We start from the raw sequence: 144,179 nt of genomic DNA on the forward strand, positions 1-144,179 counted from the left end.
GAGTCCTGGAAAGTGACAGATAAGATTCCATCACTTCTCTTCAGTATGGCCAATGGGCAGAGATGATGAGAGTTGTCTACGAGGCTAAGAACCCCTGTGCAGAGGATGAGTAACATCTGGATGGCCCTAACTACTGTAACTAGGAGCAACTGTGGACAGAATTACAGCAGATAGCAAGTTTGGCATTCTACTAAAGGAAGCAGTTTCTTTCCAGAAACCCAGCTTTCACACTCCATTAACCATTATCACAGCTGTCATAGGCCGACTTGCCCAGCCACCTGACATACAAAACGTTTCCTGAGCCACAGTTGTGAGAGGTAGAGAGTGGCACTTGCTAGTGGAGAAGCAAGCCCTTCTTCAACCCAGTTTGGTGCAGACCAGTCTCCTTTGAGCCAGCCAGTACCTGTATCGGATACAGGGCTGAGTTCTCCCGATCTGAAATGAGATTTCTAATGTTGATAGAGCACCCTTCATTGATCATGCAAGGATATTGTGTAACGGCATTTTGCAATACAGCTCAGCTCTTTGCAAAAAGTGACATGTTTTCAAGAGGCCAAAAGAGGAACATGCTTATTTTGCCTCTGGGAAGCATGAAAAGAGAAATCCCAGCCGCATTAGTTACTAGTCATAGTTGGCTACCAAGGCCAGCCACAACTGGAGGATCCCTGATGACGGCTCAGACCCAAGTTTCACAGGTACAACTTACTGAGAGCCAGTGTGGTGTAGTGGTTAAGAGCGGTAGACTCGTAATCTGGGGAACCGGGTTCGCGTCTCCACTCCTCCACATGCAGCTTGGGCTAGTCACACTTCTCTGAAGTCTCTCAGCCCCACTCACCTCACAGAGTGTTTGTTGTGGGGGAGGAAGGGAAAGGAGAATGTTAGCCACTTTGAGACTCCTTCGGGTAGTGATAAAGAGGGATATGAAATCCAAACTCTTCTTCTTCTTCTTCTACTGGAGAGACCTATCTCAGCATCGAAAGTTTTTAAAGACTTTGGGCTGAAGTCCACATAGCACTAGATAGGCTAGATTAGTGTACATTTAGGAATATGATCTGAATGAGTGCAAATGCTAATACAGGATCCCAAATGTTTGGTGCTTGCAATATATTCCACATTAAGGGAGACAGACCCCTAACTTTCATAAGATACACTTGTCCATGCCTTGACTGATACTTCACCCAGTCAAAGGAAAGTCATAACGCACAGATGGCTTTCAGAGAACACTTCTGTAATTTCGTGTGCGTCCCTCTCAGCTCCAAATAACAGGGATCTGCCCTGCAGTGAACAGAAGAGAACTGCTATTACAATTCAGGAGGCCCAAACAGAGCCCTTTTTTGCAATCCGATAAGATTCAGCCTACACAGTGCAATCTGGGATTTTGAAAAAAAAAATGCAACACTGCTTTATCTGCTATAAATGGCTGGCTTTTCAGCTCAAGTTATTGTGCGCTAGCAATTCTAATCCAGCACATAAAAACATTCCACTTAAACACCAATTTTATAGCATTAAACTTGCACAGATGCAACAGTAATCCTATTTTTACACAATAACCCATGATCTTCAATTCATAAGGTCCTCTGCCTTTCATGAGCTATTTGTTGGCAGGGATGAGAGTCATCTCTCTTGCCCTACATTACCTGCAAACAGTGTTTTTTTCTAATAAATAAATAAATGTTTAGGGGTACTCTCATTTTCCTACTCATATTGAAATACTGCCCCTCAATGAGACCAAACTAAGATTCACAAAATGTTTAGGGGTAGGTGTTTCCCCCCCCCCAAAAAAAAATCAGTGCCTGCAGAAGTAACTTGCACAACATGTTGATTTGTAGGCTCACTGAAGTCATGCATGCAAGCACGCTTAGGTAAATAACCTAGGGTCCTGAGAAGCAGCTGCAGACACAATAGTCTGCCCTCAATGCAACTGCAACACATCCTCAGGGTGTTTGAAGCCCAGCAGTCCCAGCATGCAGCAGCACAAATTCTTAATACAGCTTCATTGCAATAAACTGCAGGCTTACAAGTGTAAAACCAATTACAAAAACATATCCACACACAATGAAATTTCATCAAAACATTTAAAACATCCATAATTAAGAGGTCTAATAAAACAAAGTCTATTAAAACAACATAACTAAGCAGATAAAACAGCAATTAGATCACAAGGTTAAGGTCAGGAGAATGCTTGTTTAAACAGGTGTGTCTTCATGAGCCAGCTGAATGCCAAATGAAAGATTTATAGGGATATACCAGCTGAATGTTTTGTGCCAATATCCCTGCCAATAACTTTACTCATTCAAATGTATGCCAGCACCAGAGAGATTCCATGGACAGGATCTAACCAGCTAGATTGCCTTTCCTCCCCAGCACCTTTTAGCAAATCAGAAGGACACATTTTAGAACTCAGCACAAATGTTCACAAACTGATAGATTTTAACAAAATAATAAAAATTCCTTCCAGTAGCACCTTAGGTAAAGGTAAAGGGAACCCTGACCATTAGGTCCCGTCGCGAACGACTGGGGTTGCGGCGCTCATCTTGCTTTATTGGCCTAGGAAGCCGGCGTACAACTTCCTGGTCATGTGGCCAGCATGACTAAGCCGCTTATGGCGAACCAGAGCAGTGCACAGAAACGCTGTTTACCTTCCCATCGGAGTGGTACCTATTTATCTACTTGCACTTTTGAAGTGCTTTCGAACTGCTAGGTTGGCAGAAGCAGTGACCAAGCAACAGGAGCTCACCCTGTTGCGGGGATTCGAACCGCCGACCTTCTGATCAGCAAGCCCTAGGCTCTGTGGTTCAACCCACAGCGCCATCCGCGTCACAGTAGCACCTTAGAGACCAACTAAGTTTGTTATTGGTATGAGGTTTCGTGTGCATGCACACGAAAGCTGCAAACCAATAACAAACTTAGTTGGTCTCTAAGGTGCTACTGGAAGGAATTTGTTTATTTTGTTTCGACTACGGCAGACCAACACGGCTACCTACCTGTGATAGATTTTACTTCCCTTCATCCCTTGATTCACTTAGTGAACCAGATGTCTCCAAATCTAAAGCGACCAGAAAGCGCAGCAAATGAAGAGTCCTAGAATCTCAAATCATTTTAAACTGCATGCCCTTCAGAGATATACGAAGGGCGTCATTCCACTGCTGCCAACCAGGATACTCACTCTTCTCCCGCTAGGCGAAACTCAGTCGCAAGGCATACAAACTCCACTGTCTTTGGGTCCTAACCTCATACAAACAGAAATCTTAATACAGTCTCTTTCACTGAAACGTAAGTACCCATCTTCAGATAGGGTATCTGCAACCTGAGGGACCCCATTCTAGGTTGGACTAGCCAAGGACTGGTGGGATGATCAGGCTCTGACAAGAGTTTTTCATCTCTTGCATGCGGCAGGTTGCTTGGTTTAGGCCAGAGATAGACAACTAGTGGTACAGATTCACACACAAGGAAAAGAAAATGCTTTTCAAAAACTGAGAAGTAGTGATAACCCAACACCATTTTTGTGTGTTTTATATGGCGCACCCTACCAGTTCCAAGAGGGAATTTTTGTGTGACATCTTTTAAAAATGAAGAAGCAAAAACCAAAGCTTGGCTACTGAGCCCCAGTAGCCTATCATACATGATGAAGCAGTGGTGCAGACCTGCCTTAAGTGCTTCCAAGCCCTATAATTTCAGTAATTTAAATAAGCATTTGAATAAGTTTTAAAACAAATAATATTTTTAAAAATCAGTGAGTTGCTTTGCGTAGCCTCACTACTAGAACACTGGTTTTGCTCCCCACACAATGAAACTTTTCTCCTCAGTCCAACTTGTTCTGTAGTTAACAAGTTTTTCTATGACGAGAAGTTCAGCGTACTTTAACGCCTTGCCACGCCAAGTATTTTTAGCATGCGCTCCAGCACTAATTGTCAGTACCTGTGAGTCTCAGCCACCGACTAAGCAGAAAAGAGGAGTCAAGATAATGCACATTTTGTAGTCACAGGGACAATTCCTTATTTAGAACCTGCAAGCTTGTCAATGCCTGAAGATTAGCTTTCAGAACAGAGAAGCCATGCCTGGAATAATAACAGAACTGTCATCCAGTATAAAGGAAATAGTACTCTTGCTACCAGCAGCTTACACAATCAACCCAATCATTCAGGGATGTGCTCCCAAGCATTTTGCCAAGTACTCAGGTGCTGCACGTCAACCTTCGTAGAAACTGGAGCTTTCTGCCCCCTAAAACCAGCATTTACCTTGTGATCCCTTGTAGTGCATTGGTGGGGTGGCTGGATGCACTCTTTCATCTTATGCTCACACACATACAAGCCTTTTCTCAACTTGGTCCCAGAAAAACGAGCAGACATCTTTCTTACCACTGTGGAGTAATCCATTTATTATCATCATCTGGCATCCCATCTGCCTTTTGTCCGGGCAGATAAAGCTCTGAAGTAGGACTGCGTTTTCTGGACAGTGGTGATGCCTCTGAGAGTCCCCTGCACCTTTAACACAGGCAGCAGTCAAAAAATCTCGCGTGCCGTCATTCTTTGCACGGCGTGTTTCTTTTATCTATTTAAACAATCTACATACCACTTAACAGCAGTAACCCCTGTGTGATTTACAAGGATACAATACAAAAAGCAAATGACAGTTGAAACTATAAACCCACACTTCAATTAAAATGCTTGCTGGAATATTTAAAGAGTCTTCAGCAGGCCACAGGAGTTCTGCACGGAGTAAGCCGCACCTCAACTGGAAGTCAGTTCCATAAAATTGAGCCCACAATACTAAATGTGCAGCTCCTGGTGGGATAAGAGCCATGCATATGAGCCACACGGGACCACTAACAGTCATTCACCTGAAGATTTCAGGGATCAGGCTGGGAATATAAGGGACTGGGCAGTCATTGAGTATCCTGGACCCCAATTGTTAAGGGCCTCACAAATAAATACATACAAGAACCAGTAGCGTTTTGAGCCCCAGCATTATGTGCTAGCACTAGTCTGCCCCCATCAAAAATCTAGCCACAAAATTTTGCACCAGCTGGAGCTTCCAGTCCAGGCACAAGCATACTTCTTATCTATTGGCATAAGAGAAGAAGTGATGCACAGTGGCTCTCTTTGGTGCAGCTGGAGGAACGCTCAAGGTGGTACCTTACTTTTTCCAAGGCACGCGTTAGCTCATTTTGTGGCACAGCAAATGCCTTCCAGCAAACACTTACTGCCGGGAAAGTTAGTTCAGCTATAACTGTCCATAAGGGGATTCCAGGGAGGGTGGAAAATATAACTCAGACATTCTCAAAGCCTTCCCATGCCCAGCTGCGTTTCACTTTGAAATGGAGACATCCTCCTCCTTCCCGTTCACTGTGATGCTTTAGAAACAAATAAAGGTGGCGGTACCTGGAGTACTTTGGCCACCTCATGAGAAGAGAAGACTCCCTAGAAAAGACCCTGGTGTTGGGAAAGATGGAGGGCACAAGGAGAAGGGGACGACAGAGGATGAGATGGTTGGACAGTGTTCTCGAAGCGACTAGCATGAGTTTGGCCAAACTGCGAGAGGCAGTGAAGGATAGGCGTGCCTGGCGTGCTCTGGTCCATGGGGTCACGAAAAGTCGGACACGACTGAACGACTGAACAACAACAACAACCTGGAGTTTAAGCACGCTGAACCTGCAATTCCAACATGCAAGGGGACTAGTCATGGCATTACTCAGCGGGGAGAGAAAGACACTTTGTATATGCTCAGTGGCAGTGGGAAAATGAGTTAAACGATGAGTTCCAAGGCTGAGATCCGGGTCAGATTAAACCCAGCTCGCCCACCAACAAAAACAAAAGGAGCCCTTGTCGATGTTGTCCATTTATTGTCTGTGAAACTGCACCCTTTGCCAGCTGCAAGGGTTATGAGTGAGGCTAACTGATTCTTCACTATTCATAGTTGTGGGTCAACCACATGCACTCTCTCCATCTAACGCACCCTAAGGTTTTATCATGGAATGAATACCAGAACAGATTGCTCCAGTTCAGTCCCCCCCCGAGGTTCCCAAGAAGAATGGCAGGTACACACCAAGTTGTATTCTTCTATGATTCAAGCAAGCAGAGTAATTAGTTGCCTTGTCCAGCATCCAAAAAGAATGCCATCTTGGATGTAATTTCTAGTGTGCAGACGACTTCAGTTTGGCAAAGCTACCCATCTCAAATTAGCTCATCTGACTGTACATCAACCTCACCAAGACTCTCAATCAGCATTTCTCAGACTGTGCAATATGATCCCACAAAAGGAGCTGAAACGTGCGTTGAAAAATCAAATCACTTTACTATATGCCCTCAGAACAGGGAAGTCCCATGAAGCATCTATCTCCCCATCATCCTGAGAGAGTGGGAACATTTGCCTCAAGTTTCCCTGGCACAACCCACGCTACAACTGACAGAGGCAGGGCATTCAGGAACATTACCTCTGCCCAGAAACAACAAACCTGTCTCCCAACTCATGAGTGACTGGGCAAAGAGGAAGATGGGATGCTAGGAGAAAATATTAAACTGGGCAACCTTGCAGTTGCAAAAAGGGTGCCTATCCGTGGCTTTGGATAACTACAGTAATTGAAATAGCTCTAGTATATACAGTTTTTTTCAGCTACATGCTATCCAAATCACAAGCACTTAACTCCTTTATTAACTGTTGCAAATCCAGTTGCCGGGCATGAATCTAACAATTCTTGCAATACAAGTGTGCCTTGAAAAACGGAGTACAACCTACACTTTCACTCAGAGCAGGGTGAGAGGGCTCCTCACAGAGCCGATAAAACTGATTACAGAAGATACATAACAGTTGGTCTAGCTTCTCAGGCACCCAGGTAGGAAAGCAATTGCCCTCAAGGCCCACTGTCAAACCTGAGGGAACACCTCTTAAGCAAGTACCTGGGAACAAATCTAATGTCTTAGGATTCGTTGCTTTTCTTTTGTGGAAACGGTTGGCTTTTAGCTTGGATTCTATATGAAGTCCTAAGCCAAGCTCGCTTGGCAGAAGTGGATAAAAAGCTGTATCCGTCTCAAAGCTCCATTTGCCTCCTCACATGCATCCTAATTTCCTGCTTTTATTGCACCTTCACTCTCCCAATGAGATTTCAGCAGAGGAGAAACACTTGATGTACTTGTTGCTCCATTAACCTCTTGACGATATCCACTCCCAGGGCTTTCATGCTGTGTATGTCCACGTGAGAATTCTGTGTGGCAGCTGCCACCTAACTGTCTGTCTCCTGCTACAATTACAAGAGCATCACCTATGAGCCTCAGGACGTTTGTAATGACCGGATTTATGTTTCTCACCTAACCACACTGGGTGCCCATGCTTTGCATGCAGTTCAATCCAGGCCTTGGCATCTCCAGTTTGGCCTGGGATAGACCCCTGCCTGAGATAGCTGCTGCTAATCGGTGTAGACGAAACTAGGCGAAAGGGATCTGTAGTCTGACTTGGTAGAAGGAAGCTTCCCACGTTCCTAACATCCAGACACAAATAAAAGTCTCTAACCATTACCAGTAGTACCAGTCTTCTCACCAGGCAGCATACTGCTGTAAATTTTGGAGACCTATTAAAGGAGAAATACACTGATCAATTTAGTGTATTATTATTATTATTATTACTATTACTATTATACTGATTATTATTTTTCCTGTTACAGGTGGGGACGTTTTTTGTGCTTTCTGGCTCCAGCAACAAAATATTCTGAGCAGTGTCTGATTAGTCTTGAAAAAGATGTCAACAGGAAGCTAAAGAACACACAATTGAGAAGTATGTGGCTTTTTTCCCTCCTCGGGCCCAGTTATTGTAGTCCAGGAAACAACTAAATATTTAGACTGTTAGACTAGTTACCAAGACCCTCAGAACTAGCCAGCTGCAACTGCCCATCTTTTGACCATTTAAGACCATCTGCAGCCAAATCTGCAACAACATTCATGTGTGTTTATATAATACATCCTTTAACTTATGTATCAAGTATTCTTAAAAGCTTGAGAGAAGGGACAATGCAGTCTCAAATGACTGTTAAAGAGGCCTATCCTAGCACAACACTACACATTCTTTTAAAAAGGCACCATGGAGGGTGAGGGCTGAGGGAAGGTTTAAAAAGGAAAAACAGCAATTCAGAAGTACTGGCAATATTCAAAGTAACAGCCTCTTTGCCCAGCCGAGATACAACTTTAATAGTTCTTTTGGAATTTATCTGACACCATGTACCTAGGGATCACTTTAACCCTGTGAACTAACCAGGTGGCTGCCAGGAAATTGCTACCTTTCAGCCTCCCATCTGTATTATGGGACCACAGACTCATTTGCCTTACAAGGAAGCAAGACCTGCCTTACAGGGTTGTTTTAAGGATCACCAATATAATGTGCGTGAAGCACTTTGTTGACTCAGCTTGCAGGTGACAGAGGAACTCTCAACGAGCATTGCTCTCCACCATCTCCGACTCTCCATTAAGTCAAGTCAGTTGTTGAATCCGCCCAATAGCCTACTTCTGCCCACCCCCAAGGGTAGCACCTTGAAATCTGAACAGTGCCCTAAATGGTACGATGCATGCAACCTTTTCAGAGCCCCACTGTGGCGCAAATATAGTATTTTCCCTCTCCTTGTGAAAATGAAAGAGAGACACACAGTGCACCAGTTTCACCTAACATGCATCTTCTAGTTCAGCAGGAGCCTCCTACAGATGTCCATCTCCTATCAGCCCCAGCCAGCATGGCCAATGGTGAGAGCTGATGGGAGCTGTAGTCCAGCAACATGTAAAGGGCTGGGCACCACAAAAAGTGGCTATGCTTGTCCACTCCTAATTGCAACGGAAGCTACCTCATTTTATACCAAATACGGTAATGTGACTGTTGAAATCAAGCTTTCATCAATATACTCAACCTGCTTTGTGATGGTTCAGTCTTTTAGCATCTGAGAAAAATAATAATGTGATCAACAGCTAGAGACTTCATTGAGCTGAATTCAGACAGTGAACTCAGTGGGGCTTCCTTCTGAGTTGACATGCATGGGATTGTATAACATGGGGTAGGAATGCAGTATTGACCAAGTCAAGATCCCATTGATTTGAATGCCCAGCCTATAGATCTAGCAAGGTCACTGAAAGTAGTCTCCACACTTGGAAGAGAAGCTTATTCCACCTATCACAAGGATCTAAAAAGTGAAGGCAGGGGGGAGAGAGAATATTACATTTACAAAGGGTTTCATTTACAAATGATTTAAGTGGAATATCGATCAGCATCAAATCCACGCGTGCAGATATTGGCTTTGCTTAAATTGAAGTTTATCTCTACTCTTCCCCATCATCCAAGCAATTTTAGGGATACAGTACTTGGAATATATGGAGATACCCATTAATAAGCCTTGCGAACAGTAAAAAAGGGGAGAGGATCACAGCAGTTCCCTCAACCTCAACTTGCTCATCTTTAAAATGGTTGTTGTGCAGATCTGTTAGCTACTGCAACAAACTGTGCAACAGCTATAAAATGCAATGGAACATCATCACTACAAACATCAGTCTCTTTACCTACAGACTGGAAGACAGGCCAAGAGGCCTGCCGTTTCCTGGTTCCATTCTGGAATTATTTTTGACAAATGAAGTGTTATGGTGCCTAACAGCTGGGTAAAATAGCAGAAATAAGTATTAAAGATGGAATTCTGAAATAATGATTGGCGGGAGAGAGAAACGCTTTGTCTTTGGCAAAGCAAAGTCCTGTATCACTAGTCTTTTAGATCTAAGTGTGATAAACAAGTTGACTGGATGGTCTTGTAGACAGTGCATACTTAGGCTTTCAAAAAGTCTGTCACTAAAGGTGCAGTGAAAGTCACTAGATAAGACAGGGGCACTTATGCATCAGCAACTGGTCAAAAAAAAAAGCAGCAAATCATAAAGCATTAAGTGGACAGTAATTTCAGTGGAGGAATGTAAACTGTGGTGCCCCAGCAAGTATCTGTACTGGTACCGATGCTATTTAATCTGAGTCAGGGTGAACAGTAATGTAACCAAGATGACACCAAATTATACAGATGCAAAGAACTCTAAATGAATTACTACGTGCTGACTGAATGGGCAATAGAACAGCAAATGGTGTTTTATATAAGCAACTATAAAGTAATGCACACTCTTGGTCACAAACTTAGGTATGTTATATATTAAGCACACACAAGCATGTACACACGCAGATGGTATCTGTCTGCAATTTTCCAGGGAAGAAATCTTGGGGTCTTGGTGGCAAGCTCAATTAAAGTATTATTTAAACATCTATAGACCACTTTCAATCTAAAATATCAAGGTGTGCTGTGGCAGTAAAAATGGTCAATTCCTTGCTATGCATTATTAATAAAGGGACTGAAAATAAAATGGTCAGTATCATAATGCGCTTATGTAAATATATGGTGCAGCTGCATTTGGAATTTTGTATCATAAAGAAGACCATAAAGAAGACTGATCGCCGAAGAATTGGTGCTTTTGAATTATGGTGCTGGAGGAGACTCTTCAGAGTCCCATGGACTGCAAAAAGATCAATCTTATCCATCCTTAAAGAAATCAGCCCTGAGTGCTCACTAGAAGGACAGATCCTGAAGTTGAGGCTCCAGTACTTTGGCCACCTCATGAGAAGAGAAGACTCCCTGGAAAAGACCCTGATGTTGGGAAAGATGGAGGGCACAAGGAGAAGGGGACGACAGAAGATGAGATGGTTGGACAGTGTTCTTGAAGCGACCAGCATGAGTTTGGCCAAACTGCGAGAGGCAGTGGAGGATAGGGGTGCCTGGCGTGCTCTGGTCCATGGGGTCACAAAGAGTTGGACAGAATGTTTGATGAAACAACAACAACATCCACTTCCAGCACCCTCATTAATAAAAACTAAACACCACATTAAACACTCCACCACCTGACAATTATTTCTCATTTTACCTATTGTTTCATTCATTGTCAACAGGTGCAGGTGTAGGGAACAGGTCTCTTTCTTAAAGAAAGACTACATATATCTCCTTTTCATCAAACATTCTGTTCCTGCACACTGCATGTACCCAACTGTTCAGCTACCTCCACAGGAGAACTGCACCATGGACTGCTACTGCATGTGTGAACACAACCTGGGTGTTTTGTTTGCTTTTCCCAAGAAGGCATCATTCTGACAGACTTCTACAGCATTAGACCCTCCCACCCCCCAAAAAACTAGACACCTAAATCTCTAAGCAGGTGCTTCCCAAACCTTTCCCCTCCTATGGGCCGCTTGAAAATTGCTGGTGGTCTTGGCCGACCACTTGATGATTTTTCTGCCTGTTGCAGCAATTGCTATGCACTGTGCTAGATGCCGTATTATTTTTAATGGTATTTTTATTGCTTGTTTTATACCACGTATCACAACTTGAATCCCACAGAGTTCAAACTGCAATGCAATGTGAGACACATACAAAGCCGTAAAAATACAATTTAAAAACCGTTATGAGTCTGTAATGTGATGTGCTGTGGACCATCTGAATGAAGTTCACAGGTGGTCCACGGACCACAGTTTCGGAATCCTTGCCCTGAACTAAAGTGAAAGGAATTTTAAGAACCTAAAAAGGAAAAGGGGAAAAAATGAACCCTCCAAAAGGCAACCTTCCACATGCCCTTCCCACATTAACTCGGGCCAATTTGTGTCAGCTTCCTTCCACTCTGTTTGATGCAAAAGCAATCAAGTTAATAACTTAGGAACTCGTGTTGCTCCCCACAAGTCAGAAGTTTGCTGCCAAAAAAAAAAAACAGCCAGACCTACAGAAGGCTCGGCTCCCGCTTAAGACGACAGCAGAGATCCGAGTTGGGGGGGGGGGGGAGAGAGAGATTGATCTGCCAGTGTTTCCAAGAAATGAAGGAGAGTTTAAAAAACGGAACTGGAGAGGATGTCGAGCCGCGACATCTTGCCGAGACCTTTGGGAATCACCCGTGTTTTAATCCGTCTCTCTTTTTTTTCCGCCCAAGCACCAACTGCACACACACAATCACACCTCTCGGATCCCCGCTCTAACACCCGCCTCCTTATCAGTTTGCTGCATCAGTAGCCATGAAGTTTTAACAAGCCGGGGGACGCCGCCTTTCAAGAGAGGTCGATGCCTTCCCCACATGATTCAAGCAGCATTTTTTCTTCCTGTCGCTGTCAAGAGTTGCAAACTTGGGTGGGGGTGGGGGCTGCATTTAGGATTCAAGAAAGGAAGGAAAGGGGAGCGCTATTTGATCTGTTGCTTCTTTCCCCGCCGCCGCCAAAGCCACAATCCCTCCTGTATAAACAGGATCAGGGTGATCTGATAATAAGAAAGGCAAGCCAAAAATAATAATAATTTTTTTAAAAAGCAACAACAACCAACCACCCCCCACCGGAGGAGATTTGTAAAGGGCTGCAACGAGAAGCTTGCAAACTAAGGCGAGTCGAGGCTGGGATTTTGAGCCTCCCCCTCCCCTGGAGAGGAAAAGCCAACTTCTGCTGCTTCTGGTCTCTTGTCACTGCCGCCACCCGCTGCCTTTTGTCTTTTACCTGATTGCATAAGGGGCTCGGCTCGCCCTGGAGCTGGAGCGGGTTAGGAGCCGCTTTGTAATCCCATGTTCCCGAAGGAAGCCCTGTTGCCCCTGCCGAGGAGCTCCGTGAGGGATGGAGGCTCGCTAGCCCCCGCTCCGGCTCCCAACCCTCCTCAGCCAAGAGCTGGCTCAGCAGCACATCCACATGGTTACTGCACTTCTCGGGCTCTCTGCGGCTGATTATATAGTCCCCGCCGGCTCCATGGGCAATGTAGTCTCCGCCGGAGAGATCCTGCCGCCCGCTGCTAGCTGTCAGGGCCTCACCGCGGAACTACGATTCCCAGCATGCACCCCGCTCCAAGGGTGGGCTGCTAAGGGAGGCTCGTGGACGGGGCAATGTTACACTCCCTGTGTCAGATCAAAAGGAATGTGTTGCAAATGAGCGCTGGAAGCCAAAAGTATTTCCTAAGCCGCTATTGGCTGAGCTTTTTTCCTTTATCCCCTCCCCGCTTTCAGCCTGTAAACCAGTTGTTCGGCCCAAAACAGCCCACCTTCCCTATCTCCAGTGTAGGGAGGGGATACTCCTGTTTCCAGAATAAAATGTGTTTCCGTTCAGTTTCATAGACATACTTCCAGAGGAATTTTGTTTGGAGCCCCCCCCCCAATACTTTTTGGAGGCGGTCAACTGTCCTTTGAGCTGTCTTGGAATCAGCCAAGAATTTCAACCATCTGTGACATTAAAAAAAAGAGAGAGAGTCTGTTTTGGGACAGGATTGAGCAACATACATATGTAGTATGTATTGGAAATCTCCTTGTAATAACTATTATGAAAGGAAGGGGGGAAAGAGTGATGACAGAAAGACAACTCATTAGTCTAAGGATCAGCCAGATGCAATATGCTGGTATGTGGCAAAGGACATAACACCCCATACTGCTATGAGTTTGTGGCTGGGACCAATAATTAAGGCTTGTGTGTTAAAACTGTGTGTCCAATTCCCACGTGTTAGACTCTCATCAAGACCTGCATGTGTTAGGCTGTGTGTAAGACATCTCTTTCATCCTAGGGAATCAACAAGTGTTAAAAACTGATTAAGTCAGGATATCTGAAGAAGTGTGCATGCACACGAAAGCTCATACCAAGAACAAACTTAGTTGGTCTCTAAGGTGCTACTGGAAGGAATTTTTTTTATTTTTTATTTTGTTTTGACTAAGTCAGGATAATTTCCTTTTGAGGTGATGGCCTGGGGGTGACTCACTAAGACAACAGCAAGGATCAAAGATGACTCTCATCTGCAAATGAGTGGGCTCCCTCCCTCCCCATAGAAGATAGTTTGAAAAAAGACAATGCTAGCATTTTAGGTTAGAGTTTAGGGATTGTGGTTAGGAGTTATGCAACAGAGTTAGTAAACTCTAGTCTGGAGAGAAAAACATCTACTTCTGCTTCATTGATTACGCAAAAGCATTTGACTGTGTCGACCACAGCAAACTATGGCAAGTTCTTAAAGAAATGGGAGTGCCTGGATATGGAATAACTGAATGGTTCAAAGTTGGGAAAGGAGTATGACAAGGCTGTATATTGTCTCCCTGCTTATTTAACTTATATGCAGAATTCATCATGCGAAAGGCTGGACTGGATAAATCCCAAGCCGGAATTAAAATTGCCGGAAGAAATATCAACAACATTAGATATGCTGATGACACAACCTTGATGGCAGAAAGTGAAGAGGAATTAAAGAACCTTTTAATGAGGGTAAAAGAGTACAGCGCGAAATATGGTCTGAAGTCCAACATCAAAAAAACAAAGATCATGGCCACTGGTCCCATCACCTCCTGGCAAATAGAAGGGGAACAAATGGAGGCAGTGAGAGATTTTACTTCCTTGGGTTCCATGATCACTGTAAATGGTGACTGCAGTCACGAAATTAAAAGACACCTGCTTCTTGGGAGAAAAGCGATGACAAACCTAGACAACATCTTAAAAAGCAGAGACATCACCTTGCCGACAAAGGTCTGTATAGTTAAAGCTATGGATTTCCCAGTAGTGATGTATGGAAGTGAGAGCTGGACCATAAAGAAGGCTGATTGCCAAAGAATTGATGCTTTTGAATTATGGTGCTGGAGGAGACTCTTGAGAGTCCCATGGACTGCAAGAAGATCAGACCTATCCATTCTGAAGGAAATCAGCCCTGAGTTCTCACTGGAAGGACAGATCCTGAAGCTGAGGCTCCAGTACTTTGGCCACCTCATGAGAAGAGAAGACTCCCTGGAAAAGACCCTGATGTTGGGAAAGATTGAGGGCACAAGGAGAAGGCGACGACAGAGGACGAGATGGTTGGACAGTGTTCTCAAAGCTACCAACATGAGTCTGACCAAACTGCGGGAGGCAGTGGAAGACAGGAGTGCCTGGCATGCTCTGGTCCATGGGGTCACAAAGAGTTGGACATGACTAAATGACTAAACAACAACAAGAAGTCGAGAGAGAGAGAGAGAGAGAGAGAGAGAGAGCAGTATTTGAGAGCAATGGCTTGCACAACGCCAAAGCTGCTGTGGCTATGGAAGACGCAAGAACCTCTAGGAGTTTAAATGCTGCAAACCCGTCCATCACAAGCTCAGGTTGTATATAGGTGTAAATAAACCATATATCATAAAGACCCCACAGTCTCTGTTGTGCCTCATTTCCAAAAGGAAACACAGACCCTGGGTAGGCATGTCTGGTACACCTGGAATCTGACACTGCTGTGGAGAAGGGTGGTGTTTAACAATGCATTTGAAGCATATCCCCCTCTCCAAATAATAATGGGGCCTGTAGTTTGTTAAGCTTGCTGAGAGGTGCAGCTCTGTGAGTTCTCAGGATTGTCTGGGGGAAACTATGTGGTGGATGGCTTGCATGAAATGTAAGTGTTGTTGAGGCAGTTGGGAGCAGTGACCATAGCGCTATTAACTTAAATATACATGTAAATAGTCAATTTCCCAGAAAATGCAAGGCGGTCACATTTGATTTCAAAAGAGGAAACTTCTCCCAAATGAGATTGATAAAAAGGAAGTTGAAAGGCAATGTCAAGAGGGTCAAATCAATCCAAAACACTGTCCTGAAATAAATGTGGGCTGTGCAATAGTGTAGGATTTCAGTTTAATGGGGTTTGCACTGAAAAACTTCCCAATTGATGGGAGGGAGGATGCCATTTGGATTTCCTCCCTTGACTATTAAGACATCTTGGTGCCAACTCTGTCGTAGTCTCTGCTTATAGTATGTTACTTTACCAGAAGCACGCCAGTCACGTTGGGAGCTCTGCAGTGGATCAGGCTAAGCAGGATTCCACCTTGGAGCAGCAGCCTGTGGTTGATTACCTTAATTTCTGGCAAAGGTTTTATGGTTACAATCCACCAACCACTGGCACTAATAATGCACAGCACTTCCACTAACCCATGCAATCAACAGATCTAATCCCACTTAAATGCAAGCTTGATGGTTTAAGTGGTTTGTCAATAGCATCGTAAACCCCTTTAAATGGTTTTTGACTAACACTGCACAGTGTGAAGCAATGGGGAAAGTTACTGTTATTAGCAGTAGCAATGGGCGCATTGCTGAATTTCTGTGAAGTATGCAGAACTGTTCTGGAGTCCTTGTCCCAAGTAGCAGGACAAGGTCACTGAACTTGGTACCACAGGAAATAGTGTGTTAAGATTCAGCCTTTGTTTATATTCACATTTGCACCAGTGATGCACTGGCTGGCTTCAGTTAGGATGGGCTGAAGCCTTGGAGAACTTCTCCTTGGGAAGATAGACAACATTGAACAATCCTAGATGTGCCTATAGCTTGACCCAGCATAAGACATCTAGGCTTAAACCAGAGCTTTCAAGCTCTGCAAGGGGCAAGCTACAGTTCCCATGATTCTTTTGGAGGAAGCAATGACTGTTAAAGTGTGCTTTAAGTGGAGGGTGTGGATGATCAAAGTTGATGTAAAAATGGATTTCCTGCATCTGTAGCAGATAGAGTTAGATTATCTTGAAGAAACCTTCTAACTCTATTATCCTCTTACCAGGGAGTAAGTTCCATTGAATGCAATGGGGCTTATGTGTGAGTAAGATATAATTAGGGTTGCTAATTAATCATAAGTGAACTATGTAATAATGGTAAAGCACTTCATATGCTGCAAAGGGCTACAAGAATATTAGTGCATTTGTATGAAGTTCATGTCTTATTTTAAAATGTACTTTATTTCATTTTTGCAGCCCTATAAACTTCTTGTGGTTGGCAACCCAAGGAGTCGTTCTTATTTTTAAAAATGGAAATCCTTAAGAAATACTACTCCACCCTTCTATATTGTTCAAATCTCTCTGACCTTACGTAGCTGCAAAGTTGTTTTTTTGTTTGTTTTTTTAAAGGGGGAGTTGTAACTAAACAAGGTTATGTAACAGCCAACATCCATCAGTTGGAACTTACTGTTGTTTAAAACTGTATTTTATTCAAAAAAATCCCACTAATAGGATTAGACACAGTTCCCATTAGCAATCTTATTACTACTTGTTCACAGTACTCAGATCCCAACTTAGTTTCCCACAGGCAAGGGAAGAAGGAACAGGCTCGTTTAAAATTTTCCCACCGGCATTCTTTCTTAAACAAGCATTTAAATATACAGTATAGTACCTTCACACACAGCCTGGCTTATTCTATGTAGTTTCACCAAAGCAGATGCACTGAATGAAATGTGCTCAAGTTCCCTTGTGTCTTCCCAAGGACTCTTCAACCTCGGGGCCCCAGGTGTTGCAATACAATTCCCATTGTCTCTCACCCTTGGCTAAGCTGGTTGGGGCTTATGGTAGTTGCGGTAGCCCAGCAAAATCTGGGGATCCAAGGTTGAAGAACACTGACAACAGGTTATGTATGCAAACTGCTTTGTCTTTGAGGTTCCCACCAGTAGAGTTCCCCCCAATGTGCTCTAACTGTGAACAATCTGAGACCAGAAAAATATTCCCCCATACCACGCAGCTCCTCATCTAATTAGTAGCATCCCTGGATAGGATTTGCATATGAGTGGTGGTATGCTATGATTATGCCCTGGCCTATCCTATAATCTACTGTAGTGACATGTAGAGCAGAGGAACAAAAGAGGAGCCCTACTGGACCAGATCAAAGACCTATCTAGTCCAGCATCCTTTTCTCTCTCTTTTCTTTTGTGTTCCTTATAAATACTTTAAGGGACGCAGGTGGCACTGTGGGTTAAACCACAGAGCCTAGAGCTTGCCGATCAGAAGGTCGGCGGTTCGAATCCCCGTGACAGGGTGAGCTCCCGTTGCTCGGTCCCTGCTCCTGCCAACCTAGCAGTTTGAACGCACGTCAAAGTGCAAGTAGATAAATAAGTACCGCTCCGGCGGGAAGGTAAACGGCGTTTCCGTGCACTGCTCTGGTTCTCCAGAAGTGGCTTTGTCATGCTGGCCACATCACCCGGAAGCTGTATGCCAGCTCCCTTGGCCAGTAAAGCAAGATGAGTGCCACAACCCCATAGTCGTCCACGGCTGGACCTAACGGTCAGGGGTCCCTTTACCTTTTACCTTTATAAATACTTCATTTAAGATTCAACATTTACCAAAAAAAAACCAACCCCCACAGTAACTACTACACCAATACATTACAATTGACCATCTTTAACAATAATTGAAAAATTACAGAACATCACTTTAACTTACTCAAGTTTTCATATTTAACTTTTATCTCTTTATCTCTTACTTAGCAGGTCAAAAAGAAAAGGACCAAAGAAAGAGAGTACAAAGAAAAAAGAAAAAGAGAGAGAGAGAAGAGGGGGGAATGAAAGGGAAAAAAAGGAAAGAAAGATTAAAGAAAGAATTAAAAAATAAAAATAAACTCCAGCATCCTTTTCTCATAGTAGTCAACTGGATGCCTGTGGGAAGTCCACAAGCAAGCAGGACCTGAGTGCAATAGCACTCTTCCCATGTGTAATTGACAGCAACTGGTAATCAGAGGCATACCTACGCTGAAACTGGAAGTATACAGCCATTGTGTCTTGTAGCCGTTGATAGCTTTATTCTCCATGAATTTGTCTAAGCCGCTTCTTAAGCAGTCCAAGTTGGTGGCATTCACTTCATCTTGTGGTACCAAATTCCAGAGAAGAACTGTGTGCTGCTATAGTAATTGTAAAATTATTTTTTTCCCTTCTCCAATAGGACTTCATTTCCCACTAATTCCTTGTGCCAGATGTGAGGTCACTGAAAAGTTGAAAAGCCTCTCCCCATATGAACCAGCCTGGAACCAGCAATCATCATCTGAGGCCCTTATTCAAGGTCTGGAGGGTGGCAACATGAGAATGGGCCTTTTCTGTGGTGGCTCCCCATTTCTGGAATACATGCCCCAGGGAGGCTTGCCTGACACCTTTGTTACATATTTTTAGGTGCCAGGCAAAAAGCATTTATCTTGTCCCAGGCCTTTGGCTAATTAAACAAACTATGGCCTTTTAAACTGAGGAAGTGGGTTTCTATTGTTTTTGTTTGTGACTATGATATGTATTTTTCTATTGTAAACCACCCTGTGAATCCTCAGATGAAAGGCATTGTAATAATAATAATAATAATAATAATAATAATAATAATAGCTGGGTCATCAGTGATGTGTGTGGGTATCTTGCCTCCCATTTGAGATGAGGAACTTGAACTCAATAATAAATAAATAGTAATAATGAGACCGGGCTCAGGGCAGCTAACACTGAATATAAATACAGTAAATACAGTAAAAACATTTTTAAAAAACCATAACAAGAAACAATAACAGTTTAAAATGCAGCTTAAAATGCAGCCTCGTTTTAGTGGAAGCCTATAGATCAAAGCCATAAAGGGAGAAAACGTCAAATATTCACTGGGGCCAACTATCCATACTGGTCCTACATGGGTCAGCCAAAAGAGCCGAGGGAAAATTTATATACAAATCCCATATAAGGGTTTCTGCCAAAACATTTAATGCTGAGGTCAGTGAGATACATAGGTTCGATGCATTTCAGAGGCACAGCAGTTGCTACCCATGCCTTCACAAGCAAAGATGTTGATCCAACGATATCATGTCCTCTGCAACTCTGGGAAAGGGGTGGGCACAACTTAGCACAGCAAGTAGTTCTGGGGGGACTGGTGGGGAGATGGAACAAGGTAGGTATCTTCCCAGCTCACTGGATTCCCCCACCCCAGATCCAGGTCACTCCTCTGGCCTGTCCTTTCCTGGCCAGCACCCCTGCACCCCCAGGGCCCATGACAATCTGGAGGGGTATAGACTATGGCAGAGCTTTCCAAATTTTTGATGTTGGTGACACACTTTTTAGACAAGCATCATTCTGCGACACAGTAATTCAGTTTTACTAGCAAACCGGGGGTTAAGCTAACCCCTTTTCAGTCCTGTGAGGAGTGTGGGGAGTGTTCATGCAAAGCACCTACACACTGCAGCCGACACACTAACATGTCACGATTGGGAAGCTCTGTACTATGGTATAAACGTGTTCTGCCTCTTTTTAGCCATTGCAGCCGCAGACTTTTACTAGTAGCGTTTAGCAGATGCACTAGTGACATGTTAAGCCAGCACATCTGAGAACTTGAGCCAGGGCATCTTTTCTGGTGGTGGCAGCAGCATATCTTACACTGCACTGACATTTTCATGCCCTGTGCCAATTCTTCTTAGAAGAGAGATCCATTTTAAAAATTTGATTCAAACATCTCCAGGGCCATTGGAACAGAAATGCACCAGATGGTAGCACAAAAATGTTCTCAGAAGGAAACGTGGGAAATGCAAGGTAATGCTGCAGAACAGAATCACATCCGACGCCGACATATTTCAGCAAAGTAAACAGGACAGAGGGTTGATTCTTTAACGGTGCAACCAAGTATTCCTGCATGCCTGCACCAAATGTGTGGGGAATTCTTTCTTAGCACTTAGCAGGTTGATAGAGATTAACAAGCCAATATATAATATTTTCTCCCTAGATCATAATACTAGAACTCAGGGTCATCCCCTGATTGGCCGGAGATTATGGGCAAGCAGAAGAAAGCACATCTTCATGCACCGTGCAATTTATTTATGGAATCTGCTGCCATAAGTTGCTATCAGATGGTGCCTTTAAAGGAGGCTTAGACAAATACACAGAAGCTAAAGCCACCAAAGGCTACTAGTCATGGTGGCTTCATACTCCCTCTAATATCAGAGGTGGTGCCTTGGAATATCAATTGCTGGGGAGTGAGGTCTTCTGCTTTTGTCTTGCTTATGGGCTTCCTATAGGCATCTGTCTGGTCACCTGTGGAGCACAGAATGTTGGAGAACAGATGGACCTTTAGTCAGACCCATTAGAGATGTTCTTATGCAAACCTCTCTACCCAGCATGCAAGTTAAACCTAACTGCCGTCAGTTTTAAACTGAGACTAAAATTAGATGAATCTAAAGCAACATCAAAATGTTAAAAGATGTTTAAAGACCTGAGAGAAAAGGAATGTCTTCATCTGCCACCAAAAAAATTTCATTAAACAAAGTTCAGTGGATAAAATAAATAAATATTTAGCTGCATTCAAGGGTGCCTGAATCTGTGGAGGGTGGGTCTATAAATGGCTATTAACCACGACAGCTACTAGAAAGCAATATATTGAAAGCAATATATTGCCTTCAACCATGAAAGCATTATATTGTCGCAAGCCACCCCAGTCTCTGAGCAGTGCGAGATTCCAGGGGTTCCAGGTGCTTACCCAGGGTTCGTGTTTCCTTCTGGGAATGAGCCACAGCGGAGACTGTGGTGTCTTTATGATATATGGCTTATTTACACATATATACAACCTGAGTGCATGATGGAAGTGTTCACAGCATTAACATCCCAAAAAGGTATTGCATCTCCCGTAGCCACAGGCTTTGATTAAAGCAGAAATCAGCCACGGTTTTTTCTTTGCCTCTTCAGCTTTTTTTCCTGTTGCCTTTACACATACTTTTCAACTCTAAACTCTGACTTTCCCCCTACTAACTATCCAAGAGAGGGAAGAGGACCCCCCAGTCACTTTGTTGTCTGGCACAGAGGCCCCTTTCCTTGGCTTTCTTAATGGCCCATCCCCCCATAGCTGTCAACCTTCCCTTTTTTGGCGGGAAATTCCCCTATCAGTACTATAGTCTATAGAATAGCACTGATAGGGGAATTTCCCGCAAAAAATGGGAAGGCTGACAGCTATGCATCCCGCAGGTGATCACTTCATGAGAAAATATATTGATTTTTATTTTCACAGTTGCTGGGATTACAGGGATTAGAAGTCAAACTCATCACAATATTATTAAATGCCAGTTGATCTGCAGCAACACAGGGCGATGGTTAGAGGGTTGTGTTTGGGAACAAGCATACTGGATTGGATGCATATTTGGCCTATGTCCACATTATACCTTTTAAGAACATTTGAAGCACATTCCTTCCTTCAAAGAATTCTGGGCAGTGTAGTTTGCTAAGGGCTGCTGGGGACTGTAGTTCTGTGAGGGGTAAACTACATTGCCCAGAATTCTTTGTGGGGAAAGAATGTATTTTAAATGTGCTTTAGAGGTATACTGTGAACGTATCCTTTGCCATTTATGTAGTTTCTGAATTCTGTTCCCCACTCCCAAAAAAGTGGTGGAAAGGTGGAATGATTGTTCTGCGGACTTCACACCAGGGAAAACAAACAACCCATTATTACAAGATAAAAGGATCTTTAGCACAGTCCTGACCCCAAAAAACAACACAAGAAAACTGGCTTCCTAATTAAATTTGATCTCAGTTTGTTTTTGTTTTACTCTCTTGCTTTGCTAAAGATGTCACAATGCTGGAGGGAACCAAGACAGATAAACGGAAACCATGCTTGTGCAAGCTTTCAGCTCTGTATTCTTAACTCCCTGGAAACTTCCAAGGCTGGGGGAAAGAACTTTGTTAATATGTTCCTATCCAAATCCTAAAGACAACAAATCATTCCTGTGCCTTCGTTATAAGAGGCTGCTTATTTTTATTTCACAGTACAAAATAAATGTTCTGTTCAAATTAAGATGACATTTAATATGCTTTAACTGTAAAAATGAATTAATGAATATTTCTTTTCTTTTGAGGGCTGATCCTGCATTCCCGGTGTCTGGCTGGCTGCCTGCCTGTTGAACTCACCGTTCTCAACATCTCCCATCTCCCCTGTAGCTTTCCATGCTTAGATCTTAAGCACCTTATTTGGAAAAAAAGCTTCACTGAAATGAATATGGCAGATTTGTGCCATACATTAAAAATATATATATCATGGAAACTGTAGTTTCCCTTTCACAGAGACACAATTCCCAAAACATTTAACAAACTACAGTCAGTCAGTAAGTAAGTAAGTAAGTAAGGTGCACAGGACTAGCACCACCTCTTTTCCTGTGGTGGTGGTGATGATGATGATGATGATAATACAGTGGTACCTTGGTTCTCAAACGCCTTGCTACTCAAACAACTTTGAACCCAAACACCGCGAATCTGGAAGTAAGCGTTCCAGTTTGCGAACTTTTTTTGGAAGCCGGACATGCTTCGTTTTGGGTGTTACACTTCCATTCTGAGTGTTACGCCGAGGTCTGTCTGTTTTTGCTATTTATTTTGCGTTTTTGTTTTTGCAGCTCTTGTTGGTTTGTGACTGTGCGGAACCCAGTTCAGCTGTTGATAGATGGCTGCAGTACATTGTTTAAAGCTTTCATTTTATGGATCAATGGTCTTGTTAGATAGTAAAATTCATGTTAATTTGCTGTTTTAGGGGTTGTTTTTTAAAAGTCTGGAACGGATTAATCCATTTTGCATTCCTTTCCATGGGAAAGTGCGCCTTTGTTTTGGAACGCTTTGGTTTTGGAATAGACTTCCAGAACGGATTAAGTTTGAGAACCAAAGTACCACTGTAATAATAATAATAATAATAATACATTTTAACATCTCGGTAAACAAGTATAGAACACCCCAAATAAAAGCTACGGGATGCAAAAAAGAAGAAATAGAAATAGAAAAGGTGGCATGGAGTTCCAAATTACATTAGATTACAGTTGCATTCAAGAACATAAAAAGAGTCTGCTGGATCAGGCCAATGCTCCACCTAGTCCATCATCCTGTTCTCACAGTGTCTGTTCCCTTAAGAAGCTCCTGTTCTTCTGCTCATCTATATGTGGAAGCTCTTTGTCCGTCTGGCAGCTGAGGTGTTTCTCCACCTAAATAATGCCCAAACCTGTGGGAGAGATGGGACCTCAAAAAAACAGACAGAAACTCACCCCATCAGGAGTCAGGGTGACATTGGGAGTAAGATCCTCCTCTTGAGGAGGCCTCTGGCTCCAGCTCAGAAACCATATGCTCCAACATTTCTCCAATGAAAATAGGGACGCCCTGTTCCATCATAATAATAATTTTATTATTTTTACCTGCCCAACTGACTGACTGGCGGTTGGCTGGCTTCCAACATATATAAAACCATAATAAAACATTAAATAAAACTTCCCAATACAGGGCTGCCTTCAGATGTCTTCTAAAAGTTGTATAGTTACTTATCTCCTTGGCTTGGGAGTCACATAACTCCATACCCTCCAAAATTTCTTTGATGACAATAGATATGTCCTCAGGAAAAGTGGGACATTCTTGGATCAAATCAGAAACTGGGATGGCTTCTGGAAATCTGGGACTGTCCCCAGAAAATAGGAGGTTCTGAGAAACCCTGGCTGGCAGAGCTTTTAGAACTATGCCTAAGTTGTATCAGTACTGTGCTTTGTCCAGTCTGGTCAATCTGAACCAGGCCATCTTTCTACACCCTTGTTTTCCTCATGGGACCACCCCATTTGAACATGCCCTTGCATAGCCCCACTCTTGTTCCTTGTTTGGGGCTCTGTTTTCCTGTACCTAGGATTGGCCCTGGGTAGTCCTGCTTTTCCCCATGTTACCACTGGCAAATACCCAGATCCCACCTAGTGCATGTAAGGGCCCAATGGTTGAAATTCAGCTTGGCATCTCCATGCCTTTGGATCCCATCATCTCAAAGTATTATAAGGAATTGCATTTGCCTTGGATAGCAATGAGCCAAAGGGAAATTATTTGTTGCAAATGCAGTTGGATATACCTTGCCTTTTAGCTGATTTAGTGATCTAAATGAAAGCTTAAAAGTGAGTGTCTGATGTGTTCATTTCCTCTTTATGACACATCATCAGTTTTTCCTATTAAGTGCGATGGAGTTTTTATAGAACCAGGACTATGAGCAGACCCTTATGACGGGAGATTGCTTTTACTTTTGAAATTGTAACTCATCCCAGCACAACAAGGCTGAGCCAGCACCAGATTTAGTGCAGTGTGGGTGGTTCCCCTGCACAGGGTGCCGAGCCAAGGGCGTGCAAATAATAAAATATTAAAAAGGAATTATTGTGAAAATAAGAAATATTTTGTCCTCGCTCAGCGCACCGTATTACCAAGTCTACCCTGGGTGAGCTGTTCGTGGTGGCAGGCTTTCAATACCTTTAGCTGCTTTGGATGCACATCAGGATGAGTATCCCTTTCTGCCCTGTAATTATTACTTGAGCTCCGTTGCAACATCTGGGCATGTCTTTTCATGTACCAGTAGGTGAATGTGCACATCCTCATTAAGGGACGCCAGTGGTTGCAAAGCTGCTCAGAGCTTGAGCTGAATAGCTGACAGAAAATATAATAATGAGAATAATAAGAATAAGAATAATTTATTATTTCTACCCCGCCCATCTGGCTGGGTTTCCCCAGCCACTCTGGGCGGCTTTCAACAGAACATTAAAAACAGAATAAAACTTCAAACATTAAAAACTTCCCTAAACGGGGCTGCCTTCAGATGTCTTCTAAAAGTTGGATAGTTGTTTATTTCCTTGATATCTGATGAGAGGGCATTCCACAGGGTGGGCACCACTACCGAGAAGAGTATAGTATATATGTAAAGTATATATGACCGAAAATAAATAAATGTAAAGTATATATGACCGAAAAAAATAAAAAAAACATAAAGGATCCAATACCTGATCAAAAAGTAATGAACTGTAATTATGCTTAAAGTTAGTAAACAGTAGTTCTGATATTGGGATTCATTGTGGGGGAAAATATGAATAATACATGAGAGCTGTAGTCCCAAACACACTCACTAGGGAATATGTTCTGTTGAACTCAATAAATCTGTTTATGATTATGTTGCAAGAGCTTCCAAACAGTGTGCAGTGTTTTAAGAGCTACAGGAAACAATACAAGTTTTTTGAACTAATTTCATAATTGCAAAAACACAAGACATTGCAAAACTGGCACAGTGTTTCAGAAACAATTAGGTACATCAGTAATATGGAAGATCTGGTCCATTGTAATTTCACAGCTTTTTCTTATTACTATTTTCCCATTTCTGACTTGGCTGAAGATATTTCTCTTTAATTCAGCATGAAGAAGCCGTTATGAATTCCGGACATTAATATACTGAGATAGTGGTCCTCTGCCACTGTCCTTTTAGTTAACATACACAATAACATTCAATGCTTCTTGTGGGGAAAATAGTCCATCTTTATCATGAGTCTAATTTGGAAAAATGGATGAAAATGCACTAGTCCATGTCTTGAGCTGCTCTTCCTCCATGTCTGGATTGTGTTTAGAGTTAGCATGCCAGTTGCACTGGGTGGCTTAGAAACAATCCAAGACTAAATGCCTGGAACACAATTCATTTACCCTCCTTTTCTCTAAGGAAGGCACATCCAACAGGTAGATCGTGATCACTGGACGTCTGTGGTAGATCACTGGCTCCTCCAAAGAAGCTCAACAACAACTTTGACCTGAACCCCCATAAGGGGGGTAGATCACTGCCAGTTTTTAACTCTGTAAGTAGATCACAGTCTCTTGGGAGTTGGCCACTCCTGCTCTAAGGAATGTGTGTATGTACAGAGGTGGGTATAAAGCCAAGGCTGTATTCACTGAGAAGAGTTTTTGCTCAGTTGAAGGTATCAGAAAAAAGCTGAAGGTTATGTGCTGTATGGTTCAGTATACAGGTAGTACGGTGAGCCAGCACGGTAAAGTGCTAGTGGATTTCTCTGTAAACTTGTATCTTTACAAGGTTTACTTTTTAGACCAGAAGAACTGTATAATAGTAGATAAGGTCACAATGTGTCAGCATCTCCTAAAGTTTATGTAGCTGGTGTGTTTATGCTTGTGCCATGAGACTTTATATTCTAAACCGGAGTGGGAAAGGAGTTTTCTTAACTGGGAACTCTGGAAAAGGCTGACTACTAGAAAGCAGGAAAACTCTGGTGTTTTGCTGGAAGACTCAGCACAGAGAAGAAGAAGAAGAAGAGTTTGGATTTGATATCCCGCTTTTCACTACCCGAAGGAGTCTCAAAGCGGCTAACATTCTCCTTTCCCTTCCTCCCCCACAACAAACACTCTGTGAGGTGAGTGGGGCTGAGAGACTTCAGAGAAGTGTGACTAGCCCAAGGTCACCCAGCAGCTGCATGTGGAGGAGCGGAGACGCGAACCCGGTTCCCCAGATAACGAGTCTACCGCTCTTAACCACTACACCACACTGGCTCTCTCAGAGGTGGATTTAGGGAAGCACAACCAGTTGTCTCACACTGGGCACTGAGTTGAGAGGGTGCAACAGGGGGACCACAACAATGAATGGGAGGCGAGAGGCAGGGTGGTGTAGTATCAACAACAGATGGTGGGCTCAAGTCTAACAGGTTCATGGGCCAACTGACTTCTACAAGTCGTAACATTTATCTTCCCCTTGGCCATTCTGTTTGTGTTTTAGTTTTCCCCACAAGTGTAATATTCCCGAAAAAGTTTATGCTAACAGTCCCTGGTGGCCCCTTTCATACCTTTCCAAACTGTGACCACTAAGTGGCTGATCAGGGCTTTTTTTCAGGAAAAAAAGATATTTGGAACTGTTAATTGTGGGTCTGGATCTATGTGTTGATTAGTTTTATTCTTTAATTCCTGGAAGAGAGAGACTAAAAGATTTGTGCTTGTGGGCATGTCCAACATATATACACAGATAAGCCGGCAGTTATGAGAAACCTGGTTGATTTTGGAGAGTTTTAGTGGGTACCACACCATCCATGTGTCACATTTAACATAATTTATTGGGTGTGAGGAAACTAATTTTAGGACTGACTGTTTGTGCAATTCAATGTAGGCCATCTCCCCTATTACTTTACCACAATCAGTTTCCTAGTTTCCTGAGACTTTCTATAGTACCCATGTCTAAATCTAACAATATTCCATCAATATTAGAGACCAAACTTTCATTACTGAATCAATATCCGTCAATTAGATATTCTAAGGCAGACAAAGGAGGTAGGGCTTGCTCTTTCATTTTAGCTTGTGCAAAGAAGGATCGTAATTGGGAGTTTTTGCATTGAGGTCAGGTTAATAATGCAGTTTTTAAACAGATTTGGAATATTTAATTCTCTTTGTTTTTATTTTGTGAGTACTGCATCGGTATGCAATCCGGTTTAATCTGAGGTTAGAATGTTAAGTGGCATCTGATGCATTTCTTATGCAGCAGAAGCTTCCGGGAAGAGCCACAGGTCAGGGAAAGCGCTCGTGCTTTGCATTCACAAGGCGCAATACTCTGCTCTCAGCGACGCTGTCAAAAAGGGTCGTCAGAGGGATGAGATGCTCATAGAGCCCCCGCATAACGTGGGCAGCGTTAATTACAAGGTCGCTTCACACGTTCCTATTTAATGAGAAAAAGATGGCAGCCTTCAAAGTGGCAAAAGGGCAATATTTGGCCAGATGCAACGGAAGACGGGCTCCTGCGCTTCTTCAAATTAACCTAGAACAAAATTCAGCAGGTGTTCAGCTTCTTTTACCTCTGGAGTCGTTTGCCGCATGCTTTAAACCAGCGTGCTACCTCCGTGCATGGGTATGGAGCGTGGAGCAAGAGAGAAGGCGAATAACGAGGTAAGGAGGGAAATGCATACGAAGCAGGAAATGGGTTTAAGAAGAACAGGTTTGCATTTCTTTGCGGAGCAGGGTTCGCGCTCCCAGCCCTTTCTTTTTCTTTTCTCCCTCCCCCCCGCTATCATTTGCCGCTGGAGACGAAAACCGCAGGGAGCCAGTTCCCTTGGAATCCGTGATCCCGAAGAAAGATGCTTAAGATTTCAGAGGGAAGGCAGAGGAGGAGGAGGAGGAGGAGGAGGAGGGAGAAAGCGACGCCGAGAGAAGTCAGCTGACGGCTTTGGCTTCACGTGACGCCCCAGTCAACATGGCTGCGCCCAGGCACAGGCCACTTTGGTTCGCTCTCGCTTGCTGGGCTGTGTGGCTCCGCGCCGCCGTGTGCTTGGAGGGAGGCCAAGGCACTTGTGGCTGCAGCAGCGCCAACCGGGCGAGCGGCGAAGAAGCAGCCGCGAGGAAGTACTCCCTGGAGGCGAATGTCGCCCATCAGCCAAGAGGCGAGCCGGAAAGCTCGCAATCGAAAGAGGAGGGCAGGCAGGTAGGTGGGTAAAGCGAAGCGACCGAAGGGTAGCTGTGGGGAGAAGAAGGGGGCGGTACAGATGGTGGCAGCGCAGAGACCAGATTAAGAGCACGGCGAAGTTTGGTGAACTTGTTCCAGTGGACTCTGCAGATGGCATTTGATCCGAACCAATGGCTTCAAGGTACAAGAAAGGAGCTTTCTGACTGTTCGGAAGTGGAACAGACTCCCACAAGAGGTGGTGGGCTTCCTTGGTTGTTGTTTTTTAAAGCAGAGAACTGGATGGCCATCTGTCATGTATGATCGATCTAGCTGAGATTTCTACATTGCAGGAGGTTGGGCTACGTGACCCAATCAAAGTCCTTTCCAACTCTACAATATGATTCTAAGAGGACCTTAAAGAAGGTTACCCAGGAAGTATCCTTAGAAGTGCTTTGTGAACAAGTGTGGCTGTGTGCTTAAGTCTAAGGCAGTGATGGCGAACCTTTTAGAGACAGAGTGCCCAAACTGCAACCCAAAACCCACTTATTTATCACAAAGTGCCATCATGGCAATTTAACCTGAATATTGAGGTTTTAGTTTAGAAAAAAACCTCTTACATTAACATCTTTTGTCTTAAAAGAAAAACACAATAACAGAGCTTTCAATGATAGGCCTACAAACAACTTTTTTTTTGAAAGGTAAAAGTTTGCGTTTGGCATGCTTTTGAACAATTATTGTGAATTTTGCTGTTGTACACATGCTGATAATTTGTCTTAACCTTGCTGAACTCAAGGCAGCTTACTCCTGAGTAGGAACAACAAACTGGCGGGAGGCCCTAGCACATCAAAAGTCGAGGCCTGCTCAGCCGCTCACCAGGGTTACCAGGGCTGTAAATGCGAGAGCAGAGCAGGAAGGTGGGTTGGGCACAACCAAGCATGATGACGGGGAGGCGCCCAGAGGTGCCGTCAGGTTTGGTTGCGGTGGCAGATGGGCTTGGTCAGTGACTTGAGTAGTGGTGGCGCAGGCTTTGGACGGAGTGGCAGTTTCCCAGCACGAGCCCTCCTTTCCTCCCCACCCCAAGGGTGAAAATGGTGCCTTAGCAGCGCTGGGACCATGCTGGAAGTGCCCCCTTTGGCACGCTTGCCATAGGTTCGCCACCACTGGTCTAAGGCATATTATAGACTTCCCTTGAGTACCACCAGGAAAAACCCACTGGCCTTTTTCAGCCTGGTGTCATCCAGATCAGTGTTTTTCAACCACTGTTCCACGGCACACTAGTGTGCCGCGAGATGTTGCCTGGTGTGCCGTGGGAAAAATTGAAAAATTCAAGAGAATTACTTTATATATAGTCAATATAGGCACAGAGTTAATTTTTTTAACATTTTCTAATGGTGGTGTGCCTCGTGATTTTTTTCATGAAACAAGTGTGCCTTTGCCCAAAAAAGGTTGAAAAACACTGATCCAGATAACTAGGGCTATAATTCACATCATATCTTCCTGCCTGCCAGGCTGACTGAGGAGCTCTAGGGAAGTGGCTGGGCAAAGGCAAAATTACTCAGACCTGTGCCTAGAAAGCACAACTAGTGGAAAACCTCTTGGACCTGTGCTCTCTAGGCATGGGGCAAACAGAAATGTGGAGATAGCCATAAGTTTTCCTCTTCAGCTAACATATCACATGAGAGCTGAGTTGATCAAAATACCATTTCACCAGCTACCTTTGTTTAGTTTGTTGTGAAGAGGCCACATTTTCTCATTAATAAACTTAAGTATCTTTTTCTCCTGTGACAGCACCCCACTATCTGGTGGACTTTTTGTTATTTCTATCAATAATATGACCATTCTATACCTCAGAAAGCAGGAATGGAATGATTTGTACAAGTTCTTTTTCACAGCTCATGAGGATCCTAGGAGCATGATTGCTTCACAGATTTGATCTGGTCTGGAATTTAGATTCTCCTGTTCATTGTTGCACATAGCCACGTCGGCCCAACTGCACTGGCTGCCAATTAGTTTCTGGGCCCAATTCAAAAATGCTGTTTTTGACCTATAAAGCCTTAAATGGCTCAAGACTGCAGTACCTCAAGGACCTCCTCTCCCCATATGAACTGACCCAGAACCGGTGATCATCATCTGAGGCCCTTCTTTATGTGCCTTCTCCACAAGAGGTCCAGAGATGGAAACATAAAAATGGGCCTTTTCTTTGGTGGCTCCCCACTTGTGCAATGCTCTCCCTCAGGGAGGCTTGTCTGGCACCTTCATTACATATCTTTAGGCACTAGGTAAAAACGTTTCTCTTTAATCAGGCCTTATAATACTTACAATAATAGTAATAATGCCTAACAACTCATTGATTTGAAACAGGAGCACCATTAATGTGATTACACTCAAAGATCTCAGGCAAATCACTTTCTCCGCACTTACAATGGGTATTATTTATTTATTTTATTTATTAATTAAATTTATATACACTCCTCATCACATGATCTCAGGGCGGTTCACAGAATAAAATACAAGATAAAAACACAAGTAAATAATTAAAGCAAAAACAATAAAATAATACCCCCTCTTCCCACAGACACCTTTAAAAGGCTGTAGAATATTAATCAGCCCAAGGCCTGGTTGAAGAGGAATGTTTTCACCTGGCGCCTAAAAATATATAAGTAAGGCACCAGGCGAACCTACCCGGGGAGAGCATTCCACAAACGGGGAGCCATTGCAGAAAAGGCCTGTTCTTGTGTTGCCATCCTCCAGACCTCATGTGGAGGAGGCACAGGAAGTCCAGGACTCTGAAACTGAGGATTGCAAATGGGATTCCTTCATTCAGGCAGAACATGCATGCAGTTCAGTGTTGAAATGCTCAGATCCTTAAAAATATGTTAGCCCACACATAAGATATGGAACTGTCTTCAGAGCTGCACAGGAAACTGAAAATATTTCAGTGCTGTCTTGACTACCGGTACTGAATTCCGAACCATCTAGTAGAATAAAGGTCTGGTTTCATAGTACTAAGTGCAGCTTGATAGAGTCTATCTCAATGAACAGATATATGATTGTGTTGTTAATTTTAATGGGAAGACTGACATCTAGCAAGCATGACTGGGCATGGGATGACCACTGTCAATGCTAAATAGAACTCATTTCTGAGAATGCTTGTACAATTCTTTTTTGGGTTGGTTGTAAGGTAATTAGAATTTCCAGCTTTCTTTTAGGACTCTGGAAGGAGCATGTCAAATCTTAAGTTTATTGGCTTGGTTGTATTTTGTGTGGATATGATTTTAAGCAAGTTTCTAGAAGACCATATGATTGCAAAAGAAGTGAAATTCAATCCCAGGACCCGTTCACACAACATTGGCAAAGAAAGAGTCCTGACACTGGATTCTGGACAGGTGTAGTGCCCTAGCTTTTCCCAAGTCTCCATGGTTGAAGTCATTAAAGTGCTTCCTAAGACCACTAAATCAAGATAGGAAACATACATTTAATTCAGTGGCTTCTGGCAATTTGAAGATATCCTCTTACTTCTTACTATATTATATAATCAGACTTCTAGCCTGCAGCTGCTTTTTTGCATATAGTAGGTGTCTTTGGGAGGGCTTGTGCCAACTGCAGTATTGGCAGTGGGTAGTTATCTAGGAGCTGGTGGGCAATTTCTGCTAGAGGCAGAATGTATTATATAGCACACATGTACAATACATTCTTAAATTGCAGGGTTCACTCTGCATCTTACGTGCAGAGCCTTCAAATACGAAGTATAAGTGCTTGCCTTATTACCTTACAATTGCTCATCTTTGCATTACTGAGGAGAATACAATGTGCAGCAGTTCTGAATTTACTTAAGGAAGAGCAATTCAATTGAAGAAACTTAAGTAGGGCTTTGGAATCTATTTCCTTAAAGGGTTTCAAGAACAGTTTGGTGGTCCCAATAATTGCTAAGGGTCTTGGCAGACCATGTAATGATTTTGCTGCCTGTTGTGGCAATTGTAATGTGCTATGTGAGATGCTATATGATTTTTAATAGTATTTTCTTGCTTCTTTTATTTCTTATATTTCAATGTAAAGGTAAAGGACCCCTGGACAGTTAAGTCCAGTTGAATTCGACTATGGGGTGTGGTGCTCATCTCTGCTTTCAGGCCGAGATAGCCAGCATTTGTCCACAGACAGCTTTTCTGGGTCATGTGGCCAGCATAACTAAACAGCTTCTGGTGCACAGAACACTGTGTTGAGTGCCAGAGCGCACAGAAATGCTGTTTACTTTCCTGCCGCAGCAGTACCTATTAATCTACTCACATTGGTTTGCTTTCGAATGCTAGGTTAGCAGGAGCTTGGGCAAAGCAATGGGAGCTCACACTGTCACACAGATTCAAACTGGCCACCTTATGATTGGCAAGCCCAAGAGGCTCGGTGGTTTAAACCACAGCACCACCCGCGTCCTGGTATATTTATATACCTTTATATTTTATTGTATTACAGTTTGGATTCCATGAACATTTAATATGGTGAATGTGCCATTTCCCATCCTTAACCAGAAATCCACAGACAAGCTGTGGACCAGCTGAATGAAGTTTGTGGACTACTGGTGGACCACAGCTTAGGAACTCCTGGTCTAGGGCAAAGGCCTGCTTCCTGCTACCTATCAGGTCATTTCCAATTTCATGCTTCTGTAAAATCAGTAGAACAAATTTGAAGCAACTGCAAAGTTGCTAGCTTGAAAGACCTTATAGACCACATTGTGGTCTGGTTTAAGTGGTTTCAAATTATCTTCAGGAAAGATGGCATGGAATTGTGCAGTCAGTGTTTCTAGTGGTCAGTTTCAGTTGTAAGCAAAATAAAACCTGGGCACTTCTAGATTTTGTTATCTTCTGTATCCGAGATTTTAGGACAGCACATGAGTAAAAAGGGTCACGGCATGTGGGGTGTGTTTCTGAATGTTCTGAAAACTTTTTTCATAATTGAAATACAGAGTTGACACAGTGAAAAGACACTTGATCAGCAAAGCAGCAATCTCAAGTTGTCAGCAAAAGCCCAGCTGCTGCCTTTGCTCTGCTGAAGGAGCGAGCGCCTGTTCTGGCAGGGCTCTGGTGCAGAATGGAGGACTGTTTTGGGTGATGCGATACAGAATGTTGCATATGCCTGGCAATGCCTTTTGCTGAAAAGGAATTGGATCTGCAAAGCTACTGGTAGATGGATCTTGTGTGCTGCTGGAATTATTAGAACCAGGGGGTTGACGCCATGCAAGAGGATGAATTATGTAATTGGGCAGTATATTTGATGCTTTGCTCAGCTCTGCCAATTCTGTCCTGATTAATTTGAGCGGCTTTGTGGCAAGCACTTTACAAGCATGCCCCTTCATGTCATTACTCTTTGCTGAATGCTCCTGGCTGTTTCTTTTGTTGCACAGCAGCATTTTGATAAATGCTTCCCAGAACGGCACACAACCTCTCATACTGAACTTGCAGTCTCAGTTGTTGGTTGTTCCATAATTCTAAGTTACAGCAATAAGTGCTAGTGGTCCAGGACTGCAGGACTCGGAGCGGCCATTCTTTATCTCTCAATGTTTTATCATTCATTGTCTGGAAATGACTAGAGCAGAACTGATGGCCGGGAATCTCTCTCTGGTCTTCCTTTTCCCAATAGAGTATGGTGAGTACAGTTATCTTTGCTGCTGTTCCTGGGACCTAGAAGTTTTCATATTCTGAGTAGGTGACACCAGAAACTTCCGTAAATGGCTTTGCCACCACATATTTGTTTGGGCAGGAATGGGGAACCTGTGGCCCTCCGGAGGATGTTGGACTGCAACTCCCATGAAGCCCAGTTGACATGGCCTATAGATAGGGATGATGGGAGTTGTAGTCCCTGGTTTAGGGAAATATGTAGCTGATTCATTATTAAAGACGAAACAAAGTACACTTCCTAATAATATTCAAGTGTGTGTTTTATGCTACATAGTACTGGATAGAAACAACATTTTAAGTCAATGTGGTGCTGTGATCAGAGTGTTTTATTTATTCATATATTACATTTCTATCTTGCTTTTCCTCTAAGGAGCTTGAGGAAGCGTATGTGGTTTTCCCTATCCTCTTCTCCTCAAGTTTTATCCTTGCAAAAAACCCTGTGAAGATAGTATTTGGTCCAGGGTCACTTTGTGAGATACATTGCGTTGGCTCCCCATGTTGTGTCTTGGTTGTGGGAGACACAGGTTCAAATCTCCTTTTGGCCTTTTACTGTGTGACTTAGACAAGTCACTGTCTATTGGATTGCCCTATTTTTAAAGGTGAATGAGGTGAATGGAAAGTGAACTGCAAAGCACTGTTGTGTCTTTGAGCTACCATTATTTATCTCGCTAACTTTTCCTCGTGACTTTAGAACAACTGTGGCTCAAGCAAAAGCAATTTTCCATTTGCAAAGAGCTTTGCAAACTCAGCACAATCTGGCATTGTGCCAGGAGGATATTAATTAATTGGATGTCTCAACTCCTAAAACTCATTTTTACTGAGGAAAATATGATTTGTGGACATAATCCTCCCCTACATTCCCCCCCCCCATTTGTACATTACATATTTGCATGTTTGCTAATACATTGAGCACAACTATCGTTTGTTTGATAGGAAAAAAATAAAAGTCAGAGGCTATAAAATAAAAAGCAATCTTTCCCTTCATTCCAGCTCTTTCAGACATTGGCAGCAAACCTTAGAATGCCAAGGACAACCTAAAATTAAAAAAAATCACCATTAAGAAGTTTAAAGACTCCAAGTTCTTTTGCAAAGGACTAATATATGAAACTACATGCTTGCATGTTTTGTTTCTGTGCTGACAACACTTCCGGTTTTTTATCCTGTGTCTTGGAATGTGTCTGAAATTTTGAACTGGAGCTTATCCTGGCAACTTAACTTTGTGGTATGTTTGCTGTTCCCTCATATTTGGCTTCCATGATTGCCCTCCTCAGGAACCCTCCTCACATTTATTTATTTATTATTAAATTTGTGTACTGCCCTTCATCTGAGGATCACAGGGAAGTTTACAGTATAAATCACATGTCAAACCAACAATCAATTTGGAGACAAGCGTGCAAAGCTCTGACCGCTCCATGTGTTGGAGGTTGAATTTCTGAAGCGAGAAGACATCTTGCGCTCAAGGAACTTCCCCGCAAATTTTAGATCCTTGGTCTTCCGACTTATTTATTGAATCAATTTGTATACAGTGGTACCTCAGGTTACATATGCTTCAGGTTACATACGCTTCAGGTTACATACTCCGCTAACCCATTTTGTTTCCAGAAATAACGCATCAGGTTAAGAACTTTGCTTCAGGATAAGAACAGAAATTGTGCTCTGGCGGCACAGCGGCAGCGGGAGGTCCCATTAGCTAAAGTGGTGGTTCAGCTTAAGAACAGTTTCAGGTTAAGAACGGACCTCCAGAACGAATTAAGTTCTTAACCTGAGGTACCACTGTACTGCCTTCCAAGGGGGAAAAACCCCATTCCTGAACTGTGCTTGCCCCAGCTGTTGTGTTTTACATGCAGGTAGAATATCTTAAGTGTGCTAATTCATTAGTAACACCTGTAGGTTTGTATCACGTGTCACCCAAATACCGGTAGTTGTTGATGTTTAATTTCTTGTTAATCCTTTCAAAATGAAAGGTGGTATATAAATTCTTGTAATAAAAATAAATAAATAAATAAAGTTGGCACTGCCCCTGCACCTGAAGATTTTAGAAAAGAAACTTGTGTTTCTGTGCCTGCTAAAAATTGGACTCTTGTATGGTTTTCCAGCCTCGGAATGATAGGTGGCTGCACTGGAAATAGCTGACTGACATGCCAATAAATTGGCATCCTGCAGTCATTCATTCCCAAGTATCCATCCCCTTCACATTGTTCATGAAATTCATTTATTTATAAAAAAAAATATTTACATACCACGGTGTCATAAAAATGTATCACAGCAGTTTGCAACAGTATAAAACCATACAGTGCAGTAAAAAAAAAAAAAACTCACAAAATGTTATAAACAAGTTAAAATGAAAAAAATAAATAAAAACAAACCAGTAAGCCATTGTGGAGGATTACCATACTCATATTCACCTGCATAGGCCTGCTGGAATAGAAAAATTTTCAGCAGGCATTCAACAGTTGTTGTTGTTGTTGTTGTTGTTGTTGTTGTTGTTGTTATGACATAAGGCTGGGGGAGGGCAGGGGGAAGGATGAACAGTGAAATGGCCAGAATGCATCTCTAATATTATATATATATATATATATATATATATATATATATATATTCACATATTAAAACTAATACGGGGCAATTTTTGTGATGTTGTTAGATCATAGTTCCCATTATACCTTACCATTGGCTTTGCTGGTTGGAGTTGATGGGAACTATAATAAATAAATAAATAAATAAATAAATAAATAAATAACAACTACTACTACTACTACTACTACTACTACTACTAATAATAAATTATTTATACCCCGCCCATCTGGCTGGGTTTCCCCAGCCACTCTGAGTGGTTCCCAACAGAATATTAATAATAATAAAGTGATAAAACATCAAACATTAAAAACTTCCCTAAACAGGGCTGCCTTCAGATATCTTCTGAAAATCAGATACTGTAGTTGTTTATTTCCTTGACATCTGGTGGAGGGCATTCCACAGGGCGGGTGCCACTACCGAGAAGGCCCTCTGCCTGGTTCCCTGTAACCTCACTTCTCGCAGTGAGGGAACCGCCAGAAGGCCCTCGGCGCTGGACCTCAGTGTCTGGGCTGAATGACGGGAGACGGTCCTTCAGGTATACTGGAGTCAAACAACAGTGAGACGATGCACTGCTCTGAGCCGTAAAGTGTGTTATTGCACCGCACTGTTCAGAAGCTGTGAACAGTGTTTCTGCTCTGCACGAGCAAGTAAACAAACCATAAACAGTTTATCTTAGTGTAATGTCTGAATCTAGGGTCTATTCCATCCTTAACAAGCTGCGACCATTTATTCAACAGCAAGCCATGATTTAAGGCCGCCCAGCGATCATATTTCATTGGAGCAAAACAAAACCTGGTGTGAGGCTTGTTGACCCACTCATGTGATGGGAGAAGCAAAATGGATATGTGTGCTACGCAAGCAGCTGATCTTACCTGCCCCCCTCACCTGACATCACTATGATGCCAGATGTGTGACAGGTGGGTGTCATTTGGGGACCTGGCAAACCAAGGGGGAGAGGGCCCCCCTATAACCTAAACAAGTTTAAATTCTGCTGGACACTTAAAACCAACATTGATTTTAAATAGCAATACAAATTGGACTCACTTGGGATGTTGTCGACTTGCCTTTCTTGGAGGCTTTTAAGCAGACGTTGGATGGCACCTTGTCATGGATTCTTTAGTAGAGATTCTTTGCATTGCAAGGGGTTGGACTAGATGACCCTCGGGGTCCCTTCCAGCTCCACAGTCCTGTGATTCTTTGAAATCAGAGCATACACATTAGGAGCTATATTTCATTTACTGCTAAGGCTGAAAATAATCCACACAGGTACATAATTAAAGGTATGCTGAAATTCAGTTTCAAGGACAATATTGAGAGGCTGCTTCCCCCCCCCTTTTTTTTTTACTGTGCATTGACGGGCGAGAATCTGCCTGCATACGTCAGTGTGGGATGATTCAGTTGCTGAAGCATAAAAGAAGGGTTTTTGTTCTTCTGCCTTTAATTTTTGAAATGCTCCTGTTCTTGTGTGTGCTCCAGAGATAACCGAGGGGTGAGCTATTAATCTGTGATTTCTGAGCCAACTTGGAACAGCTACCTTAGCAGTAGTGAATCAGCAAGAAATGGGAAGATAGGCAGAGCTGCAGTTCGTACCTTCGTCATAGTTTTGCATTTTCTTTAGATCAAAAGAAACTCTCACACACAAATAATTGCGCCCCGCCAAGCAATAAACCAAGGAAGAGAGAACACAGAACTCCTCAGCTGATGGGTTCTGTTGATGATGATCACAAGGCATTTAGGCAGCTGCTGCGCTTGAGAGATGCAGGAGGTATTGCTAATATCAAATCCAGCCCAATCTTAGGAAACAAACAGAATTCTGTTGAAAGCATGTGTGTCTCTCTTTCTTCAGGGAACTTCCCAGTTCTGGGTGCGCTGCTAACTTTCGAGCCCATTTTGTATTTGGCCTGATTATAAAGAAATCTAATGGAGCTGCATCTCTGTGCTGGGAAATGTTCTACCTGTTGGATTGTTGCCTGTTAGGTGGTTGTGGTGTCCAGGGCAGGCACAGGAGGGATAAAGAAAGAAATAGAAAATAAAAAAGATGATCCAGTCTTAGAGCACAACAGTTTGGAACTGAAGGCAGAGCTGCGGAGGTTTATTTGAATACAGTGGTACCTCTGGTTATGTACTTAATTCGTTCCGGAGGTCCGTTCTTAACCCGAAACCGTTCTTAACCTGAGGTACCACTTTAGCTAATGGGGCCTCCTGCTGCCGCCGGCGTGCAATTTCTGTTCTCATCCTGAGGTAAAGTTCTTAACCCGAGGTACTACTTCTGGGTTAGCGGAGTCTGTAACGTGAAGTGTTTGTAACCCAAGGTGTTTTTAACCCAAGGTACCACTGTATAGACTCTGCATTTTTTGTTTATGGACAGCCTTGTTGCTTGAGACTTACAATAAACCAAATATATTAGTGCTGCTTTGAAAGGTCCAGTCTACCATCTTGATTCAAGATGGCATCCAAATGTTATTCAGAAATAGACTTTCTGCTGTGTTCTTTCCTATAACCTGTAGGGAGGGTATAACCTGTAGCCTCCCTGCAGTCAGGATAGTCTGTATTATTTTGTCTTCATTTGTTCTTCAAACTTCATCTCAGTTTTCTTTGCAGCACACCTTTACGCATACCCTCATTCTCATTCACCTCTTTTGCATTCAGTATCTACTGATTCCCCATCCTGCTCTGTTTTCCCTGTGTAATACAGTAAAGCTTCAGATACCCCCACTATCAACAACCTGAAGCTCCCCCAGCCCCTTTTGAGTAACTTAAATCCATTGATTTCAAGGGGTCTACTGTGAGAAGCACTAACGTTGACGATTACCCAATACAGGTATGTCCTCAGTGTAAAGTTGTTGGTCAACGGCACGCTGGCAGCCATACAGGTGCAGCAATTACTTCTTACCACCTCCAGCATGGAAGGAAAATGAGGAGCTTTGCTGATACGTACTTTCCTGAAACGGCCTCCTTCATTTTGCAGATGGCCTCTATTCCAGCCGGAGTGTTTACGATGGGAACTGATGAGCCAGCTATACAACAAGATGGAGAGTCACCCGCCAGGAGAGTCCACATCGAACATTTCTTCATGGATCGCTATGAAGTCAGCAATGCAGAATTTGAGAAGTTTGTGAATGCCACTGGCTACCTCACAGAGGTAGGGAACAGAAATATTTGGACTCCCCCCCCCCCAACGACAACCTTGTAGGAAAACAGTAAATTACAAAGCGATCTTATGTGGTGGAATTAAGATAAAATAAAATAAATAATATAAGACAGGCAACTTCTCACTTATGAGGGGGTTACGTCCCGGGCCCCATGCACATAAGCAAAATGTGTGGAAGTGGGGAGCCTCATCAGAGCAGGGAACAAGGGCAATTTAAGAGGCACCAGAAAAAAACTTTTTCTTTTATACTGCACCTTTGCCTCCCGATCACCAGAAAGGGCAGAGAACAGCGTGTCTGATCCTGCTGCAGTACAGTTTCCTGCCCAACAGCTGTTGAGCGGGGTAGCGCTGCAGCAGTGAGAGGTCCCGTGCGCCATTTTGGGAGCCTATAGTTTCTTTTTTTAAAAAGCCTTTCAAATATTTATTTCTGGACTTTTGGCTTACTGATGTTCTCTTCAGGCTCTGAGGAGAGACTCCTCATAAGCCTTGAGGACTTTACAGCTCTTTCTCGCCATTTCCAGGATTGCTTGCTTGCTTGCTTGACTGACTTACTTTCCGGCGCCACAAGTATACGTGATAGCTGCTGACTTCTGGTCCTGCCCTGAGAAGATGCACCCTACTTAAAAATAATACAATATATGCAATATAATGTTTTTACATACCGGTAGTGAACCATTTTCCATGGATTTGCTGGTCTTCAAATCCCACCTTAATGACAAGTTCATTAGATGCTTCTGATCAGGCTGATTTCTTTCAGCTTCTCCCTTACTTAATAATATCTCCAAGCCACCCTGGGGAGAGCGTTCGAGAAGCAGGAAGCCACTGCAGAAAAGGCAGTGGTTCTCATGCTGCCACCCTCCAGACCTCTTGTGGAGGAGACATACAAAGAACGGCCTCAGAAGATGATCTCAGGGTCCAAGTCAGTTTATATCTTAACAATGGCTTTAGGAAGTTCCTGGGTGTATCAGTGCCAACTTCTGTGGCGTTAAGTACCATCTATAGATATGTTTCAAGGTAAGCCCCCTTCTTTTGGCTGAGATGGATTTAAAGGGAGGTTTAGACCACAGTTTAGTCCATTGGGTGGGGTTTATTTCATAGTCTATGAGGGGGGAAAATAGCTTTAGGAACGATCATGACCTTCAGCAGAGCGATCTTGTCATCTCCCTGTAAGTCTGCCGCATGACGTATTACTTCCTTTAACAACAAACTCTGAATTGCTGTTAGGAAGGATTAAGTAAAGGCCATTGTGCGCTTAATTGTCTGATTTGATGCTTTCTTCTTTTGGCATTTTGGGAATAAAAACACTGGTGCTGCAAGCATGCAAATCCAATTGACTTAGAGTTGCCTCTTCTTCTCCCCCTCCCCCCTTTCTTCTTCTCAGGCAGAAAGATTTGGAGATTCCTTTGTATTTGAAGGTGTGTTGAGTGAACAAGTGAAGACTGGAATTCATCAAGCTGTGAGTCACATACCTTCCTAGCTATTGTGTTTTGGCCTGATAATTCAAGGCTGTGAACATTTTATAGTAATAATACTAATAAGTCTGTTGTAATCAAAGTATGTGGGGACCTGCAAAGATGTGTTAGATTTCAGTACAGGAAACATTATCACAATTATTTCATGTTAATTTTGTCCATTGTATTCCTCAAACTCCTTGGGAGAAGAGCAAATACAAGTACAAAGGAATAAGTATAGTATATCAGAAGTAAATGAGGTTGTAGGAACTCTCAGAACAGATTTAGGGGGGGGGTTGTTCTGTTGTGAAATGAGAAATCGCTGCACTGGTGAATGAGCTGTTTAATGCTACCACCTCGGTTGTGGACTGCCTTTCATTGGAGGTTTTTAAAGAGGTTGGGTGGCCACCCACCTGTCATTCTGTAGCTGTGATTCCTACATTGCAGGGGGTTGGACTAGATGGCCCTTGGGGTCCCTTTCCAGCTCTACAATTCTATGATTACAACCATAAAAATCAAGGTGGTGGTGATTATACCTGTATAACAACAACAAAACATTGCTAGGTGACTTGAAGGCTTATGGAGCTGATAAGCTGTTCAGAGTCAGGATAAGTGTCTTGCAGTGCTGTACAGATGTTTTCCCTCTGTTTTGCTTCTGCTTTTCACCTGAGAAATACAGTTTGCCAAGGGGGGGCAAGAACACATTAATTTTCCCTTAAACACATGTAGGGGGCCTCTTGTGGGCTTTCAGTTGCATTTTGGCTGGCTGTTCAGGGACAGCACCAGGTGACTTGGTGTTTTTGTACCTTAATCAGTTTAGCTTTCGCAGAAGTGATTCATCTTACCATGCTCCCACTGTGCTCTCAAAGGAAAATATTATGCATTGGATAAATAATAGCACACACTGGAGCACATTGTGTGCAGAGCTTCTAGGTGCAATTAGACCTTGCCGGGTTTATTCTTTGTTGCTGAAGAAAGTGGAAGCTGTGAAGAAAAGGGGAGAGAGGAAGCTTAACAAATCTGTTAAGCCACAGTTTAAGAAACCAATGGAGTGTGTGACTCTGACCCGATACATGTGGCAAAACAAACTCCCTCACCTCCCTCAACTCTTTGGGAAAATGGGCCGTGCTTCTGCTGTTGACGAACTATGAGGTGATGTGCTTGCTGCTTGTAGGGCAAGATAGATGGCCTATTTTAAATTCAGCTAGAAGGATCTTGTTCAGCAGTGGCTATGTTTGTTTGTTTTTCATCCTTTGAAGATGAAGGAGTCTGATACATGCTGGACGGCAAAGGATTCAGTGATTGCCAGACTCTGCTCCTGTTCATGGGATGGAGGGGAATTGGGCAAGTCTGACAGACATATGGTAAAGCAGGGAACAGTGTGTGCTCCAGGAATGCTCAGTTTTAAGTGTCAAGCTCTGGTTTTCAGAAGCCTGAAGAGGCGTCGCTGCTTCCAAATGGGGCTCTGGAGCTGAAATCTGTTGGGAGTTCAAGCTCAGTTATTTCCCATCACCCCTGGCCATTGGTCATGCTTGCTGAGGCTGATGGGAGTTGTAGTTCATCAACCTCTGGCGTGTCAAAGGGTCCCCATTCCTGCACTTGTTGTTGTTGTTGTTGTTCAGTCGTTCAGTCGTGTCCGACTCTTCGTGACCCCATGGACCAGAGTACGCCAGGCACGCCTATCCTTCACTGCCTCTCGCAGTTTGGCCAAACTCATGTTAGTAGCTTCAAGAACACTGTCCAACCATCTCATCCTCTGTCGTCCCCTTCTCCTTGTGCCCTCCATCTTTCCCAACATCAGGGTCTTTTCTAGGGATTCTTCTCTTCTCATGAGGTGGCCAAAGTACTGGAGCCTCAACTTCAGGATCTGTCCTTCTAGTGAGTACTCAGGGCTGATTTCTTTGAGAATGGATAGGTTTGATCTTCTTGCAGTCCACGGGACTCTCAAGAGTCTCCTCCAGCACCATAATTCAAAAGCATCAATTCTACGGCGATCAGCCTTCTTTATGGTCCAGCTCTCACTTCCGTACATTACTACTGGGAAAACCATAGCTTTAACTATACGGACTTTTGTCGGCAAGGTGATGTCTTTGCTTTTTAAGATGCTGTCTAGGTTTGTCATTGCTTTTCTCCCAAGAAGCAGGCGTCTTCTGATTTCGTGACTGCTGTCACCATCTGCAGTGATCATGGAACCCAAGAAAGTGAAATCTCTCACTGCCTCCATTTCTTCCCCTTCTATTTGCCAGGAGGTGATGGGACCAGTGGCCATGATCTTAGTTTTTTTGATGTTGAGCTTCAGACCATATTTTGCGCTCTCTTCTTTCACCCTCATTAAAAGGTTCTTCAATTCTTCCTCACTTTCTGCCATCAAGGTAGTATCATCAGCATATCTGAGGTTGTTGATATTTTTTCCGGCAATCTTAATTCCGGTTGGGGATTCATCCAGTCCAGCCTTTCGCATGATGTATTCTGCATATAAGTTAAATAAGCAGGGAGACAATATACAGCCTTGTCGTACTCCTTTCCCAATTTTGAACCAATCAGTTGTTCCATATCCAGTTCTAACTGTAGCTTCTTGTCCCACATAGAGATTTCTCAGGAGGCAAATGAGGTGATCCGGCACTCCCATTTCTTTAAGAACTTGCCATAGTTTGCTGTGGTCGACACAGTCAAATGCTTTTGCATAATCAATGAAGCAGAAGTAGATGTTTTTCTGGAACTCTCTGGCTTTCTCCATAATCCAGCGCATGTTTGCAATTTGGTCTCTGGTTCCTCTGCCCCTTCGAAATCCAGCTTGCACTTCTGGGAGTTCTCGGTCCACATACTGCTTAAGCCTGCCTTGTAGAATTTTAAGCATAACCTTGCTAGCGTGTGAAATGAGTGCAATTGTGCGGTAGTTGGAGCATTCTTTGGCACTGCCCTTCTTTGGGATTGGGATGTAGACTGATCTTCTCCAATCCTCTGGCCACTGCTGAGTTTTCCAAACTTGCTGGCATATTGAGTGCAGCACCTTAACAGCATCCTCTTTTAAAATTTTAAATAGTTCAGCTGGAATATCATCACTTCCACTGGCCTTGTTGTTAGCAAGGCTTTCTAAGGCCCATTTGACTTCACTCTCCAGGATGTCTGGCTCAAGGTCAGCAACCACATTTCCTGGGGTGTATGAGACCTCCATATCTTTCTGGTATAATTCCTCTGTGTATTCTTGCCACCTCTTCTTGATGTCTTCTGCTTCTGTTAGGTCCTTTCCACTTTTGTCCTTAATTGTGGTAATCTTTGTACGAAATGTTCCTTTCATATCTCCAATTTTCTTGAATAAATCTCTGGTTTTTCCCATTCTGTTATTTTCCTCTATTTCTTTGCATTGCTCGTTTAGAAAGGCCCTCTTGTCTCTCCTTGCTATTCTTTGGAAATCTGCATTCAATTTCCTGTATCTTTCACGATCTCCTTCGCATTTTGCTTGTCTTCTCTCCCCCGCTATTTGTAAGGCCTCATTGGTCAGCCACTTTGCTTTCTTGCATTTCTTTTTCATTGGGATGGTTTTCGTTGCTGTCTCCTGTATAATGTTACGAGCCTCCATCCACAGTTCTTCAGGTACTCTATCCACCAAATCTAAATCCTTGAACCTGTTCTTCACTTCAACTGTGTATTCATAAGGAATTTGATTTAGATTGAATCTTACTGGCCCAGTGGTTTTTCCTACTTTCTTCAGTTTAAGCTGGAATTTTGCTATAAGAAGCTGATGATCTGAGCCACAGTCAGCTCCAGGTCTTGTTTTTGCTGAGTGTATAGAGCTTCTCCATCTTTGGCTGCAGAGAATATAATCAATCTGATTTCGATGTTGCCCATCTGGTGATGTCCATGTGTAGAGTCGTCTCTTGTGTTGTTGGAAAAGAGTGTTTGTGATGACCAGCTTGTTCTCTTGACAGAACTCTATTAGCCTTTGCCCTGCTTCATTTTGATCTCCAAGGCCAAACTTGCCAGTTGTTCCTTTTATCTCTTGACTTCCTACTTTAGCATTCCAATCCCCTATAATGAGAAGAACATCCTTCTTTGGTGTCATTTCTATAAGGTGTTGTAAGTCTTCATAGAATTGATCAATTTCGGTTTCTTCAGCACTGGTAGTTGGTGCATAAACTTGGATTACTGTGATGTTAAAAGGACTGCCTTGGATTCGTATCGAGATCATTCTATCATTTTTGAAGTTGCATCCCAGTACAGCTTTCGCCACTCTTTTGTTGACTATGAGGGCCACTCCATTTCTTTTACGGGATTCCTGCCCACAGTAGTAGATATGATAGTCATCCGAACTGAATTCGCCCATTCCTGTCCATTTTAGTTCACTGATGCCTAGGATGTCAATGTTTATTCTTGCCATCTCATTTTTTACCACATCCAGCTTACCAAGGTTCATGGTTCTTACATTCCAGGTTCCTATGCAATACTTTTCTTTACAGCATTGGACTTTCCTTTCGCTTCCAGGCATATCCGCAACTGAGCGTCCTTTCGGCTTTGGCCCAGCCGCTTCATCAGCTCTGGATCTACTTGTACTTGTCCTCCGCTCTTCCCCAGTAGCAAGTTGGACGCCTTCCGACCTGAGGGGCTCATCTTCCAGCGTCATATCTTTTATATGCCTGTTGTCTTTGTCCATGGAGTTTTCTTGGCAGGGATACTGGAGCGGCTTGCCAGTTCCTTCTCCAGGTGGATCACGTTTGGTCCAAACTCTCCGCTATGACCTGTCCATCTTGACCTGTCCATAGCTTGCCTGAGTAATTCAAGCCCCTTCGCCACGACAAGGCAGTGTGCTGACTCTCATCATCACACAGGCACATAATAGGAGAATAGACTCAGGTTATAGTTTTGTATCTAGAGATTTAATTTTTCAAAAATGCGTGGCCTGTTGAACCCCAAACTGATTACTGCTACCAAGGCCAGCGCTTCAAGGCCTGCTGTTTTGTAGTGGCTGGGCAGGGGTGATGGTGACATTTGCATTTTGACAACAAAATGATCCCCTCAAAGGCAGGCAGCCAGGGAATGCATGTCTCTCTAAAAATATTTGCCCTGCCGTATTGTTCCCCCCCCCTCAAGGAATTGTCAATTTTGGCAGGGAGGTAAAAATGCTGTAATTAACCCTCCCCCAAGCGTTTGTTTGTTTGCATGCCTTAAAAAACAAACACATGTGAAATACCAGCACAAAACCTTGCTATAAACATTGGGAGATTGTCTATCTTTCCTTTAGTGAGCTATTCATGAAACAACCATTTTAATATTCTGTTTGATAATCTGTGCCTCCACATTTTACTGTTCTACCCTGAGTCAAACGGCAGAATGCCCCCCCCCCCCCTTTTAAGCAGCTATTCTGTATGTCACGGTCCTTGGCCTAACTCAACAAGCATTGTCCCTGATGCTTGCAATTGGAAGTGAGTTGGAACTGGCTCATGGCCCAAAGTGTTAAAATGCTATTGCTTCTTTCCAGCGATTTCCCCTATTTGGTTAGAGTAACTTTTAGAGGACTGTCCTTTGCCTTGTTTTTCAATATGTATTATTAGGACATCCTGGCATGCAGAACATCATCTGGGTAGGCATGGAAAAATGATATTATTCTGATGACTTTGGCCAGCAGCCTAGTGATGCAGGGACTTGCTTTTCTTGTGGTTTGGCATTCTTAACCTGTTATTTAACAGTTCACCCCAAAGTGTTTCCCCTTTCAAGTATGTAGGCTGGAATGGAGAATACAAAAGCAACATCTGGAGGAATATTTGCTGCTTGTTGTCTTTTTCTTTTTTAATATCTTACATTTAAAGCATTAAATACAATGTAGTTTTGTTGCTAATTTTCTGAACTTCAAGCTCTCAGTTGTTTGTAATTTAATACTGTGTACACACACACACACACACACACACACCCCTCCCTTGGGTATAAATTGGATGGTGCTGGCAAGGCCAGGGCTGAGGAATTCATACAATTGACATTCAGGCTTTATGATCACTGCCATTGTCGCCATCTAAGGAACTAACAAGTGTCATACCTAAAAATATTGATTTGTGCAGGCATTAGGAAAGGCAGGTCAACTTTGCATCAGGTTCCCAGTCCAAGGATGCAAAGTTGGATCCAAAAAGCTGGCAAGATTACAGTGGTACCTCTGCTTACGTACTTAATTCGTTCCGGAGGTCCGTTCTTAACCTGAAACTGTTCTTAACCTGAAGCATCATTTTAGCTAATGGGACTTCCTGCTGCCACCGCGCCGCCAGAGCACAATTTCTGTTCTTATCCTGAAGGAAAGTTCTTAACCTGAAGCGTTATTTCTGGGTTAGCGGAATATGTAATCTGAAGCGTATGTAACCCGAGGTACCACTGTAATTCGTTTGGCACTGGATAATTGGTAGAAAAATTGCAGAGCACAAGAATACAGACCAATAAGGATCAAAAGGAGGCTATTTGACATGTGTGTTTTTATTCTTCTAAGTAGCTGGTTATGACAGCAGTTTATCAAAACTTTATGAAATGTGGCCTCCTAAGCTTTTTAGATCTTCTGATCTTTACTCTAGCCTAGAAACTTGACTATCATATCCCCTGGGCTGCTACTTCCCTACATGCTGGGTTTTTGTACACACTTCTCCATGATGGCCTTTGCATGATGGCTTTTTTATGCTGCTTCTCCTGCAATACTTCCAAACCAACTCAGCCCCAACCCATTGTATGGTGTCATGGGTTGCATTCAACCAAGTCGTTCCATTACCACATTTGCAAGGACTTCTTAACCCCTTTACCCACCCAAATCTGCTCTGGCAGGTTGTGAGAACCACACAACAGATTTGTGGGTGTGCAGGGAGAGGAAGTCCCTTTGCATGGGAAGTCCTGTTGCGCAGAAAAAGTCCTACCACTAGGAAGATGATCTAGTTGGATATCAACCAATATTGGGGCATGGGTTAGCCTAGTATGTGTCTGGTTTCTCCATTGCAGTATTTGAACTAGAGGTCTGGGGAGCATGTGAGTATTGGTTTGTGTGACTGTAACTTTTTCATCTTTACCTTTTTTGATGAACAGTGTTCTGTAAAATCTCTTGGAAATACCTCATCCACATAGGTTAGCGCAGCCTCTGCCCAATGCTTGAGGAGGCCCTCTTTTCTTTTTGTCTTGAGCAACTCTTCCCTTTTACATTGCGGTATCTCTGTATGATCGGTGGCTGCTGTTTTCAAATTTAACGCAATTCTGTTGCTATGGAGGCAGAACGTTGAACAGAAGTAGGTCAATTCAGTACAGGGTCCGATGTGCTTGGGAAGCAGAAAAGCTTAGCTGGAGAGAACTGTGGATCAGGTGAGCACCAAAGGTGTCTCGCCTTGTGGACAGTCTGTTTGGAAGAGTACATGTTTCTGTATTTAAGCTCATATCTTTCTGATCGGGGCTGTCAAATACGCTGAAGTGGACAGGGAACGTGCCGTGAGACAGGTGGGCTGATTGTCTTGTTTACTTTGTGTGGGCAGGAAAATAAATCGGGCCACAAATCCCAAGAAGACTTGTTGCTGCCTTAGTTGACAGAGGTGGGGTTGAGCAATGGGAATTGTGCAGGCTGTCTCTGTTCCGGCTGCTGGAAGAGGAAAACTGAAAATAAAATAGCTGCCACATTGGTTGCTGCCCACTGAGTGACAAGGAAGCTATGTCGGGTATGTGGGATGATGATAATGTGTCAGCTGATCCCATTTACTTTGGGGTCAGAGACAGAATTGAGGTTGGCAGTGAAAAGACAGGCAGGTACCTATTGAGGTGTCATCCTATAGATGGGACTTGGGTAATGTATTGCCTGTTGCAGAGCCTGTTCCTGAGTAGAGAAAATGCTATGCTTGTCACTTCACAGCAAATGAAGACACTCTCTTCAGGAGCAAAGGGTCGCAGCCTGAGGATGAGATCAAATATGGTGTGAACTGGTGTCTGCTGACCAGTTCTACCTTCCTTTTCCCAGCCTCCCCAGCATGCTTCCCAAATTTTCTCCGTAGTGTTAGAGGACAAGCAGGCAGACATGATTGGAGGTCACCCTGAGTCAGTGATGCTAAAACCAACTGGGTGGTGCTCATGGCAACAGTTTCTCCCAATGCCCACACCATTTTTAGTACATTTTTTTTTAAAAAAAAATATTATTGCCCAGAAGGATGAATGTTTTCCCACTGTACTAAAGAAGCTTAATGCTGAACACAACACCAACAAAGCTACATGTCTCCCTCCCCAGTAATTTTCGTATCGTTTTAGATTCCTTTTCCATTCTTCTTTTTAATTTGAAGGCTGTGCACCCACCCTCTTTCATGGGTAAACATCTTGGGATGTTCCTTCGTCTTAGAGAATTCTGGTCTTGTATGCTTTCTCTTCCCTGCTCCTACTAGGAGGCTGACAGCTGCATTGTACAGCATGTACAGTTTGGGCATTGTCCTTAAGGGTCCTCTACCCTAAGGTTACACTGTGTGTCTCATCTTCCAGCTAATGAGGAGGCAAACAGTGGTGTGTTCTGACAAGCTGGATTTCTGGCACATGCAACGAGGGTGGGGAATCTTTTTCAACTCACAAACCCTTCTGGGCAACCCGTCTAGGGCCAAATGCCGGTTGTGGGTGGAGCCAGAGGCAAAAGCGGGCAGAGCAATACATGTGAATGTTACCTTTTCCGTCGTAGGCTAGTTTCTACCCACACTCAAGCAGCCTTCTCTATCCTCCAGAACGAGAGGCATTGTCAGAGTTCATGGGTGCATTCCATCCAGGCACAAATGCTCAAGGAGGCTCCAACATAGGGCCAGTGAGAGGTGTGTGGCTGGGGAGTCCCAAAAGCCTGGAGGGTTGTATTTGAGCCCTGGGCCTGAGGTTCCCCATCCCTCGCCTAGAGCTACCGTCTGGCCTATGGACTCACTATTTCGGGAAGATACGGGAACCAAGCAGTCTTTCCCCCTAGATTGTGGGGCTCCCAACCATTATAACCTCTGTTTCATGCAGCTTTGGTTTGCTCATCTTCAGTCGCTCCGCAGCAGCCTGCACTAATTCAGAACCAACGCTGCTGCTCTTGAATTTGAAGACAATGAAACTGTGAGCAGATACACAGAATATATTTAAAGCCTATTCAGCGCACATTTAAAGCTCATGACTCCCCCCCCCCCCGGGCAAAACAATTTTGGGAACCATTAAGGGTGCAGGAAATGGTAATTCTGGGGGACGGGGGGACGGGACACAATTCTTGGTTTGCTCTAAGTGTATGGTTAATGGTAAACTTCAAATGGAGCAGGGGGAAAGCCCCTCTCAGCCACTGGACCTAGGGAGTAGTTTTCTTAGCAGCAGTGGCCAGCTCTGCAGCTTGGGAAGAAAACACCTCTTTGCATGAAAGAGGTTGGTTTGATTTAATTAGCCATAAGACAAGCCCTGCTGGATCAGACCAAAAGCTTTTTTTTAGCCTCTCTTCTTGTTTCCTGCAGCAGCCTACCAGATGCCTTTAGGAAGCCCACAAACAAACATGTGGTTTCACGGTCTTCTCCATGCACTGTTTCTGCATCCATTGATACCAGTAACCAAAAACTGAGTCATATAATTTCCAGTGACACTTCTGGTTTGCTTCAACTGCAAAATCTAAGTTTGGATCACTTGTGAGGGGTTTTTTTTTTAAATACAAAAATTGCCAAAAACATGTTACATTAATCAAAGTCCGGCTTTCATTCTTCTTTTTGTCGATAGTGCTACTTCTGATAGGTAACATTCAATACAATAAATTTCGTGAGAGAATACAATAGAATTCACTTCAATTTAGTTAATTGAGCTTTTGGGAAATAACTAAAGGTAAGGCACTAAAGCTTCCTAACAAACAGGACAAACAGAATGTTCACATTCATTTTCTTTTTTTAAAAAATGGCATTTTAATGGATTTGTTTTCTACAGTTCGGCACATCCAGCATTTTATTGGCTTTATTTTCAGTAAATGGTCTTTGGTTTTGATGTCAAAGTGAACAGACTTAAGAAACTGTTTGGATATTATCTCCGCACTCCACCCTGGGTGTGCTTCAGGCGCATGCATTTACCAACACGTATGACGCGGGTGGCGCTGTGGGTTAAATCACAGAGCCTAGGACTTGTTGATCAGAAGGTCGGCGGTTTGAATCCCCGTGACGGGGTGAGCTCCCGTTGCTCGGTCCCAGCTCCTACCCACCTAGCAGTTCGAAAGCACATCAAAGTGCAAGTAGATAAATAAATAGGTAGCGCTCCAGCGGGAAGGTAAACGGCATTTCTGTGCGCTGCTCTGGTTCACCAGAAGCGGCTTAGTCATGCTGGCCACATGACCTGGAAGCTGTATGCCGGGTCCCTTGGCCAGTAACGCGAGATGAGCGCCACAACCCCAGAGTCGGACGACTGGACCTAATGGTCAGGGGTCTCTCTTTACCTTTTACCTTTATGAATCTTATATTGAATCAGAACAAATGCATGAACTGAGAAAGCCTACATTTATTAGATAAACTAAATAGGTTTGATATCCATGCTTGAGAGAGACCACAGTTTAGACATGCTTGAGAGAGACCACAGTTTAGATAGTCACTTCTGCAAGGGAGTGCATGGGTGTGTGCAGTTTTGGGTGGGAGGGAGAAGAATACTCAATCCTTAAATGCACTTCCCTTGGATTTCCAAACATTAGCTGCTATGTATTACATGCGTGCTATTGTGAGTTAAAGGGTGGTAAACAAAGCAACAATGTCTCTTTAAATGGACATTTCCCTCTTCAAATCTGGAACCATTTCCAGTTTTAGAACACGCAGGCTTGCCAACCTAAGGGAATCAGAAGTATTTTCATGATTTTGTAAATATCCACTCTGTAAACAGCCAGCTTCAAAACAAATGTACCCTAGTGATGTTCCATAATTCTTTTAATGCAACAGCATGACAGTATTGCATTAGTCAGAATCTAAACTATCAAAGTAAACAGGTTAGCAATGGTACAATAAAGGGACCAAAAGGTTTTTTATTCATAATTTATAAGCCCTAACTCTGGCAGAGTAAAGCTTGAACATGCAACTGTGGCAAGTATCCCAAGACCTGTAGAGAAAAAAATAGGTTTACTATTGATTTATGTGACATATTTTAAGTTAGCAAAGTGCTATGGAATGTTCTTGCAGGGTTTTTTGACCCATGTTTTCCCAAGAACTTTGGCTACTACCACACTTATTTTGTAGGTGGACAACAGAGAGCGTAAAAGGATCCACTCCCTCTCCAGCCAACATTGCATTGGCAGCAAACCCAGTTTTGCTGCCAATCGTCTGCCTTCATGAATAGCATCTGTGTAGGAGACTGGTGTTTGTAGACATGTTTTGCTGCATGCACACTTCTACGCCAAAGATGTATTAATTCGCACGTGAAAAGGTCCATACTTTGGTGACCTCAACACCAAGGCCAGTCGCTCAGTTGCTAGAGCAACATGACTCCTTCATTAAGATTTTAGGTGCCGTCTCCTCAGCTGTATGCTCCAACCTGTGGGTTTCTCATTCTTGCAGCTGTTGGGAGCAAGCTACAGCCCTGAGTCTTACTAAAAGAGCAGGAGCTCTCCTCATACAGAATGGTGGAGCTTTTTTTTATCAGATTAAGTATTGTGTTGCACAAGCAACAGTCTCTCCATTAGTACATTCCATCATCACAAATGTTTTATTGAGAGGAAAGAGGTTTTGAGACCTTTCGCAGTAAGCAAAGGCTGTGTGGAACCTGGCCCACAAAAGAATTAAAGATCTTGTTGTAAGACATAGCCTGGGTTGTTCGAGTGCAGATTAAAGTGTGCTTTGTTATAAGCTCGATATACGCACACTTCTGTCAGCCACAGCCAGCTTGCCTAATGGGCAGGAATGATGGGAGTTGGCTGGGCATAACGTTTGGAGGGTGCCACATTGGCTACCCCTGGCTTAGGTGTTTAGGGAAAATGCCTCTATTTCATATAAGAATCATAGAAGAGTAGAATTGGAAGGAATCCTGGGGGGTCATCTAGTCCAACCTCCTATAATACAAGAATCTCAATTAAGGTAAAGGTAAAGGACCCCTGGACAGTTAAGTCCAGTCAAAGGTGACTATGTGGTGCATCACTAGTCTCGCTTTTCAGGCCAAGGGAGTCGGCATTTGTCCACAGACAGCTTTCTGGGTCAAGTGGCCAGCATAACTGAACCGCTTCTGACGCAATAGGACACTGTGACGGAAGCCAGAGCGCACAGAAACACAGTTTACCTTCCCGCCACAGCGGTACCTATTTATCTACCTGCACTGGTGTGCTTTCAAACTGCTAGGTTGGCAGGAGCTCACCACCATCACATGGATTTGAACCGCTGACTTTCCAGTCAGCAAGCCCAAGAGGCTCAGTGGTTTAGACTACAGCACCACCCACATCCCTAGGAATCTCAGTTATAGCATCCATGACAGATGTTATTGTAAGTTGTTTTAAACTGAGTTTAATATTGCATTTTATTGTTGTAGCCTGTGCTGGGACCCTATGACAAAGGGTGGGAAGTAAATAAATGGATATGTAATCACACAAACATAAACACACCACTGTCTTCCCATCATCCCTATTTGGGCACACTTCTTTTTCCTGGTAGAAGTTTATTATGCTTCAAACCCTAAACAGGATTTGGGGGTGGGGTGGGGGTGGGGGGGAGAGACACTGAGGAAACAAAGTGTGACTTTTCTCTCCCCCCCCTGCCCACTCCACAATTCCCTCTAACCTAGTGTGTATTACATTTGGCTTTGAATTGAAGTATTTGGTTTGGACAGTGTTCTTGAAGCGACTAGCATGAGTTTGGCCAAGCTGCGGGAGGCAGTGAAAGATAGGCATGCCTGGCGTGCTCTGGTCCATGGGGTCACGAAGAGTCGGACATGACTGAACAACAACAACAACAACATTTGGTATGCAGCTGCCCGCTTTAGGCATTATGTAACTTCAGAAAATAAAAAAGTGAGATTGCTATGTTTCAGCATTTTAAAGGAAGCTTGGCCGTGACTTAATGACTTGGCAAGGCTAATAATGCCTTGTCGACAGAACACAGATTTCTTTGCGAGTGCAGTGATGGAGCTAATCTATGGTCATGATGATGTGGGTTTTGTAAGCTGATCACACGCACAAGAATGCAAAACGATTGATTGGAGGTTTCTGCCTGTCAAATACATCACACCATATCTCTGCATTTGCAATTATGCAAGCATTTCCCTCCGAGATCTTGAGCCTGTGCTTGTTAATGGATCAGGACTCAGTCACAATAATATGCCAAGACCCCAACAGAATCAAAAAACCCAAACAGAGGCAGGGTTTAATTTGAGCCAGGGCAAAGTAGCAGGACCTGTTTCAGTGCCAAGTTTCAGCTGTGGGGTCTACATGAAGGAGTAAGAGAATGCAACTGAGTATGGATAAGTTCCTTTGTCTCACCACTCAGTAGTCACACCCAGTCTCTGAAAATCTGGGATAAAGAGAGAAGACCACTAAATCAGAAGGCATGACCCTGAAGTAGACCAGAACCTTCCTCTATACTTTGGTATCTACCCTTACTTTCCTTTGGAACTTGGTACCCTGAACCCAAGTGGAGACTCCAAAGCACACGTCAAAACTTATTGCAACCCCATAGCATCTCTGCAAAGCACCATCTGTGATCCATTTCCCCTATTAATGCCCTATCACAGAATCCCACAAGTGACTCCCATCGTATGCCTTTCCTCCCCAATTCTGGGACCTTGTTCTTTGTGTTTCCCAGCTTTTTTGTAGTCTTCCATCTGTTTCTTTCAAAATGGATGCACCACTTCTCCCACTGTGCTATCACCATGTTGCTGTCTGATGCTCGCACTGTTGTTAAAACAGGTCGATTATGAATGCTGGTTCCACTTGGGTCAGAGTGGGTCTCTTGGAAGGCTCTGTTGTAACTGAACAGTGATGTCAGTTTTTCCTGGGAAGGTTGTTTCACTGCTAAATCTTGAGAAAGAGCCAGGCTTGGTGGTCTGATTCTCACTTTGGGTATGAGAGATCTTCAGGGCAGGTGTGGTTCTTCAGAGGCTGCATATCAGAAGTGGGTGTAGCCAAAGTGTAATTATGGGCATGGCAAAAGCTGCAGTTCTGAATGCTGTCTTCCAAAGGTTTCCAATTATTTTAAATAATGTCTTTATCATTCATTCATTCATTCATTATTAAATTTTTAAAATCATTTATTCATTATTAAACAGAGGGTTTCCCCCCTCATTTTTTAAATGACAAATTTTGAATGGGGTTTGGGAGTGTCACAAAAATCTTTTTTTGGGTCACAAAATCCCAGTAGGAGACCTGCAGAAGCAGTAAGTTTACTTAAAAATTTTAAAACATAATGGCACATGTTGGGGGATTCGAAGGCCACAAAACCCTGTTTGGCCTCACATTATCACATGTATCAGCCTTTCTCAAACCCCAGATGTTGTTGGACTACAACTTCCATCATCCCTAACTAGCAGGTCAGGGATGATGGGAGTTGTAGTCTATCATCTGGGGGCCCAAGGTTGAGAAAGGCTGCTTTATTATTATTATTATTATTATTATTATTAGACATTGAGGGGACCAGGCACAAAGTTTTGGTGTTGGGGGGGGGGACAGATATAGCCTGTGAGACATGCGTTAACTACCCCTGCTTTAGAGCCATTAGTCAGCACTAGACTAGACAGCCCAATGTTCTTAAGTTTATATAAGGCCAGGGTAGGAAACCTGGGGCCCTTCAGATGTTCTCAGATTCCAGCTCCCACCAGCCATTTCTAGAATGGCCAGTGCTCATGGATGATAGGAGCTGGAGTCTGACAACACCTGAAGGGCCACAGCTTCCCACCCCTGCCTTAAATGACACCATTCCTGACCCTACAAGACATCATCATATAAACCTACAGGGTCAAGATTTTTGTTATTGCTGTAGGGGGGGGGGAACCCTATCTGCTTATTAACCAGATTGCAATTGTTATTTTGTGACTGAATGATTAGGGCAAATACAGGAAGGGCAACATCCAAAACTACTAAAAAAGTACCAAAGGCAGAAAGTTTTTAGGTACAGAATACATTATCTTTGGAGCAGAGGATTGAATCTGTTGATCTATAGAGCTCTCCTAAGGAGAGTTGAACACAGTGAAGTCCATGCTTTTCTCTCTAGTCAATACTCACTACATCTGTGTTTCTGCCCCAACCCTTTTCCTTTCTGGCATATTGCTGCTTCTGTTGCAGAACACATTTCCTTTGATCCGAAGCATGAGAATGCAAGGTATTAGGAAAGCAATTAATCTCCTTAGTTGCAAGAGAAGGATTGTGGTATTAAATGATCTGGGGCTCTTATATCTCTTACCTCATTAGTACAAAGGCTAATTAGATTTATAACAATTAGAAGCTTTACAGCATTCTGAGAATTTTTGGGAAGGATGTAAGATTTAGGCAGCTCACTCAATTTTGAACAGAGCAGCTTGAAGCATACTTAGAGGATGCTGGAAAATAATTGACTTAATAGGCACTTGGAAGTTTTCATTCTGAGGTTGCGACATTGTTTCAGCAGAGGCACTGTCCTGTGAATCGTGGGCGTACCTCACATTGGAACTTGGCTTACCTGTAATGAGTGACTGTCATTTTCTCTTCATTGCAGTGCAGAGTATGAACTGGATCTCATCACAGCATCCCCTCATGTAAAAAAAAGCATGGATAGCCAATGTGGAATTTTCCAGGTGTTGTTGGAAAACAACTTCCATCACCCCCCTGCCATTTGTGCACCTGCACTTTTCAAATTTTATTTTAAGGAAAAGCAAGATCTTGAGTAGTACAGGCTGGGAAACAACAGGCCCTGGGCAGCAACAAGCCCAGCAGCCAGGGAGTTAACATGCTCCCTTCCCCTGTTTCTGCTGTCTTCTCAGTTTTAGAAACATAATATGGGCAAAAGCAATAGAGATTAAAGCTCTAATCCTGTTGATGACTAAAAAACCTGAAGCTTTTACAGTGGTGGAATACTTAAAATTTAAACTGGGACGTTGTTGTGATGTTTACACACATGTTGGGGGCGGGGAAGGTTTGTAAGAAATCCCTAGGCAGGGCTTTATGGATATTCTGAGCCCTTGCAACTGGAATTAGGTTGGATGACGTATACTCAGCCATGTTCTTGGGACTGCTGCTGGAAGCGTTCCAAATGGGAGAAAATGTTCATGGTGTAGCATTTCGGACAGAGGAAGGCAGAAGAGAAACCCAAAATAGGATAATGGAACATAGGAAGCTGCCTTATACGAAGCCACACAATAGTCTAACTTCAAAGTGCGTTTTTATGTTCCTGGCTCATTCCAAAGCTAGTAACCATAGTTTCCTTGTTTGGACGAAACAGGAAACTATGGTTAATTAGAGATAACAAACTTAGTTGGTCTCTAAGGTGCTACTGGAAGGATTTTTTAAATTTTTTATTTTGTTTTGACTATGGCAGACCAACATGGCTACCTACCTGTAGCTTCCATAAAGTAATTGTGCATACAGACAAGGTGCTTGTTCGAAAGCAGTTTCATGTACACTTATCTGAAACAGACCATTAACTGCCACTGAGTTAAAAATGTGCACCAGTCATTTCCTACTCCCCTTTTTACTGCCAATGATAACTTCCTTATTGAATGACCTCTGATAGGCTGCCAACACTTTCTTTGTCTGTTTCGTTTTAGGTGGCCATTGCTCCTTGGTGGCTTCCTGTTAAAGGAGCTAACTGGAAGCACCCCGAGGGTCCTGATTCTAATATCTCAAACAGGTGAGCCTCAGATAGGTATTGGGTTTCAGCTGTGGTATTTAAGGCTGCTTCTCACTGGATATTTTGAATTAAGGATGTATGTACATTTCATCAATTATGAAAGCCGCATTATTTCTATTGCGGCTTCTAAAAGAGAGGTAGAGGGCCTTGCTCTGTCCTTTAAAATGAAGAGCAGCAGTTTTTGAAAGCCATTTGTGCCCATAATTGATGTAGGGCGTATATACTTTGCTTATGGACATCTGTGCCCAGATATTGAACACTTAGTGAGAAAGGGCCCTTAAGTACATCATCTTCTTCCTGTGAGTAATGAGATCTGTAGGGTATTTGGCTTCCTGCTCTTTAACCTATCTCTTTCCTTTCAAGTTTCCATGTTTTTATTCCATTTTACTCCCGTGAACATTGGTAGAAGCGTTTCTTTGCTAAAAAACAAAAACAATAAACATAAACAAAACATTTCATTGTATGTTGTTAAGACCTTCTTTGAAAAATGGTACCATGGTGCCATGGCTAGTGAACAGCATTAACCTATTGATACGCATTGCTTTGTAGATGCACAAGGCAAGGAATTATGAGTACCATAGGGTCTGCGAGAGCCAGCATGGTGTAGTGGTTAAGAGCGGTAGACTCGTAATCTGGCGAACTGGGTTCGTGTCTCTGCTCCTCCACATGCAGCTGCTGGGTGACCTTGGGCTAGTCACACTTCTCTGAAGTCTCTCAGCCCCACTCACCTCACAGAGTGTTTGTTGTGGGGGAGGAAGGGAAAGGAGAATGTTAGCTGCTTTGAGACTCCTTCGGGTAGTGATAAAGCGGGATATCAAATCCAAACTCTTCTTCTTCTTCTGTGAACCTATTTTCTGTTTATAACCTCCTCATAGAATCATAGAGTTGGAAGAGACCACAAGGGCCATCCAGTCCAACCCCCTGCCAAGCAGGCAACACCACCAAAGCATTCCCGACAGATGGCTGTCAAGCCTCTGCTTAAAGACCTCCAAAGAAGGAGACTCCACCACGTTCTCATGTTCTTTACAGAGTATTTGAGGAGGATGGAGGGCATGCAGGGTTTATTTTCATTTCCTCCCAATAAAGCTACCATGTTGCATCAGGGAGCACTGTAATATGGTGAAGTATTCTGGTTTGCTATGAAAACAGCAGACCAGCCTTCCCTAGCCGTGGGCTTTCCAGACCTTTTGGACCACAATTCCCATCAGTCCTGGTGTGATGATTGGGGCTGATGGGATTTGTAGTCAAAAACATCTGGAGAATGCCAAACTGGGAAAGGCTGCAATAGATACTTAAAAATGCATACGACTGCAGATAAAAACAGGACATTTAAAAACAAACCCTAAGAGAAACTTTTATATTCTGATTTTATTCTGTGAACCGCCCTGAGACCTGTGGGTATAGGGCGGTATATAAATTGATTCAATCAATAAAATAAAATAAAAAGGCCGCTCCAAATCCCCAGCACCAAGAACACAGATTTGAGATTTTTGGGGGGCTGTTTTGTAGAATATGTTAAAATTGTGTCACAGCTGTTTGGGTTCTTCATATTTGCTACTTTGAATGGTCTGCTTTTCCTCTATTATCTAAAGTTGTATGTATTTTATATTAGTTTTGCTTGTCAATTTTAATGTGAGCTGTTAAGCTGGCTCACAGGTACGTTTTCTGTTAGACTATTTTATTAGATTGAATCAAGTATGTAGCGAATCTCATTTATATTGTCAAAATACAAAAAGCCAAGGTAGCTGGAAGTGGCTTCTGCGTGGCAAGAGAAGAGGGATGGAAGAGCAGAAAATGACCTAAAAGGCCTCAGACATTCATGGAAAGCTTTGTTCTACTTCATTTATTCTCAAAATTTATGCCTTGCCTCCTCCCTGCACCCCTTTCCATTATTATTATGTGTGACATCACAATGTGCAGTGCACCCTTTATTTTTCTTACCTGAATCGCTTTGCGGAATGCTGCAACAAATGAAGTGGCCTTGAGTCTGTCATTAGCATGCATTAATCAGATTCTTCCCCTCAGGGTTGGCAAAACTTGGTGTATTCTTCAAATCCTTTAAGACAAGAACCACATCACTGTAATATCATCTGATGTGTTGCTCCTCAGGACAATTCCATCACTTGCTCTCCGATGGGACGGAATGAGAATGAGCTGACATCAAAAATAGTTACACCAGTTGCCAGGAGATAATTAATTAAAAAAAAGAGGTCAAAATTAGTGCTAAATAACAGTTCTATAACGCTGCTCCCTTTTGTCCTACTGCATACTGGAAGTTTATCATCCTGACCTAGGACAGGTCAAAGGCATGCTATTCCAGAATAGTATTCTATAATAAGAAGTCAGTGTAATACACTTTCTTATTATAGAGCAGCGTTCTATGATACTTTCCTTTGTAGGTTTTATAAAAACCTGAAAAAGAGGAAGCCAAATACAGATGAATAAAATGGGTTGCTGAGTTTGTGACGTGTAGAGAATGATCGCTCCCCACATCAAATGGGGGGGCGGCGTTTGCGTGGTTGCGCGCAGCCCTTTGAGCTCCTGGGCGACACTTGCTAGTTCGGACTGGCTGTGCCTTCCCCCAGGAGGGATACCTGGGGTCTCTGCCTACCCCCGCTAAGCGCCCAATCCCGCCTGGGGGAGGCGTTGCCAGGGGATTGGCCAGGTATGGGGAGGGACTACCTAGCCCACACAATAGAAGGTAGCTTACCAGGAAGCAGCAGTTGGGCTCCCTCGCTTCTCCCATCCTCCACTCCCTCAATTAACACTTATTTTTGCAGGTTAACCTCTTCTCCACAGGTACGCAGGCACTGCTATGTCAAGGCCGGAAAGGAATTTCCCTACCTTGGCAGGTTTTGCCTTTCCCATAGCAATTCGTCACAACTTTGGCGGTTTCAGGCCTTGGGCGGAATACTTTAGTCATCTTCCTAAATGGGGGGGGGGTGACTCCACGCCCCCAGTGCGGCGGCGATACCAAGATTCCCCGTTAAAGGGGTATTGGGAGGAGGCATTGACCATACGCCGAGAGGTTGTCGTTGCTCTCCCCCACCAGTGGCGGCAAACAGGGGGCGGGCTATCTGCTTGAACATATGTCCTCCGGAGCTAGCCCAATCCCCGCACATTCTGGATAACCCTGAAGTTTCCCAGATCCCCGGCTGGGGGCTGGGAAGGATAAACGCCCAATTCCTGAGCCAAGGTCTCCCTACATCTGAATCTTAATAAAGTTGTGGCCAATTTTAATCCCATAGCACGTTGTCTTGTGTCATTATTCCGCTCGGGGGGTCGCCTGGGGGTTGGGGGACTCCGCCTGTCCACGCAATGCTGTTTGCTAAGGGAGATTCAGACAAACTGTTTTGGCAAGACCATTATCTTATCAGGACGGCAGGAGTGAAAACTCACAACATGTAGTCCGCATGTGAGGGAGGTGTGTGTGCGTTGGGAGAAGGGGGGAGAATCAGAGGGGAAGAGATGAGTGAGCATTGCTAAATGCACTTTTGGTTACTGTTGGCTGGTCCTGTGGCATGCGCACACGTCATTGCTCTCTGTGAATCAAGTTAGTGGTGCAACTCTCTGGCTTGGATTGGACGTAATGTTCCTGCTTTTCTTCTTTAAGAAAACATAATGTATTAAGCTAGAAGTGGGTGTCAGAATGCCACACATACTCCCTCTGCCCCCTCTGTGGTTTAATGTCTGTTTACTAAACCAGGATCTCAAACCACAATTTGATCATTGTTAAACAGGACTAAACAGGACATTATTAAACCACAAATCTCCATTTCGTACATCATGTAAAGCTGCAGATCAACCAGATTTGGGCCAATGTGAGAGCACAAATGAAGGAAGTCAGGTGAGGGATGACAGGGGAGTGTGCACTTCTATTTACTGGCTTAATTAACTATGGTTTTATTAAGCTAGGCATATTTAACCCAATGTCTCATTCTTTTTTTAAGCAACTTTGGATAATGATGAGCATTCCACAAAGATTGCTTAGAACTCATCAGAGTATTGTTTGCCATATCGTTTTAGACATTATGTTGTGCACACAAAATGAAAGTGGTTTCCAAAGGTCTGAATAACACTTCAAAAAAAGTGCCACCATATTCCTCTTCAGGCGCCTGTTCTTCTTTGTATTTGAGTGACTCCGCTTTGCTCATATATACGCCAAAGCCAGTTTTGTTATTTCCCTTGCAGTTTCCACCTTCCATGCTTTTCTGAGCCAATGCTTCACTTTCTTTTTTCCTCCAGTCATCTTTGTATGTTTGTGTTGTGTTCTATCGTTCTAACCACTTGAGCCTAATGGGGTGAATACTAGCAATAGGCAGGTTGCTTGTGTTTAATATGCTTCGGCGGGCTTGTACATTTTTGTGTCAAGCAGTTTTATGGTTTGGTGTGACGTTCTTAATGTTTCACTGTGTAGGACCTGTGCTGAGCTTAGTTAGCACCTCTGATGCCCTTGATCACGTCATTTTGTTTTTTTATATATATATTTGTCTTTCAGAATGGATCATCCAGTTCTTCATGTTTCTTGGAATGACGCTGTGGCATTTTGCAGTTGGGCAGGAAAACGACTGCCAACGGAGGCTGAATGGGAATATAGCTGTCGAGGGGGCCTTGAGAATAGGTAATTTACTTTGCAAGTGGAAGCAAAAACAACAAAGAAAGCCTTTTTCCTATATATGCTCCCTTAAGTTGATCCTATATATCCCCCTCGGTCTTTAATTCTTGCTAGTCTCACCTTCTAGATAGACAACATGCAGCTCCCTAATAACTTAAATTGTTTAAGTTTTAACTATGAATCCTACAAATCTTGTTATTAACGAAGACCCCCTGCCCCCCACCTGTCATCTTGTGATGAAGGGACTTTTGATTATTCTAGCTGCTGGAGAACCTAGATGGGGAGAAGTAACTGCCATACTAGAAATGGCCTTTTCTATTTAATGGTAAACAGCTATATTATATGCAGAAGCATCATCATAATAATAATAGAACTTTAATAAATACACATGGGGATCTGTGAAAAGGAGGAAGAGGAAAGGAATTGGATTGGATTGTCATTCGAGGCCCAGTCCCTTCCTATATTCCTTTAAACTGTGAAGGGACTTCCTCATACACGTTTTAACATTTCCTAATGCCAGGGAGTGGGTTAAATTCTGCCGTTTATGTTGCACAGTGGAAACTGTGACCCACAAGGCATGATGTATAAATCTCCAAACTTAATCCCATTATTGCTTCTGTTTCTTAAAGCCACTTTGTGTTTAAATCAGAAGGATAATACAGTGTCCCCTTTTTTGTAAACAAGAGTGCAACGAATCTCCCGTTCGTATGACTTACATTCTGCTTTGTATATCCTGTTCATCTGGACCCCCAGGATGTCAACTATGTAAGAGTTCCAGATTCCGAGTTCTTGTTCCTTTTCAGAGATACGTTTTGGGTAATAGGATCAACAGTGTTGCTTTTTGATATGTTGAAATGTTGCCTTGTAAAACTATCATATAGGTAGAAGATGTTGGGCACATGTTTTTGACCTGCTTCTTATGGATTAAAAACACTTATCTCTCTGCGTCATTGGGAGCTATAAAACTATCACTGAAATTCATAGCCACTCTTTTCTCTCATTTTTGAACCTTGTCTCATCTCCAAGCCACAAGCAGCCTACTGTTGCCCTGAATAACACTTGCCTGTGCTTTTACCAACAGACTTTTCCCCTGGGGAAACAAGCTTCACCCAAGTGGCCGGCACTATGCTAATATCTGGCAGGGAGAATTCCCTACAAGCAACACTGGGGAAGATGGATACCAAGGAACTGCACCCGTAAGTGTGGTGGATGAAATAAACTGGAAGCATCAGCGTAAAGGTGCATAAACTTGGGAGATCATGAGAAACATAAATCAATTTCAGACAAAGGCATAGAGTGCAATTTGGCCATTTTCTCTCTTTTGCTGCTGAAAAGCTGAGCAACAAATTCTTTCTCATGACATCTATCCCACCTGAAAATGGGGAAAAGTCACTTTGTGGTGACTTTTCCAGCTAAAAAAATGGCCACATGCCACACTAATCCTTAGTATGAATGCAGGAAGAGACAAAACCGGAACAAGATGAGGAGCAGGAAGTTGGTAGTCTCTCTTCCTTTCCTTTCCTTTCCTTTCCTTTCCTTTCCTTTCCTTTCCTTTCTTTTCTTTTTGTGTAGAAAAGGCATGTATTCAAGATGTAGGGTACTTGGCTCTATGAACTGATGACTGAAGCTTCATTACTATTACATTGCAAATGAAGTTACAAACTGGTTTGTTGATGAGAAACATCCGGCAGTCTGCTTGCCCTATGCAGGGTGTCATTTTTCTTGCTACAAATCATTCTCTGGTCACAAATGTCAGGATCAGCAAGTAGACGATTGACAACTTAACAATTGTTCTTGTAAATGCAATGAGAACAAGTTGTTTCAATCCATGATGGTGATTTATGCCTATTGTCGCTTAGCAAGAAAAAAATGTCAAGGATTTTGTAATTCGATTGTTTTGCTCTTACACTGCCAAACCCACGCCTAGACATCAGTCTGCACCTGAATGGTGTCCTTGTTCATGACCCTGCGTATTTCCTTTCTGCTTTTCTGCTGCTAACCTTCTGCCAAGGCCCAATCTGGAAATGTTAGTTTTTAGATACGCAGTTGGCAGGAAAGAAGGTAGGCAGCCTGGAACTAGTGCAGTGATTGGATCAAGATTGGCTCTCATGCTTTCATTTGATGGCAGCGAGGCTGGCTCCAGCAGATCCCTGGCTGGTTCAGTCCCCGTTTGGGTCTTTCCTCTCGCTGCCACTGATGTGATATCTGGTTTTCAGTATCACAATATATCACCATCTAAACATCACAATATACTGATATATCTCATTATCTGAAATAAGATGTAGCTATGTAGAGGTGAACATGGTAATGCCCTGGGAACTCCTACTAAGTTAAGGGTCTAAATCACCACACACTGATGAAATCATCACTTTCATCAGCAGGCAAGCCAAAATGCATCCAAACAGGACTTGAATTCAATAGAGCTTACTTCTGAGCAGAAACACATTTGCTTGCACTGCTTAAAGATAAGCACATACCCTCCCCATCATTCTCACCTCACAACAACCACCCAATCTCCCATTTCAGCATAAGGCAGCAACTGTTAAATCTTCCCTTCTCCATTCCCCACCCCCACAGAAAGCCCCCCCAAGCCCCCATCCCACCAATCTCTCCCTTTTTATCAAAGGGAAGGAGGAAGGGCAAGCAAGCAACGAGGTAACACCCTTTAATATTTTTGTTAACTTCCTTTTTTATATGAGGGAAGCTATTTAAGGCGAACCAGCAATGTCTTACACAGCAACTTGTTTTTTTGTTCTTTTACACGGGGGGAAAGGGCTCCATCAAAGCCTCAGATGGGTAGTAATAGGCTTCAGGGAGGGTAGAGAAAGGCTTCTCTCTCGCTCTCGCGCACACACAGACAGAAGGCGAGACGGGAATAAACAACAGAGCCTTAAATAACAGGGCAACTTGGTTTTTTGTCCTTTTACATGAGGGTGGTGGGAAGGGGCAGGAAAGGCATCAGGGAGGGGAGACGCTTAGCGCATGCTCACACACACAAACACAGGCAGAAGGGGAGATGGGAGTAAAGAAACAGAGTTAAGTAACAGGGCAACGTTTTTTGTTCTTACTCTGAAGAAAACAACCCCAGTTTCTTCTTTCACAGGGGTAAGGAAGGGGCAAAGGCTCAGACCAGCATCTCTGTAAACCACACCTACAGGCCTGTCACGCAGGCTACTAGCCTGCTGAGCCGGGGCTTGCTGCAAAATTGTAAGAAGTATATCGTGAGGGTAGATAAGTTCTGCTGCTGCCTGGCTGCTGCTTTCCCAGCTCTTTTCATAATCGTCACCTGCTTTTGCAGAGGCAGCGGAGCTGAGCTGGGGCTCATTGCAGAATCGAAAAGTGACGGCTGCCATGCCTGCTCTTGTGAGTTGCTCACTGCAGGAGGTGGAGGAAACACCAAGAAGCACTGGCTGGCTGCACAGTTTCCTCAAAATCACGATGTTTGCCAGATAACATTTTATGAAACCGTTACCGTGCTGTGGACTGCGTGACCGATTTTGAACGATATACTGAAAAATTGCCCAGGTCTAGAGGAGACGCTTGCCCACACATTTTGCAAGTAGAAGAGAGAGCTCTGCACCAACAGAGTGCCATTGGTGCTGCTGGGCAGGCAGCAACCGATAAGATGCCAATAAAGCCCAGTAGGGCTAGGTGGAGGGACAGTTTTCCCCAGTCACCCCACCTTGCCCAGCGGATGGTGGGTTTGGATAGCTCTGCCCATTATTGACTAATGCCATATATACAGATAGGTGAAATGCCCAGTGAGGTATGAGGTCTTCAAACAGGGACCAGATTTATTTATCTTCTGGATCAGGGGAGAAATAAAATGAAAAGGTGGAGGGGGAGAGACAATATTGTATTGGTTTGTATACCTCTCTGTTCTCCAATACCCTTTGTTCTTTTTCTTTCTTTTCTTTTCTTGGCAGGTAACATCATTCCCTCCTAATGGTTATGGCTTGTACAACATTGTGGGAAATGCCTGGGAGTGGACCTCAGATTGGTGGGGTGTTAGGCATTCTGCAGATGAAACATACAATCCGGTGAGCATTTTGTTACTGATAAGCATAACAGAAGGCACTCATCTGTTGCTTTGCTCCTTCTCCGATTATATATGTGGCAATGCAGGTCAAAGAAGGTTGCACTTAATACAATGGCTGTGTCTACACTAGGAGCCCCAGGATCTTTTCTACAGCCACCCACTCCATATTTGCTTTGGAATCGAACTCAGGGTGCTAGAATTGACCTTTAAAGCCTTTTATTAATTTACATTCGTAACCCTGAGGTTGTGGAATGGTTTTCCAGAAGGATGCTCACTTTACTTTTATTTTTCAGAAAGAAAAGTGAAACCTGCTGCAGTCGAATAATGATCGTACATGTGCCTTCTTTTCACAGATTGTGTACACACACACACACACACACACACACACACCTTTATCACTTCTCCATCTGCTTTTATATTTGAGATGGCACCAAACAGCTCTGTTGAATTGTCCTATCTTTGCAGCCTCAGGTTTGAGTGTCTCTGGGTGATTTCTTTTCAGTGAGTCAGAATGTTGGCCCATCTAGCTTAATACTCTGATTGACAATCTCAGCCAGCCAATGGCCAATGGTCATGGGTGATGGGTGGGAGGTGTCGTTTCTAAGGCAGTGGTGGGGACCCTGTGGTCCTCAAAAGGTTGTTTGAGGACCACAGGTTCCCCATCACTGCCTTGGAAAACGAGTCAAGACCCACCAGTTAAAGACCAGTGGTATCACAGATAGTGAGAAAAGGATCAGGGAGATAAGCATTCAGATCCTTGCCCACCTGCATGCTGGACTGAATGACCTTGGCATACATTTCATTGTCTGGACAAAGGGCACTTTATGCTTAGTTATAAGCAGCTTCACAAACCTTGGATGGGAAATGTGGTATAAATACCAGCCTGCTGTCTGTACTCCTGCATGAAATCTCTGATGGCATTAAAATTTGACAGATGACTATCTGGGGCGTAAAGCTTTCAGCAGTGAAGGTGTTGGAAGAACTGTTCCGAGTGTAGCACATCCTTGTCATATTTCACCTCTAGAGGAGATTCAAAGCTAATCTGTTATAGTGCGTTTAAAAAGTCAGCAGGCTCAAACATAGCTGCATATGCAGGGACTCCTATACATCTGGGGTGGGCAGCCTTTTTCAACCTGAGGGCCACATTCTTTGCTGGGCAAGTTTCTCAGGGCCACATGCCAATGGTGGGTAGCCAAGGCAAACCAGGAGGGCAGGGAAGTGTCTACACAAACCCACATCTGTATTGAGCAGAAGTAGCCAAGGTGTTGCCGTCCAAATATTGTTGGACTACAGCTGTGCTGGACTGGGGCCAATAGAAGTTGGAGTCCAACAAAACCTAGGGGGTAGCACCTTGGCAGCCCCTGATGTAGAGAGCCTCCCATTCTTCCTTTGTACTGTTTTGTTTGATATGCAGACATTGGATTGAAATATATATGCAGACTCATATTATTCAACATGGCTGTTGTATTAGATGCCTATCTTTGTTGTTGATACACCCGTGTCCTATTAATGCTATGGAATTATCTGAAAGAAGCACCATTTTTGAATACTTTCGAAGATCCTCATCACCCCAACTTGGGTTTGTGGCTGCTTTACCTCCCTGCAGCTCTGAGCTGCATTGTTTGCCTGAGCCCAGTGTTGGGGGTGGTACACCAGGAGAGCAGTAGCTAGGAAAGCAGGTGGCCTCCAAATGTGGATTCCCATCAACCCCCCTCCAGCATGGCCAGTGCTCAAGGATGATAGGAGTTGTAGTCTACCAACATTTGAAAGGCACCTCACGTTGGCAGCAAAAGTGGATGTGGCGGCTGTATGGGTTTATTTTCTTCCTGCAAAGGTGTTACACTGCAGAGACGTATTTCAAAGTGAATGATGGTCCAGTCTGGAGACAAAGCAGATAAAAAAAACATCTGTAGAAGCATCCAAGGGGAAAAGAATGTTAAAACAGCTGTATAGAACACATCCCTTATTCCTGATGTGTTTCAGAGTTAACTCTCTTTTCCCCCGCAGGGTTAAGTTTTTAGCAAGTTCACTCATGAAAACAGTCTGAATCCCCACAGACAGGGAGCCTTATATGCTTGTTTGAATTTGAGGCAGTTAGAATCTGCTTATCTCTGAAAATATATCTGAAGTTGCCAGCCTGTTTCATTTATCTGCTTAAGAGTGGTTTTGAAGAAATTTGCAGATTCTAGACACGTTGACTTAACCAAACTTTAAAAAATGAAAACTTCGGGCTCTGTGAGATGGAGTGGCTGATTTTCCAGTCATCTTTCATGAGTGAATTTTTCATTTGTCAAGAGCTGCTCTTGAAACACATTGGGGATGGAGGGCGGCATCCCTCCCCACCCTTCCTGTCATGGGGGGTCTGTCTGTCCTTGGGGTTGTTGTTCCCTCTGAGGGCGAGTTTTAAAGACTGTACATTGCCCTCATGCCCTGTGCATAGGCTTCCCAAGAGGCATCTGGTTGGCCTCTGTGGGAAACAGGATGCAAAACTAGATAGGCTTTATCTAGCTGAGCTGTTGCTCAAAATGGGTTTTTTTCTTGCAAAGGAACAGGAGCCTGTCGCGCCATGTTCCTCTTCAGCGTGTGAGGATTCTGCAGATCTGCTAGCTTGGAACAGGAACTTTTAATTAGCCACTGAATCGGAAAGCGCAAGCAAAGCTTGATGCTCAGACCTACAAAACACTATTGCCGTAAACTAGTAAACACAAATTCTCCGGGTGGCCTAAATAATCAAGAATTCTTCATTACTCTAATTAAGATTTCCATCAGGCCACTTCTTTGTTTTGGTAAGGCTTTCTGTTTTCATGCTGGGATCAAGGCACCAGAGCTTGAGGAATGGAAGAAGTTGGGCTCTTGAGCATCATCCTGAACAGTAGCTTTTTCTGTCGTTTTTCTCTTTCCATTTTGGTGCAAGGCTGCTGTGGCACAGGCTGGGAGCACACAGCTGTGTAAATACAGGAATATCTTTCCAAATTTAATGCACATCTCCCGCTTTCAAAGACTTTCTTCTTCTTTTTTCTTCCTAACATCTCCCTTGCGATTCCTTCTGCTTCCCACCACCACCCCATGCTGGTTTTCTCCTCGTGACACTAGGCTGGTGGGCAGCCCTGGAGTATGGTATTAGAGCAAGGTGCATGGGATTAGGGCCTTTGGCTAGAGCAACATCTCTCTCACTTTCTGCTTTGGAGGAGATTTACATCCTTGCTTTTATTTTATTTTTGTCCAAGTTATCAGATTAGGACAGGTTGAAGGAGCTACGTATGTCTAGCCTTGAAGAGATTACTATTAATATGAGATAAGACAGTTGTTGTCAAATACTGAGCTGTGACATAGATGATGCAGCAAATTTTGTTTTCTGGTGCTCCGGAGGGTAGGACTCTGAATCAATGAGTTCATATGATGAGAAAGGAGAACTTAACATTTGGAACAACTCCTGATGGCACAAGCTGCTTGGCAATGACGCAGACTGCCTCAGAAGTTGGTATGACCTTCTTTGTTAGAGTTTGTTTATCAGGTAGAGGCTGGATGGCCACCTATGAGAGATGCCATAGTGCAACTTCCCTGGCAGGGAGTGGACTAGATCAGTGCCAACAGAGCTTTCAGATTTTCAGCTTTGATTCCTCTTCTCCAGGTTTTCTGAACACTCTCTCTTTCTCTCCCTCTCTTTCCCAATCCCTTGCAAATGAGATGCAGCTCTTTCTTTAGAAGGCAGCCATAGTACTAACTGTGAAGTTAGCTCTCATTGGGATCATACAGTTGCAGAACCTCACAGGGGTTGCATCTGTCACTTTACCAGGGAGGAGGAAAAGGGAGAAGGGGACGGACGGAGGAAGTCCCTTGAGGGGAAGGACAACAGGAAACACAGCTGGCAATCTCAATGAGATAGACTTTATCTCTTCCCCTTGTAGGGAAAATGAGCTTTGGAGCGCTAGTTGCAAAGCTTTGCAGACCCACTGGGATAGCTCCAAGGACCCTAGGTTATTTCTTTAGGAGTTTAGTATTTTGGACGTGGCATTCTTTCAGTATCTGGTGTTTCCTGATCATGCTTGCTAACAGAGTTGTGAATGAAATAGCGTAGCTTCTTTGAATTATCAGTAGCAAACCAAGCCATTTTTCCTGATAGTTCCAGTGGAGCGAGGGCTGGTTAACAATACCGTTGTACAGTATGTGAGAAAAAGGAAGGACTGAACGACTGTCTCCTCCTGTTTTGTCAACTATAACTTATCAGCTTTGCAGAGAAGCAGCCAAGCATGAATGTGATAAATGAACCATGCTTCTTAACCGAGAGATTGCTTTTAATTCCAGCCCTTTTCAGCTCTTGGAAATGCATGGTTGCTGGGCAGAACTGTATGCAATTCAGCACCGAAAGGCTAAATTAGCTTTGTGGCGCCACAGCAAGTTGGAACTCTCCATTTTTATATGTGGACAGTTACAGATTGGTGTTTTGAAATGTATTTTGGATTGTTTCATAAGTGTTAGCAGATGGGGGACAGTTTAAATGTTTAAAGAAGCACTTGTAAAACAAGCTTTTATGGGTGCTGTAATGAGACTTGCTTTCCCTTGAATCTGTTTTTGCATATTCCACCTCAACCAGTTTCCAGGCTTAGTAGGGACCTTTCCTGGTCCATGGAGGGAAGCAGGCTTGAAGGAGGGAAACAGGCTTCCAGGTTGAGTACCACCTTCTGGCCTGAAGACTTTCCCCTCAGTTTTCTTTCTTGGGTCTAGGCCTCAGGGATGGACCTAGGTTCTGAATGGAAGGGATACAATGCCCACAGAAACCAGGGCATACATTTAAAGCACATTTTAAGCACATGCCTTTCCTCCAAAGAATCCTGGGAGCTGTAGTTTATGCCCCACAGAGCTAAAATTATCAGCCTCCTTCATAGACGAAGTTCCCAGATTCTTTGGGAGAGCTTTAATTGTGCTTTAAATACACGGTGTGCTCACAGACAAGATGCACTGTAACCAGCAAAGAAGCTGAGCAGATGCAGAGCTGTAGTCTGCCAACAAGGGCCACAGCCTGCCTAATTTCTGTAGTAAACATACTTATTGGCCTTCTCTCTCTCTCACACACACACACACACTGGCTTTGTTTCCCCTAGACCAGGCTTCAACTTGATACCTCCCTCCCCCCAGTCTATCTCGGGCTCCAACTCTCAGCAGTGCTGCTTAGACTCCCTGTGTGAAATTATCTTTAGAAAATTCTTTCTGTGGCTCTGCACTGCTTCCGTTTTGTCTCTAGGCTCACTGAGAGCCAGTGTGGTGTAGTGGTTAACAGCGGTAGACTCGTAATCTGGGGAACTGGGTTCGTGTCTCCGCTCCTCCACATGCAGCTGCTGGGTGACCTTGGGCTAGTCACACTTCTCTGAAATCTCTCAGCCCCACTCACCTCACAGAGTGTTTGTTGTGGGGGAGGAAGGGAAAGGAGAATGTTAGCCACTTTGAGACTCCTTCGGGTAGTGAAAAGCGGGATATCAAATCCAAACTCTTCTTCTTCTTCTTCTTCTTCTTCTTCTTCTTCTTCTTCTTCTTCTTCTTCTTCTTCTTCTTCTTCTTCTTCTCCTCCTCCTCCTCCTCCTCCTCCTCCTCCTCCTCCTCCTCCTCCTCCTCCTAGGGTTCAGCCAGGGGTAGCTGATGTTGTACCCTCAAGTTGTTGTTGGGCTCCAGATCCCACCAGGCCCAGGCCATCTGGCCAATGGTCAGGGACGATTGGAGTTGCAGTCCCAACAATTTCTGAAGAGCACCCTGTTAACTAACTCTAGGCCAGACAAGATAAAGCTGCACTCCCCTGCCTCAAGATTCTACATGGGAAAAGCAGGAGAAATCTCCCCAGTCCTGTAGGATCCCAGTGGTGAATTGGCTACTATCCATAGAGGCTGTGCAGTTCCTCCATTGACAGAGGCAGTGTTCCGATGAATGCCAGTCGCTGGGAGTCACAAGTGGGTAGAGCGCTGTTGCACTCAGGTCCTGCTTGCAAGCATCCTTGGGGATTCTGGTTAGCTATTGTGAGAAAAGGATGTGGGACTAGATGGACCATTGGCCTGAGCCAGCCAGGTCCTCTTATGTTCTTAATGGGATCCCTCCCTCAAAGCAAGCCAACCAGAGTGCCAGGCATCTGTCCACCCAGCCACCCTTGGAATTGTGGGTAGAGTTATCTCCAAGAGGGGGGATAATTCCCATATAGCTTTGCTATATATTCTGGGGAGCTCTCCCTCTTGGATGATGCATGCTTATTGCCACCTGAGTCTTGAATCAGTTTCTGGGTTACCAGAAGGAGGAATAAAATTCTATCAATAAAATATAAAATAAAATTCTACCCTTCTTTTGTCTCTTCCTACAGCAGCCAACACCTTGTCTATCCCTAAATCTGCAATAGATGACCTGATTGATTTGCCTGCCTTGGTTACTGCATCCCTCTTTCCCTGGCCTTCCTTGCTCTCATCTCCGCTGCCACAATTAGCCATCATGCATTGGTTTCCTTCCACACAGCAGTTTTATTTTGGGCTTGGCGTAGCACATGCATGCAAGTTTTGTGCCATCTCACATCATTTCCCCATTTAATTCAGGTTTACTATTTCCATAAAAAAATCGGAATTGGAAAATAAGCAAAACTACCCCCCCTAAATTGGACAGGGGAGTGGGATAGCATTTTCAGTCTTCTTCTTCTTCTTCTTCTTCTTCTTCTTCTTCTTCTTCTTCGTAATAAATTATACCTCACTTTTCACCAAAAATAATAAAATAACCCAGTCCACTGTAAATTGCCTGTGGAAGTTTTCTATCCAGCTTTCCTTTCTGGGATAAATTCTTTGTGTCCGCCCCCCCCAATTTAGTCTTTCCATACTTCTTTCCTCCCAGGATTATTGCAGAGCCGTACTGTATTTGTAATGTGTTTTGTTAACCTCTGTCCCTCCCAGTGTTGGTCTCCTTCCTCTGAGCTAAATTGTAAGCCCCTTTCAGGCAGGGATCTATTTTTAAGTCTGTGCTTGTACAGCGGCAAGCTGGAACTTAATAATTGGAAGTAATTGATAACAGTGCATGAATAATGGCATATAATCAGAAGGTCTTGGGGAGGTGTCAAATAGGGCCCCTAGTTTGTCTCTTTCAAATCAGCCAAGCTGATTTTCAGGCTTTTGTTATGACTGAGGGCAAACAAGCAGCAAAATGCAAGCACAAGTAAATATTTGCTTTTCATGACCTTAACCTGCATATAAACTTAGGTGGGAACTTGACTCAGTGCTTGTTGTAACAATAATATACTAACTACCCATATGGCATGCTGGGGCCTCTAAATAGGACCAGTCCAGTGATGGGGGTGCCTGCTGGATCTGTTGGAGCCCACTGCAGTTCTGAAGCAATCCTGCTTCCGAATCTTCACTGATTTCTAGTTTGGGTGGAATTTTGTGGAATTTTTAGTAAATATTGTAAAAAATCTGCATAAAAGAACAACAGGGGGGGGGGAGAATCTCTCTTTTAAAAAAAAAAAACAGAAAGGCCAACTCATTTCAAGTATTGTATATCTAAATGACTCTGTCATGGTTCCTTGCAAATTATGTTTCAGAAACAGCTTCTTTTCTCAGGTTCCTTTTAACTACAGGCAGATCATCTTGACATGAATGACTGATATATGAAGCCCATCTGTCGCCGCAGGTTAAATAAAAACCAGCAGAAAAACAAATACATCCTGTATTCAGGCCACTACTTTTGTGACATTGCGGACAACCAAACTGCATGTGTTGTAACTGGACTACATGTCCCATTGCTCTTGACTACTGGCCATGCTGACAGGCTGATGGGGGTTGTAGTTGAACAACGTCTGAATAGTACCACGTTGACTACCCCTTCGGGTAAACTATGGTATAATGGATAGAAAGTGAAAGGAACAGTCAGGGTGACAGGAGATCCAGCGATACAGCTACATATACAAGCCTGCCTGTAATAGGCTTGCCACATGCCATCTTCATAGCCCATGCTTTAAACAAGCTCTGGCAAGTTTTAAAGCCGCGATTTATGGTCCCATTTCTAACGACGAGCCAGATTTTCTGGAAACCGAAATGAAACTCTGCTGCAGTCAATTCTCCCGGCCATGCAGGAAGAGGAGAGGGGAATTGTGAGAATGAGAGGCTAGCAGCAGCTCCTCCCATTAAACCATGATGCCGTGTTACATGCAAATGTCGCCAAAGGCACTAGAGGACCTGCAACTGTTATCTGGTAGAAATGGCAGTCTTTGGAAAGGGAGAGGTTTTTCTTTTTTAATCAATAAGAATGGCAACAAAATAAAACAATAGCTTTGTTTTTGTTTTTAAATAAATCCGTTGTGGTTATTACACTCCTAAATTTAGGCAAACTTTTAAGGGCTTAGCTTAATCCTAGATTTTTCCAGAATGTGTTTTAAGATTATGCATGGTATTTCTACACATGTATGATTGAGGGTATTATTTTTTTGAAAAGGTAAGCCATTCCAGAACCAGCCCTTAACCGTTCTTTTTAGAGTCAGGGTATGTGTGAAGAGAGAATGAGCTACAGAAGCATATTTGTGGCTAAACAGATAGATGCCAACAAGCAGAGGGAGTGGATCTGTTAGGATGGGATATTTTCTACTTACCAGTGAATTCCTTCTACTGTAATAAATACTGTTTGTACTTGAAAGGGGATTCCATTAAGGGGATAATGTTGTGTAATGCAATAGACAGCCTGAAGAAGGTACAGCTCAAGTGGGTCAGTAATGCGTGGCTATGTACTAATCCTATTTTGCAATAGGCAGTTTTCACTTTAATTTTTGCTTTGCTGCCAAAACACTCTTCTCTTGCATTCTCTTCATATAATTAATAGCTTTCGAGGGGGCACTTAATCCAAACAACCCCCTGCTCATTGTATCTGTGCTTTACTAGCAGAGGTTATCCTTTTATAATCCTGAGCACATACCATATTTGTGAGAGATTGAACCCTTTGTGGAATCAGAGACTGCAAAGCTTTTCATATCAGTTGCTCTTCTTCTAGCAGCAAAAGACTGACTACCCCAAGATCGGGTCACATTCAGTGTTGCTGTTGATAGACATGCTTTCTGGATTTTCAGTCACACTTTTTGTTGACGGCACAATGTTTCTACAGGGAACCCCGTCTCGGGCAGGGGGAAGGTCCTTTTTCACATTTTGTACACAGTTTGAGAGGTGGGAGTTCTTTATGGCAATACAACTCCCGGAAACTATATTAGTGGAGTTAAAAGACACAGACCCTGAGAACTACAAGTACCTCTAGAAGGACTTTTGCCTGGCTCATATATCTCAGCAGATCGCTATTGTGATTGAAACCAGTAGGATGAACCTGAAACCTTTGGTGACATTCAGAGTTGTAGCCAAATGTTAGTCGGAGTAGACACATTGGAATTAAAGGAGATGGCTACCTTAGCTTCTTTAATTTCACTGAGTCTACTCTGAGTATGTTGGATACAATCCTAAACTAACCCTTTTGTAGTCAACAATGGGACTACCTCCCAGCTTCCACATACCCAAATAAATAAATAAATAAATAAATAAATAAATAAATAAATAAATAAATACTCTGCAGTTCTTCTGAGTGAGTACAGGGGAGAAAAAGATTGGGATGTGGTAGCAGGCAGAGAATTACACAATTTGCTTTGGTTTCTGCTTACAGTGCCAGACGAAAACAAAGGAGACCCAGGTTTGAATTCCCAGTCAGCCATCAAGCTTTCTGAGTGACTTTGGGCCAGTCACAAGGAAGGAAAGATGGGATCCAAATGTCCACTGACAGAAGCATTATGCTTCTGAATACCAGTTTCTGGAAACCACAGAAGTGGGGAGTGTTGTGCTCAGGTCTTGCTTGTGGGCTTCCCACAGGCATCTGATTGGCCCCTGTGAGATCAGGATGCTGGGTTAGATAGGCTACTAGTGGTCTGCTCCAGCAGGTTCTTCTTATATAAACACACACATCAGTGTATTAATTCTTGTATATAGAGCATTTGACTGAAGGTAGACTTGAAAGTGTGTGGGCAATACCCTTTGAAGCAAGAATGGTGTTGTGATCCTGGCATTCTGCAGGCGATTCAGCCCAAGGCTTCAGAGTGGGAAGATAGAATTGTCCTCAAGGCCAGCCCCAGGTGTGCATACCAAACCTGGAGCACCTATTCAAGATGAAACCATTGTGCCAGTATCTCTCTGTCCTCTCCTCTGACTCTTAGGACTCCAGCTCAGTCTTGGTGAAACTGCAGCATGAATAATGCTCATTCCCTGTAGTGCTGAAATCAAGGACTTCATGGATGCAGTGATTCAGCAGCATCAACAAACAAAAACATAAGCAAGACAAACATTGATGTTCTTTCTGACTCAAGACTTTATTTTACTTTTTGTTAAGTTTTTTTTTTAAACCAACTTGATGTCCCAGCTACTTGCATGTAGCTAAAGGACCTGTATGGAGTTCCCAAATAATACTAGAAACAAAGGGGGTGCATATTTTTGTCTGCCTTATTTTTTCTGCATTTTAAATGCCTATAAGTAAAAAATGAAAAGAGAGAAGTATGTAGTTATTACTGCATAGATCTCTCTTTTCGTTTATTTGCTTACAAGCTTTTATTGAGATTCTTTTGGTCCTCAGACCCTGGATGCATTTAGAACACATAGTAGTACTAACAATGCTAATTACTAATAATTCCAGTGACATTATGAAATAACATCATACTGATCGTTTTCACCCATAAGTTTCCCAAAGTTTGTAATATTAGAAAGCTTTCTTTTACTTCTCCCTCCTTGCCATTCCCAACACCTTAGCTGCACTGTAGAGTATGGTTGCGTTACAGTCCTTGCCTTGCCAGCATCTTAAAACCTATCCCCATTTCACCATTTTGCAAATTGTTCCCAAGGGACCCTGCTGTGTAGATCAGGCCAGGGGCCCATGTGTTCCATGTGTTATCACAGTGGCCCAACAGGTGCCTTTGGGAAGTCCCAAAGCAAGACAGCACTCTCTGCCCTTGTGCTCCCCAGCAACTGGTGTTTAGAGGCATGCCGCCTTTGATACTGGACGTAATGCACAACCATCATGGCTGAACAGCCTTACCTTCAGTGCCCCCCAGTCATCCCCTTTTAAAGCTGTGTAAGATACATCTTGTGGTAGAAAATTCTATAGTATCCTGGATCTTCTACCCTTCAGCTTCACTTTGATGACGCCTGGGTTCCAGAACTATGAGAGAGGGAGGAAACTTCTATCTATTTTCTCTACACCATGCATACTTTTATTCATACTCTATCCTGTCCTCCCCTTACTCCCCAGCTTTTAAAATCTAAAAACTCCCATAGAGGAGTTCCTGCAGCCCATTGGTCATTTTTGTTGGCGCTGTTTGGTACCAGCTCTACCTCTCTTTCAAATCAGAACCAGTGAAGGCGGTGAAGGTCCTGTGTGAGTGCCTGGAGGCGGTTGGAGGATGGATGGTGGCTAAAAGATTGAGGTTGAATCCTGACAAGACAGAAGTACTGTTTTTGGGGGACAGGGGGCGGGCAGGTGTGGAGGACTCCCTGGTCCTGAATGGGATAACTGTGTCCCTGAAGGACCAGGTGCATAGCCTGGGAGTCATTCTGGACTCACAGCTGTCCATGGAGGCGCAGGTTAATTCTGTGTCCAGGGCAGCTGTCTACCAGCTCCATCTGGTACGCAGGCTGAGACCCTACCTCCCCGCAGACTGTCTCACCCGAGTGGTGCATGCTTTAGTTATCTCCTGCTTGGACTACTGCAATGCACTCCACGTGGGGCTACCTTTGAAGGTGACCCAGAAACTGCAGTTAATCCAGAATGCGGCAGCTAGACTGGTGACTGGGAGTGGCCACCGGGTCCACATAGCACCGGTCCTGAGAGATCTACATTGGCTCACAGTACGTTTCCGAGCACAATTCAAAGTGTTGATGCTGACCTTTAAAGCCCTAAACGGCCTCAGTCCTGTATACCTGAAGGAGCGTCTCCACCCCCATCATTCAGCCCGGACACAGATCCAGCGCCGAGGGCCTTCTGGCGGTTCCCTCACTGCGAGAAGGAAAGCTACAGGGAACCAGGCAGAGGGCCTTCTTGGTAGTGGCGCCCGCCCTGTGGAACGCCCTCCCATCAGAGGTCAAAGAGATAAGCAACTACCTGACATTTAGAATATACCTGGAGGCAGCGCTGTTTTGGGAAGTTTTTAATCTGTGACATTTTAATGTATTTTAACATTTGTTGGAAGCCGCCCAGGGTGGCTGGGGAAGCCCAGCCAGATGGCCAGGGTACAAATAAATTATTATTATTATTATTATTATTATTAAGCACACCATTCCCCCCCCCTGCAGCTCTAGAGCACTCTTTTTACACAAAGCTGCAGGTTCCTGGCATTAGTAATTTCCTTTAGACACCACCCTTTGGCAGCTGCTGGGAAGCTGCTGTTCCCCAGGGCTGCAGAGCTTTCTGAGGGTCCCAGGAGCCAAAGCAGGAAAGGGCCAGTTGTTGTTTTGTCAGATTTCCACTGCTTAAGGATTTAGTCCTTTGTGTAGCTCTTCCCACTTCTATGTTGACTAGCAGATGCAAAATAAACAAAACAAAACAAAATGATCAGATATATTTACTAAAAGGTTTATATTCAGCAGTTTCTACTGAATCAATCTTCATGATAGCAATGATTTTCTTTTTTAAAACAACAATAACCCCAAACAAACAAAAAACCAGTATAATTTTACCAGTTCATTTAATTTGTCTTGTTTATACAGGTTGTAAAGCTCGGCTATTCTTGGAGCATCATTTGGGTTACCTTAGTACAGAATGTCAATTTTTAAAAAATGGAATAGAGCACATAGCCTAGTCATAGCCCAAATGGCAGAATTAAGGTAGCTCAAGATTAATTCCAGAATTAGTTGGTTATTACAGTTTCTGCCCAGTATGTTTTTGAGGTGAATGAGTCCTTTTAAACCTTAATTCTTAATTAATTAAACTCCACACAGGGTTTTGTTATCTACTGCCTGACCTGTAATCTTTATTAAATCACGAAGTACGTGCACCTGGCAAATCACAAGGGAGTGATTCTTACCCAGCTATACTCTTTGAGGAGTGATGTGTTTTGTCAATTCAAAATTGGGTTGATTAGCAGCTATGCAATTCTTCCCGAATAATCTCTTTCCAGGCCTTTTATTTGGTGCCTTGGCAAGCAAGGTTGTGTTGGTAGTAGAATACTGGCTTTCCAGGGCTTTGACCATCTGTGAGATCTCAGAAAGAAAGTACTTTCAAAAGCAAACAAAATTTCCCCAGAGCCATGCTGTTTAAGAGCATAGGATGAGACCTGCTGGATCAGGCCAAAGACCCATCGAGTGGGCAACCAGACCTATGGGAAAGGGGGACCTCAGTGCAGCAAGGCTCTCCTCACTTTCAATTGCCAGAAACTAGTATTCAGAGGTACACTGCCTTTGTCAGTTGAGGTATGGCATAGCCTTATCCTCTTTGAATTTGTCTAATACTCTTTCAAAACCATCTTACTTGGTAGCCATCGCTACACCTTGTGGGAGCAAATTCCATAGTTTAACTATGTGCCTTGTGAAGAAGTCTCTTCTGAATCTTCCAACACTCGGCTACATTGGATGACCCAACTTTTAGCGATACAAAAAAAAGGAGAATTCACTTTCTCCGCACCATGCATAATTTTATAAACCTCTGCTGTGCCCCGTTATTCACTTTTTGTCCAAACTAAAAAGCCCCAGATGTGATAACCTTTCCTCGCAGGATCATGGTTCATTTTAGTTTTCCACCGTGGAACATTTTCTAGCTGTACAGTATCTGTTTAATCATGTGATAGTCAACGCACGTCATTTTTGCCCGCCTGAAAGAGGGAGCGGGGTGAGATTTATATGCTTCTCAGGTCCCGAGTGATATGCTGATAGCGGCACACATTATGGGAATATGGACTACCACCAAATAGGTGAATGTATCACAGTGATGCATCTCTTAAACTGGTACAAATCTTAACGCTATATGCCATAGGAGCACAGCAAGTTGGACAGAATTATACTAATTCTTAATACGTTTTCAATCCATCATCACAATTTCTTTAGTGTCGCTGAGCTCTGAGCAGCATGTTCTAATCTTACCCAGGGAAACCAAAATAACATGCTTGCTGCAGACTTGACAGAAGAAAGCAGCAATTAGACACTGATGCAGTCACTGCTGCGCTTTGGCTGGAGCAATTACGCTGGACTGTCTTCTAGTCCTGAGCAATGTAATTATTTTCAAGCTTTTTCAACCCCCCTTCCCCTCCCCCTCCCACCTGCCAAGCAGCTGTAGTTTGCTTACACCAAGATTAGAACTCCCCTGATTTACCATCTCTTAATTCCTTTCTGCCTCTCCATTGGTTGGTGTTCACTACTAGTTTTGTACAGATGAACAGCCATTGGTATTTTTCCATCCACAGAAAGGACCCCCAACCGGGACTGACCGAGTGAAGAAAGGAGGATCCTATATGTGCCACAAGGTAATGCTAAAAGGCAGTTGTCAATCTGCTGCTATGCAATAGGCTCTTAGTACGCCTGAGAATTAGTGACATAAAATGAAACACACAAAGAATTGCATCTTGTGATGCACATCTGAAAAGAAGCACTTCTGGGTGGACAATTCTGACGGGGTGGGGTGGGGTGGGGGAGATAAAACAATGAACTGTTAATTTGAATTCCCATTTATCTAAGCTGAGCTAAAATATCAGTTGTCTCCTAATTTTAGCTTGATGGCAATTTAGCTGTCCCACTTTTGCATAGTTAAGACAGCAAGGAACTTTACAATCTTCTTTTTACTCCGGCGGCCAACCCACACAACTGCTGGCACAAGTGCTTCCCCAAATCGAGCTTCTACCAGAGCCTCTTCAAGTGCAACTGCATAAGGATATAAGGAGAACTATGCTGAATTGCAAACAAGGCCCATCTCACTCCTGGGGGTGAGGAATTGGATCTGGTGGGTGAGCCAGATCCTTATCTCCCTGCCCCAGTTTGACAGCTAGTTATGGCCATCTGATGTCAGCCACCTGATGTCACAAGGATGTCAGGCAACTCAGTTTCGCCTGTGCAGTAGTTTGAAGGCCTCCCCCCCCCATCCTCTGATTGTCAGAGTTTGCGTAGCACATGGATCTATGCAAATTCTGGGCTTTGCAGGTGCCTCCATCAGATCAGTGGTGTCCGCAGCCCTTTTTGGCTCAGCCATGCCTGCACTTTCCTCGTACCTGATGTTACATCAGATGTAGAGCAGGTGGGTGTGGCTTGGCCAAAATGGGCTTCTAGGCCAACTGGAAAAGCCTGCTGGGCTAATTAGGTCTGTGGGTTGGAGGTTCCCTACTGTTGACAAATCTAAGCCAGCCCCACAGACTCATCTGGTGGATGGGCTTCTGGGGCTGGGACTGCATTCCTTTCCCCCTCTGAGTTCACAACCACATCCGAAGAAGAAGAAGAAGAAGAAGAAGACTATTCTGGCAGGTTGAGTTAGATCTATGGTGATTGGAATAAGAGGAGTGTACTATTGAGGGAAGAAGCTATTGGTGGATTGTGTATATGTGCATGCATGTACCTACCTCCTCTTGAAGATCCCAGGACACCTGTACTTTATTTTTTGAAACATTGTCTTACAACCAGTTAGGATTCTGGCTCCTGTCACCACTATAGTGCCAGGGTGAAAGCCGAGAGATTGGTTTTCTGATGCGGAGACTCTCAGTTGCTGAGCCCGATGATAGTGTACTTTTTAGGCCACCCAAATCAAGGATGTTAGCTTTTTTTATATGATAGTGAACTATATTATGCAGGAGCTGTGTAATTAAACAGAGTCCTCAGCTGACCCTACAGTAGTTCACATCCAACCTTGGATGTTGAGATGTGTTTTAACCTAAGAGAAAATGAGAAAACCAACAGGAAATCTTAACTAAATGCTTAATTTCCCTCCTTAATTATTATTTTTTAAATAGCACACTTTCTGGCCTGGAAAGTTATTGCAGGTAGGAACCCCCATCGTTCAGCCCGGACACTGAGATCCAGCACCAAGAGCCTTCTGGCGGTTCCCTCATTGCGAGAAGCAAAGTTACAGGGAACCAGACAGAGGGACTTCTCAGTAGTGGCGCCCGCCCTGTGGAACACCCTCCCATCAGATGTCAAGGAAATAAGCAGTTATCCTATTTTTAAAAGACATCTGAAGGCAGCCCTGTTTAGGGAAGTTTTTAATATTTAATGCTGTATTGTTTTTAACACTCAATTGGGAGCCGCCCAGAGTGTCTGGGGAAACTCAGCCAGATGAGCAGGGTATAAATAATAAATCACTACTAATAATACTAATACTACTCCTACTCCTACTCCTACTCCTATTATTACTATTATTTATGAAGCTAATTTTTACTACAGCTGGACTACTCACCTTCAAAGGGAAAAAAGAGGAGAACCTATGACCCTCAAGATCAGGCATCCCCAAACTTGGCCCTCCAGATGATGTTGAACTCCAGACCACATCAGTCCCAGCCAGCGTGGTCAGGGTTGATGGGCTCTATAGTCCAAATATCATCTGGGGTGCCACACTGGCTTCCCCTCCTTACCTTATGGTGAGGAATTGAGTACAGAGACAATACAATGAATCAGTCTACCTTTGCATTCTTCTCACCTTAAATATGAAAGTTTTGGGAGAAGTTGTTAAACAGATTGTGGAAAAGACTCAAGAATATAAGAGAAGCCAATGATAAAGAAATAATTCCTACATTCTTAGCAACCAGTAATTGATTTGAAACACTTCTTGCACAGTGTTGTAATGGGAAATGCATGCTCCTCCATCTCCATCATCTGACTAATTCCAATGAACCACACAGCATAATTCTTTAAAAAAACCCACCTAAGTCAAAGCTATGACCCCAATTTTATTTATTCTAATTAAAAATCAATCTTACTGTGTTTATCTTTACATTTTTCTTGGGTGCTTTGAAAGGTCCTCTTTTAAAACACACTTTAAGATTCTCATCTGTAACGTATCCTCCATAAGAAGCTTAAGAAGCTTACATTTCCTACATTCAGATCACATGTTCCAGGTTTTATTTTGGGGTGAAATCAATGTCACACATTAATTAGCAGATTTGATTAAATTAACAGCGGCATTGCAGTTTTCTTTACAGATGAGTAATATGGCCCATTTTAGAGTCTACTGAAGATAGCGTAGTCTTTCTTTCTTTTCTTTTTTAAGGATGTCAAAACTCATCTGTTATCTCAGGGTCAGAAAGCACAGTATAACGAAGCATTGCAGAGCCTTTACTAAACCTTACTTCTGGATTGTCTATCCATTTCTAGGGTTCAGACATAGGTAAGGTAACTGACACTAAATCTGCAGGAGATTATCTGAAATAAGACAAGAAATTTTCTCTGAATTCTGAAAGTACCAACCTGAATTATCCCTTCCTGAGCCCATAAACACATAACCTCCCTTTCCTCCTATTTCTTATAGTAGAATACTCTTCAAATCCCCTTTTGTTTCAGCACGACAACAAAAGGATTTCATACGCCCAGCAATAAATGTTGGAGGTCAAATGGCATAAGCTTTCTTAGAGATCTTATACGCAGATTTGTTCTTTGTCTTTTGCCTGTGAATAAAAAATGTTTGAGTGTGAAAATAAAACAACCTATGAACAGAGAAACTGACAAAATGTTACGATAGAAAGCAGGCATACGAACACAACATTTTGCCTTGGTGTCCAAAGATGTCTCCAAGTTTAACCGTTCAAAGTGACCTCCCTTTATGAAGCAATCAAAGTGATCTACCTGTAAGGAGCACCACACAAACCTTGCACTTGTATTGCCTTGTGTTTTCCCACCTTATACCTTGCCAGTCCCAAGCTTAACATTATAATATGTGGTTTGTGCCAGTATTTTAAAATTATAGCTTGCAAAAAAGAGCAAAACACAAAGGTCAGACATGATCTAGACGAAGGTTACACATTTTTTAAGGGCCTGTTGAATTCATTCATTGCGACTTTGTTCGGAGTAAGCATAGAATCATAGAATTGTAGAGCTGGAAGGGATCCCAAGGGTGATCTACTTCAAGCCCTCTGCAGTGCATGAATATGATTAGGTTGCTCGTCCTGTTTGTTTCAATGTGAGGGTAAAGCACCTGCCCAATTGTGGCGGGCTGGTTTACAGTCTCCCTTCTGCCCACCAATTCATGGGGGCCCTGGGGTCTTACAGTCCTGCAGCTGCCCCCAGTTTGTCATGGAGGAGGCACTTAAGGGAAATAGGGGAGGTGGTCTCTTGGAGGCACTGTGGGAGGCCGTTCCAGGCACAATGACAACATAGCACAGCAACACAGAGGTGGAAAGGGAAGTTCCCAAAATGGACTTGTAAGTGAGAAGAGGGAGCGACTGGGCGCTTGAAGTGGCAGAGTGATGCAAGGAATTCAGCGCTGCCATTGCAGCAGCAGCAGCAGCAATAATCCAGGGCAGGGTGTGTTGTTGGAGAAGCAGAAGCGTCCAAAGGAGAGCGCAGCAACAGTGTTACTGTTGAGGGGAAGCTAGATTTTGCTGGCCAGGAAAGGAAATGACCATAATACACAGAGCTTGCCTATTGAGATACGTGAACGGCCTACAGGTTCTGGGTACAGAAATATTAAAGCTAGAAGAAGGGACGCAGCAGAAACCTTATGGCTACAGGCCCACCTTCAGGAATTGGGGAATGGGGAAAGGGAAATAGATTAAGCAGTGGATGACCAGGGGCAGAGGGAGTGAAGAAAACGGGGACTGTGATGAGTTTGAGAGAAGCTTCCGGAGGGAAAGAGGATTCTCAGCATCAACAGTAGCTGAGAGGAGATATGAAATTACACTGACATGCGTCTTGTAGCTGATGGTTGTATTATATATTATGGCATGTCATTTTAGCCCATCCTTGTTATATCAAACTAATTGAATCTCTACACTGACTGACAATTTTTGAAATCCCAGGGCACAGCTGTATGGTCCACCCTTCCTCTTTCTTAAGTTTTCAGTCAATTAAATAAGATTCTCCTAGACATATGTCATTACCTCTCTGTTCTAGGTCATCTTAATTCAAAGGCAGTTGTTGACCCGTGAGCCGAGTTTTAATGCAGAAGGAAAATGAGTAGTCAGTGTTGATGACTGATCTTGTTTAATGGGAAAAGTCATCTTGATGTCATGCATCCCAACAACTGCTGACTGTATCAATTTAATCAGTCACATAAGGAAATGTTTGGCTTTTCTAAATGTAGTGTAGCTCAGATAGTCAAACACGAGAAACTGAAAGCAGAACCCTCTGCCTTATTCGGTAAGTTTCTGTCTTCTGCCACAAATTAATAGGGTGGCCACAGGCAAACCAAATCCAGTTATGGATTTGCCTTACAAAGTGCATCAGGTCATTATCATTAATCACTGTCATTAAGTAAACATTTTGGGCTACAACTCAGACAGAAAGGTTGAATCTGTTTATTAAGCTATAAATCCCATTGGGGGTTACTGGCTATAGACTAAACAAAATAAAAAAATTCCTTCCAGTAGCACCTTAGAGACCAACTAAGTTTGTTCTTGGTATGAGCTTTTGTGTGCATGCACACTTCTTCAGATACACTGAAACTGAAATTACCTACCTGTAACTGGCTATAGACTATGAATGATCCAGCTGTGATCACATGTGATTATGTGCTGCAGGATTAGGCACTGGGTGGTCCTTCTAATAAAGATCTCACATGGTATATTGTGATAATGTGTGTACTATTTTGAGATAAGCCTCTGTTGGCAACCAACCAACCAACCAACCAACCCGTGGTCTATTATTTATTTTATTAGATAAGATTTGTATCCCACCCTTCCTCCTAAGAATCCCAGGACAGCAGGTCTAGTCTTTGCATCAAATGCAGATTGGGGTGTGGGGGGCAAACACATACAAGAAATGCAGGTTTATGTATTTCTGTGAATGGTAATGGATAACTGGATTTTAAAATTTGCTATACTGTACTATCGCATAGCTTCTAAATAGGATCAATAGAAAGAGTTTGGCTGTATAATAGGTGGTTGAGTTTTGCCCCATGAACTAAGGTTTTCTCCAATGGGTGCTTTGCACTAGTGAAAAGCATTTCACCAGTCGCTCCTACTACCTTCAGTATCATTTCCCAAACTGTTCTAGAGGGTCTCCCAACTCTCAGCAGTGCATCTTTTGGAGGACTGCAGTGGATTGGGGGGGGGGGTGAGCAGGTAACAAATATTGATACTGTGTCCTCTGTAAGCATAAGAGGTTTTTTCCCCTAGTTCAAATCCATTTGGATGTAATTTGGAAATTTTTCAGATAATAGGGATAACAGGCAATTGCAAGATTATGGAACAAAAAGTTGTGTCCTATTAGCTGTATTAGAGGGAATATATATATATTTATAAAATATACAGCTAGAGGTGCCCACCCCTTGACCCCAGAATCACTACTAGGTATGTGATTGTGGACATCAGGTATGGACACCAACAGCATTTCTCTGTTACCACTTCCCCATCTCTAAATATATCACTGTATCGCACAGATACTGCTTCCTTACATATCGCCCCAGAAGATATGCTAAAGGATTACAAGGGGCTTAGATCACTATGGCAACAAAATTCCTATCATTCTCTCACAGCTGCACTTCTCAAAAGATAAGGCAGGCCTCCCCAAGGAGATTGAAACGATTGCTAGGGAGGCGCAGTCCATGACAGAATAAAATTGAAGAAAGGGCAAAAAGTGTGGAGGAGGATTTTAAAAGAAGCTAAAATGAAGAGAAAGGGACAGTTCTTCTTAGAGGCTCATTCAAAGATGGTAAAACATTGGCACCAAGACCCCTGACTACTAAGGGGGTTTCAGATCATGTGCCAAGAGATGCATGAAAAGCAGCCCTGGCTTGACTACATCTTCCCACAGATGCTACTAGGCAAGGGGGATCATACACATAGGAAAATGTTACAGGTTTGATAGTCTCCTATGGCAGAAAAAGTGAAGGGGTCCAATCTGTGACTACTTGAGAGTCAGAGTACTGGATAATCTGGAACCATTTCCAAAACAGAACCATAAAATTGTAGAGTTGGAGGATATTCTTAAAGTCAGAAGGCGTTGTTTTGCTTGTTCGAGTTGAGCTCCAGTAGTATTTGCCATGAAATGTGAAACAGTGCCAAGCCTTTACATCAGTAGTGCACAGGAGAAAACCCAACCATTTTTCTTCTCATCCTAGAGAGGCAGGCTGTCAAGACCATCTCTTTCAGTAGACGGGTTAATTTATCTAGTTTATGATTTTTCGTTTCAGCCGGGCACCATTTTTTTGGGGGGGGGGGGGCTACCGCTCATGTTCCTTGTAGCTGATATAGGATATCCCCACTGCAGAGCTACTTTGGCATGTTCAGCTAATGAACTGACACACTTTAATTGACTCCTGTGGTAACGGCACCATTGTCCCTCTCAGTCCTACTGCTATAGGTATCGATGCACAGCCCGAAGCCAAAACACCCCTGACAGCTCTGCTTCGAACCTGGGGTTCCGCTGTGCTGCTGACACTCTGCCTGACTACTTAAAGTGACAAAGGCTGGCTGGCAGCTGTGGAGGACCGAAAGATCTCACCCGAGGCGAGAAGCACTTAAGGAAGAGAAGGAACGTGGCTCAGAGAAGGATGTCTTGCTTGGAAAGATGAAAATTGAAATGCTGAACTTTCTGCTTTAATGAACCTCGGCGGGGGGACGGGGACGGGCTGGATTTCCATTTGTTTTTCCGGAAATCTAGCATTGATGTATGGAGTATTAACTTTAATTGTATTATGTCTGAGGAGAATTATGGCCATGCATTGAGGGGGGTTCTCTCTTAATAAGGAAAAGAAATACTTAGAGGCAATGGCTTCAACTAGGATTTGGATTTACTAAAGCAGTTAGGAAGTGAAATGCTGTTTTATTCTTTTAATAATAATCCAGTGTGTGGCTTCCAAGTGGCCTTCAGTGGCCAACTTCCTGCAATACTGGAATCAACTTTTGTTTAATTAGCCCATGGATTACAGTCCAAAAGATGCAGGCATCAGTGTATACAGTTTGAATTAGTTTGCAAATATGTTTTCATAGAGTGCGTGGAATCCTTATAGAAGCTACAAATGACCCAAATTAGAAAAATGTGCACAAACAATGCATTTAATGTTTCCAGTTTATCCTTGTTGCCAAATCTAAGGTACTTTAACTAAGGAATGAAACCTATATGCATTTAGTTAGGAATAACGTTGGCATTTCTGGACCAAATGTGATTGTTGGTTGAATGAAAGGACACCTGAAGTATTGGTTTGTGAAATGAGGAGGGGTAGGGTGAAAATCAGACACAGTGTATACCAGAGATGGGAAACCTGGACCCTCTAGGTATCTTTGGATATTTCCTACGGTACCAAACTTCTGCACATCACTGACTTATACTAAAGATACAGCAAAAAGTTCCTTTCTCTAGTCAATGGCCCTTTTGGGGAGAAATACATAAAAATAATGATAGAGAAAATGATTAAAATAAGTTGTGAGGCTTAAATGTGCTAATATTGAGACCTAGCTATAGAATGTTGAAGCGGTTAGCTAATATCTTTGATGTCACTCGGTCTGAGAACAACTGATAAAGGTGGAAGCCAAACGTTTTGCTGTAAGAATTTAAAATTTCTGTCTTGTTTCTAGTCACTATAAATGTGTGTGTATGTGTATGTGTGTGTGTATACATACTAGTCTTCTGATTGTAAATGGATTTAACTTTTAACTTATTTTGATTCTGCATTTTATATACAGGTAGTTGTAACCTACTCAGGAAACTTATGAAGGGTACGAAATACAATAAATCAGGCATAACCAATGAAGTGCCTTTCAGATGTTTCTGGATTATAACTCCTGACATTCATGACCATTGGCCATGGGGCTGATGGGAGTTGGAGTCTTAAGCACATCTGGTGGGCACCATATTATTAACCCCTGTAATGCCATTACTACTTAGGGATAGAGAACCTATGGCACTTCAGCTGTTGTTGAATTCTAACTTCTGTCATGCCTGACCATTGGCTGCTGGTGGTCCATCTGATGGGCCACAAGTTCCCCACCTTTGACTTAAAAGATTTCTAATAATATGAATTAAACCTTTCTTAATGCTAAGCAAGCTGGTGTGCTGTAAGCTTCTCACATTTCATGATGTTGTAAAATACATGGATTTTAAATTCATTTAAATCGATTAGCGTATTCATTTTGCCTATCTATTCTGCTGTTTTCCATTCTTCTTCCAAAGAAGGATATCGTAGCTGTTTGGTGTTTTGATGCAATAGAACTTGATGCCACAAAGACATTTTCACTGTAAACCATTTATGGTGGAGTTCTGGGTAGTAAGTGTACAGATTTTTACCTTGGCAGAATAACCAACCCAAACCATCAAGTGACTAGTGTGTAATGGTAACTGCCAGTATTAGCTGTATATACCTGCACATGGTGTGGCCTAGTAAATAGCACACAACTAAGTTAATCAACAGCAAACGCTTGGATAGTTTTGGCCTTGGTTCCCATGTGTAAATGGAAGTAAGAAGAATTTTCACTGGCGTGAATGAGACAAGGATGTTAAAGTGCTAGAAGGATTAACAATCACCACAGCCTCATTGAGCCTAATGGTAGGGCCAGCCCTGTATTTGTTTTGCTGACAGTGGGGCAAGTTATAGCAAAGTGCTGGAAAACTGAAGAAGAAATAGCTTTGACTATCTAGTACTGTCCTGGACTACATTGTTAGCAGAGAAGCTTATTAAGCAGATAAGAGTAGCATGAGCTTGTGTTACAGCAGAAGACTTTTTGAAGAGTGGCACTGCTTTATACCTCATTTTAATCATCACTAAAGCCACCAGCTACCCACAATGACCTCTGCAAGGGCATCTTCAGATGCCAGTTTTCACAAAATGCACAGAATATGAAGCAAACATTTACCACAAATACACACTGAGAAATTAGTAACACACTTATTTATCTTATTGTCTTGTTAAGAAAAGCATTAAGAAGTTCACGTCAGCAGTTTAGCATAGAAATTTGAACATGTCCAGCACTCATCCCTGCTCATTCCTGCCACTATAATGCTCAGGGATTTCTTCACTATACTGGATCTTATATTGAAATCCATTGGTAATTATTTAGCAGTTTCACCCATCTTCAGCTTTCTAGCAAATACATTTAAAGGTTGACAACCCAGTCAAGATTGTTGCCTGGATCAAGCAATGTGTGTTGTTTTCAGTGTTTCTTTGGGCAAGAAAAGTGCTTCCCCTTTTTCTTCCTGGTCCTGCAATTTTCTTTTAAAAATACAAAAATTAAAATAAATAAATCATGGCTTCTAATTAAACACTCTGTTCCCAGTTGTGATCTTGCATTGAGGTAGTGTTTTGCTTGCTTAGCTATTCAGCGTTTGTGGCATTCCTGTCCTAAGTAATGTTGTCAGTCCAGCTGTGAATTTAGCAAATTGCCCTGTGTTCTACCAGGGAAGAAGTGCCCCAGCAAGATTATGTCAGAGGGAGCTGTTTTGATCATAACGGAAAGTGCTCAGCTGTTGTATCATCCCGTAGCCTTTGATTGCACAAGTTTGCTGTCTAAAGTTATCATCAAAGGCTTTCCTGTTTGTGCTGTGGCATAACACTGCAGGAGGCAAGTGTGCCCCAGTGCAGTTCTCCAGTTATGAACCCTGATTTGTGCGACAGTAACTGAGAAGTGACTAGGTAAGTAGAACCTTGACTCCCATCCTTAAAATTAATTCAGCTACACCCTGAAATCTGAGAAAGCCGCTTGATCCTGTGCATGCATACTTGGAAATAAGTCTCACTATGTTCTTTTTTTAATATAATTTTTAATATTTTTACACTATACTACAGTATAAATTTAAATCAAACATTTCATACATTTTCCACTTTGGCTTGCAAAGCCATGACTTCCCTCAATCCCTCCACATGGCTTTCGGAATTATATCTGATATTATACTTCTTTAATCAACCATTGCTTACATTATCATAAAATTCCTTCTTACTTTAGCTACCATACTTACAATAATATTTCTACACATTAACTACAAAACTTCTTGAAATCCTATAGCGTATTCAATTGTAAATTGTCTTTTAAATAGTTCGTAAACTTTAACCAGTCTTTGATGAATTTCTGGTCCCGCTGTTCCCGGATTCTTCCCGTCATTTTGTCCAATTCTGCATATTCCCGTCAATTTCACTGTCCCATTCTTCTTTCGTCGGTAATTCGTCTTGTTTCCATTTTTGTGCTAGGAGAATCCTAGCTGCAGTCACTGCGTATTGGAAAAGTCTAATGTCTTTCTTTTCAAGGAAATAAGTCTCACTATGTTCAGTGGCGCTTGCTCTCAAGTTTCAATATGATTCCAGGATAAAATTACAATTCCTGCTTCTCCACTGGCACAGAGTGGTCCTTTGTACTACACCACAACCTGCACCTTGCCTCAGTTAACGCAAAACATATCTACAAGCTTAAAACCATTCCTTGGTCTTTCCTGCTGGTGTATCTAGCAATTATTTGTGTATCCCATAGATGTCTACAATGTACCAACATATGGCAATGATGTGGGGCACACTACTCCTGCACTATGCAAGTAATTCCCAGTTGTGATAACACAGATGTGGCTCAATCTGACTATTTAATATTCATATCATTTGGGTTTTAAGGGACCCTTAAACAGAGGGATCTTTTTCTACCCTTGGTTCCTTTGTATGCTATGATAATGCATGCCCTATCCTGGGTTAGCAGGAATGAACAGTGTACTTGATTGCGTCTGTTTCTCCCCTCCCCTGGTTGTGAGTGAGATAAGCGAACCAGGAAGTTTTGGCTTTGTAGTACATCCAAACCAGCGTTCTTGGTTTGCTGCTCCTGAACAAGCCATCAGCAGCAAACCAACAACAAGCCATGGCTTCTTGTGACTTGTTAAGGAGCAACAATACAAGATCCCTGGTTTGTGTTAAGCCATAGTTTCCTGGTTTATCTGATTCCTGACAGGGGACCATCAAAGCAGGTGGACAGTGTTCATTTCTGATTAACAATGTAAAGCCAGAAAGTCTGCCTTACTGTTGGCACAAGTCTGGTTATTGGTATGCCATTTATTTATTTCATAAAAATTATACACCGCTTGAATGTAAAAAAAAGAAAACAAAAAACCCTTCAAAGCAGTTTACAATGTTATGTACTAATCACACACAGTAAGAGAGAACAAAGAGTCCATGAGCCAATCTGAATGTAATCTCTAGATCCACTGTTTCCGTTTATGCTTAAAATTGAGTGTGCGTTTATGCACAAGCAGAACCCAAGTCAATATAAGTATTTTGAAAGGTCCATCTTAGATTTATTCTAATCATATCTAATCTTAAATTTCTATGTGCCTTTTTGTGCTTAATCCCTACAATTAGTAGACTTCAAGACTATGAATATATATATATATTACAAAGCAGAATATTAATTCTTCAAATAAATCTAATTTTAAAAGATACTTGGGAAGCAGGGGTGCTGAAAGAGACACAGTTGTCACTAAATCCTACTTTGGAACATTTATAGATAGTTCAAAGCATTGGTTTCCTGGTACTTCTGCTGTTTAATATTCCACCAGTATGAAACAAAACAAAATGTTCCCTTCAGGCTCCCTGACATATGGCTGCACAAATCTCTGTATGGGACTAAAGCCTCTTGAATATATTTATTAAACAAGTCTGAAAAGCCTTGCTCTTGGATCTACCCACTCATCTGTAAAATCAGAACACAAGTGAAATGGATGGCATCCGAACCAGTAGCTTGTGATTTCATGCCCATAGAGCTATGCATTTGGTAAGCATGACATCTCTTTCTTGCTCTGGCACCTGTCGGTTGCAATCTTGCTTTTAAAGAGGTATTGGTAATGGTAAGTATGGGTGAGCAGAGGCGTGCAATATAGCTGATTCTCTGGCATCCAGGAACTCCTAGCTCCGGTTTTACACTGAAAGCCTATATTTATTTTGGAAACTGACTTACCCTAAGGTGAATATAGGACTGCAACCTTCATCTCTTGAAATTTGCATGTTTAATAGAATGATACTGTAGGTAAGGAAACCAAGTTTGTGGCAGCACCTGGTAGGTCAGGGCTGTTTCCTTCAGCCTTGGGTCTCAAGATGTTAGAATCCTAGAGTTGGAAGAGACCACAAGGGCCATCCAGTCCAACCCCCTGCCAAGCAGGAACACCATCAAAGCATTCCTGACAGGTGGCTGTCAAGCCTCCGCTTAAAGACCTCCAAGAAGGAGACTGTTGATGGACTGTAACTCCCATATTCTCTGATCATTGACTAAGCTGGAAGTGGATCATGGAGTTGTAGTCCAACAACTAGGGACCAATTGGGGGACAGACTGGTGGGGTGGAATGAACAAAGACACTTCATTCACCTAGATACTGCTTAGAGAATATTCTAGAAGACATTTGTCACATTTTACATCTGAGTAATGAACTTTTTGAAAATCTCTTTGTTAAGGGTAGGTAATTAATCTTTTTACCTGTTCTGTGGTTGTTGCTGTATCCTAAGGTTGCAAACTTGCATTCTGATGCTAAGGAAGGGAGCCAGGGCTAGCTTGGCCATGAGACAGACAGCCGATGCTGGGGACCCACAGCAGCTTGCCATTCTTTCCCCCTGAGCTAGCCAGCTCTACACTCCCTGAGCTAACTAGCTACCCTCGGGTACAATGGAGGATCACCCAGGTCACATCAACATGCTGATCTGCTTGAATTCTGTATGTGGATTGGGCGAGGGTACCATCTGCCTCCTTTGCCTCAGGCAGCAAAATATCTTGAGCCAGCCCAGCAGGGAACAGGACTTGGCAGGACACCTGTGGCCAGTAGTGGTGCATATGGTGGGATGGAACCACCTCCTGACACTTACCTTGACACGTTTGGGCCAGCAGGGTGATGAGGTTGAGTCCATATGGGTGAGCAGGAAGGAGCAATCCTTCCCCACGCCCATATGCAGCAGTAACTCCAGTAGCACCCCAAAAACACACACCGCTACTGCCTGTGGCTGGTGCTGGTAGCTGTGAAGGAATGAGTCCACCGTTCTAACACAGGGGGGAAACGTATAGCAAATCAGATGCTGCTGTAAACCTCTCTTCATTCTAGCCTGCTACTCTAGCTATCCCCAGCTCAACAGAGCCTATAGAAAATGGCTATGAAAGAACCATTTGAGCGGGTAAAAACAACAACAACCCAAAAACCCTGACTAGGCCATTATTTTTTTTGTTTGAGGTGGCTAGCAGTGCTGATCTGTGTCTATCCCTCTGCGTCTTCCTCCAGGCATCTTAGAATTTATAAGCAATAAATGGCATTTCAATGCCATTTTTATTTCCCCCCCTCAAAAAATTAAATGCTATGGAAGACAAAAGTGTAGCACTGAGGGTTGTGGAAGTAGGGAAAATAATAATAAGATCACACTCTAGGAATAAATGAGTGGAAACGTGGGTGAGGAACCTGTGGCCCACAAGATGTTAAAGTGCAAATCCCATAATCTATCTGTTGTCCGTAAGATTAGGACGGTTGTTGTTGTTGTTGTCGTCATTATCATTATTACCAGCCTTCATGCGAGGGATCACAGGGGGGTTTACAATATAAAAACACAATAATACATACCATTGTAACAATCAAAAACCATACCCACCCCTAGTTTAAAAGGCCAGATTGTTTAATTAGCCAATTAAAGGCCAATAACAGTTGGAGTCTAGCAACATCTGGAGGACAACAGTTATCTAAGCATGATAAATCTTAGATCATACACAGGAAAGTGTGGAAATAGTCTTGCAGCAGAGATTTGTGAGAAGGGGCCGTGATCTCGATTTTGAGGCAGGGAGAAGAGAGATCGCAGCTGCTTCTCATGAATCTCTGCCACGAGATTATTCCACTATTCATTTTGTATTTTCCAAATAGATTTATTATGCTTAGAGCAAACTCTAAGGTGCACCTATATGCAAGTCTTCCAGATGGTAGAAATAGGAGCTCCATTGCACCTCTTTAACTGTTGATTCTGACTGGTGTCCATACCAGAGAAAAGATTGCTAAAAATTTGCTTACTAGAACAAATCCAGCTCTGCATGGCTAAATCAAAACTTGGTATTAAAGGATAGTGCAGTCAATTCTTTCATATGGTTTTTCAGTAAACTAATGTTTATAGATCCAGGAAGTCTTTTGCAGAGCAGGAATGTAAAAAAACCAACAACCAAAAACAGCTAGATATGTATAAATAAAGTGAATTGTCATCTTTGGATAGCACTAGAACTGCCCCCTGGTATACTATGTTTAAATATCAGCAGGGCCGTGAAATTACTTAACTGTTTTGAAAGCTTTCAGCCCTGCTAGCTCAGATTTCATTTGATGGCCTCTGCAATTTGTAGATGAAAGACACAGCTATATGCCTTACGTTTGGTAAGGAATACAGAGGTGAGGAACTCAGGAGTGCATTGCACTATTTGTCATTCTGCCCTGTGGCAGAATGGCAGCATTAAGGTGTCACAGCAAATCTCCAGTATTGGAGGCAGTAAGCTTCTGATTGACTGTTGGGAATCACAAGTGCTGTTGGGCTTAAGAGCTGCTTCCTGCAGACATCTGTTTGGCCAATGTGATAACAGAAGGATGGCTCAGATGGGCTTTGAACTGACTACAGTGGTACCTCTGGTTACGTACTTAATTTGTTCCGGAGGTCTGTTCTTAACCTGAAACTGTTCTTAACCTGAAGCACCATTTTAGCTAACGGGACCTCCTGCTGCTGCTGCACCAACCAGAGCACAATTTCTGTTCTTATCCTGAAGCAAGTTCTTAACCTGAAGCGTATTTCTGGGTTAGCGGAGCATGTAACCTGAAGCGTATGTAACCCGAGGTACCACTGTATTATTATTATTATTATATTATTATTATTATTTACTATTTGTTTATTTATTTATACATACCCCAGCTACTCTGCTCGGTTTTCAACAGAACTGAAAAAACAGATTAAAACTTCAAACATTAAAAACTTCCCTAAACAGGGCTGCCTTCAGATGTCTACTAAAAATCAGATAGCTGTTTATCTTTTTGACATCTGGTGGGAGGGCATTCCACAGGGCGGGTGCCACTACCGAGAAGGTCCTCTTGCCTGGTTCCCTGTAACATTGCTTCTCGCAGTGAGGGAACCGCCAGAAGGCCCTCAGCGCTGGACCTCAGTGTCCGGGCGGAGCGATGTGGATGGAGACACTCCTTCAGGTATACTGGGCCGAGGCCGTTTAGGGCTTTAAAGGTCAGCACCAACACTTGGAATTGTGCTTGGAAATAGCAGTTCTCTTTTTTACACTTTTAAAAGAATGGTTCAGAAGTAAAGAAACTTTAGGAAAACCATAATGGTTTAGAAGAGGCAATACTGTATTCATGTCATTGCTGAGAACTAAGCCTGGAGTAAACACCACAGAAGAACTGCAGTTTTGTTATTGACTCTTAGCTGCTTAAAGCCAAAGCTCATAAAGGGCGTGTTTTTGATTTCACACTTGAATATGACGCACAGTTACAGCTGACTCTGCTGCTGCTGCTGCTTTCCTTCCCTGCTTGCTGCATTCACCCCAACTGTAACATCTGTGAAGTACATGACTTCTGCACTGCCCATTTCACTTCTCTGTTTAAAAGATCTCTTCTTCCTCCTGCCTATGAAGAGATCCCAAGGCAGCCACAAACATCACAGTCAATAAAAAAAATAATGAAATCCAAACCACAACTACTAATGCTATATGAAACAAATTGCTTTGGCTTTGCCCCTAGCACAAAACCATTATTCATTTCAGTGGCAGTCATAGGTTACGCCCTTAAGCGCAAGGCAGGTGTAGTTGAGAGAACTATTTGCAGCCAAGTTGCATTTCTCCATTGGATGCTTCCACCTACTGAGGAGCTCCAGTCCCCGTCCGTCCCCCCCCAGAAATGGCATCATTATCATTAGACCTGTCTAACTGTATGTTAACTTATTTTGCTACATTGGCTTATTATCTTTAGCATATTACACACACGTTTTTGGAACGTCTTCTGAGTTTCTACACTTTGTGGGGGTGGGAGGCTACTTGAAAAGTACTCCCAAAGTGCCACTCTCGATTGTGGCTGAGCAATTTGTTAGAAGATTCAGGCAGAGAGAATAAATCACTTCACATACTGCATAGTTCATCTATGGAACTCGCCCCCACAGAAGGGCCACTCACAAACTAGAATGAAATTGTGGACAAGGATAACAATGGCTACCTCCACTATTAGAGGGGGCATGCCTCTGAACACCAGTCACTTGGAATTGGCTTCCCACAGGCATCTGTTTGACGACTGTGAGAACAGGACAGTGGACTACAAGGTTTGACCCAGCAGGCTCTTCTTGTGTTCTTAAAGGTATGAATGTGCACCCATACACACAATTGTAATAATTATAATAATTCTGTATCAGAAATCTAAGCAGATAAAATACTTCCGAATGCCTTTATAACGACGACGCAAGCTGTTTGTGCTTGCTGGATTTTGACACAAAAGGGGAAGAGGAGAAGTTTGAAGTGTTACGTTGTAAGCGAACATTCATTTTTAAAGGGGGAAGTGGTCCCTCCCCAAAAGTGGTTAATACTTGAAGTAATACAATAGACACATGTCCGTGTATAAAACGAAAAGGGAAATGTCTGACAGGGCACTGAATTTCAGACTGCTTACGTGGCGCCTCAAAAGGCAATGGTAGCTGTTATGTTATGATAAGATTAGCTAATCTCCATCTGTCCACTGTGACCCAGTTGGTTTCCCAAACTTGTCTCGCAAAAAAAAAAAAAAAAAAGTTTACTCGGTAAAGTAAACCTGTCACAGGCAGACCGGAAATGAGAGCAACACCCATTATCGTCAAGAGAACAAACTTTTATCTCTCTCCCCCCCCCCCAATTTGTTCATTGTTTCCTCTGTATAAGCATGGAGTTAATGACTATGGAACTTTCATTTAATAACTGGAATACACAGCTGATCTATATGACATTTTGAAGAGCAGAACTCTGCTTCTGAGGAACTGTATTTTCCCAGCTAAAAAGAAATCTACAATATGGAGTTGCAATGAAAATGAGATTCCTCTGCCCACCTCCACCTTCACTTACATCCACCAAAACACAAGGTCTTTTGCGGTAATGAAGTTGTTATGAATTGCTGGTGTGGGAGTGCTTTGCTTCAGGAGTCAGCCTGGTGGTAAAAATGGGTGGCCGGAAAGCTCATATCCCCACCCAAGCTTTTGCAGCAGAGATGCGATCAAGAGGACAGTTCAGACTTATCTCACAAAGTCAGATAGATGCTGAGCTAGTGTTGTAAGAATTTTAAGGACTTATGTATATAATAATTGTTCATAAGCGTACCTAGCAAACACGCACATGAAGGGGAGGCGCTCCTTTGTCTTTTCCCCTACTCTCCTGTGTGTGGGGCAAACACCTTGTTGCAACAGCCTTAATAAAGATCAAGCTTATTAGCTACTTTGCTTCTAAATATTCTTTGGCTGGCCTCTGTTATTTACTCCTACCAATGGAGAACCTGCAAAGGACTCTGCGAAGGCTCTTGTATACCCCATAAGGGAATAAGAGCAGATTTTTGTTCATTACACTAGTTATAATGCTTGTCATTGCAAGGATTAGCATGGCTCTTGTGGGGCAAGGGCCATAGCTCAGAGGCAGTGCATCTGCTTTACCTGCAGAATGGCTCCAATTTCAATCCACAGCATCTCCATGTAGAGCTGAGAGAGATTTCCCATTTGAAACCTGAAGAACTGCTGCCAGTCAGTGTAGACAATACAGAACCAGATGGACAAAGGGCCTGACTCAGTATAATGTTCCTAACAGTTTCTGGGGGAAACAGTGGAAGAGAGCTATCATCCCAGTGTCCTGCTTGTGGGCTTCCCAGTGACATTTGTTTGGCCTTTGTGGGAACCGGGATACTAGATGAGGGAGGCCTTTGGTCTGATCCAGCAGGGCTCATGTCTTTAAAGCTTGAAACACAGATACGTAGTTAAAACATGGGCATCATCACAGTATAATATTTTATTCATTTCTCTTTTTTCAATGCCTTATAATAAACCGTATCTCAATCTCAGGAATAACTAGACGTGCTAACAGATGGCTATATGAATGGGGGGGGGTGTATACAAATATATTTGTATTTCAAGTTTAGTGATCTGACATGATCATCTCTTCTTGCCTCTGTTTACGTCCCCTATCTCTTGTTAAAGTTATTTGGTGGCTGAGATCAGCCTTTAATGTATAATCTGGTGGAAGGAAGAAGTGACAACGCAGGATACCCTCTTTGATGTTAGACACTGTTTGGAAGAACATGCGGAATTGGAAGAGGGGGCTAGCCAGTTAATAACCTGCACTAGCTAGTCAGGCAAGGCACGTAGGCTAATAGGTTAGCTATCTATAAATTTGATGGTTTGGGGACATAGTTCTGAGAAGCTCATGCATGAACTGATGGCCAGAGGGTCATGCAAAAACTGAAAGCTACCTGGGGGTCACTTTGCCACTTCTTGAGGGCTTCGCAGGGGCAGAGCGAAGTGCTTGCTTGGTAATGTATATAATGTTTGCTGTTTAGAATAAAATCTTTAATCTTCTCACTCACCTGTGTTTGTATTGCTTCTGAATCTCATTAAAAGAAGCTCCTTGCATTTAGCAAGACTGGGGACACATTCAGCTTGTTGCTGCTTCCAAGTCAGACTGAAAAATTCACAAAAGAGGAAAACAGGCCCCTTGGCTTTTTATTGAAGGCAGGCTTGAATGATCACAGAAATATTATATATATATATATATCACACACACACACCACACCACATATATATTTGGGACGAACCTGAATATTTCACTTCCTAAAAATAACTGTCTCCTCTGTCCTTATAGTCTCATACTGTGCAGCAGTGCTATTGCTTAAAGTGATTTCCTTTCTCTGCTTAGAGAGAGCAGAAATTGAAGGGGTGGGAAACCATTTTTAATCATAATAATATATATTCTTGTGTATTCGACACCAGTATCAAGGTATTTGTTCTACTGGTATGCAAGGTCGGGGCGCTGATGCACACATTTCCCTTCTGGGAAAGGAATGTGATATTCAAAGAAGGCAGGAAAATGGCCAAGACAGAAGCAGAGCTCTGCCTCCAGTCCCCACTGAACAAGTGATTAGAATAATCACTAGGTGCAAATTTATGTTGACTTGACTGTAACAGAGACAAGAAAAAGCAAGGGCAGTATGTGTTTCTGAAAACAGGGCTGTAGAAGTGCAACAAAGAGAGCAAGATGGAATGGTGGGAAGACTCAGAAAATGTGATCAGTGGAGAATATCCGTTGAGGACAGTTAAACAAGTCAGTAAAAAAGGGCAGGGGGAAAAGCTGATGGGCAAGATGGTGAGTGGAAAGGAGAATCATATATTGTGCCAGTTTATTGGGTAGAATTATTTCCTATTCTTTATTGAATGGCTGCACATTCTCTCACTAGTTTATGTTCAGAGTTGCTTTTGTTGCCTAAATAAAATAAAATAGCTGGCTCATATACTTGATGCCTTCTGGTCCGGATGGATAATAAATCTCAACCCACATCCATGCTTTTATCAGCAAAGTAAAGGATATTTAAAGGAGGTAGTGATAGTGGTAACATACTTTAGATATTATGAAGGGTGTGAACTCAGTGGACTGCCTATTAGACATTCAATTGAGATTACCAAGTCACCTCTAGGGGCAAGGGCCTGGTGATAACCCCAGGCAGATTACAAAGGAATATGAGACAGCAGTTTAGGTTAAGCGGTTAATAGTATACACAGACTGTTTCATAAATATTTTTTTACACTGATAGATTTTAGGTCTGATGAGGAATCTAGACACACTGGCATTCATTTGTTATGCCCCTAATGTTTTAACCACAGGGGTTGGAAACCTGTGGTCATCCAGATATTGTTGGACTCATAAACCCAAGTGAGCATGGTCAATGTTCAGGGATCATGGGAGTTGCAGTCCAGCAACCTATGGAGGGCCATAGGTTCTCCATCTATGCATTATCCTTTTATGACTAGAACAAGATATAGAAGGGGAATAACTTATTGCTGTACAATCCAAGACCAGAAAATTACTGGTTATACGTATGTACTGCTAATCACACGTACACAAAAGCAAATTTCAAGGAAATCATCATGTCCCATTTCTAGGTTTGGGTTCTGGATATAGATATGGTGAGTCATTCATTCCATAGTAATATATTTAGAAAGTTCATTAAATCCCCAAAGGATTATTTCAGGAAGAGAGGCCCTGATTCAGCTTTGGCTGAGTGCAATTAGTCAAATGTGACAGCTACTAGTGGCCTGGGAAGTCACATGTTCCATGTGCATCAAAAGGTATATCCAGCCACTTCAATCAGCACTGCAATCTTCAGAACAAAAACTTGAAAGGCTGGGAGCTACAGCACAAATTTAGGGAGGATTCAAAAGGAACTCCGGCAAGTGCGTCTTACCTCAGTGCCATCTTGGCCCTCCTTCAGCACTGCAATGCTAGATAGGGAAACACACCTCCATCATCTACCTGTGTGGAATGCTGATTCCATGCACTGATATATTAATTACATTGCAAAAATACTAATGCACAGGGCATTAGTATTTTTGCAATGTAATTAATATATATACAGCATTACATGCTACTGGTTCTATTCTCAGAGTGCTTCTACAGCATGGCTTCTTAGGTCACCTTTGTGGAATAATGAACTATCATAAGGCAAAAAATTTGCACATAATTTGGCCCCACAGTAACAGGGTTTCTTAGATACTTCCACTTGCTGCAGCTCTTCTTGATCTTTCTCAGGCAAGTAATTATGGTATCTACCCGAATAATCATATGAAAGTTCTTCATTGGCACAAATATCACGGTTGGCAAAAAGTGCCAATTTAGGTACCATTGAGTCTACTCGGACAGGGACCATAAAGAGGTTTGGTTCACAGGAATGGTTCAGGAACCTACCAACATTACCAATGTAAGTGGGATCCACAAATGTCTCCAATATCTGTCCATCGCAGAAGTGTTCTCTTATTGCTATAATGTAATTTGAATCGCTTGATGTCTGCGACTGTATCCTTCTACATGCTTCTCTGAAGTTGAGTATTTCCCCAGCGTATTCACAAACAAATCTTCCTTTGGGTATAAACTCCAGATTGCGGAGACCCCATCCTTTCTTGGCAGTCTTGAAGACTTCAAGCCGGAATTGCAAGCCCCTTTGAATCACCCTGTTTTGGCACAACTCTCCACAATGGCACATAGTGTTGCATTCAAAACAGGCTTCGAAAAATCTAGTTCATTTCCTTCATAGTTAATGCACTGATTGTTATAGTTTTCCCCATAATGAAGGCAGGAACACGTGGAGGCAAGACAGGAAGAGGAATGACACCTGCAGCCATTTAGGGAGACTTCAGATGGGTCTGGTCCTCCTCCCTCTCCAGCCACATGATCTGGGCTGTACTGCAAAGGAAAACGGATCACTGTTTAGTGTCTTCTACATAAAAAAAACAAACCAGCCATAGCATATCATACAAATACTGCATACTCCTATACACGTCTACTAAGAAGAAAGCCCCACTGAGCTCAAGAGGACTTACTTTTGGGTAAATACATTTACAGCTGAATTCTCCATTCAAGGTTGTCATTATGTTTGCTGAAATACATATCAACATATGAAATGTAAACATCCTGATGTTTACAAGTATACACAACTAAATGCTTTTCTGCATTTGTGTTTTTAATTTTGCCTTGCTCCCTAGAGGATTTCTGCAGAGATCTATTTTTACAATGCAGGTGCTAGTCCACATGGAATGGCTGAGGATGCACTAATAATTTAATTCCTCTAAAGTAGCTCATTAGCCAAAGCAAGGATAAAATTACCCTGCCAAGCCCACACAAATCTCATGCTTCTAATTTTATCTGAAGTGACCAGCCATGATTCAGCATGTTTGGGATGGCAAATGGATCCTTTAAGAACATTAGAAGAATGTGAAATAAAGTTTGCTTTATTTCTACATGACAGAATACAGAAAGAAGATGGTTGAAGTTTAATGCATTTCCTATTTAATTTTCATCAATATGTGGCTGTGATAATGTACATACTGATTTATCAGAGCTTTGCTAGTTTCATTTCCCAGAAGATGGAAGAAGCAACAAGGGGATCATCTATCTTAGACCTGGTGCTCACCAACGGAGGAGTTGATTGACGAAGAATAAGTACTGGGAACCTTGGGAGGAAGTGATCATATCCTCTTAGGTTTCATTTTCAGAGACAAAGGAAAGCTGAGTGTAGTCGGGGTAGTTAATGCCGCAGAAGACAGAATTGGGATTCACTATGACCTTAACAGATCGGAGAACTGGGCCATTATTTCCCCCATCCCTGAAATAGATGGCACATATTCTGGAAGGGATTGTGCTGATGTTAAAAAGTAAAATATTTCCTTAAGACTCTTATTCTTTTCCCCTTTCCCTGCCATATTTAATACAAATTTAAATTTGTAATGATTTTTCACTACAAATTGACTGGGAGGAATAAATTTCTTATGTATTATGTCTATTCCAAAATTAAGATTATGTAATTTCAAACTATATTTCAACAAGAAAACATTTCAAAAGTTCACCCATTTTTTGTAGCATCTCATGTTGACAACTGATGTAAGAATATTTTTATTTGGTACACAGTGTACACACGTATTGGGAAAAAAAAGTCATTGCAACCCTTTTAAAATCAATTTATAATAAGGTCTGAATTCATACAAACAACACATCTAATATTAATAAACTTTAAAATCAAACAGCAACAGGAAATTTAAACATTTGCCTGTGAATTACGTTTTCGAAGAACACTAATAATTTAAGCAATAAGATGGAACCGTTTTGCCATAGATAAGAGTGACATCTCATGGATGTAACTGATAGTGCAGGGTCATTTAGCACTCGCTGGAGGAAGCAAAGGAAACCTGCCTGCTTTTCCATGTAATGATGGGCCGGTGCCTGGAAGGATTCCAGCAGCTTTAGCATCTGTACAAGAGCTAGAAATTGAACTGGAGGTAATAGCAGTGCAAATACCTTCAACTTTTGAACTCCAAGTCCAACTCCCGGTGATGCAGGAATATTTCTAACTGGCACCAACTGGATAGTGTGGTGTTGAAGGTTGCAGGTTTGATTCCCATATGGGACAGCTGCATATTCCTGCATTGCAGGTGGTTGGGCTAGAATATATGATTCTCAGGGTCCCTTCCAACTTTACCATTCAATATGTTTAGGACTAGGGTGGAATAGTATTCGAAGTAAAACAAATTTTGACTCCACACTTGACTTTAGAGAAGCCACAAGAAGTGGACACCTTGCTGAAAGCAGGTCTGGGTCTGCTCAGGGCCTGGGTGGGAAACCAAGCAGTGCCCCCCATACACTCCCTTGAGTTCCATGGTGGAAGAAAAGCAAGTTATAAACGTGCTTACTAAATATATGTGTGGTGTAGTAGTTCGAGCACTGGACTAGGACCCGGGAGACCAAGGTTCAAACCCCTGCTCACCCGCCAAGTTCCCTGGGTGACCTCTCTGTCTCTGCCTAACTCACTTTGCAAGGTTGTTGTGGGGGATTAAATTAGGAGGGTGGGTGGGAGAGCACAAGAGCCATGTGTGCTCCTTTGGAGTGGGGGGGGGGAGAGAGATGGCATGTAAATGCAATAAACCGATTAAATGAAATTGCACGGAACTATTCTTGCAGTGATGGGTGATAATATACGAGGGCTTCAGTCCCAAACATTGCAGGTACAACACCCGTACGTGCGCAGCCCAATCCTATGCAACACTTCCGAGTACATCTGTGTAAGTGAATAATAATAATCAGTGCTTTTTTCTGGGGGGACGCATACCCCTAAACTTTTTTTAAAGAAAAAAGCACTAACAACAACATACACCCCCCCCTTTTCTCCAAAGGAACACAATGTGGCAAACTCTCTCTCCGAAGGAACAGCAGTTAGAAGAACCAGCGGTTCTCCACCTCTGTATTGAGAGACATGGGGTAAGCGGCAGACCCAGAAAGAACTACAATTCCCAGCGACCCTTGCGAGAGAGAGAGAGAGAGAGAGAGAGAGAGAGAGAAATGGCCGCCGTCCCCCATCCGCTTTCCCACAGCTGCTGAAACTGGTTTCGCCCTCTCGGTCCCCCGCCCTTCCGTTTCAACGGCCCCCGCTCTCACCTGGAACGCCGGCGGCTCCTCCAGCCGCGGCCACACAGCCACGGGGAAGTTCTCCAGCCCTCCACTCACGTCCATGCTTCGCCTCTAAGGGTCAACCCGAAGAGCCAATACGGCCGGGGCTTTTTTTTTTTAAACCCTACTCTTTTCCCCGCCCTGCTCTCTTAGAATTGGTCAGCTCTGCGCAAGGCTTCGTTCGATGAATGGCCAAGCCACCAATGAAGGACAAGCTGGAGATGGACGCCGGAAGCGTCGCTGGAAGAAAGAGCCAAAGACTTAAGTTGAGAATAGCGCATGGAATATCGCTTGCGGGCTAAGTCGCAGGAAGGCATTCTACTTCGTTATTTTGGAAAATGTGCAGACCGCTTGATTGTAAAAACAAAACAAAAACAAACGCTCAAAGCGGGTTTGCAAAAAGATAAAACGATAAAAGCACATTAAAAAAACCACAGCTCAATTAAAAACATTACAAAGAAGCAATAAAACTGCTGTCACATTTGCTAAGCAGGGTTGATTTCGAATTGGATGGGGAACTGTGTGTTGAGATGCCTGCACTGCAGGGGGTTGGACTAGATGACCCTCGGGACCCTTTTCAACTCTACATTTTTGTGATTCTACAATTAAAATTACCTCTGCTTTCTAAGAATGTTTTCTGCAGGTGCTGAGAAGAGTACAGTGAAGGCATTTGAGTGCTACTCTGCGTGTGTGTAGGAAAACACCATACTTTTTAAGCACAGCAGCAGTGTGTCTCATCCCAAACAAAAGAAAAAGGGTTTTTAAACAAACAAATTTTAAAGTGGAAGAATATGGCATCTTCAGAAAAGTCTGCTGAGCACTTGGGTCTGCATGTGTTGAACTTAGGCTGGGAGGAGAGAACAAGGTCACATTTTTCCTTTGGTGCACATTGAGAGGCAGTGTGTAGGATTTGTGGTCGGTTTTTGTTTTTTTTGTGTGTGGGAAAAAACAAAGCAGTCACAGACAAACCTTGTAAACCTGGATTACTTACTGGGCTATATTAGGTTTATTGTAACCCCACAGATCCTGAAGTTGAGGCTCCAGTACTTTGGCCACCTCATGAGAAGAGAAGACTCCCTAGAAAAGACCCTGATGTTGGGAAAGATGGAGGGCACAAGGAGAAGGGGACGACAGAGGATGAGATGGTTGGACAGTGTTCTCGAAGCTACTAACATGAGTTTGGCCAAACTGCGGGAGGCAGTGGAGGATAGGCGTGCCTTGCGTGCTCTGGTCCATGGGGTCACGAAGAGTCGGACACGACTGAACGACTGAACAACAACAACAACCCCACTTCTCTTCTCACCCTCTGCATCTCTGTTACAACAGTTTCAGAGCATAGGCAACAGAAGTTAGGCTATCCCTGTCCAGACAGAGGCCACCAGCCGAAGTTGATGGGAGGCAGTCTGCGCCACTGAGGCCACCTGAGCCTTGAGCGGCAGCAAAGCATCCAGAAGAAGCCCCAAGTTATGTACCCCTTCCTTCAAAGGAAGTGTAACCCCACCAAGAGCAAGCAACTTCCCATCTGATCTGGGGTACAATGGGCCTGAAGAGCATTCCCCAAGCATCAGCCTCTGGATACTACCATACAAATTTTGTAGTGAGCCTAAACAAACAAACAAAAGTGTGCTGTCTGGTTTAAATCTAAATTAAAGATAAAGAAACACGAGAAGGGAGAGGGGGACCTTGAACGGAGCACCTGGATGGCAGACTGAACAGGCACACAGGCTACCTACTCAAAGTCTTCACTATGGCAAGATACATTGTATTTCCATTAAAATTACTGTATAGCAATTTTTTTTAACTTGCATCTATACATATTAACATTTTTTTGGTGTGAAAATACTTGCCTTTTTTGGTGATGTATTAAATTCCCTCCTTCCTTCCTTCCTTCCTTCCTTCCTTCCTTCCTTTTGGCAATGGTGAGTGGTTACCCACCTGTACAGGTGATAGAGACTGCATAGACCATGAAAAGATGTTGGAGAAGACGAGAGGGGGAGGAATGACAGGAAATAATTGTTTTACTAGTTTTTGATGCCTCAGCTATTACAATTAGGTTTCAAAGTTTCATTTTCTTGCTCCCAGCACAGTTAGATGTGTGTTCTCTCTAAAAGCTAAATTAATGCAGAACATTAATTCAGTTGCAAAGCCAATCCCAGCCAACCCTTTAGCTCCATTAATTATTTTTTAGCTCACAAAGTATCTGAAAGTATACTTAATAGCTGCTCATTTTATAAACTTCTGTGTAGTCCCTCTACTGTGAAATGTTGCAAAGCCATTGGGCTGTCAGCGTGCCCCTCTTTTGAAAGGCCAAGCTCATTATCTGTAGGTCACAGCTGGCTTCTCCTGATCTGAGAAGCAAAAAGGAAGTCAAAGATCACTTCCAAGGCATTCACAAGCATTAGGGCTTTCCTGCTGTTTACTAATGAGACGGGCAGCCCTAATGAACAAAACTAGAGCTGGAATCACAATCAAATTAATGGAATATAGCAAAGTCAAATAAGTCAATATGTCACTTGACTTTTCTTTGTCCAAAGGCAAAAGCAATGATAGTTAGGGTAACCACTCCCAACTAACCCCTAACCCACTAGGTGTCCCCATTGCAGCCCAAGACTATTGGTTGCCTCATTTTGCTTAAAGCAAACACTCAAAACACAACAATCTTAACACTTGATGGAGAAAAATGTCTGCCTCTTGTGAGAAACTCGTCCCAGTCATAACTGAGGGCAATCATATTAGATTATCTATGCAATTTATAATTCAGTTTGGCTTATGTAAGCAGCAGAAGACCATTGTTGTAGATCACGTTACAGGACTCTGCAGGTGAAAAAGCACCTGAAAGTAATTCTAGTGTTATCTGGTCCAATAATGTAGCATTGTTATGTGGAAATAATTGGCACTGGGGGTTGTTGCAGGGTCTGGTTCCCTTTGCTTCATTTTTGATGGTCCATTGCTGGTGGCAAGTAGTCATTTCAACTAGAGGGTCTGCCTAGGATAGGGGTCCCCAAACTAAAGCCTGGGGGCCAGATGTGGCCCAATCGCCTTCTAAATGCGGCCTGCGGACGGTCTGGGAATCAGTGTGTATTTACATGAGTAGAATGTGTCCTTTTATTTAAAACGCATCTCTGGGTTATTTGTGGGGCCTGCCTGGTGTTTTTACATGAGTAGAGTGTGTGCTTTTATTTAAAATGCATCTCTGGGTTATTTGTGGGGCATAGGAATTCATTCATTATTTTTTTCTTCAAAATAGAGTCCGGCCCCCCACAAGGTCTGAGGGACAGTGGACCGGCCCCCTGCTGAAAAAGTTTGCTGACCCCTGGCCTAGGAGAAAGACAGGTGTGCATACCAAGCCCCAATGGAGGCATCATTTTCCAAGATGGGTTGTAGTTTCTTGAGAATATATTGGAGAAATTTCAGGTGAGAACTGCAGATAATATGGTGAAGTTTTTTGTTACTTTCCCTGAGGGTTCTTCCCCAAGGCCACAGTTTCGTTTTTATGAATCCATTCATTCACATTGCTTAATAGACACTGAATATTTAAGAATGTCTGACATAAGATAGAATTTCTGCCCAAGAAATTGGAGCAAACACATTGCATAATAAAGTTTAGCTGAAAGACTGGGCAGTCTGCTCTGGAGGATAGCTGGAATCACATAGGCCTATGTGGAGAAATCATTTCAAAAAATATATATTTCCTGTGGTAAGGATTTCGCTTCAATAAAAACCACCAACAGCATACGAATATAACGAATCAATATGGATAACTGGACCGAACAATATCCCCCTCACACATGCAAACAAACCTCACTGCAGCCAACTAAAGACAACTAACCAAGCACACCCCCATCCCTCTCACTGCCCAGGAAGTGTAATAATAATAATAATAATAAGAGTTTGGATTTGATATCCCACTTTTCACTACCCGAAGGAGTCTCAAAGCGGCTAACATTCTCCTTTCCCTTCCTCCCCCACAACAAACACTCTGTGAGGTGAGTGGGGCTGAGAGACTTCAGAGAAGTGTGACTAGCCCAAGGTCACCCAGCAGCTGCATGTGGAGGAGCGGAGACGCGAACCCGGTTCCCCAGATAACGAGTCTACCACTCTTAACCACTACACCACACTGGCTCTCTAAGTGAATAGAAAGAGAACCTACTCAGTTGACGCAGACACAAAACCCCACACGTACACTATATAAAAGAATATGTTTCACTACCCCATTCCCTCTCTCCACTCTCTCCTTTCTCCACATGTTGTGTTTTTTTCAACTGGATCTCCTTCTTTTAACATGACACTCAGCAACCTTGAATTCTGCAAGTTGCTATTGCCATAGTAACGGTATATCTCAAATTTTCACTGTAATACTAGGGAAGCATTTACTACTGTACTTAGTAGGGTTCAGTAGTCCAGACAAGTATGACTAATGGGGGGGATGCATGAATTATTGAAATTCACTGTTTTGAAGAAAAAAAGAAGTGAAAATCCTGTGTAACATCACAAAAGTAGTCCATAACACCAGGCTTAAAAAAACCCCTAAGTTTAGTGGTATTTCAGTCATAAATAAGCATAATTTCTTAATTGTATTTAAACATTAAGAATTATTAGGGCAATCTTAGACATGTCTGCTCAGAAGTAAATCCAATTGAAGTACAGTATATAGGACTTGAAGACAGGAGTGCCTGGTGTGCTCTGGTCCATGGGGTCACGAAGAGTTGGACACAACTAAACAACAATATAGGACTTACACCTTTAATCACAACAATAGCAAGAATGCAAAAACAATCCAATCAAATCCAGTCCAATCAAAGTCAAGTCCTTTTTCTATATTTTGTCCAGTTATCTAATTTCTTTGAATACTACTTCCCAGGTTGAGACCACCTCATCACAGGTCCACCACATGTGATGCAAACCAAACATCACACACCTCCTCCAACAAACTATTCTCTAATAAATAATCTAATCTCATTATGGACACCAGATTTTCCAAGGCTGTTAGGGAAAAACCCTTTAAGGGCTCCCTGAATGAATCTTCTTCCTCACTGTCAGGTGAATAAACTAAAGGTGGAGAGCACAAGCAAGTCTAAGGGCCTTGATACCAGCCTTGCTAGATCTCCTCTGGGTTATTCTAGTATTGGATAAAGTTCACGGCAAAGAAGTAGATAACTAATTTTGTCTGCGAATTTGAAACACAACCTATAGATCTATGGGTCTGTGTACTCCTAATGCACGGCTCTAGAGCTGACATGCTGTGTCCTAGTGTCTCATTTTTGCTATCATTGCACAGATATGCTGTAAAAACTGCCAGTTATGCTTTTCGGTTTTTAATGTATTTTATTTGCCTTATGTGAAATGATAACATTTCTCTTGGGCTGATGTTGGATATTATCTTGTTATCAGCCCTTCATGCAGGACTAAATAAATAAATAAATAAATAGCTTGCTTGCATTCTCTTCCCCCTCCCATAGCAGCTCTGATTGATTTGTTTCTTTGTTTAGTGATGAATGTGGTGCATTATATCAGACTGCTGAAGGAGATCTACAAGATACAGTATTTGATTTCCAAATTCCTTAGCTGATTAGACCCAACTGAAGAAAGTGAAGTAAGTTATGGATAGATAGTGTCTTATAGCTCCATGCTAATTTTGGCAAGACCGTAATATATATATTTTAATAGTACGGTTTAACAAAATTAGCAAGTTACAAGTCAAGCTATTAGGAAGAAGTGGCTTGTAAAAGACATCCGCCAAAGAGACATTTCTGGAATGACACCAGATGTTATGCTTGGCAGCGTAGTTTGCTTGTATACTGTACTACATGCTTAATACTGTCATTGAAAAGGTCAAGCTTATTAAAACACATTCATTCTAACAGATTTTAATACTGCATTTTTAAATTATTACAACCTGCCATGGGATCTCACAGTGAAGGGTAGGTAAGAAATCTAATAATAATACCAGTAGTGATTGTTGGATGGGGTGGTGGCATCCACCTGGCCTCCCCACAGCATAGTCGCTGCTACTTATGGGGAGGGAGGGTGGGAGGAGCAGCAACAGGGAGAACAGTGCTATGCAAACACACTGGCAGGAGTGCCAGGAAGTCATAGAACCATAGAACTGTAGAGTTGGAGGATTTTTCCAGAGGGTCATCTAGTCCAACCCGCTGCAATGCAGGAATCTCAACTAAACCGTCCATGACAGATGGCCATCCAACTTCCACTTAAAAACCTCCAAGGAAGGAGAGTGCTAGTTGGTCTCTAAGGTGCTACTGGGAGGAATTTTTTTTATTTTGTTTTAGCTTTTACCATCATTACCTTTCCTATTACATTTAGTTGGAATTTCCATTCTTGTAACTTGAAGCCTTTGCTTTGGGTCCTACCCCCCCCCCCAAAGAGCAGGAGAAAACAAGCTTGCTCCATCTTCCATGTAACAGCTCTTAAGATATTTGAAGATGGCTATTGTATCTCCTCTCAGTCTCCTCTTTTCCAGGCTAAGCATGCCCAGCTCCTTCAACCGTTCCTTATAAGGCTTGGTTTCCAGATCCTTTATCATCTTACCCTCCTTTGCACAAGTTCCAGCGTGTCAATATACTTCTTAAATTGTGGCTCCCAGTACTCCAGGTGGGGCTGACCAAGGCAGAATAGAGCGGGACTGTGACTTTCCTTGATCTGAATACTAGACTTCTGTTCATGCAGCCTGGAATAGCATTCACCTTTTTTGCTGCTGCTGCATCACACTGTTGGCTCGTGTTAAATTTGTGGTCCACTAAAACCTTTGGATCCTTTTCACAAGTATTACTGGCAAGCCAGATGTCCCTCATCATTTTTTGCGCACCAGGTTCTTCCTGCCTAAGTGCAGAACCTTACATTTATCCATTTGAAAGTCAAGTTGTTAGTTTCTGCCCAGTTCTCTCATCTTGAATCCCAGTTCTGTCTTCTGCAGCATTAGCTACCCCTCCCAGTTTAGTGTCATCTGCAAATTTGGCTTGAACAACAATGGGCCAGGGACAGAACCCTGTGGCACCCCACTTGTCACTGTTTACCAGGACGATGAGGAACCATTAGTGAGCACTCTAAGGTGAAGTACAGTAAACATTGCTGCTCCACTCTGTCACCTAGTAGAAAACTGATAATTTGCAACTCATTAAAATTCTAGTTACAACAGCAAGCTTTTCAGCTTCACAAGCTGATTTAGGGCATTGTTATATAATTAATGAACACTCTCTTTTAAAAACCCTTTAAGAGTGAAATTGATAAGCTAGTAATTGTCTAGCTAATCATTTTCAGTACTCTACTGAGGATATAGGATCAGGACTGCAGAGCTGTAATGTTTCTTTTTGTTTTGTTCCCTCTCCAAAAAAGGGAAGTTTGCCTCTCCTTGCACCTGTTGCACCAATACAGTGGTAAATGTACCATTGCTGGACAGGTCTGCTGCTACTATGGTGGTAGCTTGTTAAAAATATTTTGCTGCTTGTTAAAAATATTTGTTCATACACAGCTTCCGCTTTCTGTAATCACATTCATCCCCATGTTTGTCATCAGCTTTTGTAGGCAATGACCATTTTAATCATCTCATTTATCCATCCCTATAGTTCTCATTTGTAACATCTGTGCAAAGCAGAAGTTCAATTTCTTCCAGTCCAAGGGCCTCTAGCGCTGCAGTATCAGCAAAACAAAAAGAAACCACAATAAACCTCCCAACCTCCCTTGCTATCTAAACACTTGACCAAGAGATGGCAGTAAAGCCATGTTCGTTACAAGAAACTGATTAACTTCCTTGATGGTTCACAACCACCTTCTTTGACTGCTTCATTCTTGGCATGGCTCGTCCAAGATCTAGTTAGTTATGTTTTGCCAACATTCTTTTGCAATATTTTGCCTGTTGTCACAAAATTTTCTTTCCCCACGCCTTACCATTTCTTAGCTCGTTTGCCTCCTCTTCCTTATTATTCATTTCTCTTTTGTTCTACTAATGAAAATCTGAAATACGACACTGTTTCATTTGAGCCAAGGCGTATCAGAACACCACAGAACATACTTGCAAATAAATAAACACAATAATATGTTTAATGACTTTTCCTGTCTATGAGTTGGAATGCTTTGTTCTTTTAATTTAGAGAAAATGGTGTTTTGGGAAATGAAAAGTTTAATTGATTTTGGACCGGAAGTGGGAAGGAAAACTGCATGCAAGAGGAAGCGAAGTGTTCCTCACATTTTTAAACTTTTTGTGTTTCAATTTTGGCAATGGATGTGTAGGTATAATCAGTGCATGAATTCAGAAACTCCTCATGTGGCATGGCTTAATTTCTAACGAAGAGGCGTGCAGCCAATCTTGTCTGCAAATCATACTTGGACCTCTTTTCCCCTGCCTATAGATGTGAAGAAAATAATTGATGTTTTTAGTGAGGAGACAATGGCACGCTGCATGTGCTGTTGTTGCTATTTATTAAGTTAACTTTTTTCCAGATTAACAACTTTACTTAAAAAATGCAAACTTAAAAAACGAGACACAAAATACCTGTTGTTGTTGTTGTTGTTGTTGTTGTTGTTGTTGTTGTTGTTTTACCAGGCATATTATTAATTTTTATCCTGCCTTTTTTCTAGACTGGGACGCAATGTGTCTTACAACAAATTGTAACAAAGATAAAATACAAAATGCTAAAAACATAAAATATTAAATAAAAACATAAAAAGATTAAAAAGTAATTAAACTGAAATAGAATTAAAATATAAAAAAGATCTATTGAAGTACAGATAATAAAAACAGCACAACACTATAAAAGTGTACACAAAGATAAAGATGATGAAAATTGACTGTACAGTATTGTTAAGCAGATAATGAGTTAATCTCTTTTAGATTAATACTTCTTTCAGATTAATGCTTCTTTTAGATTAATACTTCTTTTAGATTAATGCTTCCTGTCCTGGAGAACGAGACATTGCTCACCAGGTGTTCTGGACTTAAAATTCCTGAATCACATCATTTTAATTAACTGATGAATCCAATTCTTGTTCAACATACAAAATCATGAATGAAGGAAGAAGAGAGGCTGGAAATCAACAGGATGGAAAAAATAAGGATGAGAAATAAGTAAAGAGGCAGAAAGCTAACAAAAGAACCACAAGAGTAGTCAAGAGGCCAAAACAGGAGATATTTCCTGCACAGAAGACAACCCACAACAAGCTGATCAGAGGCAGGACGGATCTGGAGGGCTGAGGGCAGGATGGGTCCTCCTCCTTGCTTGTGTGCCACAAAAGCAGCCCCTTACCCCCACAGACCTCTCTTCACAAAAGAGGTGGCGAGCAGAGCTTGGACAGAGACAGAGCTATGAAACAAAAATAGACACAGGCAGAAGGAAATGGCTGGAATGGATCTGCAGCATCTGCCTGTCTCTGGAAGAGACCTGGAAGCTGATCTGAAATATGAGCTGCATTTAAGCTGCTTTGAAACATGAGTTGCTGTGTTTTTCTAAGGTTTCCTTACACATAAACAGTCAATTAGTTACTTCTGTGTTTTATTTTCTTTTGAAAACAATGTCCCATTTCTAAATCTCTGCTCTGATTATTAAATAAATGCACTTAATCGGACTCTGGAGGTGCCCCAGTTGTTTATCTAGGCTGAATTGGCTCCCCACCACTACCTCTTGGTGTTCCTACCAGCATGGTTTCACAGATTTTTGAAGCAAGCCCTGCAAAAAAAGGCCTTGTTCTCCTTTAAAAGTGTAAACCGTCAGCCTGAACTGCCTGCACATTTGGGCAGAGAGTTAAAATCACAGATGGTGACTACTCTACCTCAAGGATGGAGGGTGCTTGGACCTATTTGTCATATATGGATTTAAAAACTCTTCACTGAAGTTTGCGTATGCATGAATCACTACTCTTACAGTGCCTCCTTTCAGTTGGAGATATTACCTCTTTTTACAAAAAAAAGGGGGGGGTCTTCAAAGGCTCCCTTAACAGCTAGACAGCTTCTTGACACTCACTTTGTGGTGACCTTCAATATAGACTTTAAAATTAACCATTACCCTTGCACTGTCTTCCCTCTGTTCCTCAAAATATGGGCCTTGGGACCTGGCCTAGGGAACTTTGAGGCAACGTACAGTCATAACAAATGGATCTGTCAAGCAGCAGTTTGCATTTATGAATACACTCACAAATGCAAACTTAAAAGAAGACATCATGAAATGCCACAGACAACTCAATAAGTACGTTTTTAGTTTATTGCGAACTTTATTTTATTTTTTGAACATTTCATTTTTTTGTTTTTAAATTCAATCTTTATTATTTTTTTTAAAAAATATACATTTATACAACATTTATACAACACCCTCTGTTTTTGTTTGTAACAAAAAAAGAAAATAATGGCAACTGAAGCAAAGGTACTTTGTATACCTCACAATACACATGGCACTACAATTTATGAAAAAAGAAAGAAAAGAAGAAAAAATAGTTGAGGTTTTAAAAAAGACTTCCAAACATTCTCATTGTACGTTATCTGTTAAATACACTTTTACCGCACAGGTACTTATTTCTTCCATTTTTAATTGTTTTTCTAGGTAAATTGAATACTTTTTATACTACAAGGCTCAGTCTAGGTCTGCCAGGAGATTATCCTTTATACCTTGGTTCTTCATTATTCTTTAAATATTCTTAGGGTTGCCAGGTCTGCTTCCAAAAAATAGTGGACAAGCGGGGGGTGGGGGTGGGGTGGTGTTAAATTAAATTAAATTATATATTTTCTTACAAACATTTTAACACGTATTAAAATACCATTTCATCATAAAGCTTTTGAATAAAAAATGTCCACTATTTTGTGAAAAAAATAGTGAACATAATGTGAAAAAAGTGGACCATCCACTCAAATAGTGGACACCTGGCAACCCTAAATATTCTCCATTCCTTGTGGACTATGCAAATAAATAAAGCTTGTGCTTGTGCTTGTGGACTTTTTGTTTTGTTTGGCCTCTAACTCTTCCCGTCACAGCCCCTCAGCTTCAGAAAGATCACCATTAGGGTCTGCTCCGCCGGCAGCTGGAGGACGTGGCGCGGCACAGCCAGCTTGCGCTCCACCAGGGAGCCAGAGGGCGCAGCGTGGCTGGCCAACTCGCGCTGCCGCTCTCTGCCCAGCAGCCGGAGGGTGCTGCTGGTGGGTGCTGCCGCTCTAGGCGATGGCCTAGTTGGTCTAAATGCACACGCCGGCCCTGCTAGGCAATATGTTATTCAGTATTTAACATGCTCAGTGCTATTAAAACCTGGAGCTGGAGTTTGTGGCCTCCAAAACAATGTTTGCAGTTTCCTGCAGTCTCCAAAAGAAACGGTGCCTCATTATGCCTTGCCTTCCCGAACATCCTTCATACTCCTTTGATGTTCATCATTATAGGTCTGCCCAAATGTCAGTGACATCAACAAACATTTTTGCAGCTCGTCTCATTTCATGAATGCATTTATTAGCAACTTTTATTAATAGCAACACATACATTATCATATTTTCTTTCCCTTCCACTTTTTATCCTTTTCTTTTTTGAAGTCATTTCTTACGTTTCCATCCTGGTGTTCCTCCAGGGACTTTGCAGTGGCACAGCTAAGTTTATTTCACTTTATCTTTGTAACTAAGCACACTAAGGGATGGCAATCCATGCCATACGCACACATGGCTTTTGGACTGCTTTGTGCAGCAGATAAATGGGAGGGCATGGACGTTACTGTGTGACTTGGGGACTTTATGTGTGAAGCCAGACAGACATGGCTCTGACTCAGTAGCTACCCATGTGGGTATGGCAGAGTTCCCCTCCAGACACCAACATCACTGCAGCTTACTCAGACAGGGCAAGGCAGTGGTGACGTTCAGGCTGCTCCACACACTGGTGGAGACAATCTGGTGCTCCCACCAGTATGGCTGGGCATCCTCAACCATGCCTCTGCTCTATCCTGCCATAGCCCCATCCCAGTAAGCGGCAGGCCCAGCACTGTCAGAAGTCCTGCCATAGAGCTGCTTCTGGTCTGATTCATGGAATTTCTTGCATCCCAAGAAACGTAGGGAGGTATTGAATTTTTTCCCACCCTTTTGTACACCCCGTTGGAATTTTCTGACAAACAGCAGCTGTCTATTCTTTTAAATAAATGAAAAATAGAGAAGCAGGCTGCTCCAAATACGAAGCTCTTGTCTAGCATATCATCACATGTTCATGACTGAGGGAAGGTACACCCACCTTCTCCTCTTTCAGGTAAAGAGAATTGATGACCAGCCAATTGACTTGCCCAATGTCACTCAGGCTGCAATCCTATATACACCTTCCCAGAAGTAAATCCCATTGAACTCAGGGATTGCTTTTGAGTAGAAACGAGGAAGATTACAGTGTTAAGTGAGCTTCATGAGTCACTGGGAGTTAGGACATGTCATCTATCTATCTATCTATCTATCTATCTATCTATCTATCTATCTATCTATCTATCTATCTATCATCTATCTATCATCTATCTATCTATCTATCTCCAAACAGAACATTAGCCTCTGCACTGCACTGGCTTCCTGGCAGAGCAGAAATTTGTAAATATGCCAAAAGTTGTCTCCACAGCTGATTGCTATTACCTTGACATGTGTCAACAACAAGGTCAGGGTGTACTTAGTTTATAAGATATAATGCGAAAAAAATAACACACGATCATGAAAAAGAATTGAACAAGCATTTCTAGGCTAAAGAAGCTACGGTATGCCTGCTGTAGAGAATTTCCAGATTTTTATTGGCCAGGTAAGCATCCCTGCACTGCTCTGGTTCTCCAGAAGTGGCTTAGTCATGCTGGCCACATGACCCGGAAGCTGTACGCCAGCTCCCTTGGCCAGTAAAGCGAGATTTGCGCCGCAACCCCAAAGTCGTCCGCGACTGAACCCGCAGTCAGGGGTCCATTTAACTTTTAAGCATGAAATAGGGATGCGGGTGGCGCTGTGGTCTTAACCACTGAGCCTCTTGGGCTTGCTGATCAAAAGGTCGGCAGTTCGATTCCTCACGATGGGGTGAGCTCCCATTGCTCAGTCCCAGCTCCTCCCAACCTAGCAGTTCAAAAGCATGCCAGTGCAAGTAGATAAATAGGTATCGTTGTGGCAGGAAGGTAAACAGTTTTTCTGTGCGCTGCTTTGATTTCACCAGAAGCGGCTTAGTCATGATGGCCACATGACCCGGAAAAAACTGTCTGCGGATAAACATTGGCTCCCTTGGCCAGTAAAGCGAGATGAGCACTGCAACCCCAGAGTCGTTCGCGACTGGACCTAATGGTCAGGGGTCCCTTTACCGCATCAAATAGGACTAAGCATCAGATTAAAATGGACCTCTTATTTAGATTGATTAGCAGCTGCTTACTGGTGTTGTTTTGGCAGTTATTGTTGCTGCTTGAATACTTTCATATTCACTTTTACATTTAGATTCAGCATTTTTACATTTAGATTCTTTGTTACAGTATTTATCAAGCAATAGGCCTGCCTTAGTCACAAAATATGAGTGGTTCTTGTTGCACTCACACCGTGAGATCTGCTTCGTTTCTAAGGTTCTGGAAAATATGGATGCTTATTCCTTCTGGAAAACTAATAAACATCATTATACATAACTAGAAGCCATTGCATCCTATTAAATTCAACTCAAACATAATATAAACCAATTTTCCAGCCTAGTGGGTCAGAGTGGAGTCACTCTCCTTTGGGTACACAGATATTCATAAGGTAATTGCCACAAAACACAGCTATACATGGAGTGAGTATTCCAGGATACAGTACTAGGAATTGTGGTCAGACCACAAATCTGTGGCTAGCATTTTATCCAGCTCTCTTCTCCTGCTGCTTTGTGTACCATTTACTGGTTATGTTCCATATTTTCTCAGTAGTTACATGATGATCAGCTGCTGCAAATGGGTGTGGAAATGTAGGCCAGGGACAAGTGCAGAGTAACTGCTTTTATTTTCTTGAGCCCAAATCCTAGAAAATGTTCCTGCTTTCCTCAAGTCTTGGACTTGAGTTTTCTGGCTAGGCAGTAGGTGAGTTCATCGCCACAGTCAAACCTTTGTTTCTCTGGTCACATCCAAATCATATTTTAGTTTGTCGAGAGTGCTGGGAACCATAGTACTATGAGGTAAACTAAAGTTTCCAGGAGCCTTTGGGTGAAGCCAAACATGCTAATGGTGTGGGCAAAGTCCCTTTTTATGGATGACAATTATTGCCCTGCTTGATCACGACAGTTTCCATTTCCTTCTTAGCGTATGGATTGTCATTATTATTTGTCATTGTTGCAGTTTATTTTTAATAGTGCTGTTGTGCCATTCTGGGCAGTGTGTGTTGCAGAACCAGCCAAAATGTGTGAGTAGCTTCGCTTGAGTTGAGGGCCAATTGGCTGCTAGATAATTTTTGATTTAGAGGCATGGAATGTGCAACTGTAGATGACCTCTGCTTCCACGGAATGATTTGTTTGACTACGCAAAAAAACATTGAAGTAGAGTCCATTGGCTGCAATTATCACATCAAGGGAATAATTCACAAACTTGTTCTCAGAAAACTCTTTCAATATAACAGGCCCTTAATACAATCTTGGTATTTCCCACTGCAAAAGCCTATCATGTCCTTAATAACCATGAAGAGGGAAAAGAGCATTAACACAGGACAGATAAAAGATAATGACATCTCCATCTCTGTTACAAAGGTGAGGCCAGGACATTTGGATTGAATTGGGGACTTCGACGCAGAGCAGTAAGCCAAACAACGATAGCAGAGTGTGCTCATAAACCACCCCCACCCTCTCATCTTTTTGCTAGAATAGAGCAGTGTTTTTCAACCTTTTTTGGGCAAAGGCACACTTGTTTCATGAAAAAAATCACGAGGCACACCACCATTAGAAAATGTTAAAAAAATTAACTCTGTGCCTATATTGACTATATATAAAGTAATTTTTCAATTTTTCCCACGGCACACCAGGCAACATCTTGTGGCACACTAGTGTGCCGCGGAACAGTGGTTGAAAAACACTGGAATAGAGACTGGTCTTTTATTCTGTAAGGATGGTACCACCTCTAGGTGTCTATGTGGCTGATGTGATTACAATACTAGAGAATACTATTAACCCCCAATCTCCACCAAGCAGTAGCAAGATTCAAGGTGGTTGCATAGTTGTGTTTCTGTTGGGAAAATCAAGGCACAGGGGAGGCTAGTGTCATTAAGAAATATGGCTTATTGTACACATATTTACACCTGGAGTCTTCAATGGAAGGGGTGCAGAACATCATACCCCTCAACCATCCCAATTTGACACTTTTTGGGTGCCACACTCTTGGTTTGAGCCTGCCTGTGCATTGCCGCCGCCGCCTCCTCCTCCTCCTCTGTGTCACGTGCCAAACAATGCCGGCTTCTGGAACTTTGGCTTAAAACAAAACAAACTGAGGGCAAAGGAGTTGTTGTGGCCCTCATGTGCATGAGTGTGTGGGTGTGTTGTGGGTGGGGTGGGTGGAGGGGGCTGGCAAGAGACTGTTGGGGTGGAGAGGTGAAGTGGCGGCAGCAGTGCGCAAAGGCGGAGACCATCAGTGGGATGGGGGGGTGTAGTGAACTCTGAGAGAAGGAGGTGGCCTGGGTGAGAGGAGGCGGAGCCTCTGCCAAGGTGTCCGGTGCAAAGGAGGGGTCACTGAGGGGTGGGGAGCAGGGAGGCGTTGGCAGAGGGCATGATTTCAAGTGTGTTGAATTCAAGGTAAGGTCCCGAATTTCATCAGCAGGATGTTGGTGGGTATGGAACATTATACCCCAAAGTGTCTCTCATTAGAGACAAACAAGTCCACTTGAGGTGTGTGCGTGTGTGTTGGGCACCTTTTAAAGTTACCGGTAAATAAAGGAGACTTAAAAGGGATTTGCTTCCCTCCTTATGCTTTGTGGACAACAGTTTCCCTGTGAAAATAGAATGCACAGTGTGGGTGCCCCTAGGAAAGTAACCTATCCAATTTCAGAAGAACAGGGCAGGAGCTAGGGAGTTGTGGTGATCTTTTTTATTTAAAAAAAAACAGCTTCAGGCCACAAATGGCATCATAAAGTGAGTGCCAAGTTTATTTGACAAAAGTGGATGTGTGGTCATGTGACAAAAGCAGAAGGCTTTGAATGCCTAGCATTTTCCAAACAAGCACTGCTAACAGAACCAGGAAAGAGCACAGAACAAACAAGAACAAGAGGACATGAACTCAGCACCCCCTTTTTCCAAAGCACTGGTAAAATCATCTCCTTTGTTTAGAAGCTGGATCTGTCAGTCACAACACAGTTCTCCCTCCCTGGAATTTTTACTCGTATGTTGAGTTGTGGAGAAATGTCTTTCCTGCCTGCAAACAACAACTTCTGAAGCAGTTCAGAGGTCTCCACTTTGTTTCGGGGAGGTTCAGATAGATCTCACTTGGACAGCCTTGACTCTGTCAGAAGTGGCTCAGCTTTTATTCTTCATCCAGGATTCATCTGCATCTTATGCACGCCCCTAATAGTGAATGCATGTTGAGCTTTGAATGGCCACTTGGGTAATGGACCATAATGGATGTACACAGAGAAAAAGGGCAACACTTCCAAGGGCAGGGAAAGTAAATTTCAATTCTGATTGTAGCTTACATAAAGAGGAAGTGCAATGATTGCAGAGTGTTAGGAGTCACTCCTCTTGAAGCATCTCTTCTTTCTGTAACCAGTAAATTATGTGGCTGACTTTCATTGTCTGGCTTTGAACTGGGATGAAACCAATTTATTGTCTCAGTGTAGGTGTCACCTGGTTATCTCAGAGTGTTTTGCTGTTGTGTTCTCTCTCTCTCTCTCTCTCTCTCTCTCTCTCTCTCTCTCTCACTCTCTCTCTCTCTCTCTCTCTCACACACACACATCGTTCTTTCTCTCTGAATGTTCATTGTTCATTCTCTGTTCTTTACCACCTGCTTTCTCTCTGAGTGTGTGTTTCACAGTTGCACTCTCTCACATCTCATTGCTTGCTTGGTATATTCTAGAGTCTTCTCTTTCCTCACACTTCCATCCTTTTCCAGTACTACTCTGTATGGTATGGACTTTACCAGTCTTGGCAATTTTATATCTGCTTTATTGCAGTGGTCTGGAACCAAGCCCACAATATCTCCAAGGTATGCCTGTAGTATAAAGAAGGTTGGGGAAAAGTCTTCTCTCTATGAGTGAGGGAGAATTTGGGAAAGGGCAGGCGGGTGATTTGGGTAGACTGCTGAACTTACGCCAAGTGCTCGGTTTCTCTCTAAAAAAGGGTAGAATGACAAACCACCCACTCCTAAGCATTTTTGCTCTGCAGCGAGTCCATTGAGTCCAGCAGGGCTTACTCCCAACTAAGAATGCATAGCATTGCAGCAGTGAAGCTTGCAGAAGATGCAGTTTTACTCAGAAGTAGCCAGTAGGAAAAAATAGTGTTGAAAAGCTTATTAAAGATTTACATATTATTGCCCCTTCTCCTCTTCAGGGTTGCTCTTGACCCACAATAGAATATGACAGGGCTTGAAAAATGAATAGGGACTGAGTTGTAAGTGGCATGCACAATATATGACTGCATAATGTGTTACTGTTCTTTACACGGCAGGGGAGTTAATCTAAACAAATTCCCTGCTTTTTTTGGTGCGTGAGTGAACCTGTGCCTTAACTCTTCTCTTAAACTGATTCTTTTAAGTAAACAAACTTCAGAATTGCACTGGCATTTGAACAGCACAGCATTTTTCAGCAGTATCAAGCCAGAGGTTTATCTGTTCATGCGAGTAGGCTGGTTATATGGCTATTACAGAGCTGCTATGAGGCTTCTTTTATCTTTGTCAGTCTTTTGCTATGTATCTTGCATCCAAATTGTAAAAGAAATGAAATTAAATCCTCAGAGGGGTTCTGACGTACAACTAACGCCATGCAGAGAAGGCAAAAGGCAGCATTTCGATGGTTAAATATTCCATTGTCCTGTTTTATAGTTTAGCGAGTTGAAAAACCCAAATACAGTTCCTTATTGGTGTTTTTCCCCCTTGGACAAATACTCATTTGCTTTGTCTTTCCATCTGCTCACCTTATCATTGTATTTCACAGAATCCTGCTTATGGAGCTTGCAATCAGTGGTACTTTTTATATATTTCCCCAGAGTCTTCTGAGAATGGGCTACAAATTTGTTGTTTCAGCTGTAGTCATCAAATTTTATTTTCTAGATGAGAAATGTGGTCCTGTGGTCCTCTATGCTAAGTAGCTTTTAAGGATTTTTGACAAGCTCTGCAAGATAATATTAGTTCCCAGTTAAATTCTTCTTCAGCAACATCTGGGGGGTCAACTGTTCCCCACATCTGGCCTAGACCATCACCTAATGCAGTGTTTCCCAAACTTGGGTCTCCAGTTGTTTTTGGACTACAGCTCCCATCATCCTTAGCTAGTAGGACCAGTGGTCAGGGATGATGGGAATTGTAGTTCAAAAACAGCTGGAGACCCAAGTTTGGGAGACAGTGACCTAATGCCTGCTTCAGCAGTCGATGCAAGTTCTCAGAATGGTTGAGAAGCAACAACTACACTAGTGTTACAAAACAATGCCAATGCAGTTTTTTTAGTACTGGGACATAAGCTATAGGTTTTGTTTACTCTGATACTTATGCTAAGAATATAATAAAAGGCCCTAATATTTGATTATCATAAGCAACCCTACTCATACAGATTGCAAAGGGAAAGAAAACAACCGACTCTGGAGTCAATTTATTTTCCTTGAAGGCTGATTTGTTTACCTTAAACTTTCTTTAGTCACAAGCTAATTTTTGGCAGTTACATTTATGGTAGATATCCACCCAGATCCTGTTGTTAGGAATGCTTCTTTACACCCTAGCTGCTCTGCAAGCTTACATTTGTCAGACTCTGGCTTTGAGGTCATCCTGTGCTCATGTAGGAGTGCTCAAATTAGGTGTGGTGTGTGTTTTTAAAAATGGCTTGTTTCTTGAGCTAGGCTACAGAAAACCCACCCCAAAGTCTTTGGCAGTTAAGATGTATAGGAGCGCCTTGTTGCTTAGCCCAACTAATACACACTGATAGGTGAATTCATTCATACCTTAATACTTTTCCAAAGCTGATAAAAAAACATTTTAGTCACCAATGTGAAATCTCATGGCAATGAAGTTGATAAGTTGATAATTAAACACAGAAAGCTACTTGTTACTGAGATGATCTAGTATGCAGTTTGACAGTTTTAGATGATTTTCTGAAGTTCTGTTAGCACTGCACCCTTGGATCTACTGTGAGGAAGGGAGGGCTATAAATAAATAAGTTTATATAAAATAATAAATTTAATAAAATAATTTTATATTTGAAGACTCTGATCCTAAACACACCTACTATGGCGTAAGCCCCATTGAACAATGTGGGACTTACATTTGAGTGGAATGTGCTGCAGAAGAATGGATTTTCTGAATTTCCTAAATCAGAGGAATAAAGGTACCACAATACACATGAAAGTTGAAGGACTGACAGCAGCCAGTAAGACAGACACATTCCGAGCAGCTGCTGTCCACCATTTTGTTATTTTCCATGCCTGGTTTCTAAGCAACAGTCCCTATGCTCCCTCCACAAGGAAAACTAACAGAAGGGCCCATATGCTATTGTGGTTGTGATGTGAACAAACAACAGGCAAATTTGTGATAATGAAGCATGTTGTCAATTCTATCTGGCAAAGCCCGGATCAGAGACCGTAGCCAAACTAAAGAGAGAGAGAGAGAGAAGAATTTTCCAAATCCTACACTTGATGGCTGTCCTTGTAGAAGCTGTGGATCGCTATGATGACTCTCATTTTACATACCCATGAAAAAGAGGACATGTCCTGGAAAAGGAGGCAACTCTATAGATGCCAACCTAGCAGTTCAAACGCACGTCAAAGTGCAAGTAGATAAATAGGTACCACTCCAGTGGGAAGGTAAACGGCATTTCCGTGTGCTGTTCTGGTTTGCCAGAAGTGGCTTAGTCATGCTGGCCACATGACCCGGAAGCTGTACGCCAATAAAGTGAGATGAGCACTGCAACCCCAGAGTCATCCACGACTGGACCTAATGGTCAGGGGTCCCTTTACCTTTACCTATAGATGAGAACTGCCATTGAAATGTATTCACTTTTGTGGACCAAGTTATGTGGTGAAATGCCAAATGCAAGCTCATGACTTGCATTGTTCCTGCACTTTTCACTTCTATACATTAGCAAGTGAAACTCTTCATGGCATGGAAATAAGCACCTGCTAATTTGTGAAGCTCTAGCTGCTGCTTAAGGAGGAGAAGCTGCAGAATCCTCTAATGTGATATATAACAATGCTCTTCTCCTGTTTTTATAGGCTAAACTGAATTATAAATTATGCAGCTGATATGATATGGTTGCACTTTATCCAATGCACATGGGCCCAGATCATGCAGCTAATTTTCCTAGATAAAATCCAGCTGCATCATCTGGGCCTATATGCACTGGATTTCACATGCTTATGTTCCAGCATGAATGTATGTTTATAGCAGAGGTGGGCCAAAGGCATTGAGATAAAATATACACTCTGCTTCCCAGTCTTCACCATGTTTAGGGGAATGATCAGTTTGTCCAGTCCAGACTTTTGTGTTGGTAGAGCTAGCTTGTATACAGATGATGCTGAGATATTACTACTAGACCTTTAAATCTTTATTCCTGAAGTTCCTAGGAATATGGATTTACATGGGAACAGGTTTGACTATGAGCAGGGGCAGCCCATCTGAGGCAAAACAGAAAGGTGCTTCCCATACTTGAGTTGTGCGGCGCTGTGAAGCGGCAGTGGCAGGTTCCGGCAAGATCTCTTTGAGGATCACCAGAGCACCTTTCCAAAGGCGTGCTGGTGATTTCCTCCAGGGACACGCAGAGTGAGGCATCTTCGCCCTGCATGTCCCTTTCACAAGGTAAGGTGGCTGGTGGTGGGTGGGGGATGGACTGGGGCGTGTGTGGCCTGCCTGGACTGGGGGGGGGGCACTGTGCGTGTGATGTCATACATGTGCAATGCCCCCCCCCCAATGTTGGGCACAACTCGGCATGCCTGATGTCTGATGATTTCCTATCACTTTCGTTCTGAAGAACCTTACAAAAACTGCATTGCATGTGTAATGTGACTTTAAAATACAGTGGTACCTCTAGTTACGAACTTAATTCGTTCCAGAGGTCCGTTCTTAACCTGAAACTGTTCTTAACTAGACAAAAAAAAAGCTTAATGCTCTTTCCCACTCTAAATAAGTCAATGTAGTCTTTATTCCCTGAACTTTGCTAGATTTGAAATTAAGTCATTTTTTAAATGAAACGCTAAGAGTAATCACACACAATATGAAAATCAAGTCATAATTCAAGTTCATGATCGTTGCAACATCGAGCGGGAAAATATTGGAATACTGCCTATACAGGGTACCTCGAGTTACAAACGCCTCAGGTTACAAACTCCGCTAACCTGGAAGAGTTACCTTGAGTTGAGAACTTTGCCCCAGGATGAGAACGGAAATTGTGTGCCAGCAGCGCAGTGGCAGCAATAGGCCCCATTAGTGAAAGCACGCCTCTAGTTAAGAACAGTTTCAGGTTAAGAATGGACCTCTAGAATGAATTAAGTTCATAACTAGAGGTACCACTGTATTTTAAAGTCACATTACAAATCCAATGCAGTTTTTGTAAGGTTCTTCAGAACTTATGAATACATTATTTGGAATGTTCCATGGCTTTATCACATAAATGCTGACCTCTGGGTGTCATGTTAGGCAGTGTAATCCTCAAAGCGTTTGAGCTGGCAAAAATCCCACTGAAGTTCATGGGGACTTTTTTCAGTATGAGATGCTTTGAAGGTGACTCATTTCAGAGGGTTCCTAGGCACTCATCAGCTTTTGAAAGTCTGCCTGCTTAAGCCAATCTCCAAGTACATCAGAGGCTTACTTAGAAAAGTAATTCATCTCCATATTCAAAACCATATTGTGCATGGTTGGAAACAGCATTTTAGAAGGAATTCTCCAAAATTGTTTCAAGTGAAACTTCACAGGAGCTCATTTCACTTTGAGAAAAATGCATAGGGAACCAGCAAATCAAGCTTGCGTTGAACAGAATGTTTTAGAGAACCCCTTTTAAAATTGCCTGAATGTGGGAAAACGTGCCACAGGAATCAATCAATTTCTCTTCATCTGAATTATTTTCTGCAATTTTGAAGACCATAGATTAACAAAGACTTGAATGGTTTTTTTGTTTTGCTAGAAACCGAGAAAGGAAAGCAAGCAGGCATCTGGTTCATTGGGGGGAGGGGATGCATTTTATTGCAGTAATTTCCTGTGGTGATTTTCATATGAATTATTGAACCGTTACATCTGTGTGTCGTGAAAAACTATAATATGAGATTACAAAAAGATTTGGCACTGATTTTTCTAAATGCGGAGGAATTTTGCTTAAAACGTATTTAAGAATTTCAAGGATATTTGATGAAGCTGGCAAAGGTTCTTTGTTCCTTTGCTGCTGTTGTTTGTACATCTCTAGTTTTAACCAAAAAGTAATGGAAATATTGAGATTTAAGATGCCTTTTCTGTAACAACTGGTCTATTAGGCATTTTAGTATGCAGGCTGGCTCTCTGCTCATAGAGCAAGATTATTCCAAGTATACTCTCTTTCAAATGTGCCATCTCCCATTGACATGATTGAACATAATGACATCCCCTGTGATATAATCGGTAGACCAAGACTCCTTGATGCAACAATAAGGATGCTATTATGATTTAGCATTTCATTGACCCTCAGAATGAGGATTCCTCTAACATTTATGCCTATTATTGCCCATTGAATCAATGCTCTCCAGATGGGATGCAGAGAGACCCTGCCAGGCACTATTAACATTCCCTTTGAATTTATTTTTCTCATTCTTACTGATGCACACATTTCCTTTATGGAAAGTTGCTCGAACAACTGATGAGATGTGGATTTTGCAAGCGCATGTTAAAATGTGTTGACATCATTTTTAAATAATCTAATACTGGTGGCTTTTAAAAGGCCATTAAGGATGCTCACATTGTCTCTGAATTATCCTTAAGGACTGGGCCAATAAAACAACACACTGTGTCCTAGCTAACCTATACCTTTAATATCCTTAATACAAATAATTATAATAACAATAATTGTATAATACATGTATTATAGATTTTTCAATAATGTCCGCATACTTTTTTTTTTTTTTTTGGCAGAGTGACCTGCAACCAAACATACTGATGAGGCCCTACCCTTCCACTTGGTTTCTGGAATGAAATGTGCCCTTTCATTTATAATATCCTACAGATATAACTAGGAAGGACAAAATGGACCATGGCTGATCTAATGATGCACTAGACAGTGGATTTGAAACTGTGCATCCAGCATACATCTATCCACTGAAGTCTGCATGTAACAGAGACTCCTTCCCCCTAATCCCTGCCTGTCTCTACTCTTCCTTAGTGCTGGTGATAGGTGTTCTGGCACCTATCCAGCCCATAAAGACAGTGGCTCTGACATGAGAGTAAGGAAGAAATCTTTATTGTGGCAGAGAAGAGATATAGGCTCAGCAATAAGTAATGAGTCACAGAAACTGCTAGGGTCAAGCTAGATGACACGGAAGACAAGGCTAGCCACGCTAGTAGTAGTAGAAGAGTTTGGATTTGATATCCCGCTTTATCACTACCCGAAGGAGTCTCAAAGCGGCTAACATTCTCCTTTCCCTTCCTCCCCCACTACAAACACTCTGTGAGGTGAGTGAGGCTGAGAGACTTCAGAGAAGTGTCACTAGCCCAAGGTCACCCAGCAGCTGCATGTGGAGGAGTGGAGACACGAACCTGGTTCCCCAGATTACAAGTCTACTGCTCTCAACCACTACACCACACTGGCCCAAGATCAAGGCAAGGAGGTCAGACCTGCATGGAAGTAAAGTAGCATCCCCTCCCGCCATGTTTTTAAACGAGTGCAGGGAGCACTCACTCGTAAGACTCTTGTGTCTTGCGAGGACATTCACTGCATTGGAGAGGATGCATCTGTTTAGAATGGTAAGAGTGCCACAGGCTATTGGACCACCAGTATCTGAATCCTCCTTCTTCCCATGGTGGACTGATCCCCATACCAGCATTCTGTTGGTATGCTCCTGTCCCTGGGCAGGAAGAAGGGAGATGAGAGCCCTGCTTCCCTGGCCAGGGCAGCCTGATTCAAGAAGGGTGAAGCACCTGCTTGCTCCAGTCTCTGTTCCCCAGTATCACCCCACCCCACAATCCTCCTGCTCCTCTCCTTGTCAGTCTCAGCCTGCCTGCCACTCATCTCCTTAATCCAGCAGTACCTCAGAACTCAGGACAGCAGCAAGCACAGAACAAGTATCAGTCATGTAATTCACATACATAGGAATCATGGTATGTCAGTACACACATTTTTGGGTGGCTGGTTGCCCATGCTTCCAGTTTATGGTGCATCTACAATGAGTTGAGAGTTTGTGAAGCTGCCATTCTTATCTGCTTCTAGGCTGAATAAGAGGAGAATGATCTCGCTGAAATGATAAACCTGTGTCTGGGGTATAGACGGTCTATAATTAGGCTACATGAGACAGCTGCCTCGGGGAGCATATGCTGGGAGACCAGGAGTGGGCTGAGCTGTGTGTGCCACAAGGCCTGCCCTGCATCCACTAAGCTAGCCTGCTGCATTCAGTTGCAGATGATGACAATGGTCCGTCACCAGTGCTGAGCTGCTGGTCAGACTGTTTGGTGGCCAGTGGCAATCTGTCAAACTCTGCATATTTATGTGCAGAGGACGGTCCTTACAAGGCCTCATAGAATATCTATCTATCATCTATCTATCTATCGATCATCTATCTATCTATCGATCATCTATCTATCTATCTCTATCTATCTATCATCTATCTAGGGATGTGGGTGGTCTAAACTGTGGTCTAGGGATGTGGGTGGTCTAAACCACTGAGCCTAGGGCTTGCTGATTGGAAGGTCGGCGGTTCAAATCCCTGTGACGGAGTGAGCTCCTGTTGCTCGGTCTCTGCTCCTGCCAACCTAGCAGTTCAAAAGCACGTCAAAGTGCAAGTAGATAAATAGGTACCGCTGCGGTGGGAAGGTAAACAGCGTTTCCATGTGCTGCTCTGGTTTCACCAGAAGCGGCTTAGTCATGCTGGCCACATGACCCGGAAAAACTGTCTGCAGACAAACGTTGGCTCCCTCAGCCAGTAAAGCGAGATGAGCGCCGCAACCCCAGAGTTGTTCGCAACTGGACTTAACTGTCAGGGGTCCTTTACCCTTTTATCATCTGTCTGTCTGTCTGTCATCTGCCTGCCTGCCTGCCTGCCTGCCTGCCTGCCTCTCTCTCTCTCTGTGTGTGTGTGTGTGTGTGTGACAGAAAGATCTGAGAAATAAGTTGTAAGACTTCAGCCTGTAAAAATTCCTTCTCTAGCAGCAGACTCATTAGTTGAATTCTGCCCTGTATCTTCAGTTCACACAAAGGATCTCAGGATAACCAGTGATGTGAAAGACCTTTGCCTGGAGAGCAACTGCCAGTCACAGCAGACAGTACTGAGTTGGATGGACAAAGAGTCTGACCTGGTACAAAGCAGCTTCTTATTTCATACATTCATTTATGACATTTATACCCCGCTGTTCTGCCACGAGCAGCATCCATGCTGTGTCCCTCCCCATTTCATCCTTGAAATGACTCTGTGAGGTAGGCTGAGACCCAAGGTCCTCCAGTAAGTTGCATGGCTGAATGGGAATTTGAATTTGGCTCCCTGGAGACCTAGTTCAGCACTCTAACCACCAGTCCTCAAATTCTTAATGCCATAATAAGTCTGTTACTTACTGTGCAATCCTATGCGTGTTTATTTGGGTGCAAGTGGTTGGCCCAAGGCTTCATAGCTTGGTGGGAATTTGAACATGGACTTCTCTTGTCTTTGCCGCACATGCTAACCACTACACCCCCTTGTGTTTCAATAGAAAGAGAGTTGTGCTGTTTTGCGCATGATCTCCTGAAGCTTGAGTTACTACATGTGGAAAATCCTCCTGAAATATGCGCGTGCATGGAAGAACATCTTCTGCTGATAATGCTTTGCAGCATACATTTTAGTTCCTGGAGAGCTGAAATAGCCAGCAGCTCAGCATGACAGCTTTAAGTTCTGCTGCATAGCAAGGGGGTGAAGAGAATTGTGCTAAGCTAGCACTGTTCTCTCCCTGCTTCTCTGTGACAGCCGACAGCTGCTCGTGCCTCTGCGAATTTGCACACCACCGTCTTGAGTGCTTTCCTGCGCACCGATGCTTGTGGAAGAAGGTGACAGAAGAACGAAGTGACAGATGTTATTAAAAGCAGTGACAGAGCATAACTGTGAGAGGACAGTGAAAACCCACACTGACACTAGCACTGAATGACGAGATTACACAGAAGAGAAAGGGATATGCTCTGTACCTGCGAAAAGAGATTTCATAGCTCAAAAGGGATATACTTTTGCCCAGAGAGTCACTGGAAGGGAAACTCTTCCATTGCTTGCCACACAGAGCATCTCCTGTGCTGCAAATCTGAAGGTAGTTTGTGTTCTGGATGATAACATCACCCAAGCCTGATAAGGGGGAAATAGGAAGAATGCAGAAGAATTTGGCAACCTGAAGAAATCTCAAGGAGCACAATCTGTTGTGTTTTCCCTTGGAGAGGCTGTGCATTTTTAATGGGCAAAAGGAATTATTTTCTTTTCCTAAACACACCACAACCACCCTTCTGATCTTTTATTGGGTACAACTGCACAAGGATTTGGGAGGATAATGCATTAACCATAGGTATTTTAGAGCACATCCAGACTCTCTCTCTCTCTCTCTCTCTCTCTCTCTCTCTCTCTCTCTGCATGTTCATGTGTGCGCTCACTGAATCTTGGAAACATTTCAGTTCTTTAGACTTAGCATGCTGTCAATACATATTCTGTCCTCTATCTCCAGTTACTAAGCTGTGACTGCTATTGTTAATATAGCCAATAGGTCATTGCAAACACATGAGAGGGGAGGTATCAACAGACCAGAGAAACTTAAGAGAAGGGGAGAAGATGCCAAGAACATTTCAGTAAGGACTGAGTGAACTCAATGGCCATGGAATATTGGCTGACTGGGAGGAAGAAAGTGGGAGGGGAGGGGAGCATCCTAAACAGTAGCTTTCCACACTGCAACATTTTCTGGTAGCTCTATAGTGCTCCTGTGAAGCAATGGTTCTCAAACGTTTTTCTCTGGGCCACACTTACAGAATAAATATTTGCTTGTGCCACATTGAATTTTTTATTGATAAGAAATACATTGGAAAACAGAAAGAAACGACTCCTAGCAGTGTTTGATTTATAACATAGAACATTATAATATGATAATGGGACACCCAGAAAGCACAAAACAACGCAGCTACCAGAATCATTCTCCCCACACTTGATGCTCTTGCTCTCATTCTGTCCACCCAAAAATAAAAAATGAAGCCATATTATACTATAACATACAACACTGAAATGTTTAAATGCTTCTTTGATTGTCCTCAAATCTTCCTGCCACGCTTGCCATATCCTTTACTGCCACTCCCTTTGTGAACCACTGCTTTCAAAGTCATATTGGTTTTTTTTTATTGGCACAGAGTGCTTTGCTTTAGGAAAGTCAAAGGAGGCATAGTTATAAGTCCCCATTTCTCTCTTCACGTTACTCTTCTCCCCTTACTCGTCAACCTCACTTTAACACCAATCACTGCCACTTAAAAAGATGACTTTTAAAACATTGGTGTTCAAAGGTTGTCCATATTTAACCACTGCCTCCCCCCCCCCCCCATGCTGGGACAAGTACGGATGAAAGGTAAAGTAGTTTTAGAGGCAAAAGTTTTATGGATGATCCATGTGCATATTTATTTAACAAACAGTTACAGGAGCACTTTGGTGTGCACTCCACACATTCAGAAGCAAGCAGCAGGACAGAACACAGCTTGACTTGCAATGCTAACATCTTGTTGCCTGATTTAGTCCTCTTGGTGTTCATACAGATGATATGGACATCTTTGCTGGTCATCATTGAGAAGGATTGCTGAAATACTGTATAGTCCACACATGTCTTTGGGCCCAACAGCACAAGAAAGCAATGGAAAACATATACATAGGCAATTAACCCTTCAGCAATTAAGGACATATTTGACTGTTCCCTGGTTTGCACGCAATGCTAAACCAAATCTTGATTTGGCATGAATGAGGGAACACGCAGGTTCCTGGAGCAAAGATTGCAGTGGTGGCACTCCTTCAGTCCTGCTGCCTCTGCGCTACCCAAGGCTAAACCATGCTTTGACTTCGCATTACATACAAACTGTGGCCTGCATATGCCAACTCAGAGGCAAAAATATTGTCATCTCCGAACTGCCCCCCCCCCCGCTAGCTTTATCTGAACTGAGCCAAGCTGTTCAATGTGTACAATAATTGTCCCACAGGAAAATCATTTGGTCTGCAACATCACCACCAGTGCTTGCTCAGTCTAGAGCAGTGTTTTTCAACCTTTTTTGGGCAAAGGCACACTTGTTTCATGAAAAAAATCACGAGGCACACCACCATTAGAAAATGTTAAAAAAATTAACTCTGTGCCTATATTGACTATATATAAAGTAATTCTCTTGAATTTTTCGATTTTTCCCACGGCACACCAGGCAACATCTCGCGGCACACTAGTGTGCCGCGGAACAGTGGTTGAAAAACACTGGTCTAGAGACTTGTCTATACTGGTGGCTCTTGAAGGGATCAAAATTGATGTGTCCCATCTATCAGAAGAATGGAACAGGGAATCTGAATGTCCCACATGACACAGGAGGTGGTCCTTGATACTTCCAGCCATTAAGCTGTTTATGTAAAGATGCATCTATCCAGCAAAAAGTAACATGTCAAACCTATTGGATATGGAGAAGGCTGCACAACAAATTATTACCATTCTCCCTGAAGCACTGGCAATGTGGAGTAGAGCTGGGAATTTCTCTTCTACATGATGTGGTGCTGCCCAGTAATAAGACCTTTCTGGAATGAGAGGTCAGCAAAGATTCTGTCCTCAAGTAATAATAAGGCTGGATTTAAGTTATGATCAGCCCTCTCTGCAGAACTTTTCAGAATGCTGAAAATGAGAAGAGAACAGCTGGAAAATATGGCAAGGGGCATTTGGAAGCAGATTTCCGAAAGATTGTAACCCCTTTAACTCCAACAGCTGATCACACAAGATGAACAGCATAGCCAGGAGGGAGGTATATATATGTAAATGTATTTGTAAAACTGGCCTTTTGTTAGCCGGCTGTCAGCATCCTAGCTATTAGTACAGCAAGTGCAGTGGAACTGCCCCTTCTTCAATTTCATTTAAGACAGCCATATAGTTAACAGAATTTAATAACAGTAATACTAGCAATAGCAATTTAATAATAATCGTGCTTAGTAATAGCTTTTCAGAGCTGAGAGCTCATTCTGTAGAATTATGGTTTACGGTCTGCTTAAACCACCATGAGAAAAGGGAGTTAAAAATGAATGAAAAAGAATGGGCTTGGGAAATGAACTGGGCTAATGGGGCAGGTGGTGTCTTGAGAGCCAGTGTGGACTTGGTCTTAAGCCAGGTGGACAAGCTGAAGCCCAGAAGACAAATGTGGCCTGCAACTTCATTTCATGCACTTCAGACTACTCCATTCTTCCATCCCATCAGAGTTCTTTCTTTCCTGATTCTGCCTTATCTTTCCCTGCTTTTTAAAAAATGTTCTCCTTCTGTGTAGTTTCAGAACAATTGGAAGGAATACCTAACCCCCTCCCCCCACAAACCCTGGTTGTAATGTTTTGGGAATAGAAAGGAAGGGACTGCTTTCCAAAATAGTCACTGTACACCAATACAGTCTAGTATATATCTGTTATACTAGACAAATATAGGACTGGGAATTCTAATGGGAGGTGGCCATCATGAAAACCGAAACAGAGCAGTTTATACTCCAGAGCAGTTAAACCAGAGATCTTTGTTCTTTGGTTCCATGCAACAGATGATATCCCCTGCCCCCCCAAGAGGCATCTAACCTTTGATAGAAAAAGTTGTCTTCATCTAGATCCTTGCTCAGCTGTGAAAAGCTCTGTATATGCTTCCAGGTAACCTATTTAGTGTGGGATAATCAGCCTCATATAACCAACATGTTTAAGTCTAATTAATGCACGAAGGGGTTAACACCATAGAGTAAGCTGTGGTAATCAAGCCTATTGCTCTCCCCTCATAGAAGTTCAGCATGTGAGGAGGTCTGAGCTGGTAGCTGCCACTCAAGCCACTCTTGAGTTTCTATGCCAATAATTTAGGAACTTTCATCACTGTGACTAAGCCAAGTTTTACTGTTTGTGCAACTTTTCTGACTGATGTATGGCAACCCACATGAAGAGTTTGTAAGTAAACCATGTTTAACTTACCAAACGTGTGGTCATTTTCTATGTTGGGGGAAGAGGGAGGGGTGGTGTTTTTTTTTGTTTTGTTTTTTGAAAAGGCACTAACAGCCTATATTTACAAGCTTTACTTTTCTGCATATTTTGCGATTTAAAAGCTCTGCTGGGCTTCTCTCACCAAAGAGTACTTGGCCCAAACTTGGATCTTGGTATCCAGGAATTCTCCATTTATAGACCTTTATTTTTCCTTGAAGCCAACATTTAGTCAATGAAGGGGGCGGGGGGGGGGGAATGAAGCAGTGATGTTCAAGGGGTGTTTATGTATGCCAGAATGTCTCTGATTGGGTTAAAATATATGCAATGCCCCCCAAACTAATTCAGGTTTGGTGAAACAATTAAGTATGAATTCACCACTCAATATCTTCTTAATTCATATCTTGAATTAAGGTTTGCCCCCATTTGATACTATTTGCATTTTTAAAAATCTTGTGTGCTATAGTATGGTTTAGCCCCTGGATAGGTCCCTAGTGATGGATTTGTTAACATGACATACCTTTCAATGGGCTTTGTGCTTAGTTGCAACACTTCCCATTCTACAAGGGGGCATCTCACCTGTCAGCCACATATAATTGTTTCTTGGTAACATCAGCTGGAAGTGCTCTGGTATGTCTTCTGGCTAAGCTTTAGACTGGCTTTGGGAATGAGAATTTTAGTATGGCTAAGCCCTTCTGTGATACAGTGACCCCAAGAAGTTAAGAGTTCTTAGAAGCTCTGTTATCTCTCTTTCTCAATGTTGTTGCGCTAAGCTGGATATGATTAGTTTTCAGAGACTCAGGATTTCTCAGGTGGCAGATATTCCAGCCTTCTTAAAGACGATGTAAAGTGATTCTCTTTTTCGTCTACGCCAGCCTATTGAAAGTGATGGGATACCCAAAGATAGAGTGCCATTGGCAATGCATCATTCTTGTTCCCCCTGTGCTTTCCTACTGTTTTCATCAGCTGTGCAATGTAGTTTTCTTCCTCTGAATGATTAGTATCCCACTGTTTCTTCTGTTAATTGTTGAGTTCAGTTAAGACTTTAAAAAATAATAATCCTGATGAGGATTCATATTTCATTTTCTGAAACTATTGAGGTCCTTAAAGAGCCATTCTGCTAATGACAGACTAAATAACTCTGCCTACTCATAGGAAATGTTGGAAATACTGTAATATTACAAAATACTTGTCTGTTACACTGTAATGTGCAAGCTAAAAGGTAACCTCCCCAATACACAGGGGAGAAAAGCTGTCCTAATTCCAAACCTGTTTGTAACGAGAATAGCAGCTGCAGAGGAGTCTTAGCTGCTTCAGAATGTTTCTGTTGATGTGGAGAGTTTAACTCTTTCTCTCTCTGTCATGTTCTGGTCCCAATGAAAAATGGCCTCTCCAAAGTTAATGACATCAATGGAGGCTTTCCTTGAAATCCAAATAGCAGCTTCAGAGGGGTGATTTTTGTCAGGACAGTGGCAGACATAGAAAGAGTTAATCTGTCCCGCAAGAGCATGGCAGCCATTTTGGGCCCTGTGATCTCACCCAAAAAAGCATAACTTGCAGGGAGTGCAGCCCCAGAAAATGGCACCCCAGTTATTCATTGTGACTTGTTGGAAGGTATGCTATTTGGGTGCCCAGGATGACCAGCTTCTGTTTTCTCAATTCTTGACATGTCAGATTGTGCGCTTCCTATCACATGTAGAGTTCCTTCATCCAGGTAGACTAAAGGGGTTCCTCAACAATGATCCTGAGCGTTTGCAGAGTGATTTTCTTTTGCAAAGGGGAAAAATGCATATCTGCCTAGATATGCCCTGGAACCCAGGATCATGTGTATCAATAGGCTGAGCTCAATTTGGGGGGCAAATATTTCTGCATGGAAGAGAACTTTGGCCAAGAGACTCTTGTGCATGACGTAAATAGCCCAGAATGTCTGTCCTGAGGGCAGAAATGTTTATCCGTCTGGGGTGTGTGAGAAGCAGAAATGCTGACAAGGCCTTAATCGAGCTAAGACAATGCACCAGTGTGAAAAAGATAGATTTGTTGCTCTATATGGCTAACACTACTGGCACCTTCATTAGACTCCCTATATCCCAATAAGGCTTGAGATCACATTAACCCCCCAAATCACTGGAAACTTTTTTTTGCAGGTGTTGCATTTGTGGCCTGTCATTTATCCATACAGAACCAATATTAGTAGTGTATACACGTGTGTGTGTGTGTGTGTGTGTGTGTGTGTGTGTGTTAGGAAAGGAGCCAATCAGTGAACAGGAAATGTTGTTGGAGAAGAGAGAGAAGTGGTTCCGTTTTTTTCTATACAAGCAGCTTTAGCTATTGTTGTTGTTCTAATGTTTCTTCTCTGGAATACCCACACAGAGTAAACTTTGCTTTTAGATTGCATTCTTGCTGTTTGGAATAATTTTACGCTTGGCTACGTTTGTTTTTCTGTGCTGAGTTTTCAACATTCTTTTTGTACAGCTCTTGAGTTTTCTATTTTTAAACATTTGATTTTAGTTTCTTTTCCTGGATTAATCATCTGCCTGTATTTCCTGCAACCCATATCCTGAACACCAGACTGATCATTTGCAGCTTTTCTCTTGCTGATGCTTCAGATTTGGAAGAATTCGTATGAATGCACAAAGCTTCTTTATGCTGAGTCTACCTAGCCCAGCATTGTCAGTGCTGAATGGCGCTTGCATCTCCAAGGTCTCATCCCGCCCCCAGGCTGGCTACATATGATTCTTACCTGACCTCCTGCCACCTCTCCAGTGTTGTGGCATACCGGGAGTGTGAGTTGGTAGTGAAGTCGGTGCAGTTCAAATGCACCAATGGAGCTAATCTGGCATTCCAGTCTCACTCCTCCTCCTGCCGGTACACCATAGTGATGGTGGTAACAGGAGGTCAGGTAAGCAGTGTCACCTCTCCTATCAAAACTGTAAGCTAGAGGTGCCAGATGTGGGTGTTCTGCTAAACGTTCAACATACAGATGTTGTTAATAATCATCACAAGAGAAGCTTGTATACACCTGATGAATTTCTTATATGTTCAGATCAGTGGGACCTGCCATAAAATGTTGAAGTGGAGTAATATCCTCTTCAGGATTTCAGCCAAATCCCCACCCACAATCAATTTTCTGCTCCCCAATTGTCAACATCCTCAGTTTTCACTTGGTTGTTTTGCATCTCATATTGCAAGTCTGAACATCAGAAACAGAGGGAATATGACATCACAATTTCCCCTGAATCCATCTTTAATATTGACTTTTAGAGGTACAAGATTCCATGTTCCTGGAATTACTTTGCCTCATGAGAAATTTTTAAGTTTGGGACTTTTGCCCTGGTTGCACCTTTGGTCCAAATGAGATGGAAGTGTTGCCCTGAGTTTTCGGAGAAAGTATTCTGAATTTCCTTTGCAGTTTCCCCTTTCTTTCTGTCAGCAATCACTTGACCTCTTATTGTGCTACCACAGGTAGGACTTGTCTTTGCTGTATATGATACCCACTTTATTAGTGGATTCTTTTGCCGGCAAAAGACTTGAATCTGGACATCTAAGCCAAATAACCTCATTCCATTCTTACAGGAACCCTCAAAACAACTTGTTTCACTACAGCACATTTCTTGCAAGCTTTATATTTGAATTTACTGGTTCTCGCAGTTCATTATGGCTTCCCTCCTTCACCTTGACATGATGCATGATAGCCTTTGTGTAAGGGGCTCAATGCCCAACTCAATGCTGAACGTCAAACAATCAATCAATCAAGTAGCTTGTGAGTCTGGTGGTGTTTAATGGCTTCTTTCAGACCGGATGCCTGAAAAAAAGACAGAGCACCACATCAATGAATAATACCCAACATTGATCTTTTTTTAAATGACAAACTATATATTTGGTGTCATCAACAATCTGTATAGAAGCGATCCAACTTGATTAAACTTGAGAAAGACCTGACCAGCAAATGTCTTTTCTTCTTCTTCTTAAAAGAAGGATTAGGAAGATACTCAATTCCAAACACTACACTGAAAATACACAAAGAGCCAGACATTCACACCTAATATGCCCCTCTAGGTTGCTCGCTAACATAATTTTTTATTTTTTATTAATATGTACAATTGATAGATGTGTAGTACTGAGTCTGCAAAATTCTGATTCAGAAATCACATATATGCTGGAAAACAAAAGCAACTGGAACTTTCTTTTTAGCTGCTCCCCTGTTTTCGTATTAATTTGTGTTTCAGTCAGTCATTTATGAAGCCATGGAAGCTGGATAAGTAGCTTAAAAAAATCATAATTTACAATATTCCAGTAACAACCACCCAGTGGTCTGTATATCTGGCAGTGCAAGGTGAAAAACAGCATGAAGGAATCTGTGATGTGTTCCTTCCATTTTCTGCACTCCATTAGACTGTTAGTGCGGAGATTCCTCTTAATGATTAAGTCACTAACCTCTAGAAAATCAATGCTACCTTACAATCTGCTCTCTAACCTCTTGGTACCAAGGACTGGAGTAGCTTGGTTGCCCAGTGTGCTAATGCATTATTTATAGGTCATTTCCTAGCAGAGAAGAAGGGGTGGGGGAGGTGGGAAGAGTCCTGCCAGTGCAAAAGGGGTTAAACATTTTCTTGCCCAGATGAATACAGTAGTCGTTAATTGCACAGAAGTCACCAAGGTCACACTTCTCCTTGCATGTCAATGCTAATTTCCAATAGACTCAGCCAGCCTTGTCTTGGACTGTGGGGAATTTAAGAGAGAGGCAGATACATGCTGGTAATAGAACAAAGGCACCTATATACAGACGCTGCTGTGTGTGTGTGTGTGTGTGTGTGTGTGTGTGTGTGTGTGTGATGTTGTGAGGAGGAACTTAAGGAACCAAAAAGCACTGGCTTCAAATGCTGAAAGACACAATGCAGTCAAAAGAAGGGTGTTGCAGCTCAGATCAAATCAGAATTGCCAAGCACTCAGAGTTACCTTTTCCCTCCCAGTATGGCTGTCAAACAAGGCTAAATTAAAGTTGATAGGGGCACCGAGGCAGCAATAATTCTGATGGTCCCCTGGAGTACAGAGATACACAGAGGAATGCTCACTCCAGTTAAGGGAACCTTATTTTGCCTCCTTTCACTTCCTCTCTGCTGTCAACAGAATGAGCACAGGTGTACTTAACTCTGCTGTGAAGAACACTCTCTTTAAAGAAAGAGAGCAACTCGGATGCTCCAGGAATAGCACAGAAAATTGGAGAGGGGGGCAAGGCAGAGCGTTCCACTTGGACTGAGGCGAACTGCGTTCAAACCGCAGCTTGACCATGGCTCTGTTGTGGTGACCTCTCCAACTGCAGTTCCCTGCCTGAAAAGTGGACGCCCTCACCATCATAGTTGAAAACAGACCCTCCAGGATGTTGCTACTATTACTATCAGATTGTTACTTTTAATGTTTTATTATGTTTTCATATGCGTTGGAAGCCACCCAGAGTGACTGGGGCAACCTAGCCAGATGGGTGGGGTATAAATAAAAAAAATATTGTTGTTGTTAGCCTCAGCAATCAGTGGTCAGGAATGGGAGAACTTGTATACCAGCAATATCGGAAAGCACACAGGGTTCCTCTTCCCAAAGTAAAACTTAGTTAAAACTATGGATTTGGCTCACACTGAATATGGTGATGGCCACCAACTTAGATAGCTTTAAGGGGGGTGGTACAAATTCTTGGAGGTTAAAGCTATCCATGGCTAGTTGTTATGAGTTCCTCTGAATAACATGTTGCATAGGATAGTTAGGAAAAGGCTATCTGTATCCTACTTGTGTAGGCATTCGGTTGGATGCCCATACCCTCCAGCATTTCACCGATGAAAATAGGGACACCCCATTTTACTATTTATATTCCACACATCTTACTGGGTTGCCCCAGCCACTACCCAACATATATAAAAACATAATAAAACATCAAACATTAAAAAAAACTCCCTATACTAGATTGCCTTCAGATGGCTCAGGGATTGGATAACTCCATACCATCCAACATTTTCCCAATGAAAATAGGGACATCCTAAGGAAAAGTAGGACATTCCGGGATCAAATCAGAAACTGGAATGGCTTCTCTAAATCAGGGACGCCCCCGGAAAATGGGGACACTTGGAGGGTCTGGGATGCTTGGCTAGAGAGGCATTTGGTCTGCTTAAGACTTATTATTTGGTCTTATTATGTTACAGTATTAAGAAAAACCCCTCAGTCTAGAGGTCATCATTTATGCTTGCAGGCACCCCCCAAATTTCAGATACAGAGCAAAGCTTTTGATTTCCCCCACTACTTTTGAATATCAGTCCCCTGTGTTGCACTGCAAGCGACTTCCTCAATTCCATTGGGTTTTAAAAGCAGTGATTGTTTGTTTTTGCTGATAGTGGCATCAATTAGGGAAGAGAGTCAAGGACCTCATGAGGTATACAGAATGAAGTTCACAGCATTCTAAGTAACAGCAAAATGCAATGAATTATGGATGTTCTTCTGTATGGTTAATTTGCCCCTGATTAGGGAGAGGTTTTGATTTGTCTAAGCTATAAACAAACTATAACATTTGGTTGGATGCCTTTTAAATGATTATTTGATTTATCCAACTAAAGATCCAAACTCCACAACCCAGGAGAGAATTTCAACTTTCTATAGATATTTTAAAACAAGGCTTTATGGGGTGAAATCCTGATGGATTTTCTTTTAGGGTTTGTGCCATCCCCTGTTACCACAGAAGAAGGCAATCTTTGCTGCCACTATGGTAGATATGAGGGTGAAAGAGGGTGAAAGAGGAGAGCGCAAAATATGGTCTGAAGCTCAACATCAAAAAAACTAAGATCATGGCCACTGGTCCCATCACCTCCTGGCAAATAGAAGGGGAAGAAATGGAGGCAGTGAGAGATTTCACTTTCTTGGGCTCCATGATCACTGCAGATGGTGACAGCAGTCACGAAATTAAAAGACGCCTGCTTCTTGGGAGGAAAGCAATGACAAACCTAGACAGCATCTTAAAAAGCAGAGACATCACCTTGCTGACAAAGGTCCGTATAGTTAAAGCTATGGTTTTCCCAGTAGTAATGTATGGAAGTGAGAGCTGGACCATCAAGAAGGCTGATCGCCGAAGAATTGATGCTTTTGAATTATGGTGCTGGAGGAGACTCTTGAGAGTCCCATGGACTGCAAGAAGATCAAACCTATCCATTCTTAAAGAAATAAGCCCTGAGTGCTCACTAGAAGGACAGGTCCTGAAGTTGAGGCTGCAGTACTTTGGCCACCTCATGAGAAGAGAAGACTCCCTAGAAAAGACCCTGATGTTGGGAAAGATGGAGGGCACAAGGAGAAGGGGACGAC

General features: G+C 42.8%; 2 protein-coding genes across 2 annotated transcripts; one reads left to right on the forward strand and one right to left on the reverse strand.

The window, feature by feature from the left end:
- The first annotated feature begins 28,698 nt into the window (after nt 1-28,698).
- Nucleotides 28,699-88,891, forward strand: SUMF1 (sulfatase modifying factor 1). Its single transcript, XM_033141183.1, has 9 exons — nt 28,699-28,955; nt 40,131-40,304; nt 41,695-41,769; nt 58,430-58,512; nt 63,011-63,133; nt 64,209-64,323; nt 67,054-67,167; nt 81,589-81,648; nt 88,605-88,891. Exons 1-9 carry the CDS (start codon nt 28,728-28,730, stop codon nt 88,716-88,718), a joined length of 1,086 nt encoding a protein of 361 aa, XP_032997074.1. The 5' UTR covers nt 28,699-28,727; the 3' UTR covers nt 88,719-88,891.
- A 13,918-nt stretch (nt 88,892-102,809) lies between these two features.
- LOC117041893 (histone-lysine N-methyltransferase SETMAR) lies at nt 102,810-106,660 on the reverse strand. Its single transcript, XM_033141184.1, is given in 3 exon segments — nt 102,810-103,485; nt 103,488-103,668; nt 106,411-106,660. Coding segments are annotated over 3 exon segments (873 nt in total). The 5' UTR covers nt 106,486-106,660; the 3' UTR covers nt 102,810-102,868.
- Nucleotides 106,661-144,179: the final 37,519 nt, after the last annotated feature.

This window comes from Lacerta agilis, chromosome 2 (genome assembly GCF_009819535.1).
Source record: "Lacerta agilis isolate rLacAgi1 chromosome 2, rLacAgi1.pri, whole genome shotgun sequence".
In the NCBI taxonomy this organism is placed as follows: Eukaryota; Metazoa; Chordata; class Lepidosauria; order Squamata; family Lacertidae; genus Lacerta; species Lacerta agilis.

Excerpts from the sequence above, each read along its gene's own strand:
- SUMF1 (XM_033141183.1), top strand. The coding sequence starts at position 28,728 with ATGGCTGCGCCCAGGCACAGGCCACTTTGGTTCGCTCTCGCTTGCTGG. Across the intron at positions 28,956-40,130 it reads CGAAAGAGGAGGGCAGGCAG|ATGGCCTCTATTCCAGCCGG; the intron begins GTAGGTGGGTAA and ends TTCATTTTGCAG. Across the intron at positions 40,305-41,694 it reads CCACTGGCTACCTCACAGAG|GCAGAAAGATTTGGAGATTC; the intron begins GTAGGGAACAGA and ends TCTTCTTCTCAG.